This window comes from Thamnophis elegans, chromosome Z (assembly GCF_009769535.1).
Source record: "Thamnophis elegans isolate rThaEle1 chromosome Z, rThaEle1.pri, whole genome shotgun sequence".
NCBI lineage: Eukaryota > Metazoa > Chordata > Lepidosauria > Squamata > Colubridae > Thamnophis > Thamnophis elegans.
This window is the reverse complement of record NC_045558.1, coordinates 89,345,417-89,489,595: the sequence shown is the minus strand read 5'-3', so window position 1 is coordinate 89,489,595 and position 144,179 is coordinate 89,345,417. Positions and strand designations below refer to the sequence as shown.

The 144,179-nt window shown below is 38.6% G+C and overlaps 2 protein-coding genes across 2 annotated transcripts; both read left to right on the top strand.

Moving 5' to 3' along the window:
• The first annotated feature begins 4,118 nt into the window (after positions 1-4,118).
• Positions 4,119-6,758, top strand: LOC116522711 (interleukin-8-like). Its single transcript, XM_032237733.1, has 4 exons — positions 4,119-4,235; positions 4,952-5,087; positions 5,346-5,429; positions 5,916-6,758. The coding sequence occupies exons 1-4, from the start codon at positions 4,172-4,174 to the stop codon at positions 5,944-5,946; spliced, it is 315 nt and encodes a 104-aa protein (XP_032093624.1). The 5' UTR covers positions 4,119-4,171; the 3' UTR covers positions 5,947-6,758.
• A 41,938-nt stretch (positions 6,759-48,696) lies between these two features.
• On the top strand, positions 48,697-116,612 carry MTHFD2L (methylenetetrahydrofolate dehydrogenase (NADP+ dependent) 2 like). The gene is made up of 9 exons (XM_032235906.1): positions 48,697-49,013; positions 92,058-92,159; positions 94,965-95,149; positions 97,916-98,038; positions 107,125-107,277; positions 110,068-110,175; positions 110,669-110,761; positions 114,928-115,053; positions 116,458-116,612. Exons 1-9 carry the CDS (start codon positions 48,697-48,699, stop codon positions 116,568-116,570), a joined length of 1,320 nt encoding a protein of 439 aa, XP_032091797.1. The 3' UTR covers positions 116,571-116,612.
• Positions 116,613-144,179: the final 27,567 nt, after the last annotated feature.

Sequence of the window (144,179 nt, the reverse complement as noted above, 5' to 3'; positions counted from 1 at the left end):
ATCCATAGTTAGTTTAATTCTTATCAAGCTGTGGAGAGGAGATAAAAGTTCACAACTAAAAAGAGAGGAATAAGAAGAAATAAATCTAACTTAAACTTTTTTTTTCAATAAAAGATATTGGAACTAAGCTGATCCCTTAATCAAAGAGATCTTTTTAAATGTGACATTTTATGGACAATAAGATTAAATGGGGATTTTGTCTTCAGATGACATTTACATTCTCAATTATGAAACACGTTGTCTAAGCATGGAATTCAGTTTGCTATAGATTTCAGCCAGTTACTATTCTGGAATTTGAACTGGGACTTAAATGACCACACGGAGGAGAGCCTTTTCTGTTGCTGCCCCGACCCTGTGGAACGAGCTCCCCATGGAGATCCGTACCCTCACCACTATCCAGACCTTCCGCGCAGCCCTCAAGATCTGGCTCTCCCAGCAGGCCTGGGGATAGGTTCCAATTACCCGCCCGAGTGTTTGATTGCTGAATGAAAGTTGTGTTTTATTATTTTTTCTTTGTGCACATATTGTTTGTTTCTGACCTTGCACCCCCCTCCCCTGTGGTTGTAAGCCGCCCTGAGTCCCCTCAGGGAAAAGGGCGGCATATAAATCCCAATAAACCTTAAACCTTAAATGCAGTTCTTCCAAATCAAAAGTAATTAAAAAATAATAAGACAATAATTTTATTTATTTATCCCCCTCCTTTCAAGATGGCTGCTGCTTGGTAAGGTTTTCTTTTTTCTCTTACCAATGATCTGCTGATTTCGCTGCTATTGCTGGTTCTTTGACAGTGCTCCTTTCTAGTTTTGTATGGGAGCGCTTAGGAATGACCTAAGATGACTTTGGACAATCATGGATCCACTGGGGAAAGGGGACCTTGAAGATTTCAATTCCTTCTTGGAGTGATTGAAAAATCACTGGGTGTATCCATCTCCCTGTTAAGCATTTCATTTTCTAAGCATGCTGGAATTTTAACTTTCACTTTTTGACTTATTTCTTTTTTAAAAAGTTGATCAGTGGTTGAATGCTGGTTTATTTCAATCCTTGCTTTTTCTCTTTTTCCCTCCTTATATATGTTGTTCCGGACAACACCTGTCTCTTCTGTATGGAAAGCATGGCAATGTTTGGGGAGCTGGTGACGAGACATTAAACTTTCACCACAGGATTCCATATTTTTTGAATTTGCAAAATACCTGGAGTTTCAATTTCTATTTAATTTTTCTTATAATTTTAGATTGAAATTTAGAGAAAAAAAAGTTTGTTTGTTTTCCTTCTGATTAAATTCTATAGATTAAAATGACCAAACAGTGTATGAATATAAGAAAGAAGGGTGGGAAAATATGCAGCTTCTAGCTGGTTTTCACTTATGTAAATAATCAAACTTTAATGAATCTTCAAAAAATGTAACAACCTGAAGCTTTGTAACCTGAAGATACACAAAAGGACTTTGATCCACTTCTAGATCAAAGAGATAGTCTCATGGCTGAAGAACCAGTGAAGTGGATTCCATTTGTTGTTCAGAAGTTTATGTTTAAGTCTGTATACTTCTCCAATATTACAGCCTCAGCTGTAAGAGAGGGAGACAAATTCCTTTCCTGTATGAAGGAATCCCTTTCCTCTACGAATACAGTGGAAAGCTGGATGGCTTTATTATGGTTAACTGGTAACAATCTTTGCTTGAAGAAAGACATATTCTGGAAACTGAATGTATTACACTTAAATAACAATTGACAAGAGAGGCTATTAAGAAACAGATGTGGATTTTTGATTCAGGACAATTTATTTATAACTTTTGGGGTGATCAGGGATAGTTAAGATACCATGGTAATTTTCTATGAGTGGGTTACAATAACAGTTCATTAACAGAGTGATTTGAAATTTCAATTTGGTTCTGATTTAATATTAGTGTTTTTCCTGCTAACTACTTGGTTACCAATATAACATATAGAAGACAGTTCAATAGGTTGCTAATAGATTAGTAGTTTTAAATTGGGGGGGGGAGTTTCACAAGAGGTGGGAACTAATTAGTAATATATTAATCAGTATTCAATTAGAAGGCATAATATTCTGCATGTATAAGGTGTATTATATTGAAAGGAAAGACAAGCCATTTTGATGTCTTTCCCTTTCTTCAAAATTTCTACAAATCTCATCTCATCCCTGGTCTACATTCCCTTAGTCCTGAATATTTATCCTTTACTTCTTGTATTGTTAAGTCTACTTTCTTTTAGCATGAAGCACACATTAGGATAATATTGGTTAATGTCAGAAACATTCTTAATTTCAAGAAATAGGCATCAAAAAGATGCACCTGAGAATTTATGACAGGGACTCTCAAAAACCTTTTTATTCATCACAAGAACAACATTTCTAAAAAAGGAGGCACAAGCTTTTGGTCACAAAATTATGACCACCATCTTGTCTTTTTGACTGCCTGTTCATGACTCCCCAGTCCTAGCTAGTTATTGAAGTACTTAAGAAATGTTGTCGTCCTAACTAGTAGAGGTAATAATTACTCTTCTGAGAATGAACTTTAACTTTTAATAGATTTATATGCCGCCCAATCCCGTAGGACTCCGAAATGAAGAGATACTCCTCATCATCTTGAAGGAAGCAATTGTATTATTGAATAAGAAAAAAAAAGAAAACAGTTTAAAATAAAAAATAAATAAATTTTGTACTATCATAAAGTAAATCTCTACATATTTAATTATATTACTGTTATGTCACATTTTATACCTCCAGAGGCAAACTTTGGGAATCATAATTTGTGCATTCTTGGGTAAGAGGAGTCCAATTTTTTAATTATTGGCAATAGCTCAATGAAATCCACAGTTACTATGCTTTCATGCTTACACAGAATAAAGAATCACTATTTGATTAGTTATTCTTTAGCAAGATGTATGTAGATATATAAAATAGAAGCAGAATTTATGCAGTTTCACAAGAAAACATTGAATTTTGAGTTATGCTAATATCAACTTTTTCTTTGTTCATATTTTTATTTATTTTATTGCCCAATACAAAATAGTACATATTACCTCCTGAAATTTTGCCAGGTTTTGTGGGAGAACTGTATTTTCACATGAAAATGAATGAACTATCAGATGATCAATAGCCTAGGATCACTGGTTAGGAACCATTTGTGCCCCAAATTACTCACAATCTGATCCCTACTGTTATATCTTTTTTAAATTAGTAGAACTAGTTGTTCATTAAGTGCATAAAACAAAAATATGTTGAACTCTTCCAATCCATTCCTTAAGTATGTATTCTGTAACAGATTACATTTGTATTTGTGGTATGTTATTTTATAGGACTATGATACCTAAGCATATTAATAACTCATCGTAATTTTAATAGACATCTTGGATGTCTTTAACCCAGACTTTGTGTGCGTGTGTGTGTATGTATGTATATGTATAGAATATGGAAGTCTGGGTTAAAGGGATTGTTTTATATTTTGAAATAAAGTTTAAGAGATTAATGTCTCAATGACCTGCATTAAATGACATTATCTCATTTGATACTTAGAAAATGCAGTACTAAAAGAGTGTGTAGGTTAATAGTTTGTATGTGTAGTGGAGAAATATATTCTTCCATTCAGCAGTTTAAATTCTTATCATTTATTAAAGTAATATGCTCCCATCTCCCTGAAAAGGTGTCTCTGGGCTGCTTACAGATCATAAAAAGTTATATGAACAAGGAATTAAAATTTTTAAAACTATGCAAAAACCCAGAACCAAACAATTTATATTTCAAACATGGATACAGAAGTCTCAACTGATTCTTGTAGATAACAAACCTTGTGATACAGGCTTTCCATGTGGTCAGAAAGATGCATTATTCTTCAGGCAATGAACTTAGAAAATGAAAACATATTGATTTTGAAAAGCAAAAAAAAAATCAAAATTAAAAGTTGTGTCAATACACATCTGTAGAAGTAAATAAATCAGTATTGGCTGTCATCATTTAAGTCGGAAACTGTTGCTTCCAGATCTCCTAATGACTCATTTTAAGATAGTGCCTTACATGTCCTGGGAATTTCCTCTGACAAGGTCTGTTAGTATATAAGCCAGAGAAGTGGTGAAGCTCAGTCAAACACAGGCTTTCTTGAGCAAACAGTCTTCTGCTCTCCAGAATCGCAGCCAAGAAAACAATTCCCTCTCTTGTCATGGACTTCAAGGCTGCGACTGCATTTTTGGCTCTTCTCTTGGTCTCTGCAACACTGACAGAAGGTAGGCAGAGTTTGTATGATTTGTATGACAGGCTAAACTATTTTCTGGGGAAGGTAAGCTTACTGTTGTTAGGAGAAGAATAATTGCTTGTAAGGGAAAAATCATTTTCAGTAAGAAGTTGTTATTTCATAATTAAATGCTAAACAGACTTTCAGAAGTCTTTTGACTTCCAAAGGAAAATATACTTTTGTACTTTTTCTTCTCTTTTTAAGTAAAACATACTAAATGCAGTTTATGCATAAATTTATTTAAAAGGACAAATCTTTCAGAAGTTGTTATTAATAAATGACACGTCTAGATCCTAGAGTAACCTACATTTGAGCACTAGATCCTAGGAAATATTAATGGGGAATAGTTGCATTTACCACAACTTTTTAATGATCTGGATGGTTGTTACAAAGAAAGCAAAAGGTTTGATTAGAGATAGATCTATTGTCTCAACTAGCAATGCAATTGCAATGCAAATATTTTTTACTATAATCTGCAAGTCAAAATGTTATTACTTCCTTTTTTTTGCAGATAAGATTTGAGAGATAATAAATAAGAGAGCACTGATAGGAATAATTAACTTAATGAGTTTAGGGATAATTGAAATGATTTTCATAAATGGGACTGAATCAGGTTAAAGAAAAGCATATTACAACAAGCCTTTGGAAAAGAGGTTTAAAATATATGATCAAGTGAGCTTATTTTTTATACTTCTATTTTTTTTATAGGAGCTTCTTTGTCCCGGGTAGGTCTTGAACTTCGGTGTCAATGTATAGAAACCTATTCTAATCCCAGCCTCCGTGGACACATTGCAAGTGTCAACTTGATCAAAAGTGGGCCACATTGTAGTAGCATTCAGGTCATGTAAGTATACTTTTGCTACTTCATATTTGCCTTTGGTTTTAAGACACAATTTACCATGAAGCATTGCTGCTCAACTGCCCCATGAAAACCTTGTGCACAGATCTTCTGATTTTTTTATTAAAACCAAATGGTTGGTGTGATTTGTATGATTGGAAAATCATAGAAGTCTTGTAGATTAAACCAATAAACAGACAAATTGAAAGACAGTAACCTTCTGCAAACTCAGTGCTTGATTATCATGATTTTCATTTGTTGCAGTGCAACTCTTAAGGATGGCAGACAAGTGTGCTTGGACCCCACTGCACTCTGGGTGAAAAGAGTCATCACAAATCTTCTGGAAAAGTAAGCCCTTATTTTCTTCTAATTTTAAAAAAACTTACAGTACAATTTTTTCTGAATGTGTTTATTCAAAATAAGTCTTATCAAAGATAGTGTTTAGAACATAGAACATAGATCATAAGATTTGAATGACCTTAGAGGTCTTCTAATCCAATCTCCTCCTCAAGGCAGGAGAACCTATACCATTCTGGACAAATGGCTGTTCAATCTTTTCTTAAAACCCTCCAGTGATGGGGCACACACAATGCCTGGAGGCAAGTTGTTCCACTGATTGATCTCAAGTCAGGCAATTTCTCCTTAGTTCATTGGACTGGCCAGAAATGAGCTTCACTGTTAGACAAATAAAGGAAAGATTCTGGAACTGGACATACCCCAGCAGAGACTAGCATGACTGCATATCAGTATTTTCTTCTGGAAATTTGTTTTATAGGTGTACCTATATGTTGTAAACAACTCTTCATTTTCCCCCTTCTTTTTTCCTCACTCCAGGGCTAAGAATAATGCGGAGACACAATCATAAGAAAAGCTTCAAATTATCTCACTGTTGGCATCCTTAAAAGAAGCTGAGCCATTTCCAACAAACCTACATTTTAAGAAGAGTCTTTTATATTAACAACTTTGAAAAATTATTTATTGCATAAATTTATTGAGAGAAAATCATTAGAAATGCATCTATCACATGCATAAAGGAAATGTCCTAATGCAAAGATAAGATGGGGAATAAAGATTTGGAAAACAAAAGACATTACTAAATGCAGTTAAAATGGAAGTCTCATGGTGGTTGCATAAGATTGCCGTGAGAGTAAAACAAATTGGTAATAGTTTCTGTTACCCTTGGGCACAGAGCAACCTATAGATTTGCATAGGTATTTGATGAGAGTCAAAGCCAGCCTTGGGCTGTCTATTGTGAGAATCAGGTTAGAGTGCCAATCTAAAAAGGTCCAGGTTGAAAGCCCAGTTTGGCCATGAAACTCCTGAAATGCCTTCATCTAGTCACCTGACAGGATTGTTGGGAGGCCAAGGGGCAAGAATCATATATCTTGTGTTGAGCATTGAAACTTACTATATTCGCGAATGTGCATTATTCTCAGAGTGTTTCTACCTTATTGTTTATTAATATAAGCATATGTGAAGTATTATTTATTATTCTAGAAGATATTTATATCTGAGCATTTTAAAATTATAATGTTTATGTTGAGGGAACCAGATATTTCAAAGAGTGTTTATAGTGAATTTTTCTGTGAAAAGCTTTTTACCCAGAAGAGGTATCTGGAACTTTCACATCCATAAGATGATCATTTAAGACTTATTTATATATTTATTGAACAATTACTGAATACTGTTAAAATATTTTTGTACAACCAATGTGAAATTAATTAAATTATTTTAATGATGAAATATCATTTTAGTTTTGTCTTTTAAAAATGTAATACTTTAAACTGTTGATGACACCTCCCTTAGTTTCCTATCCTGTGCTCAAAGAATTCATTGATAAGCAGGATAGCAGTCCAATATCTTTTCTTTCTCTTTCCTCACAAATATTCACATGAATACATTTTATTGTATGGCTTTGGCATCTGTAGCAAGAGAAATACCTTGAACGTTGAGCCCATTTATAGTTGAAGGTGGGATTTCTCTTTTTCCCTCTATCCTTTCCATCTTCTTGCAAAGTTGGCTTACAGAAGTGTGATTCAACCTTCAGAAACAGATTTTTTTCACCCTCCTGCCCCCTTGGAATAGAAACGAAACTCACCAACCCCCCCAAAAAAACCTCATATATGTTATGAGCTTCTAAAAAAATAATAAAGAAAAAAACTTCAATTTATAGTGACATGATATATGTATATATTCTCTTACACAGAGAAATCAGAATAAGAAAGAATAAAACTTCTGAAACACATACAGCAAAATAATTAAAATGTCTGATTCCTGACTAAACACATTGACTATTTCTACAGAACAAAATCTCTTGAAACAGTTATTCTCCCTCCTTATTAAAATGAAACATTATTGTGATCATTCACCAGTACAAGGGGATTAGTATTGAAATATCAAAAATAAATTGACAATATCAGGTTAATTAGGAAAGGTAGAAACAAGCAAAGAATTTTGGCTAAAAGACAATCTTAATTTTAAAAAATGATAAGATGCTTGTTCAGACTACACATGTATGGCAAAAGAAAAAAAGGTTAAATTTAGCAATCTGGGTAGTATAAACATTGATATAGCAATACAAATCTAAAAATGAATATTGGTAGATTAAACAATAAGTTATCTAAAAGGCAACATTCTCTTTCAGACCCCTGCAAACCTGAAGGGAATACATAGTAGTACAATAGCTGACATAACATGTACTATTTTCACTAAAGCATAAAAGAATAAGTTAATATGTCCATGCTTAATGCTGAACCTGGGCCATTTATTTATATTTAGACAGGTTCAATAGTCTTAATTGCTTTCTGCCTAATTTTGCATCCCTACTTATCTACTCACAGTTGCATGCTTTCAAACTGCTTGGTTAGCAGGAGTTAGGGTGAGAATGTGAGCTTACCCCATTGTGGGACACTCAGGTCTTAAAGGACTTGAGCCATCACGCTACCCCAAATGAACTTCACTGGGATGGTAACAGGGCTTCATGATGTTATGCTGGTCACATGACTGCAGAAACTTCAGACAGCATAGGCTCAATGAATCTTGAAATGGAGATGAGCATTGTTCTCCATAGTTGGCAATAACTAGCAGAATAAAAACTTGTTTACTTTTGCATGCTGCCATACAAATCCTGACAACCTCATGTGTTTTAGGATTGATGTCAAAATGGAGAAATGGTTATACTGATGAATCCTGTTCTGCTGGTCAGGGATGGAGTAATTAGAGCATTTTGAGATTCTGTATAAAAGCTGACAATATAGGAGAATATAGTTTCAACCCGTCCTGGATCATAAGGACACACCTGTAATACATATAGTATCTTTTTAAATCTTCCAACCAAAAGTGCTTATATTGGGAAAGTGTTATATTAGGCTAAGGTGAAAGTCCTTCTCTGATTTAGGATATTAAGTTATATGATATACACAGCTACTCACAGACTGGATCTCAAACTATTTACCATGAGAAACTAAATGGTATTACTAGATCCATTTGAGGATGTTGTTGCTCAGAGCCAAGGTGGCGCAGTGGTTAAATGCAGCACTGCAGGCTACTGCTAGATCAGCAGTTCAGCGGTTCAAATCTCACCGGCTCAGGGTTGACTCAGCCTTCCATCCTTCCGAGGTGGGTAAAATGAGGACCCAGATTGTTGGGGGCAATATGCTGACTCTCTGTAAACCGCTTAGAGAGGCCTGAAAGGCCTATGAAGCGGTATATAAGTCTACTGCTATTGCTATTGCTATTGCTATTGCTCATAGTCCCAAATATAAGAAAATGGGAAAAAGCCTTATGAGAAAAGGCTTGCTGTAAACTACTGGTTTCTACCTGCTTTGAAATTGGTATTCTAATGTTAGTGGAACTAAAGATATAGGGGAAAGTGTCAGCTTCAGCCAGTAAATACAACTTGCTATATTCTAGTCTCTACTCTCAGCTTCCATGTCTAGTAGAGCACTGAGGACACAGCAAATAACTTGGGAGATTGCTGTTAAAACTGGAACTGAACAAGTTCCAGTGCTGCAAGACTGAAAGGGAATGGAGAGTGCAAGATGATAAGTCCTTTTTTATGCTCTCCACTGACCACAAGCCACTCCTTGGGCTTCTGGCCGGTGACTGTTCTAACCCTCCCATTCTCTCTCCTTGGATGAACTGTTGGATGGAGTACCTTGTAGCATATTCCTATATGCTGCTGTATTATCCAGGCAAGCAGCTAGGGCATGCCGATGCTCTCAGCTGCTGCCCTCTCCCTATGACTGACCCACAATCTGTACCCTCCTTATCTGTGCTGCCCATTGCCTCTCTTGACCTACCTCTAACTGCCTCGGACATGGTGCCCACTCTATGGCCAACCCTGTCCCTTTCCAGATCTTCTCGTGGGTCTTGAGAGTTGGCCTATGGGCAAGGTCTCCAAGGAATTCCGCCCCTTTAAAACCCACCAGTTGGAGCTGTCCATCCACAGCGGGTGTTTGCTTTGGGGGGATAGGGTCATCATCCCCCCTCCCTCTGCCGCCAGGTGCTTGACCGCCTCCATAGGGACCACCCAGTCATAGCTCGTATGAAGGCGTTAGCTCGCAGCTATGTCTGGTGGCCCTGCATGGATGAGGAGATAGCAGCCTGAGTGGGCCATTGCTCCCTGGGCCAGTTGTTCTGCCCCGTTCTGCCTGCGGCAGCTGCCCAATATTAGGAGGTTCCTAAGGGACCCTGGTCTAGACTCCACTTAGATGTCACGGGTCTGTTTCATGGGCAGATTTCCTGGTGGTTGTGGATGCCTATTCCCGGTGGGTGGAACTTATTCTAATGTCTTCTAATGTCACCACGGAAAGCACTTTGTGGGCCTTGGGGTACCTTTTCATGACCCACAGGTTGCCGGATGTTGTAGTGTCTGACAATGGGCCGCAATTTGCATCCACAGCCTTCCAGGAGTTCCTGGCCATGCAAGGGATCTGCCACGTGCCTACTGTCCCATACCATCCTGCTTACAATGGCCAGGCGGAACATGCCATCCTCTCGGCCAAAGAGGCACTGGGCAGGATGGATAGGGGCAACTGGCTGGCAAGGGTGGCCACTTACCTCTTGGGTCAGCACTCCACCCTTTGCCCTGTTTCCAACAAAATCCCTGCCGAACTGCTGATAGGCTGACACCTGCAAACCACCCTGGACAGACTGCACCCACTCTATACAGGGCAACAGCCTGGCAACCTGGGGGCCCCTCCCCGCACCTTCCGGGAAGGAGACCCTGTCTATGCTCGAAATTTTACTAGGGATCCGAAGTGTGTTCTTGCCACCATCACCAGTCCCTGCTCTTACAGGGTCGCCTTCCCAGATGGCAGCGAATGGCGGTGCCATGTGGATCAACTGAAGTGTCACCTTCCATCCGAGGCCTCCACTCAATCTGGCCCATCCGGTCCGGCTGCCATCGTCCAGCAGTGGATCCCAGTTCCATTGCAGGCCATGATTTCACCATTGAACGTGACTGCATTTGAGGCCTTCGCCCAGTCAGGCCTTCCCTACCCTGCTACCTCATTTTACCAACCTCGGAATGATGGAAGGCTCAGTCAATCTTGAGCCAGTGAGAATTGAACCTCTGGCAGTCAGTAGAATTAGCCTTCAATACTGCATTCTAATCATTGTGCTACCACTTTTGGACTCTTTGTGAATGCCATTATTTTAGTTTTTCAGCTGACTCTCTTTATAATGGAAGTTTTTCATTGGAGGTTTTCAAGAAAATGTTGTACAATTATTTCTCCAGGATGGTGTAAGGCCTACTGCTTTGAGCAGAGCACTGGACTTGAAGACTTCTAAGCTCCCTTCCAGCCCTATGATTCCATGATTCTACAATGATGTTCAAAACTCTATTGAGTCCAATGGTGTCTTGAGAGATTACTGCATCATCTGCATATAGCAGTATAGTAACATGCCTCTCTGCTATTTTGGAAGGTGGAGGTTTGGGTTCTTCAGACAATCTTGTACACCCTTTTTATAAAAATTAAATAAGAGAGGTGATATGAAACCATATTTTATACTCTAGGTAGTTAGAATGAATTCTTCCAAATATCCTTGAGAGGTACATCTTACTCTAATTGTTCTTTTATCACTTATGAATAAGGAACAATACTCAATGATTAATAATGATATTATACAACATGCTCCATATCTTAATCCAGGATACAGAAATGTCGATCAGTTAGTTAATGTTGAGGCTACCGAGTGCCGAAATGGGAGCGCCCATGGCAGCGCTGACTTTCCGGAAACCAGAAGAGCAGCCATGCAGTGCACACATCTTCCAGTTTCCAGCACACACATGCCTGCCAGCCACCTGATCACATGGGCCATAGATTCCCCATCATGGCTATAGAGAATATTAACCCCTCTTCTGTTCACTCTTCATCCAACAGCTTTCTCTTCTAGTAGTAAAAGATCATAGCTTTTACCTTTCCAAATGAGGGAAATCTTTCTATGTCTATGTGGCAAAACCTAGTCTTACCCATTGGAGGTCTGTATTCATACTCAGTCTCAGAATTAAAGATACTCATTTAGTAATGGGGTTGCTTATTTTATGCAGTGAATGATAACATTATTTTAAAACTTTCATTATTGCCAGATTAAAGATGAAACAAGAACAACAGCAACAGCTCCATGTCAATGCATGTTTGAGGATACCGTACAAAAGACCAAAAGTTCAACAGGGTTCAATAGATTTTTCCTGTAAAGAAATTTATCATCTATTCCTTGCTCTCCTGTTCATGTTTAAATGATAGGAAATAGGCACATAATTAGGGGGATATCAATCTTATTTTGCAGTGAATCTGTGACGCATCCTGGGTGATGGTTTAAACCAGTGTGGAAATGTGAGTGATACCTCAGGCAGAGGCATGTAGGTTTAAGCTATTTGGAAATTATGGTTTTCCAAGGATAAATTACTCAAGTGGACGTGAAAGAGACTGCAGAGTGAGACAAGTTTGTTTCAGTCTGTCTGTTCATATGTGATTGACCAAAAGACATATCAGATCTAAACTTGAACACTTCATTAATCTCTACCCACAGTTGCAACACCAGTTTTGAAAGACTCAAACCTGTCCACGAAATCTATTTGAAACAGAGTTGTTCCTTATTGAATGAGTAAAAGGCCCTTCGGATAGGCGCGGGGCAACGTCCTGATCAGATTTTATGGAGCGACTTTCAACTTGTCGCTCCTGAGGAAGTGGACAAGGCCATGGAAGCTGTGAGTGCCTCCACCTGTTTGCTGGACCCATGTCCCTCCTGGCTGGTCTCGACCAGGCAGAGAGGTGACACATGGCTGGCTCCAGAGGATTGTTAACACCTCTCTTCTGGAGGGATCCTTCCCGCATCTGTTAAAGGATGCGGTGGTGAGACCCCTCCTTAAGAAACCTTCCCTGGATCCAGCCATTCTGAACAACTATCGTCCAGTCTCCAACCTCCCCTTTGTGGGGAAGGTTGTTGAGAAGGTGGTGGCCTCTCAACTCCGACGGACCTTGGATGAAACAGATTATCTGGATCCCTTTCAGTCGGGTTTCAGGCCTGGTTATGGCACCGAAACTGCTTTGGTCGTGCTGATTGATGATCTCTGGCGGGCCAGGGATAGAGGACATTCCTCTATCCTAGTGCTTCTTGACCTCTCAGCGGCCTTCGATACCATCAGCCATGGTATCCTTCTGCTACGGTTACACAAGGTGGGAGTGGGAGGCACCATTCTAAAGTGGTTCACCACCTACCTCTCGGACAGGTCACAGTTGGTGTTGGTTGGGAGACAGAGATCGACCCCAAGGCCCCTCAAATATGGGGTGCCGCAGGGCTCGGTCCTGTCCCCCCTCCTATTTAACATCTACATGAAGCCGCTGGGTGAGATCATACGCCGGCACGGGATTAAATATCATCAATATGCGGACGATACACAATTGTATCTGTCCGCCCCGTGCCAACTCAGCGAAGCAGTTGAAGTGATGTGCCAGTGCCTGGGTCTGGATGGGAGTGAACAAGCTTGCACTCAACCCAGACAAGACCGAGTAGCTATTGATGTTGCCTCCCAAAGATGGTCCAAACATTCCACCTCTTAGCCTGGGGGGTGAAGTTATTCACCCCTTGGAGAGGGCCTGCAATTTGGGGGTCCTCCTGGATCCACAGCTGATGTTAGAACACCATTTGTCGGCTGTGACTAGGGGGGCCTTTGCCCAGGTTTGCCTGGTGCACCAGTTGCAGCCCTATCTGGACCGGGAGGCACTTTGAATAGTCACTCACACCCTCGTCACCTCAAGACTGGATTACTGTAACGCGCTCTACATGGGGCTGCCCCTGAAGAGTGTTCGAAGACTTCAGTTTGTCCAGAATGCAGCCGTGCGAGCGATAATGGGTGTACCCAGATACACCCATGTCACACCTATCCTCCGTGAGCTGCACTGGGCCTCCATTGGTCTCTGGACCCACTTCAAGGTGCTAGTCATTACTTTTAAAGCCCTACATGGTACTGGACCTGGCTACCTGAGAGATCACACAGGTTGGGCCTCCTCCAGGTGCCGTCAACCGGACAATGCCGGCTGGAGGCCCCCGAGGGAGGGCCTTCTCTGTAGCTGTGCCGGCCTTATGGAACGAGCTACCCACGGAGATCAGGACCCTTACCACTCTCCCAGCCTTCCGTAAAGCGACTAAGACCTGGCTGTTCCGGCAGGCCTGGGGCTGTTGAGTAATATTCCAGCCCCACGTGACTGAATGGTGATTTTGTTTTAAATAATTGTACTTTTAATATTTTATGTCTTTGCTTTGTTGTGAGCCGCCCAGAGTCTCTAGGGAGTGGGCGGCATACAAATTTTTATTAAAGTTACAAAGTTCTTTGGGGTCTCTATATTAAATTATTAAATATTATAAACTTGCTAATAGATTCCCCCTCCCCAGAATTTCCATATAGAAGAGGGACCTGAGAATAGCTGAAATCATATATGATTAATTTTATATGTTCCATCTGCTGTATATAGCTCTTGAAAAAAGTGGTTGATAAGCTGTTTTTTTAAAAAAAATTCATCGTTATTTTTGGAGGAAAATGGCTGCGATTTCTTTTTCTAAAACAAAATAGTCTCTCCATAAATTCAGGTAAATAAAAGAGAGGGCAATATTTTCTAGCAGGTTTTTATTACTTTCATTTTTCATAAAGAATAACATTTATTGCAGTTTCACTTCAGCATTAGTTATCAGCCTTCATCCCACATCACTCTAGTTTAGGTTTTAGTAATTCTGTATTTTTTTTTCCCTGTAAAGATTTAGAACTTCAGAATTAGAAAATTACTGAATTCTGATATCTTATACCTGTCACAGATTTCAACTTTAAACAATTTGAATTTATTGCACATTGTAATATGTTTTGGTAAAGTATATTAATTTTAATTTCTAATACCCAACAGACCAAAATGAAAGCTAAGTTTACACCAATACTTGGAGGAGTCCACCAAACATTTTCAAATTCTCTTCAGTCCCAGGAGCCAGTATGATCAATACTGAAGAATTATGGCATTGGCAATGCTGTAATGTATGTGAAGCTTTCATTTATCTATTCCTGTAGGATTTTTGAAATAAATCTGCTCCCTCCATCTCATTCATTTGTGTTCCCAAAATGCTTGCTTGTTGCAGTTTTCCTGAATCTGATGTCTTTTAAATGTGTTGGGAACAACTCTCAAATTCCAATACAATACAATACAATACAATACAATACAATACAATACAATACAATACAATACAATACAATACAATACAATACAATAGCAGAGTTGGAAGGGACCTTGGAGGTCTTCTAGTCCAATCCCCTGCCTAGGCAGGAAACCCTATACCGTTTCAGACAAATGGCTATCCAACATCTTCTTAAAGACTTCCAGTGTTGGGGCATTCACAACTTCTGGAGGCAAGCTGTTCCACTGATTAATTGTTCTAACTGTCAGGAAATTTATCCTCAGTTTTAAGTTGCTTCTCTCCTTGATTAGTTTCCACTCATTGCTTCTTGTTCTACACTCAGGTTCCTTGGAGAATAGTTTGAATCCCTCTTCTTTGTGGCAACCCCTGAGATATTAGAACACTGCTATCATGTCTCCCCTAGTCCTTCTTTTCATTAAACTAGACATACCCAGTTCCTGCAACCGTTCCTCATATTTTTAGTCTCCAGTCCCCTGATCATCTTTGTTGCTCTTCTCTGTACTCTTTCTAGAGATTGCATGGCCCTTGGTTATAAATTCTGGGAAGCATAATGGCATCTGGAAAGCAATGGGTTGCGTCAGGCTTGCTTATTCTACGAATACATAAAAGTAAATTGTAGATATGTAGGAAACATATCTAGAGAATGCATGACAATACATGGATAGATTGCTTTAACCTGCAATTAACTCATCTAGCTGTCACAGAGATGAGCATAAACTATTCAATTATCTGATTGTGATTGAGGTTATTCTCAAAAGAAATATTTGATCAATCACCTGGAGGCACTGAGTATAAATATTTCAACATTATGTACAATAAACTCATTGTGAACCTTTTTATGGAAGAAATTAAATTATATATTACACTTTTAATATTCATTTATTAATTTGTCCTTATACAATTTATAGGAGCCCAGAGTCCCAATGTAGTTTCAGAAATTGAATGGATTATCATCAACAAATTCATCCGACAGATAAAATCCTCTAAATATCTAGGTGAATATTTTCAACCATCTATTTGCCTGACAACCCAAATGAGAGCTTCTCATAAAAGCCCCCCAAATATCTCTTGTAATTGCTAAATTTACATGTCAATTTAGTAATAATTATGTCCCCACAACTATTAAAATATTTCAAGCCAAATATCCAGGTTTGGATACTGTATGGTGTTCAGTAAGATTATTTATAAGAAGTTTCGTAGTTTAGAATAATTCAATCAAAATTCTTGAAAATATTTGATATACTGCTTATTCAATTCCCAATGCTCTAATGTCATTGGAATTAGGCTAATGTGGGGGGGGGGGAAATGAAGTTTGTTTTAGATTCTGGTTAAAGCAAGTCTTTAGTGGATCTCATCTCGCTAGAAAGGTTCTATAAGAAGACAAATGATGATTTCACACATTCCGAACTCACTCTGCTAGCTCTTTCTATTCATAAAACCCTGGCTGAAGTAGAGTATTTGGGAATTTCTACTTTATCCAGAATGACAAAGCCAAAATTTCCTTTCCTCTTATAGCAAAATTGTTCTCTCTCCCTGAACTATCCCTAAGTATTTCTTTAACAACTTATATGTTCCATGTGGAAGACTATTTACTTTGGCCTGAGCTAGGGCACTATTAGGGCATCAATTGATAGATATATTGTATAAGTTTCCCATCCAAAAGCCAAACTTCTTCTGTTCAGACCTGGAGATAGAATCTGTCTCGTATGTGCTATTTAAATATCTGTTGTACACCTAAGAGCAATCCAATTGTTACTACTCTTGTGATCAGGAGGCCATTATGATCACCATTCAGAAATTTCTGAGATGGTTACAAAATTCTGTTCATTAGGTCTAGCTGCTAGAAGTCATCTGGTTTCTTCCTCAAGCTGTTAATTATTGTCTACTAAGGAGGATTTCCCAGGTTTTTACAATTTTGTTTTCTAATTATTGTTTTGTATTTTCCATTTTTTTTATTGTGCTATGTTTTGGAACATAAATATGTTTTTACTGGCTGGTAGCTCTGAGTATATCTTATACTCATTAACCAGCATCCACTAAGCAGAACCCAGCACCAGATAAGCAAAAAAAAAAAAAAATGATAGCAAGGAGTAAAATATTGATGCACCAACCAGTTGTGATTCTATTGTTATGTTTGCCAAATTCAATTAACCCAGACAAGTCACACAAGCTCTTAGGATCACCCTCTGGAAATACTTATCTCCTAGAGGGAGGGTAACAGTGCTAGAGGGATTGATTCCAGCAATGTTGAAGCCAATCATACCATGCTGACCAGAGGTGGGTTCCTACCAGTTTGGCCTTTTTGGCCAAGTAGGTAGTAACTCAGCTGGCCACGCCCCCAAACAGGTTCTATTGATGGCACCTACAGTGGCACCATCTTGCTTTCTGCACATGCACAGAAGTATTTTTATAGTATTGTGCATGCGTGTCGTGTTATGAAGGGTTAACGAAAACAGCCAAACACAAAAAAGGTTTGTAAATGCAGTTTGTATTCTTCCTCCGGCACGAACTGACCAACAAAGCACTAAGGCAATGAATAACTTGTCAGAGCTGCCACCCTGTGCTTCCCACCACTTTTTATAATTACATTGGTAATTAAGATAAACAGAACCCCATGTGTGCCCACACCCATCATCTTGTGACCACCTGGCAATTAATCATGGATTGTTAACAGGAGTTTTGTAGTTTCTTCAGCTAGCTAGACAGCTTGTGGAGGAGGGAAGGTGAGGCTTGGCAGCTGGCCCAGTCTTCTCCCCTGAATGGCAGCTCCAGGCCTCTGGGCTGGCTGGAACTGACACATAGTGTGCATAAAGTGCCCTGAGCGAACCAGCAGTAGCTGTAGCCAGAACCACCCCTGATGCTGACTAAGGAAAGCCCAGCAGTCCCTGGACAATCCAGACAATCTCTCCAACTCTGAGGTTCACCCACCCAAACCCAATCAGAAGGGGGTTTGAAAAATACAGAGGACTGAACTCTGCAGTTAGGTAGGCTGTCAAGATGCAGGCTGCCAAGAGAGTAGAATTTAAGCAGTAGTGTACCTCTGCTGTGCATCTGGGTGATGGCATATCAGGACTTGTTTATTGGCCTTTCTTACTGGGAACAACAACTTTTCAATCCTTAGTTCTGTTGTATCTTGAGTTCTGTTCTGTTTATCTTGAGTGGTGCTTTAAATTCTGGACTCAACTTTACTTGAATTTGTCGCTTCTTTATTGGATTTCTGGTCTTGATTTATGCCAAACCTTGATTACATCGGCCGCGCACGTGGCAAGAAAACCCCGCGCAGCAGTTTCTAACTGCCGCGCAATGATTTCTGCCAAAGCAAACGTGGGAAAGTCCTTTGCAGGCAGCTAGAACTGGCCGCCCGCAAAAGACCTCCCCAGACCTGTTTTGATGAGCACGGAGCGACTGATGGTAGTTTGTGCCGGCCGCGGCCTCTCAAACTAGCGTCAGTCGCCCCTGTGTTCAGCAAAGCAAGCCCAGGGAGGTCCTTTGTGGGCAGCCAATCCTAGCCACTTGCGCCCGGCGCTGCGGCTGAAGTAACCGCCCAAAGCCCCTGCCGCCACCAGAATATCTGCTGCCTCCTCCTCCTCCTCCTCTAACAGCACTGGATTTGCTGCCAGCGGCTGAGATGAAGCCGCCAAAGCTCTGGTCAGCAGCCCCGCCCGTGGCAGTGGTGCCTCCCCCTCCACACGGAGCACCTGAGCTGGCCCTCACATTATCCCTCTCCCTTCCTCCTCTGCTGTGCTTTTGAGGAGCCATGAGGCCGTGGGAGCCAGTAGAAAGGCGGCGGAGGGGGCGGGAGCAGGAAAAAAGGCCTCATGTCTTCTCAAAAGCATGGCAGAGGATGAGGCGGCGGCAGGGGTAAATGCGGTGCCCAGCTCAGGTGCTCCGAGCAGAGGTGGTGCCAGCAGGAGCTTTGGCGGCTTCACCTCAGCCGCAGCGCCGGGCAGCAAATGTGGTGCTCCTCTTGGAGGAGGAGGGGGAGGCAGCAACAGTTATTCTGGTGGTGGTGGGGGCTCGTCGGCATCTTCAGTGGCAGCCCTGCCCCCTGTGAAAAAAAACTGAAGATGGAGCAGATCCACGCAGATGATGTCGCCGCAACATGACTGGAGGAGGAATTCTGGGAGTTTAAGTCCACAAGTCTTAAGCTCTCAGGTTTGAAGACCCCTGGGGTTTTTTTCCCTAAAGGGTTAGGGGTGCAAGGGTCTTGTAACCTGACAGCATTAAGACTTGCATGCTTCAATGCCAGAGTTTCTGAGCTAACATGACTGGAGGAGGAATTCTGGGAGTTGAAGTCCACAAATCTTAAAGCTGTCAGGTTTGAAGACCCCTGGGATTTTTTTTTCTAAAGGGTTATGGGTGCAAGGATCTTGTAACAACAGCTTTAAGACTTGCATGCTTCAAATGCCAGACTTTCTGAGCCAACATTTTGGTTGCTAAACAGGACCGTTGTTAAGTGATACTGATATTATATAACACTTTTAATTAAGCGGGTACCTTGAATAAACATAACTTTGAGTTTCAAATAATACTGATTTTGTTGCTGTCTTAGGTGACATCTGTGAAAAAAATTCAGGTGCTCAGGCATGAAAATATGCCGCTCAAACACTATACTTTTCTGCTCACACTGAAAAAAGATTAGAGGGAACATTGCATATGATGTCTTTAGTAATAGGTGTCTAAGCCTTCTGCCTGAATGTAGCTGTCTCCAAACAATGGCAGGCATCCAGCTTGCTATTTTATTGCCTGGCACATAAATTAAACTTATTTGCTGACAACATGATTCCGTTCCCAGACACACTTCATATTGGAATGGAGTTGCAAAAATTGGTGAATATATTTGAATGTTCAGAACTGCTAATATTCTTTGACATACCTGTTAAAATGAAGAAAGAAATATGTTTCAAATGTTTATGAATTAATATTATTAAACATTAATCAATTGTTTAAAAGTTACTTTATTCCTCTTAGGAAGAAAGGAAAAGAAAAAGAGCAAAAGAAATACCAGTAGAATCTGCTGGTTCAATTGGCAGATGTTAAAATGAAGGGACTTTAAAAACTGAATTTTTATTTCAAGTCTTAGCAGTTGAAATTCCAGAAAAAGATGTAATGATCTGACTGAAAAAGAATGAAAATAATTGCTTTAATGTTAAACAGTTGAGGACTAAAAGGAAAATCCTTTAGAGTGTGCAAAAATATAAGGATGGAAGAGTTTGTTTTTAGAATTGCATTATTATTTAATTGAATTACAATTGCTTTAAAACACCAAAGCATGATTTTGTCAACTGGTTTGGGAGTATGAAGGAAGATCAAGTGGCTAATCTGATAGTGTTATCACTATTGGTGGATAGTGAATGAGCTTTTAATAGGCTTTTTATTATATAGTGGATTTTTAAAAATATTGTAAACTCCCCAGAGCCATATGAGTATAAATTGGACAACTATATAAATCTTGTTGCACACAGATGGACATTGTTAAATTTACATGTTTTCACATGCTCACCAGTGATTGGTTGCCCAAACCCCGGGAAGTTTAAACAACTGTCATTGGCTTGCTGGGCTGCCGGAGCTCCTTAATTTATATATTTTCACATGCTCACCAGGGATTGGTTGCCCAAACCCCAGGAGGTTTAATCTACTGTCATTGGTCGGCTGTTCTGCTGGAGCTCCATAAAAGGCGAGCTCCAGCAGCCCAGCCAGTAGAGCGCAGTCACTCTGGCAATAAAAAGTGCAGAAACTCACTCGCGCCTCTCGCCTGCTGCTTCTCACTGATCTAACACTGGCGACAAAGGGGACCAGAGAAATCTCATTGGACAAGCAGCCATTTCACACAAGGACCAAGACCCTGCACCACAGCACGAGATGGCCTCGCAAGCATCCCCTACACCAGTGATCTTTGACCCATAGACAGAGGACTGGCACACATACATGGGGTGATTCCAGATGTTCCTGGAAGCCAACAACTACCTGGATTGGCCGGACAATAGGAAGCGGGCATTATTCCTAACTTACTGCAGAATGAAAATCTATAAGATGGCACAGACATTGATTGTCCCAGCAGATGTAGAGACTGTTGCATGGACAACTCTACAACGCACCCTGGAAGACCACTACATGCCATCCGCCACCCCCATGGTGAGCCAGAACGAATTTTACCACTGGCGCCAATGGGAAGGAGAGATGGTGAATGATTTTGTGGCCAGCCTCTGAGAAATCGTGATCTGGTGCGAATTCATCAACCCAGAAGAAATGATGACGGACCGGATCATCCTAGGAATGAGAGACCTCTCCTTGAAAACGAAACTGCACATCATTTTTTATGATCATGTCCTGGCAGACCATTAAGAAATTGAACCTGACAGCCAGAAAGAAGCTCCTAAAACCACCAAACATCCGGCTCAACTACCAGGGAAACCAGATCCAAGTCCTAGGAAGAATGGAGGTCGGGGTGGTGTTCCATGAATTCCAGGGCCATCTACCCCTCACGGTCATCGCCAGCCACTGACTATCCCTACTGGAAGTGGAATGGTTCAAGCCCCTGGGGTTAGACATCACCAGCCTGCATCGAATCTCAACCCATGACCTGGATCAGCTACTGGCAGAGTTCACGGACGTTTTCAACGGGGTCCTAGGTAAGTATACGGGGAAACCCATTTCATTTATCCTAGATAAAACCCCCATCAGGCTGAAACCCTGAAGGGTCCCCTTTGCTCTAAGGCCCAAGGTGGATGAGCAATTGGACAAACTAATTGCCCAAGGAATCTTCATGCCAACCGACCGTGCGGTATGGGAAACCTCAATAGTCACCCCATGAAGCCAGATGGTTCTGTCTGCCTCTGCACAGATTACAAGTGTTCGCTGAATAAGGCTTTACAACAAAGCACTTATCCGGTGCCAGTTGTGCAACATCTGTTGCATTCCCTAGGAAGCGGGAAAATGTGGTCTAACCCCTTTTCTCCAAGTCCTATCACATCTCCCAAGGCTCAGAGGCATTCCCCTCCCACCATCTCTATCCTAATTCTTTTTTTCCAAAGAAAAATGTAGATCTCTGACTTATCTCTTTTCAGTCTGAGATCTATATTTTTCTCCAGAAAAAACTGTTAGGGTGGAAACTGTGGGGAAAGGTGGGGCATCTATGCCTTGGGAGCCTTACCTCAAGGTCAGAGTTGAAAACAGCTCCCAGGTTATTTCCAAGGGTGAGACACTGCTGTAGATAGAAGGGATAACATAATCCCACCATGTGATTGTTTTACTGTCTACTGTTTACTTTATAAATTGAAATGTGAATGTGCCACACATTTATTTCATCTTTGTTTTTAAAATCATGTAAAATATATAATTGTGGACCAGTAGGCAACCTGGTATGTAAAATCGCAGAAAAATAGAATCATAAATTATCTTTAGATTTGTTTGTAGAAGCAATTGCAAACAAAGAAAAGAGGAAGGGAAGATAAATATTAACTTTGCTTTTCATGACTCAAATTTTTTATTATGTTCTTAAATAATCTTAGGTAGCTGCAGCAATGCATTCCTTGTAACAGTTTTGATGGTGGTGGTGATGTGGGGTGTTTCCATCATTGAATCACTTCTAACCTTGGCCTGATCCACATCATTTCCCCTCAAAAGGCAGATCAACTGAAATCAATTGAAATATATGTTATATACTAAACAAGAGCTAAATTATTTGTGACTGATTCAATAATCGATTGTATTTGAAATACAAATAAGTCTGTATCCAACTTAATAAATATATATCCTCATACACGTTTTGAACTTATGTTCATAGTCCATTAACTGTGGCATTGTTTTGTAGTTCATGTCAAAGGTGAGTTGCCAATGTTTTTTGCTACCAGCGGGCGTGCTTCTGATTGTGGTTGTTAAATGATTAGGCAGATCATTAAGCAGAACAAAGGAATACCTCAGGGATGGGGAAGGCCCTGGGGGCCTCCACCTGTTCACCTGGCCACCAGGCCGTGGAGGCCTTGGTTGGCTACAGGGCCCAATGAAGTATGCAAAGCTGCCATGGGCCAGGAGGCCTCAACAAACTACAAGGTCCATCAACCCATCAATGCATATAAATTGTTCCACTTTCCTTCCACACCCATTCAATCAAGGTTGCTACAGGCAGGTGGTACCATTCTGCAGGAGAGCACCATTCTCCTGTCCCTTCTAGGCATAATGAGCAAGATAATAAGGTCCATTTCTGCATGGTAAGGAAAGAGGTTGGCTCTCCTTCATACATAGAAGGTATGGCACAGAACAAAAACTTAATTTATCAAAACCTAAGTTTTGTTTTTTCACCCGCTAGAAGAATGTCCTCTTTTCTTTATTCATGAAAGGGAACTCCTCCAGAGCAGGGGAGGAGGGTGCAGAAAAGTAGCTTTGTAGCCCTCTCCGTGCACAGAAGGAACTCTTCAATGTGGTGCAGAAAGGGCTGTTGGATCTTCATGGTTTAAGATTCATCTCTGCACTCTACCAGATGATTTTCCTTCTATGCAGGAAGGAGAGTGATACCTTACTGCGGGTGCAGAAGTGGAGCTTATATGGTGGATTATAAAGCTACCCACATGAGGCCATCATAACTAAAAATGGTCATTAAACGATTTAATGTTTAATGTTAGCAGTAGTCATACCTACCAGTATTTATCATTTCCAGACCACAGCACAAGCAACCTAAATTCATTCTCATCTGCCCTGGTTTTAAAATTGTATTATCCATTGTCTTTTAACAATTCTTTCTAAATGTAGTATTTATGATGCTGATACACAATCTGATGATCTGGGATTAGCATTTCCCAGACTCCTATTCAACAATGGACCTTCCCTCACTAGTTATCTTTTCTATGGCCATTTTGCCTCACCCTTGTTTTCTGCAAACGAATCAACCTATATAGTATCTGATCTGAATATTGAGAATATATTGTGAATACTATGGCCATTCTGCAGGTGCCTTACATACACTGGTATACCAGTACTTTGGAAGACTATTAGACCAAGGATTAAACATATATGAATTGTCTTTCAAAATAAGATTTGTAAAGTGGGAAGAATTGTTTTGCTATTTCTGTTCCAAGTAGATGCACCACCAGAATGCTACTGCTTCCGTTCAACAAAACAGAAGCCATGCTTTCTACTATTCTTATTTTGAAAGGAAATTATGAACATTTTGCTTATTCTAATACAGTGAGATGGATCTCCTGTACAGGTAGTTCTCAACTTATGACCCCAATTGACCCCCAAATTTTCATTGCTAAGTGAGACAGTTGTTACACCAGTTTTGCTGTGTTTTATTACTTTTCTTGCCAAAATTGTTAAATAAATCTATGCAGTTGTTAAGTTAGTAAAAAGGTTATTAAGTGAACCTGGCTTTCCCAATTACTTTGCTTGTCAGACAGTCACAAAAGTTGATCACATCACTCTGGGACACTGCAACCATTGTAATGCCAAGCATCCGAATTTTGATTATATGACCACAGGAATGCTGCAATGGTTTTAGATGTTAAAAAGTAACTTTTTCAGTGCAGTTACATCTTTGAACAGTCACTAAATGAATGACTTTAAGACAAAGTCTACCTGTACAGGTTCCCCCCTCCTCCTCCTTACATTCTTCCTCTTTTTATCAAGCTCTACCCTTTTAAATATACATTTACTGATCATTCAGCAATCTACCAATTGCTTCTCTTACAGATTGTTACAGTAAAGCTGTAAAAACAGGGCCATTCATGTGCCTCAATACTGAGTCAGATTAGGATAGGATAGAATAAGGTAATGTAGAGTACGGTAGGAGAGAATAGAATAGAATAGAATAGAATAGAATAGAATAACAGAGTGGGAAGGGACCTTGGAGGTATTCTAGTCCAACCCCCTGCTTAGGCAGAAAACCCTACACCACTTCAGACAAATGGTTACCCAACATCTTCTTAAAAACTTCCTGTGTTGGAACATTCACAACTTCTGGAGGCAAATTGTTCCACTGATTAATTGTTCTAACTGTCAGGAAAGTTCTTCTTAGTTCTAACTTGTTTCTCTCCTTAATTAGTTTCCACCCATTGCTTTTTGTCCTGCCCGCAGGTGCTTTGGAGAAGAGCTTGACTCTCTCTTCTTTGTGGCAGCTCCTGAGATATTGGAACACTGCTATCATGTCTCCCCTAATCCTTATTTTCATTAAACTAGACATATCCAATTCCTGCAACCATTCTTCATATGTTTTAGCCTCCAGTCCCCTAAGTCTCCACATCTTTTTTACATCATGATGATTAGTACTTGGCGATCAGCACAATGCAAATTATCCTGACATGTTTTTTATGTCATCTTAAGGATTATGAAATGCAATTTGACATGGCTATTAACAAGAGCTTTAAGGAAGATTGCACAATATCCCTGAAATTCTTTTCCTAAAAATTCTTTATTGGATGACTTGAGCTGTTGGAGGGAATGCTTAAATGTATTTTTAATGATATACTCTAAAACTCCTCACTATAGTATTCAATGTTCTTAAGATACTTCAGGCAAAACATATAGAATATCCTTGTGTGGAACTAAGCATTCAGACCTTCAGTGTCATTCGTCTTTGGGGGGAAATATAATTCAGATAAATTATATATATATAATAGACCGTCTCTGATTTCAGTCTGACTTCAGTTTGACCCTACTTGGAACAGTACTCACAAATAGCTTTTTTGAGGGGGTTTTTTTTGGTGGGGGGACAGCAGAGCTCTCTGGTTGTATTCCAAGTACAACAGATTGTCTTCTGAGGAATATTTCCATAAATACTAAATACATAAATGGAAAAATAAAGGATAACTGATACTACACACACCTATTGGTACTTAACAACAGTATCATGTTGCTGGTTCAGAACCTCGGTCATATCAGCATTACTTTTGCTTTTATCTGATCACCTTCTTCCCCAAAATGTCTTCTCAACAAACAACGGGCAATTCCATATTTTATCTTCTGGGCAAGTGGGAAAACTTCAAAGAAAGTATTGGGATGCCTGCATCAACTATTTTTACTTTCTAAGGATACCAACTGGGAATATAAGGGCCAAAAGGTATTTTGAGCAAAAAAAAAAAAAGATGATATGAAGCTGGTGCTTTACTTTTCAGCATACCAATTTCTCATTCCATTTTGATTGAACCAAAACAATCTTCAAAAAATTAAGCCCTGAAGTACAATTTGTAAAATTTCAAGAAAGATGTCTGTGGACTTCTATGGTCCATGAGTACACTTTGTTTATCTATGATTTATGCTAACATGTGAACATTGCAGGTGGCTCCTATCCCTGGTAGGATATAAATGATAATATTTCTATATCAAGTAAAGATTTTGAAAACTGTTTTTAAGTCTTGTGGGTTTTCTGAACCTCATAATTATATATACTAACATTTTTTATTTATTTAGTGTATGGCAGGGAAATCTACACATGCTACCTACCCAACGCAGTCCTAACAGAAATAACAGAAATAATAGAATAACAGAATTGGAAAGAATTTTTGAGATCTTCTAGTCCAACTCCCTGCACAAACAGGAGTCCCTATACCATTTCAGACAAATGCCTGTCCAATAGCTTCTTAAAAGCCTCCAATGGTGGAGTAACCACAACCTCTGAAGGCGAGTGGTTCCACTGGTTGGTTGTTCTCACTGTCAGGAAATTTCTCCTTACTTCTAGGTTGCTTCCTTCTTTGGTTAGTTTTCAACCATTACTTTTTGTCTTGCTTCCTGGCGCTTTGGAAAATAGGTTGAATCCTTCTAGACATCCTAGAACGTTAGTTCATTCTGTTCAACATTTATCCCATGCACTGCAAGGGATGATCTAGTTTTATACCAGCTAATTAGTGGCGCTCAGGTTGCTGGCGCTTTCGGGCTCCTCTGCTGCCCTCGTTTCATTTGCCTCGTATCATGATGCCTCACATCTGGCAAGTTTCAATGCTGACTTCCACTCTCCACACACATAAATGCAGCTAGATTTTCCCCCACTGAAGTGGTACCCATTTATCTACTCTCAATATTGCATGCTCTTGAACTTGTGTAGGCAGCAGCTAAGGATCCAGTGATTGGCATTTATTCCGTCTCACAGAGCTGGATTCAAACTGGCCAGCAGTTCCAGCATCATTAAGCCTCTGGATCACTGTTCCCCTTATACTAAGAGTAATAATTTTGTTTGGGGATGGGTCTAAACTATATGGTTTCCCTAGAAATAAAAAGTAAGCAATCAAGCAATCAATGCACAGAAATGACATCATTACATAAAGGATTCGTCCTGTTAAAAGTCATTGTATCTTGGATATATGAATATCTTACTTCCCCTCACGTTTTAATACTGACCTCTAATTGTCTTCAGGGTTAGTTCTTTGAAAAAAAAAGATTAATTAAAATGCACATACAGAAATTAAATAAACTTTATTTATGTAATTAGTACAAACCATTAAACAGAAACTTAATTGCATCTGTAAACATTCCAGTGCAACAGAAAACATTTTGAAAATATGATGGCCTTTTCCCACCAATGTTCTCTCTTCCATGCCAATATATATAAAATCAAAGATGAAGCATGCAAAAAAAATGATATTGTCACAATATTTAAATACTGACATTGATATTGACTCTTTATTGATTAGCCCTTGGACCATATCAAAGTGCAAAGTTCCAGAAACAAATTAGTAAAATTTGATAAAAGCAATATAAAATGGAATTTGATAAAATACAATATAAAATGGAATTGGAATAAAATACGATTTTAAATGGAATTGGAATAAAATACAATTTTAAATGGAATTGGAATAAAATACAATTTTAAATGGAATTGGAATAGAATACAATAATTTAAGATATATATATAAAATATGATAAAATTATATTTCTCTGTCATCCCTGCAATCTACCCCAATCAGTCCCACGTTTAGATATTTATAAGAACATTTTCAACTAAATGGTGAAATTATTTTCTACTATACTGATGAAAATTGAACAGTCTTGCAAATGGAAAGATATGCTTACACCTTTTCATGCTGATGGAATTTACAAACACAACTCCTGCCAGAACAGTTTCCTTCTCCCTGGAGCTCTAGATATGGGTTTACATTTATAAATGCCTGGAACTTTTATGACTCAAAGGCCAGAGGTAAAAGGAAACCAGGTTGCCAAAAACACTGGCTAGATACTATCATAGCTAACACTAGCCAGAACATAAAACAACTGAAAAAAGCCAGACAAAATGAGAAAACATGGACATCATCATCATCATCACATTGCACCCCCTATCTCAATTTTTTTTTACTCCTCTGCAGATACCCCTGCTTTAGTAAAGTACTTCCTAACCAGTCTTTTATTACTAGACTAGGTTCATAATAGAAGTTTCTTGCTTCATTCTTCTATGCTACATATTGAATCTATTTTAATATTTTGTTGCTCTTAATGTTGTAACTATTTTTGCAGTCCATCCAAACAATTTAGATTATTGAGTGCACTAATAATCTAACTCCTAAATCCTGCAAAATCCTTGGAACCCTGCCTGAGGCTCCGATAAAAAAGGAACTGTCTCTCTCTTATGTAAAAGGTTTTGGGTTGTTTGTATCCCAAGGTTTTCTGATCATTGAATATAATCACCTAATGAAACCTAATAAAAACCAAATGAATAGCACGTGGCTTAGTTCACTTGTATAACATGGTTATTTCTAAGGGTTTTACTTTACTTACTTTACTTACTTTTGCTGTTTTTGATAGGTTGGATTGTTTTTTCCCTTTGTGTAAAGACAGATGCAAAAAACGAATTAAGTAGTTCTGCTTTCTCCCTGTTGCTTGTCACCTTCTTGCCACTTTCTCCCAGCAATGGACCAATTGTTTCCTTGACTTTTTTCTTGTTTTTAACATGTTGGGAAAAGCTTTTTTTTTTTTTTTTTTACTTTTGTCGCAAGCATTTATTAATTGTGAACCACAGCTTTTCTCACTTCAACTTTACGGGCTCTGGCTATTTACTGATATTCTGCCTTATTTATTTGCCCCTCTTTCCACTTTTTATACTTGTCCTTATTAGAGCAATTTAGGATTTATCAAATTAGAGCAATTTAGCAAATTAGAGCAATTTAGGATTGATCAAAGGTGCATGAATATGAATAAATTTATTAAATGAAGAAAAGTGTCTCCTTCCTCAAAAGAGTATTATTTGTGTTTTGACAAACTGAAGTCAGTTTTAAATAATTTCCTTTGTTATGTTTTTATTTAAAAAAAGGGATTGTGAGATAGTTTAAAAAGCATGTACTGTCAAAAGGGAAATGCATGGAGATTAACGATCGTGAGATATTATCTGGAGTCACTATGTTTGATATTTATTACCTGTTTCTCCCCTTCCCCTGCTTTGCATAAAATAGGAGTTGCTGGAAATTAAATTCATGAATCAACTACACTTCCCTATTAACTATATTTACCAGGAAGTAAATTTGCAGACATAAACTTGTTTGGTTTTTAATGAGATATAAGAGATATTACACTTTTCCAAAGAATAGTATTTCAAAATAGTTAGGAGTATTAGATGGCCCTTTGGGTCATACATGAAGCAGGTGTCCCAGATTAAGTTAGTCATCTATAATGGTATGCAAAAATGACCTTGGGAGACAAAGCCAAGAGATGCTGCTACAGAACTGTTAGATAAGAATCTGCATTGTCCACAACTTCATAGTTGGCAGGACAAGAGGCTCATAAGAAACCCACTCTAGTTTCTTGAGCTGTAAAGGAGATAGTGGGAGAATTGTATTTTCAGACTTGCAAAATTCTGTTAATGCAGCTTTAAAATAAAGCAGAATTGCTTATCTGATCCTGTTTCCTATTTGGTCTACCTAGAATGGCTAACACAAATTTACAAACAATATATTGTGTGCAGCAACTACTGGACCGGAGAAAAATGAAACCTAACGTGCAATAAATAGTATCTAAATAATATTCTTTGGATAGGAGATTCCTAACATGCACTGTATAACTTGCATGAGTCTGCATTTAAGTCTATCCTTTCAATTCATTTTTAGAGCAGGCAATGCAGCCAGCAGTGACACTTCTAAGTTTTTATTATTTATTATTTTATTATTATTGGAAAAGCAATGACTGAATTAAAGCGCGGTCCATCATATTGTCCATCCTTAAGTTGGTGTTCCTTTCCTACTTTCTGCTCTGTTTAATGATGTTGTCCTAATCTTTGAATGTGCAGGTCATTATAGGTCAGGTGACTGTGTTTCCCTCCTGGCTTTGTTGCTGCTCTCCCTCCATACATCATCATCATACATTCACCAGTGGAGAAGAAGGCATTCTGAACTCAGGAGTCTTCTCAAAGCTGCCCCCCCCCCCTTCTCTATTTCTTTTAAGCAACTCTTGAGCTAAAATAGAATGAACTAAAAACAAAAACACAGGGAAACACTAAGGTTGTTATGATTCCATAAAAGGGACAAGAAGATCTGTGTCCGGATTGGGCAATTAGCTTGGCAATATAGAATGGGATAGAGAGAACTAGATTTCCAAAATAGGAACTGATGAGGTGAGATATGAAATGAAGAAGAGTCTGATCAATTCAGCTTATTTTGAGACTAGAAAGGAAAATTACTAAAACTATTGCCAGTTTCACCCTCATTCCCAATTACATCAAATCAAACCAGACCCAAAAGGTTTCTTGATCTGACCCTTAATTTGTTAACTTGAGAATGAAAATAAAATGCATTGATTTAAAAATAACACAAGTTGAAGATTACACAGTATCTACATTTCCAGATGTAAAGTATTTTGTACTTTATTTATGTATTATTAATGCAATATACACACAGAGTATCTCTGGGTATCTTACAATATAATAAAAATTAAAAGGTGCTAAAACAATTAAAATTAGAATAAAAAGATTGAAACTTAAGAACCAAAATGATAGGCAACCTGAGGGTAAGAATCTTCTCTAACATTTCAGCCACCCCCAATATAACAGACCCCTGTCGAGATCCCAAGCCATGAAGCAGAGCAAGTTTTTAGGCTCTGGAATGTAGAGATGATCCTCAATATAGGGGAATATATTCCAGAGGAAGGGGGCCACAGCAGAAAGCACTCTTCTCCTGGACTCTGCCAGCTGAAATTCTTTGGCCAATGGATCTGAAGTGGGCCCTTTCCATTGGAATGAGTGGGAAAGATTAGTCACATCAGGGTAAGGCGATTCCTCAGATACCCTGTACCTCTAGCATAAAGGCCTTTAAAGGCAATAACTCATACCTTGAATTGTATCTGGAAGAAACTGGAGATCAGTGAAGCTGATGTAACAGCAGACTTACATATGGCACCTAAGGGGCCTGCAGAACTGTCAGTGCTTCTGCAATCTGTATTAGTTGTAGCTTCTGAATACTCTATAAGGGCAGCCCCATGTAGAACACATTGAAGTAATCCAATGGGACATGACAAGGGCATGAATAACTATGCACATGGTATGTGTGTGTGTGTATTAACTCTTGCCAAAATCTTTAAAATGTTTAATAAAAAAAGTCAAGATCTGTTTTAACTCCAGAGCACAAGTCAAAAAATTATTCAAAAGCTGATGGAGTTGGATAAGTTCAAGTGGAGAAGACTATAGATACCCTTCTGCTTAAAATGGATAGATGTACCAAGCAGGCACTGAAATCAATTTTATGAATGGCCCATTCCAATTCCATTATTTTATCTTGCCCTATCAGGCCTGGGAAAACAACCTGGCCCATCCAGATTCTGAATTGCAACTCAAAGCTAAGACAAAGAAGGGCCTGAAATCCAATAGCTTTGGGAAAGGATTGCATCCCAGTCATTTCAGCTGATAGACTGGAGTAAAATATAGTTTTTGTAGTGTACAATATAGTTTCTTCAGAGCCAGCTCAACTACAAGGTCAACACCATATAGAACAGTGAATCAGAATACAGAATGACAATTGAAAGGGACCTTGGAGGGCTTCTATCCCAGCCATCTGCCCAAGCAGGAGAACATATACCATTTGGGCAAACGGTTGTCCAATCTCTTCAGAAAAATCTCCAGTAATGGGGCAACCACAATTTCTGGAGGTAGGGCATTCTAATAATCAGTTGTTGTCACTGTTAGGAAATTTCTCCTTATTTTTAGGCTGAATCACTCCTTAATAAATTTCTATCCATTACTTTTTGCCCTGCCCAGAGGTGCTTTGGAAAGTAGGTTGACATTTTTTCTGTGACAGCTCCTCAAATATTTGAAGATTGCTATCATGTTACCCCAGTCCTTTGTTAGATTAAATATACCCAATTCCTGCAACTGTTCACCATATGTTTTAGCCTCTGGCCACCTAAACATCTTTGTTGTTATTCTCTGCACTCTTCCTGTAGCCTCAACATCTTTTTTATATCATGGTGACCAAAACTAGACATAGTATTCCAAGTGTGGTCTTACTAAAGTAGCATAAAGTCTACCTATGACTTTGGTACTATTCCTCTGTTGATGCAGCGTAGAACTACATTGGCTTTTTTGGCAGCTACGGCACACAGTGGTTTCCATTAGACTTCTAGATACCTGTTACAATTACAACTGTTGAGCCACCAACCACCTATTATATACCTGTAAATTTGGTTTTTCTTGTCTAAGTGTAGAACTTCACTTTTCTCATCACTGAATTGTTGGATAGGGGCCAGTCTTTGAGTCCATCAAGATCCATTCCTCCCAGCTTGGTGTCCTTTACATATTTGATGGGTTCACCTTCCATTCCCTCACCTAAATTGTTTATGGGGATTTTGAAGAGTATCTCACTGCATGCTTCTCTCCCTGTAGGAATAGGATAACTAGTCAGTTCATAACTGGTCTGTCATTTATGAATCCATCTGGCGCTGGTGCTTTCTACACCACAAGTTTCTATTTTACCAAGAAGTAGGTTGTGGTTGTTGTCTAATGTCTTACTGAAGTCCACATATACTAAGTTGGCAGAATTTCACAGGTCCACTAATTTAGTTACTTTGTCAAAAAAAATTGTCTTGTTTTGACAAACCCACACTGACCTCTGGTAATAGCTTTGCTTGCTTGAGCACTTGCCTATAAAGTTGCCAAGAGTTGAGCAAAACTTAATGGTTAAAACAAACAAAAAAAGACTTGATACTTATCTTTTCCAGGGTCTTTCCAGATATTGATATTCAGGAAAATTGGGCTGCATTTTCCTGGATCCATTTTTCCCTTTTTTGAAGATATGAACCACACCAGCAATTTATATATATAGTTTGTTTGCTTGTGATCAATAGGGAAATGTTTGCCAGTGTCTTCTTCTGGGGTTTCCCCCCCTCTTTCCAGTCTAAGCTTTCATCTTAGGAATGCCTGCTGATCTTTCAAAAACTAACCTCTGGGTCCCTGATGAGTGTTTTGAAATCACCTAAGGCCGATTAGATGCTAGCCCAGCTATATGTTTGGTACCTTTTTCCAAACAGGAGCCCTTTCCTGAATTCTCTTAATAGTTGCAGATTAAGGTGGAGACACTTTTCCCCGATGTCCAGACAATGTAACTTCCTGTTCGTGATCCCCCTCCCTCCCTTTCCTTTTCTTCCTTCCTTCCCTTCCTCTCCCTCCCTTTCCCACTCTTCAGCTCGTAACTCGGAGTTCGAGGAATTGGCTCAGAGATCGTTCTACGCCCTTTTTGCCCTTGCTATCGCAAGGGGTGGGTCTTGACAGCGCCGACGTTGACAGCTTCTGAAGAACCGCTGCCTCTCCTAGGTCGTTATCCCTTTGGGTCAGCCCAAGAAGGATAAAAGCCCGGCGGATGGATGGAGCTGCTCAGAGTGCGCTATAGCCCGTTGTGCCAACATGAGCTGCCTAGCCTCCCGCACGACCCTACTTGTCCTCTTCTTACTGCTCTCCCGGAGCGCCTTGCAGAACCAGGGTAAGCTGATTTCTAACCCCAGGCAGGAAGCTGCAGGTAAGAAGGCGAACGGACGGCCGTCTTCCATCCTGGGCTGCCTGACAGCTATGCGCTGGTAGCAGTCGCTGCCCTTGGGCCAAGCGGAGTTTCTGAGGGATAAGAAGTCATACAACTGTGGTTATGGAATCCTTCCCCACCGTCGCGGGAGGTTGCTAGAGAGCGCGGGGGTCGGCCACTGGTTCGCCAGGCTCCGTGCCGATTTCTCTGCAATTCTACTTCAGAAGTCGTGGTCGCTGGAGGCTTTTAAGAAGAGGCTGGACAGCCACTTGTCTGAAATGGTATAGGGTTTCCTGCTCGAGCAGGGGGTTGGACTAGAAGACCTTTAAGGTCCCTTCCAACTCTTTTATTCTATGTTTTTACTCACTTGCTTAGAAGTATGTCGATTCGTAGTCTTATCGCAGATAACTTTGAAGAAGGAGAATCCAGCTTCCCAGGCTCACACGCGCAAAAACAAACTCTTGTAGGGGCACCCTATCTCTAGGGAATGTTTTGTGCTTCGAAGGTGGTTGTGCACTGGAGCCGCCAGACTTGGAGTGTTTTCTGTTTTCATTTAGCGCAGATGGGAAGAGAAAGCGGTGGTACCTGGGTAGTGCAATTCGAATATGAGAATGTAGAAAACTTAGCACTAGGCGTCTGAAGGATCTCAATGCGGGAGAGAGAAGGGGGACCGAAAGAGAGAGGGAGAGCGCAAAAGTTCTGTGAACAGAAGGTGCTTCTGAGGCAGAACGGTCATCCCTCTCGGTTTAAACAACGATGACACCAAAAAACAAAATGTCTTGTGCTTGATGAATCTCTTCTTGAAAACTCGTCATTCCTGTGAAATCTATATGCTTTCTTGTGGTGCTTTTGCAGAACCAGGAATATTATTGACATTCACATACATAATTTAGGACTCGAATGTTTGAGCACATTCCCAGTCCTATTTACACATTCAGGTGGTTTCAAACTAAAGGTGCAAAATATAACCTTGAATGAAGATAGCAAATATATTTATCAACCAGAAATTGATATAAGATTTTTCCACTGTAAAAATCCCAAGCAATGCCACATATTACAATTATAAAAAGTACTACTAAGGAAAAAAAATATAGTTCATTATTTGTGTGTCAATTGACTAAGATTATCCAATAGTGAAATAAGGTAAATTCTAATTTCTATCCTGGCAAAAGAACTTGCCCAAAAAATTGACAACTCTTTTACTTGTAAAAAACTATCACATTATAATAATTTGAAGGTCGAGTTATATACCATCAGTATGAAAAGAGTTTATAATTTAACTCATTAATAAATAGATCATCTTCAAATAATTCCATAATTATTTTTAGATTAGAATTTAAAACTATCTATTTCTCTTTCTACAAAATAATTTAAAGAACATAAAACATTTTAGCATTTTTTCCAAATATTTTGCTTCCATGAATATTTTTAATTATTTTGTTAAGCAAATTAAAATAATCTATATTCATATTTCTATCATTTGACAACTATTGTTCAACTTTTCATGCCTATGGCAAATGACTCTCACTGCTCCTTTTATTACTTGTTTTCATATTTAACTTTTGTATACTGTATTTTTTAATTTTTTGCAAGTTAGAACTTTACCTTCACAAAGTAGCTGTGATTTTGTGTGTTTGTGGCAGTTACAAAAATGTCCATGCTATACTAGCTATGTTAAGACAGTCTGTAGTATAACCTACAGTAGCCTGGGTTATATTCAAAAGCATTATGTAGCCCAAACCTCATGAAAATCGTTAATTCTTCATATCCAAATATTACTACTTTGAGAAAAAGTGGAGCCTCTCAGGTATGATTTTAAGAAACTGCTCTGGTTCTTACTTATAAAACCAATACAGCACTATTATACCTCCTGTTAAGGTAGCCAGGTTAGCTGGAAAAACTGGAATAGAAAAGGTGCAGAAGATGAGAAAAATGGAGAAACAATTCCCGACGTTTTCTTATCAGTTCAGGTATGGTAGTTAGGTTATGCTTAGGTTATTCTCAGGTATATGTAAGGGTGCTTATCAAAGGAAAAACATAACAATGCAGGTAGTAACTGCATAAGCCAGCATTTTAATAGTCTGATTTTTTTTTATTTATAAAATGTGAAATAAAGAAGATAGAGTGAATTACATGATAAATGAATATGATAGTTGGAGTTTGGATGCTAGCAAATTGTGTTAACATTGAAAATAACCACACAAACCCTTCAGAATAAAGTAATATTGTAAAAAAAAAGTTCTTATTTTGTTTTTATCAGTTTATTTATCAAGACCAGGTTTCTATAGTGATAATGCAAAAATTAAGAGGAATGGGGAAAACTAAAAAAATGGGATTATATAATAAAGGTATAAATACAAGATGTTAAGATTATATTGATTCAATTAAAAAATGAAATATCTCTCAATAAACTTCCAAAAAGAAATACAGGTAGTCCTTGACTTGTAACAGTTCATTTAGTGAATGATAAGAGCCAAGGTGGCGCAGTGGTTAAATGCAGCACTGCAGGCTACTGCTAGATCAGCAGTTCAGCGGTTCAAATCTCACCGGCTCAGGGTTGACTCAGCCTTCCATCCTTCTGAGGTGGGTAAAATGAGGACCCAGATTGTTGGGGGCAATATGCTGACTCTCTGTAAACCGCTTAGAGAGGGCTGAAAGGCCTATGAAGCGGTATATAAGTCTACTGCTATTGCTATTGCTCAAAGTCACAACAGCACTGAAAAAGTAACATGACCATTTTTCACACTTACGACCATTGCAGCATGCCCATGGTCATGTGATTCAAATTTGGATGCTCGGCAAGTGATTCATATTTATGATGGTTGCAATGTTCTAGGGTCATCATTCTGACAAGCAAGGTCAATAGGGAAGTCAGATTTACAACCAGGTTACTAATTTAACAACTGCAGTGATTCACTTAACAATCCTGGCATGGAAAGTCAGAAAATGCAAAATTCACTTAACAAATCTTTCACTTAGCAACAAAAATTTGGGCCTCAATTGTAGTCATAAGTCGAGGACTACCTATATATGGTTGAAAAGCTTGAGGTTGTTGCAGTTCTAATATATGAACAAATGCTTACAATCATATAAAATACTTTGCTTGCTTGTGTGGGATTTATTAATGAGACTACCAGTAGATTTGGAGTTGTTTATTTTTCAGTCAAAGCCTTTATCCTTGGGAGAATATTTGGAGTTAAATATTCAGTATGGATCTCCTTATTATACTTGTTGGAAAGTATAGCCAGGGGACAGATTTTGTAATATCTGCATATATATCAGTAGGATTGCATTGTGAGTCTCTGGTTGTTTTTCCTCCACAGCAAGAGAATTGCGCTGCCAGTGTGTGAAGGTCATTTCCCATGGAATTTCAACTGCGTTAATTGCTTCTGTGGATTTCATACCTGAGGGACCACACTGCATTAGGCCTGAAGTCATGTAAGTGCCCAGGGCTAGTCTGCTGCATTTTAGTTACTCTAGGCCAGTTAAGAGCTGTTTGAACTCACTCAGAAACTAATGTTATTCTTTCCACTGTCGCAGACTCACCAGGAAAGATGGGAAACAATTCTGCCTGAATACGACAATGCCATGGGTTCAGAGGGTTATCCAAAGATTTTCAAAGGTATTTATAAAGATCATTTCTACATTCTAGTACAGCTAGAATCCAGCAACAGTAATTGTTTACTAAAGGTAATGAGATTTTAAAGCAACCTGAATAAAGGATTGCTTTTTTTTTTTGTTAGAAATCTGAATTCTTATTTTGTTCAAATTCTATTGCAATATGTTTCATATATATATGAAAGGCAATAGTAAAAATATTGGGTTTCTGTCGTGATGGACTCTTGTGACGAGCCGATTGACAGATAATGGAAGCAATTGGCTTCCTCCCATAATTGGGGCTTACTAGGGGTTGTGACACTAAATATATATATGTTGGCAGCATTATTAAAATTGTTTGTGTGTGTGTGTGCTTGTGTGTACTCATATATATATATATATATATATATATATATATATATATATATAGATAGATAGATAGATAGATAGATAGATATATGATAGATAGATAGATAGATAGATAGATAGATAGATAGAGAGTAAGTACATACAAGCACACACACACACACACATTTTAATAATGCTGCCAACAATTGTAATATAAATGCAGTGTAATCAGCAAGAAAATGTATTTTATACCTAGCAAAAGAGATCCTATAAACACAAGATGTGTTGGTGCTCCTAAAGTCTGCATTAACAAAACATAATTAGGGTAAGATGGTCTGTTGCAGACAGAAATAGTAAATCTATCGCTGAAACTACAAGGTAGATGGACAAGAAAGAAAAAGTTGTATGTGGCTGAGACAGCTTTGCCTTTTTCTGCTTCTCATGTTTTCAATGATTTCTGGTCTCTTGCAGCGTAGTAACCTGTGACACAAACACTATTGTTTGGGTAGCTGCAAGAATAAACACTGCAACTGTGAAGAAAGAGAGAGAGAGAGAAGGAAGAAAGGAAAAAAATGGCAGAAGACGACAATCCAAAGACTTAATTGTTCCTTTGGCAGTTCCCCCTTTTTGTATTTATTATTCAAACATACTTTAATGTATTTATTGCTACCTCTCTATATCAGCATTCACCACCATGGCCATGTTAAGATGTGTGGACTTCAACTTCCAGAGTTTCTATACACTTAAAATTCCGGTGCCATGCTCTTGTGACCATCTCAATTTCTTCATATCAGATATATATTCAATGCAATCTACATGGTATACTGGTAATCCTCGATTTATAGTCATTTGTTTACTGATTGTTCAAAATTATAACCCTGAAAAAAGTTACTTACAACTGATCCTAACACTTATGACCATTGCACCATCCCCGTGGTCATGTGATCTGAATGAAGGCACTTGGAAAGTGGCATTTATTTATGACAGCTGCAATATCCTGGCATCATATGGTCACCATTTGTAATCTTTCCAGCTAATTTCTAACAAGCTGGATTCACTTAACGACCACATTATTCACTAAACAACTATAATAATTTGTTCAATCGTGGCATTATAATTTTGGGCCCTTACTCACTTAACAATTGCCTTGCTTAGCAACAGAAATTCTGGTCCCAATTATGGTCTTAAGTCACAGACACCTCTATATTATACATTGAAACTAATGGACATTGATTGCCTTCTTGAATGTAATAATAGGTTGTGAGCCATAGTGGAATTTGTTTTTAAAAGTGGGATATAAAACTATTAATAAACACACACCAAAAAGCATAAGCAGAAAGTTATCTGTACCCATGCTTTCTCTGCCAGCCTTTTGGGGCCCTGTTCATTTCAATGGAGCTTACTAAAGACTAAATGCAACAGCCATGTAAATGCATCACTACATTTTAACTAATACTTATTTCTATCATAAGTGGGTTTTTTTTTTTGAAAATTTGATGACTTTGTATTTTCAATGAAAGTGTTTCAATATGACAATATATGTGGAAATGTTAAGCAACATTTTAAAACCACTTAATATTTTTTTAGGTCTTTACTGTGCATCTTGTATTGCCAAATTACTTTGAGGCTTGGTGGATTTGTTGTTTCTGGAATACAAAAAAATATAACCACAATGAAGCCATATAGCACAAATTAAACATTTAAAAGTATGCAACTTGAGGCTGATTTATAATTATCACTTTGGTGCATGACATTTTTTTTTATCAATGCTCAACAGTCCAATTTAGAAATATTAATCAATTATCTACATGATATTCTTTTTTATGTTCTCTCTTGGACAAAGTGAATCATCGATAATATGTGACACATTATTATTTTATATATTATAAATTTAATGAAATTGTTAACAAGCTGCAGTTAATGTAAAATAATTGAATATCATAGTAAAATGTCTTTAACAAAAAAAAAAACCCGTCAACTTCTCATTTATACCAGGCAAGTAGTGTATCAAACAATATGTTTATGAGCACTTATGCAAGCATGCTTTAATTAACAAGAGTCAGCTTGAGTCTTCATGAAGAAATCATGCCAATCTGATTAGCTTAGCCTTTGAAATAATGTGTCATGATGTTCTCTTTCATAAAATAGTAAAATATTGGCCAGAAATTACTCCTATTAGATTCAGTTGGCTGAATGACTGCATCCAAAGAGTCCTCATGAATCACTCCAGTTGTTTGTTTGCAGATAACACCGAATTAATTAATTAATTAATTATCTCAAACATGTACAAGTATAAACATGGATATGAACAAAAGAAATAAATATATGAATGCCCCCTTTTTGGACCTCTTAGGAATGGGGTGAGGTCCATAGTAGACAGTTTAAGGTTGAAGCTGCGGGAATTTGAGGATGTAACAATGGAATCAGGTAGAGCATTCCAGGTGTTGACCACTCTATTGCTGAAGTTGTATTTTCTGCAACTGAGTTTACCTTGAGTTTGTATCTATTGTTTGCCCGGATATTATTGAAGTTAAAGCTGAAGTAGTCATTGACAGGTAGGATGTTACAGCAGACAACTTTGTGTACTATGCTTATGTCAGGCTGGTTCAAATCTGGAGAAGTTCAAAAACATTTAAGCAGTCTTAAACACTAAATTAGACTGAAAAGAAGGATATCATTTAATAGATTGTTAGAAGAAATGTCCTTCTGGGCTCAGCTCCAAGTGGGGAAAAAGAGACTCGAAATATGGAGGCTGCTTGGAAGGATGGTTTAATGGTGGATAGAATCACATGGCTTGAGTTCTGAACAGAAAAAGTGATCACATGCTTCAATGTTGGGTGAAGAAGAAGAGAAGAGGAGTGGGCCGAAAGTTCCTGGCTTTATACTCTCTGTTCAGCCCCATCTCTCTGTTTCCTGTTCCTGTGTTCCTCATGTTTCTCCATTTCAGATCCAGGGAAATATAATATTCTGCTTTTTCAATATTTCCTAGGATATTTCATTTTTCTAGCAGAGGGGTGGGTGCTAAATTCCTACAATCTCTCTTTTTTTTATAAAACATGTGAATGGGACACACATGTTCTTGACAAAATATTAAAATTGGTCAAATCAAGGAGACTTAATTTTTTCCTTATGCAAAGACATTGAGAGAGACAGCAGAAGGATTCCTTCAATGGCTCCCAGAGAGCTTTCAACCATGAAGGTCTAACAGCCAGGGCAAAAGTTTTGGAAAGAAATTTACAGTATCCAATTTTCCATGCCAATTAATTTCAGATGTCAGATATCACTTTCTGTGAGTTTCCAAACAGGTTTTAAGCAAGCAGAAATCCCAAAATTCTTCACAGCCATAGTTTTGCCTTTTAAATAACCACAGGCTGCCCATTTCCAAGGGATGGTTCCTGAACCTGCCCTAGCTCTTAATTTGTGAGGCCAAATTGAGGTTAGCCAATATGCAGTGTGGCTATTTAGTATTTTCTAAAATTATACACAATGAGCCCTGGGACTCCTATTCATTAGACCACCAGTGCAACATATCCTGCTTTACTGGGCAACTGGACAGCATCATTTGTGAGCCAGTGAGGGCTTGGGTTTTGAAGATCCTTTTCTGCTAGCTCTGCAAGTGGGAGAATTGATTGAGGGGAATTGCCCCTCCCGCATGGGATTAAAAGGGAGATATGATTGCTTGGGCTTTAGTGTCAGAACAAAAATCAACCTAGGAGAAGCTTTGTAGGGAATTAGGTGAAGGAGATACTTTCAATCTAATTCTGAATGGGGTTTCTCTCTCTCTCTCTCTCTCTCTCTCTCTCTCTGTGTGTGTGTGTGTGTAAGTACGCATGCAGCTTCTTCTACAATACAGAAAATACAGACATTTTGGACAAATTTCCCTCCAACAGACAGAAATCTAAGGTATTCAGAATTTGCTGTGCTAGGCATTCTCAAGTACAATTCTTACATGAGTACATTAAATTGATTACAATATAAACGAGACAAGAAAGAAAACCTTACAATGAATTTCTATGAATGAAGCAAAGAAAGAAAACCTTACAATCAATTTCCACTCTCCCCCATAATCTTTACAGCTGTCTTCTGGGGATTGAAAAGAGTCTTTTAGTCTGTACTTCTTTATCTCAGGGTTCTTTCTTTCATGTCTGCCAGGGTGGCATGCTTTGTGGTAAAACTAGTAAGTCAGTCTGCTCCACTCTGATTGCTGTGATGGCTTTCTAGTGGAGGGCTGGATTCAAACCCAATTCCTGGCTCAGTGAATGGAAGGTCTCCTCTGGAGGCATCTGGATCCATGTGCTCTGCTCATCTGTGCAGGGCTGAAAGACATGAGAACAAGGTCCCCTTCCCCCCTTTGCTGGTAATTTTACCAGGAAAGCCGCTGTTGGAGGATTAGAGGTAAGGGAGGGTGAGGGGGGGATAGACAGCTTGCAGTCAAGAGTTTGGAAAAAACACACATCAGTATTGCAGTTGCTAAACAGATAAACTGTTAACAATCTGGGGATATCACATATGAGAAAAAGTTAGCTGGATTCACATGCTTCAGGAAAGACCTGAACAGATGAAATCATTTAAACGCGTACAGTAAATGCAAGGGTAAAACGTTTCTTGTAAATGAGCTTAAAAACATTTCTTCATAACCCTTGGTTGTTCTTTTTTAAAGTACAAGGAGAGAAGGAAGGAAAAATAGTTCTCTTTACTCTGTTTTTGTTGGCCAAGCAACACAAAGTAAAGGCTCCTCCCCACCCCCCCTTCACTCAGTTTTCTGGGCCCAACAAACGGACCAAAGGCAATTTCTGCCAATTTATTCTTTTATTTCTTTGGAAAATTTAAAATTCTTGTCCATTGGAGACATTTTATAGTTACAATTACCTCAAGGGTGTACAAGACACATATACACAAGGAGGATGTAAAAAGTGCAAGTACCATCTTATAGTGCATTAGCAGAAACTTTGAATCAATGGCAAATAATTGTTTCATTCTCATTGCTTTACTATAGAGTGTTGTGCCCTGGTCAAGTCTCATCTGTCACTTTGTGACAGTAACAAACTGGAGGAAATTCAAAGAAGGACTCCCAGGCTCTTCATGATAGTGAAGAGTGTGCAGGTCACATCTCATGAGGACCTTATGGGCATCTTTTGCAAGCAGACCGATCAGTTAATAAAAGATATAATAGCAATCTTCATATATCTGAAGGGTTCTCATAAAGAAGAGAGATAGGGATTTGTTCTCTATTGTCCTAGAAGACATGACCAAAATCAATGAGTTAACATTATTCATGAGAGAAGAGTCAGGCTAAATAACCAGAATAGCTTTCTGACTATTGGAGGTACCAACCAGCAAAATAGGCTGCTGCATGAACTTGTGAGTTGTGACCTTCCTGAGAGGTCTTCGGAAGAGAAACTCTGTGATTATCTGCAGGAAATGCTCTAGTACAAGGGTGTCAAACTCACGGCCCAGGGACCAGATGCAATATGCAGTGGCCACACCCATTACTGGTTTACCAATGGGGGGGAGTCACAATATGTCACATGACAACAATGTGATGATGCAAGTTTGACACCCCTGCTCTAATGGATTCTACTAGAGATTGCACCAGATGAGATCTAATATCAGATTCTATGATTCAAAATGAGACTTGGATCATTCTACCATTAGATAAATAAATAAAAATTTCAATAATCATATCAGTGATTCTGATCAGTGAATCAAGCTGGAAGGAAATACAGCATCAAGGTTACATTTAGAATATTGCATGTGGGTCTGGGCACCACATTTTACCCTTATGGGTCTCAAAATAAGACCTCCCTGGATAATAACCCCCATTGGGCTTTTGAGCGCCTGCATTAAAATAAGCCCTAAAATAAGACCTCCCCAAAAATGTTGCAACACAGTAGTAGTCATGAGGTGATCACGCTCCCTGCTTCTTGCACCTCAAAAATAATAAGACCTTCCTGAAAATAAGGCCAAGTGCTTATTTCGGGGGTCGTATTTTCAGGGAAATAAGGTAGAAAGGACTTCTTTGAATTGGAATGTGTCCAAAGAAGATTAATCAAGATAAGGAACTGGGAAGAAAAAATGAATGAAGAACAACTGGAGTCACTGGATGTATTTACTCTGATAAGAAGAGACATCCAGGAGACATAATAAATGTCTCCAGACATCTCAAAGACTAACATGAGGAAGGTGGGGCAGAATTTTCAGAGTTGTTACAAAAGATAGGCATTTCTTAATAGTAAGAGCTGTTCAACAATAAAATAGACTGCTTTGAGAGTTGGTGAACTATCCTTCATTAGACATGTTTGAGCAGATTGAGATGCTAGATGGCATCTGTTAGGGATGCTATAGCATTGGATTTCTGTGCTGGGCAGGAGGTTGGACCTGATGATCTCCAGTATCCATTCCAATTTTAAATTATGTTTCTAGTATTCCTTTACTCCTAGCATCTCATAGCACACACTTCCCTACCTTTGCAGAAGGAACATTCAACCGTGGAAGCAAAAATGTCACCCACAATTGTAAGTGGTTAATTTGCAGATAAGTTTATTGTTTCAAATGAGAATACAGAGTAACAGAGTTGGAAGGAACCTTGGAGGTCTTCCAGTCCAACCTTCTGCTCAAGCAGGAGACCTATACCATTTCCAACAAATAGCTGTCCAATCTCTTCTTTAAAAACCTCCAGTGATAGATTACACACAAATTCTGAAGGCAAGACATTCCACTGATTGATTGTTCTAACTATCAGGACATTTCTAGGTTGTGAGTTGTGACCAGTTCAGCCTTATTTCTAGGCTGTATCTCTGATTCGTTTCCATCCATTGTTTCTTATCCTGGCTTCAGGTGCTTTGGAGAATAGTTTGACACTCTCTTCTTTGGGGTACCCCTTAGATATTAGAAGATTGCTATCATGCCACCCCCAGTCCTTCTTTTCATTAGACAAGACATACCCAATTTCTGTGGTTGTTCTTCGTATGTTTTAGCTTTCAGTCCCCTAATCATATTTGTTGCTCTTCTCTGCATTTTTTTATAGTCTCAATGTCTTTTTTTTTTAACATTTCGTGGTGACCAAAACTGCATGCAATATTCCAAGTGAGGTCTTACTAAAGCATTATAAAACAGCACTAACACTTTACTTGATCTTGATTCTATCCCTCTGTTAATAGACTGCATTGAGTTTTTTGGAGGCGGCAACACACTACTGGCTCATATTTAAGTGGCTGTCCTCTAGGATTCCTAGATCCTTCTCACAATTATGCTGTTGAGCCAAATGCCACATAAACTATACCTGTGCATTTGGTTTTTCTTTCCTAAGTGTAAAATCTGATTTTTCTCACCATTGAATTTCATTTTGTTGGATAGAGCCCAAAGTTCTATCAGGATCCTTCTGGATCTTGAATCCAACTTCTGGAATATTGGTTATTCCTTTCAGTTTGGTGTAGTCTTCATATTTGATCAGTTCCTCTTCTATCCACTCATCTAAATCATTTATGAAGATGTTGAAGATTACCGAACCTAAGACAGTACCTTGAGGTGCTTCACTGTGTAGTTCCCTCCATATAGATGTTGTTCTATTAGGGACTACATGCTGAGTCCAGGGTCAGTAAGTTATGAATCCATCTAGTGATGATGCTATCTATCCCACATTTTTCTATCTTACAAGAAGTAGACTGAAGTTTACTTTGTCAAAGATCTTACTGAAGTCCAAGTAAATAATGTCCACAATATTTTTCTGGTCCACTAATTTAATCATGTTGCCAAAAATACAATAAGATTTGATTGGATTTATCTATTTTTGACAAACCCATATTGGCTTGCCTGTAGGTATTCGCAGATTTGTTACTTGATTATACTTCCTACCATTGTCAAGCTGATTGGTCTGTAGTTTTCTGCATCCATTTTTCCTTTTTATTGAAGATGGGAAGCACATCAGCTCTTTTATTAGATTTTTTTATAGAGAACTAGGTTTCAGACAGCATAATGCAGGAAGAAGAGAAGAAAATAGAGTAGGTTACGTACTAGGATATAGGAAGAAAAAGAAGGATTAGAGAGTGTGAAGTTCAGAAAGATCAGTGATGGTGCAAAACAAGGAAAGTAGGGAGGGAGGGAGGAAAGAATGAGATAACCATGGGATTAAAAGCTTAAAAAAAAGACATCTGAATTAGTAAATCATAAAAATGAATATCTGAGTATTAGTTATACACACCTTTTTCATTGCCCTGGAACAATCAGGAGAATTTTCCCCATTCCTGTAGTTATACAGATAACAGGAAAAAATTATGAATTGCTTGATATAGATATTTGATAATTTCTGCTACATCCACATTATTTCTAAACCCTTGTTAATTTTTAAAAGCTCAACGTCAAGCTCAACAATCATGAGGCATGATTACTTTTTAGAATTCCTGAACCATGCTACTATATCCATAGCCACATACTGTAATTCCTAGAAATATCAGAAAAAAATGTTCCTAAAACTAAATATCCTAATGTTGTATGCTCCTTTTCCCGTCTCTGCTAACCGCATTGTCCTCCATTGCATTCCAATGTGGGAACTTCCCACAGTGCCACTGTTTATGAAAGCAATGTAACCACATCTTAAATATCCAAACTAAGGAAAGAAAACAAGGCATTTCACTAAATTTTGTTTTCACTCCACATAAAAAAGAAGAGAGGATAGACTTATTGGCCTTTGTAGCATCCTAAGATTGTGAGACTTTTGATAATGAATTACAATTATTTCCATGTTTATGTTTGGCTTGCAGTGTTACTACTATAATATACTGTAAAATATTTTGGCTATTTTCTCTCAGAGTATCCTCAAACCCTCAGTAAACAAACAATACAGCTGAATTACTTGACTGGCATGTTGAATCACAAATCAATATTGAATCACAAATCCCCTTCAAGTCTATTTGGCCAGACTACTAATTCACATATACAGATATTTTGAGACCAATCTCTTGGAACCAATTTGATTACTTTTATAATTATATCTGTAATTATTTTCTATATTGCTCTGTTTTCTCCAATTTGAAATGTTGAATAAATTAACATTCCTTTACCCTTAGAAAAATAATAGCCCTTCATATTTAGATTATTGAGGTTTCCACATTATTGTTTGAGCAATAGCACAAAAGACAGTGTAGCATAGTTGTTGTTTACCATTGAGGTTGGTGGTTTGGTGGCTGTACCCTTATTTCCAAGTACACAATCACAAAAGTTATGCAGAAACTCTCTCTCTTTGCAAAGTGTCCTTGGACTAAAGGACAGAGATGAATCTCTGTCAATAGCTATTAAAACTGGTTCTAGGATTAAAGGTATCAGTAGAAGCTGCTGTGACATAAAAACTGTCATTATATACATCACAATCCTATACTTCTGACATGACTCAAGTACATAATTCATAATGATTTTCATTATGTCTCACCACATAACTGCATAACTGGAATGCTTGACTGAATGCTTGATTTTCAGTGGGGAAAAAAACCAAGGTGCCTAGGACCAAAAAAATAAATAAATCTAGCAGACAATGATAGGTGATATTTGGGGTCATTTTGGAAACAGAGAATCTAGCCTATGAAATAGAACAGAGAAGACCAACAAAGATGATTAGCGGCTGAGGGCTAAAATATATGAAGAATGGTTGCAGCCACTGGGCATGGCTAGTCTAGTGGAGAAAAGAGCCAGGGGTGACATGATATCGGTATTCCAATATTTGAAGAGCTGTCACAGAGAGGAAAGGGACAACCTATTTTCCAAAATACCAGAAGACAAAACAAGAAACTATGGATGGAAACTGATTAAGGAGAGCTCTGCACAATTGTGATGGCAGAGATTGTGCAGATATAAGATGCAGCATTGCAATCACCCCTGGCTGTTTGACCTTATAGCTGTTTTGCAATCTGGGGAAATCCATATTCTTTACAGAAGGCTATGAATATTCTCTATCAGCATTCCAACCTAAGTAAAAAAATTGCTACAGCATAGGATGTGACTTGGAACTAAACTCACTAACCTAGAATACCTTTCAGATATACCAGAAATGAAAGAATTATGCAAATATGAACTTCACTAATAGTTCATTTTTACAGCTTTTTTCCTTTAGATTTCAGAACTAAAGTTAATTTTTGAATAACTGGGTAATTTTTCGATCTTGGCATAAGAATTTGGTCTTAAATTAAAAATTAAACGACGTTAGTGTGATTATTATGCTGGACCATTATAACCAAAACACTGAGTTGTGAAGCTCAGGACATATAACTACCATTGAGAGGACTGTGGAAATCTTAAGGTGAATCTATCACTGTGGTTAATAGTCACTCTCTGTTGTGCTTTATATATTTTATATTTTAATAATGACTGTTTTGATATATTTATCATTTTAATTAATTGTTGTACACTACCCAGAACTGCTTTTTGAAAGAAGTGGAATGCCACACTGTGTAAATTTGATAGCTATGTGAAGGTGGTGTGGTGTATACAAGAGAGGGGGAGGGGGAGAGAGGGAGGGAGGGGGGAGAGGGAGAATTATAGTTAGGATAAAATAGTATAGTGAAAATATTAGCTAGCATAAGGTAAATTTCTATCTCTAGAAGCAGGGGAGGCTGAAAAAGTATGTCCCCAACCCTACATTTCCGGCAGTCTTGCATAAAAGGAAACTATTATGAAAGCTCCTCTTGGCAAAAGGCCTGCTTGCTATAAATTACTTGCTATGAAACTTGTTAGATACTAGCTTCAGTTATAGTGGTTTCCACCAATGTCCTCTGTTCCTGCCGGAATAGAAGATCTCATTGGTCGAAAAGTCTGACAGCTCCCTATAAAAGGGCTGCTGTCAGACTCAACCTTCGCTGGATTGTACATACTTGTTCTGATACAATAAAGAGCTGTTGTGGCCTTTAGCCTGAGTGTGCCTTTCCATTACCAGATCTAACACTGGCGATGAGGGTGGGATTGGAAGGCAACTAGGTGAGCCCAAAAGAGCGTAGCAATCCAGCAAGTAAATCCAGCCCGGAGCTCAGGACGGCTTTAAGCAGCCATTTTGAGCAAACTCAAAACGCCCTCAGAACACAAAATAACCCATGCACGCCCCACTGACTCCATATGACCCAGTCACTGAGCACTGGGACTCGTATATGCTGAGGTTCAACTGGTTCCTCAAAGTCAACAACCTCATAGGCCTTTCTGAAGGCTGCAAGAAGAACATGTTCCTTGGTTACTGTGGACAGGAAGTGTTCGAAACTGCCAAAGACCTGTCAGAGCCGACGCTGCTACAATTGGTCGCTTGGTCCATGCTCCAGCAGACGCTGAGGACTCTCTATACGCCCAAGCCATCTAGGCACATCCACCGGCACGAGTTTAATATTCGCAACCAGAAGGAAGGCAAATCAATCAACGAGTATGTTCCAGCGCTACAAAAGGCTGCAGCATACTGCGAGTTCTGAGACCTTGACGAGTTTATTCTTGACCGCATCATATACGGTGTGCAGGACATTAATTTACAGAGGAGGTTACTTGCCAAATCTAACCTCACTCTACAAATTGCCTTTGCTTGTTATATGAAACAGTCACTAAATATACTGTGACTATCCTTATAATCTTTCTTTGTTTTACAACCTCTTTACAACCTTAAAAAGAATGGGTCGCAAAGTTATATTTTTCATCACAATCATAACAGAGGTCTACTGTATATCTAAATCTAAATTAGTCCCAGCCAAGACAATGGCTTGGCTGGCACTAATAGTGATCAACCAGATTCCTTTCCTTAGAGCAGTGGTTCTCAACCTTCCCAATGCTGCGACCCTTTAATACAGTTCCTCATGTTGTGGTGACCCCCAACCATAAAATTATTTTCATTGCTACTTCATAAATGTAATTTTGCTACTGTTATGAATTCTAATGTAAAAATCTGATCTGCAGGATATATTTTCATTATTACAAATTGAACATAATTAAAGCATAGTGATTAATCTGCCAATCTTGGTTTGGGAGAAGATCAGCCAGGCTGGGATTTTCCAGGATAAAACAACCTCCCTGCCTGCCTCCAACAGCAGTTTGTGGTTTCACTTTATTAAGTTTACTTTTTTTACATTCCGTTCCACCCACCCACCCACCCACCCAGTTTCTTCTTTCCTTCTTTCTTTCTTTCTTTCTTTCTTTCTTTCTTTCTTTCTTTCTTTCTTTCTTTCTTTCTTTCTTTCTTTCTTTCTTTCTTTCTTTCTTAAACACAGATTAAGAAGTTTCCCTTTAAATGGGATTTTAAATGGAGGCTTAAACTACATTGAACTGTGCTTCCATCCCAAGTGGCATTCCTTGGGACAGAGGAATGGTAGGCGGGGCCTGTCCTCCCCTCCGGCCTCTCCTGCCAGCCCTTCTCGGGGGGGGGGGGGCAAAAAGCCTCTGAGCTCAGTTCAGGACAGGACAGGACTGGCAGCAGGGGCAGCAAAGGCAGCATCCAGAATCCCCGCATATGCCTGCCTGGGCGAGAGCCCATCCCGCCAGCTGAAGCAGGTGGCCCGACTGCCCCACCAGTCTCCTGCTCTCCAGGTACTTTCGAGCCCCTGTGCAGGTGACTGAGCTGAAGCAGCACTACCGACCACGCTCGCTTTGGACATCCGTCGGAGCCGAGGCTGATCCGTCACCCAGAAGAACCCATCTCTCTCCCCTTCAGCGCCTCGGCCTTTCCCTGGCATGGAGACCGGGTGGGGTGGTTATCTAGGTTGCGCCCAGAGCTAGGAGGAGGCTGCTTCACCACCTGGTGCTCTTCATGCACCTGCCGCTTCAGGACGCGCTCCTGAGCATGGGTGATGCCGGTGGAGGTGGATGGTCTTAGGCGACCCCTGTGAAAGGGTCATTCGATCCCCAAGGGGGTCGCGACCCACAGGTTGAGAACCACTGCCTTAGAGAATTGTAAAAAAAGCATCTTAATGCAACTCTTCGATTGAGTTTTCTGAACAGCTGAAGAACTTTTATTTATTTAAATATTTAAAATGTATAAAATTTCCTGAAGGTAACATTCTTGATGTATGCAAGATGTTGAGAATCAGGGTTTCAAAACAAACCTGGACTCTGATTTTACCTTGACAAGGATAGTGAGTCACTGAAGACAGATGGGAAAACTTCTACTTCTTACACAATAATAGTGATTAACTCTGGTCTTCCCCAGTAGAGTGGACTCTTTTCTCTATAATGGGTTTTAGACTGTTAAATTGCAAATAGACTTTGGGTTATTCCTGCAAAACCTAGAAACTCTGACATAAAAACAGAGGATCTTTAGAGCTGGAATGGAAAAGTGCAGGGTAGAGCCCTCCTGCTTAGGATCCAATCAGTTAACCATGTCTTCTTAAGACCCAAACACCATTACGCCCAGTATAATTTTGCAAGAAGGAACAAATGCACTTACTGTATATTGCCACCCCGTCTCATAGCCAAGAAGGAAGACATTATGGATATGTGTCTTAGGCATCCATATTTCTTACAAGGGACTTTCCCAGCCATCATGCTACAACCTTATTTACCCTCTCTACAGTTCGGAGGAAAACAGACCAATTATGTTGTTTACTAATCACTCTAACCCAGAAAATTACTAACTGATTTTTCTTGGAAGAGGTAAATAAACTTCTTTCTCCAGTCTGACCTAAAGTGTAAACTAAGGACTAAATTTCTTTCCAAATATTTTGACTCATTACGTATCTTAATATTTATATTATACAGAAGTCTAGAAGAAAAATGAGAAGAAAAGGGAGAAGGAATCAATAATTCCTTTCTGAAGGGGTTAATCTTGGTCTGCTGCTTCTGGGATCTTACATAGACAAACACATCAGAACCTCAGCTAAGATCTCAATCCATAATGCTACAATTAACTTCACAGTCATAGCTCAAGATTTGTTGCCATTGGTTGAGGCTCTTACTTGGCTTCCAGCCAGACTTGGAGGAGCAAAACAAAAAAAACATATGCTCCAGACAAAAGCAAAATGGAGATTGTCTGCCACCTTGAAAAAGATAAACAACAAATATCTGAGAGGAGAACATCTAATAGGTTGATTGGCTGCACAAAATTTGTTTTTCTGGAGGTTTGCTTTTCTCCATCCATTAGCATTTCATTTAACCCTCTCTCTGAACAAATTTCCTGAAATGGAAATTATCAATTTTACTTCTGCCAGCAAAGTAGACTGGAACTAATTAATACGCACATAAGAATTTAAGAATTTTTGCGAAGTAATTTTATTATGGAAAAGCTAAGGAACCATTAAGAAAGAATTCCAAAATTTCTAAATATCAAATGTGGTCTGCTTTCTAGTGAAACTAAAGTTGAAATTCTTGTGCCTCTTTCTCTCTCTATGTAATTGAGGCAGAGGAATAATTCTCTCTCTTGGGATGCAAGGTACATTTTCCATCTGTCTTTTTTTCTGGTGACAAATTGTTTTCCTCCCACAATGTGGGTCCTAATTCTCACAATTTTCTCACAAAAAAAATCTGGCTAAAGTTACATAGTATCCCACATTATGGCTTCTCTACCTCATCCTTAAAATATTTCATTTATTTTTACTTTTCAACATAACATCCATCCTGAGGGAGAGTTGTATGAAGCCTATAGATCCGAGGTGGGAACTATAGCCCCTTTATGGCTTGTGAACTTCAACTCCTAAAATTACTGAGAAAGCTATGCTGGTTGAAGTTGAAGTCCAGAATTCATAAAGAGGCTGTAGTTCCCACCCCTGCTATGAATGGTGGAGATTATCTTGAGGATTATCTTGAGGATGTTTTGTTTTATATTATTTATATTATTGATAGTAATATTATATACATTGTATAAATAAATCCATAATGGAATTGTTTATTATAAACATTTCATAAAGAAGTTAATTTATTTAAAATTTTGCTTTTTGGCTTCTTCTTCTTCTTCTTCTTCTTTTTTTGCAGCCATGAATTATCTCCTCAAAATCCATTTCTACTGCCAATTCTCATGGATAGGAGAAAATATAATCAGTCTTGTTTCATTAGAAAAAGCTTTCAACTTCTATGTATACTTAAAAAGTAATTTTTATATCATTTCATCCTTCTGAGTAACATTTCCTACCATTTTCCAAAATGCTTACATCGAAGATGTCACAAGGAAGATGATCAGAAACACTGCATTTCTTTATGAAATTTAGTAGCTTCTTCAAAATCCATCATACTTTCTGAGATTAGTATAAAATTAATAATATTAAATGACTTTTGTACTATTTAGGCTGGTAGCTTTTCTTCACCATCAACTGTCACATATATGCTAGATTTACATATTGTACTATGGTACTATTTTTAATAAACACCGCTAACAAATATCAAATTTAGTTTATTTGCTAAATAAGCTATGATTGTCTGATTTAATTATTCCTTGGTTCTCCATGCATTATGTTTTGGAAAACCTGCTTCTCAGGTTTGTTGATTGTTTTGTTTTTCTTAAGTGATTTTGGATAAATATGGGGATTACTTCTGAAAATCATTTTCCCTAACCCTGTGGATGCATACATATGGATACTACATCAGCTACAGAATGAGTGGGTGAGAAGAATGATTAACTATTAAAATATAGAAGTGCCCAATCACAACCAATTCCCAGCTAACATGATTATTGTAAAGAATTCTGGGAGAAGCCACCTAGAATTCCCAAGTAGGGAAAGTCTGAAGTTGGGGGGAGAGGTGTAAAATACAATGGTCTCTTCATTCCACTTCATCAGTAGTCTAGAAGGCAAAGTGAAAGATTTAGCTGACAATCTGGGGTCTGTTTTAGTTCAAATCAAAGCCCTGCATTCTGAATAATATCACCACACACAGTAAAGGTTTAATGCAATTTGATTTATGATACTCTTGATTACTTCACTGGGGAATTTCCACAAATAAAAATACAATACAATACAATACAATACAATACAATACAATACAATACAATACAATACAATAGCAGAGTTGGAAGGGACCTTGGAGATCCTCTAGTCCAACCACCTGCCTAGGCAGGAAACCCTATACCGTTTCAGACAAATGGCTATCCAACATCTTCTTAAAGACTTCCAGTGTTGGGGCATTCACAACTTCTGGAGGCAAGCTGTTCCACTGATTAATTGCTCTAACTGTCAGGAAATTTCTCCTCAGTTCTAAGTTGCTTCTCTCCTTGATTAGGTTCCACCCATTGCTTCTTGTTCTACACTCAGGTGCCTTGGAGAATAGCTCAACTCCCTCTTCTTTGTGGCAACCCCTGAGATATTGGAACACTGCTATCATGTCTCCCCTAGTCCTTCTTTTCATTAAACTAGACATACCCAGTTCCTGCAACTGTTCTTCATATTTTTAGTCTCCAGTCCCCTAATCATCTTCTTTGTTGCTCTTCTCTGCACTCTTTTCTAAAGTCTCCATATCTTTTCTGCATCATGGCGATCAAAACTGAATGCAGCATTCCAAGTGTGGCCTTACCAAGGCATTATAAAGTGGTATTAACACTTCACGTGATCTTGATTCTATCTCTCTGTTTATGTAGCCTAGAACTGTGTTGGTTTTTTTGGCAGGCAGATGCTGCACACTGCTGGCTCATATTTAAATGGTTGTCCACTAGGACTCCAAGATCCCTCTCACAGTTACTACTATTGAGCAAGGTACCACCTATACTGTACCTGTGCATTTTGTTTTCCTTGTCTAAATGAAGAACCTTACTCTTTTCACCATTGAATTTCATTTTATTAAATAGTGCCCAATGTTCAGGTTTGTCAAGATCCCTCTGTATCTTAAGCCTGTCTTATGGAGTGTTGGCTATTTCTGCCAGTTTGTGTCATCTGCAAATTTGATGAGTTCCCCATTTATTCCCTCATCCAAATCATTGATGAAAATATTGAAGAGTATGGGCCTAAAACAGAGCCTTGGGGTACTCCACTGCATACTTCCCTCCATGTAGATACAGTTCCATTGAGGACTACACGTTGAGTGAGGCTGGTCAGCCAGTTACGAATCCATCTGGTGGTGATGCTGTCCAACCCACATTCTTCTACTTTATCTAGTAATAGGTTATGGTCTATCTTATCAGATGCCGTACTGAAGTCCAAGTAAACTATATCGACGGCATTCTGCTGATGTACTAATTTTGTCACTTTGTCAAATAATGCAATAAGATTAGTCTAGCATGATCTGTTTTTGACAAACCTATGTTGGTTTAGGCTATTACTTTATTTACTTCTAGGTGTTCACTAATTCGTTGCTTGATTATCCTTTCCAGAATCTTTCCTCGTATTGAGGTCAGGCTGATAGGTCTAAAGTTTCCTGGATCTATTTATTTCCCCTTTTTGAAGATCGGAACCACATCAGCTCTTTTCCAGTTCTCTCGCAATTCCCCGGTGCTCCAGGATCTCTGAAAGATATAGTTCAGTGGTTCTGAGATCTCATCTTCCAGTTCCTTCAGAACCCTGGGGTGTAATCCGTCTGGTCCTGTAGTTTGAGCTCGTTTAGGGTAAACAGGTGCTCACTTACCATTTTCTTCCCTATTTCACTTTGTGTTCCTAATCTGATTTTTGTGGTGCTGTGGTGCTGTTTTTGATAGATTTTATCCCTTTGGGTAAAGACAGATGCAAAAAAAAAATGAGTTAAATAGTTCTGCTTTCTCCCTGTTGCTTGTCACCTTCTTGTCACTTTCTCCCAGCAATGGACCAATTGTTTCCTTAACCTTTTTCTTGTTTTTAACACATTGGAAGAAACTTTTTTTTATTTTTTACCTTAGTGGCAAGCCTTTCTTCATTGTGAGCCTTAGCTTTCCTTACTTCATTTTTACCGGCTCGGGCTATTTGCTGATATTCTGCCTTACTTATGTCCCCCCTTTCCACTTTTTATACTTAATTTTTTTTTTGTCTTTCAATTTGTCAGAGAGTTGTTTATGCAGCCATGTTGATTTCTTTTGGGAGCTGTTATTTGTCTTCTTCATTGGTATTGTGCTAGACTGAGCTTTTGTAATCTAATTTTTCAAAATTTCCCAAGCTTCTTGAGTTGTTTTCCCCTTGAGGATTCTCATCCATGGAATTCTTCCCAAGCTCTCTCTAAGTTTATTGAAATTAGCTCTCTTAAAATCCAACACTCTAGTTTGACTTTGTTCTACTACTTGTGTTTGCATAATGTTGAATTCCAATATTGCATGATCACTTAGCCCCAGGGTTCCTGTGGCTTCCACACCTTCTATCATTTCCTCTGTGTTAGTGAGAATTAAGTCTAATATGGCAGATCCCCTTGTTCCCTTTTCTACTTTTTGGGAAACAAAGTTGTCTGCTAGGATCTTCCACTTGGTGCAGAGTTTGTTTCCCAGTTGATGTCAGGGTAGTTAAAATCCCCCATTACTATTGTGATATGCTTCCTACATTTCTTAGTTAGCTGACTAGCAAAAATTTCATCTACTTCCTCTGCTTGGTTGGGTGGCCTGTAGTATAGACCTATAGCAATGTCATCCCCACCACACTTTTAATATTGACTCAAATGCGTTCAAGATAGTTCTCATCATTGTTGTGCTCTATTTCTGTAGAGATGTAGCTATTTCTTATATATAGCGCAACTCCACCTCCTCTTTTATTTGGTCTATTTCTTTTAAATAATTTAAATCCTTCTAGCTGTATGTTCCATTTGTGGGTTTCATCCCACCAAGTTTCTGTAATGGCAACAATATCCTTTCTGCCCTCATGTACTTGAATTTCTAATTCACCCTGTTTATTCCTCATACTCTGTACATTGGTGTATAGACATTTGAGTCCATTTTGATTGACCCTGTGTTTACTGTCTACATAATCTATGTTATGCCTGATTGCCCTATTTTCTTGCCATTTGTATGATTCATGCACATGGTATGGCACTCACTATTAAATGCTTGGTTTTGCTTGACAGCAGGAGTGATAATCTTATCCACACAAACATCTATGTTACATGCACTGATAACCCTATGAGTTTTATATTGCTGGGGGCAGAAATGTTCTGTATCTATTAATTCTCTGTCCCCACTGTTCAGTTTAAATATTTATCCAGAAAATCTGCGAATTTAATGCCAAATAACTCAATCCCTTTCTTGGATGGGTGCAAACCGTCTCTTTTGTACAGGTTTTCATTGGACCAGCTGCAGGCATCATGACTAATAAATCCAAGCCTTCCCTTTTACACCATTCTTTTAGCCACACATTAAACTCTGCTATATGCTGGTCTTTCTCTTTTTGTTCCTTATATACTGGTAAAACCTTTGAAAAGCTTGGGGTTCATACCCCAAGTTCTGGAAATCATTCTGCACAGAAAGTACATTTTTTGGGACAGATCATTTTTGCTAAGATGTATAATAGCATCAACATTACAGTCCTTACTTGCATTCTTGACTATCTTAAGAATACGACTCTTGTCTCTGCTGGCAGTAGCACCTGGCAGACACCTGACCTCTTTTAAAACCTCCATATCCTTTCCTAAATTTACATCCCTTATGATTGACAATTCACCAACCAGAAGGTGACTTCTCATTTTACATACCTTGATCTTCTTGTGCTACTGATGTGTGATACCTGAGTCCCCATTTTGCCTTTCCAAAAAAAGGTCTGCATTTTGGATCACGATCCTCTGCTTATTTGAGTCATCATTATTACAATTACCTTGACCTGTCTCTTTAGTGCCCCCATTAAGGTCAGCAAGTGCACTATACCTGTCATGCTGGGTCACAGCAAAAGCTTTGTGTTTATGGTTCACAGCTCTCACCCTGCCAGATCCCACAGTTGTCCAGACTGCTCTTCTCCTGCTGGATCTTTGTAGTAGAGGGGGCAGATAGCGTGGCATCTCTATTGTGTGGAATGGCCGAATTGGGCACCTAATTTCTGCTTGGAGAGCACAGATTGAAGATTCTAGATAGGTAATCTGTCTATGTAGACTAGTAATTTGTTTACAAAAGGGACAGTATCCAAATTTGAAAAGAGTACTGCGAAAGACAGGTGCAAAACAGCTATCACATTGAACTAAGTTGGTCAAAAATGAAAATGACTTATTGATTCCAATCTGCAGTGACACAATTGAGTATTTTAACCTCCCACCATCCCATCTTCTGTTTAATGCTGAAAAAATGCCATAAAAACAATATATAAAATGGCATTATTTTATTAGCAGAATCAAGCTACTGTAGAAAGTTAGCACCCATCCCTCTCCTAGAAGAATGAAATATTTTGAGAAATATTTAAAAGGCAGAATATTATATTTCCCTGGATGAGAAACATGTTTTAGAGGGAGGAAGCATCCCCCACCTTTATTAATAGCACTCAGTAGATATCTACAAAACAAAAGACCTTCATCTCCAGGGTGATGGGATTAAGAATGACCCTTCAGAATAGAATAAAATTAAGCCACAACAATCTGCCACTACATTGCACAATCTCCTAAGGAGATTACATCACCCAGAAAACTTCAACCACATCCTATGAAAATTGCTCAGACAACTTATAGAGCTAGCTATGACCCTTACACAACCCCTACAACAGTCAATAGAATATGTTCTTGCACAGGAACATATATTCAAGTGCAAAGCCCAAGAGAAGGTAAAAAAAGCCACCCACTCTCAATGATATGTGGTCAGTTGTCCAGAACCACCCATGTGCTTCTGCTTCATCAAGGAATGGACGCTCTTTTCAATCAATAAAGCCATTAAATCTAAACTTATGTAATCAACTTAGAGCCGAGGTGGCGCAGTGGTTAGAGTGCAGCACTGCAGGCTACTTCAGCTGACTGCAGTTCCGCAGTTCGGCTGTTCAAATCTCACCGGCTCAAGGTTGACTCAGGCTTCCATCCTTTCGAGGTGGGTAAAATGAGGACCCGGATTGTTGTTGGGGGCAATATGCTGACTCGGTAAACCGCTTAGAGAGGGTTGAAAGCCCTATGAAGCGGTATATAAGTCTAACTGCTATTGCTATTGCTATTGCCGAGGTGCCAATAAACCGAGATGGCGCAGTGGTTAGGGTGCAGTACTGCAGGCCACTTCAGCTGACTGTTATCTGCAGTTCAGCGGTTCTAATCTCACTGGCTCAAGGTTGACTCAGCCTTCCATCCTTCCGAGGTGGGTGAAATGAGGACCCAGACTGTGGGGGCGATATGCTGACTCTGTAAACCGCTTAGAGAGGGCTGAAAGCCCTATGAAGCGGTATATAAGTCTAACTGCTATTGCTATTGCTAATTTCCAGCCTCCATTTTGTCTCCAGTGCCTTTCTCTCGGCTTGGAACTGAACCAGATGGATATTTCTTCCAACACTACTTAGATTTTTTTTTTTTACATATGAGGGCTTCAGGGTGCAATGATGGACCCTGAAAACTCATCTTTTTTGGGGGAAAAAACTTCACTGTAAGCGTAGTCTTGGTATACACCTCAACTTTTAATCTTTGGGTTTTGCTGGCTTTGCAAACACAAAAATATATGCATTGGTGAGATGAAACAAAGATGCAGCAATACAGAATCTATCACAATTCCAAACCATTTTTGTATTTTAAAAAACCCAGGAAAATGAAAATGTAATTGGAAATAACAACAATCAGCAAATACTGAACAATCATAATCAATTTTTATTTCAGCTTGATTTCAGTTTCATTTAAAAGGCTACTTATGTGGAAATTGCAAAACAGAAGAATATCACAGAGAAAGGAACGAGAGTTCCAGGTTTCTGGCTGGGGACAGTCTCACGCACGGATGCATAATTTCCATGCATATGCATTCCTTGTATCTGAAAACTAAAATGTATTCAGATTTTACCTTCCCTCTTGATAATGATGAACATTTAGTCTCTTAAAACCCAGTGCAATAGTATGCTGAGGTCTGAACCCAATCCAATGAAAATTGATGAAAGAATATTGCTTTCATGCCAATAGTTTAGTGAGTCGGGACAAATACAAATACTGGCAGTGCTCTGAAGTCACAGTGAGTTCTCCTTGTATAGAAGCATATGTTTCTCCCCTTTATTAGACAATATACTCATTATTTCAACATAATTTCCTGTGAGTTGCAGCACGTGTGCAGTAAAAATTCTATGGTGCAACCATGGGATTTTACCTTCTAGTCAGATGTTAAGCTCATTTACTGGAAAGGGACAATGGGCAAATAACAATAAGAAGTGTTGAAACCAGAGAAGTCAACAAAACATTTTATCTGGTAGCTTCCTGTGTTGAATCACTCCTGAAAGGTAATATAGGATTTGGTGCCACAATGAATAGTTAAATGAAGGATTTTATTTTTTTTCTGGAAACAGCATGTCATATAAGTTCTGGATAGATAGATAGATAGATAGATAGATAGATAGATAGATAGATAGATAGATAGATAGATAGATAGATAGATAGATATTTTATTTGTATGCCGCCCTTTTCCCTGGGGGGACTCAGGGCGGCTCACAGTTCAGGGGGAGGGAGGACAAACCATGTTAAACACATAAAACAATACATCGTTAAAAGCACAACATTCATACAATTCGGGTGGGGTCAATATCTTTAACCCCAGGCCTGTCGGGACAGCCAGGTTTTAAGGGCTGTGCGGAAGGTCTGGAGGGTGGTGAGGGTACGAATCTCCACGGGGAATTCGTTCCAAAGGGTCGGAGCTGCCACCGAGAAGGCTCTCCTCCGCGTGGTTGCCAGTCGACATCGACCGGCTGATGGAAGTCGGAGGAGGCCTAATCTATGTGATCTAATTGGTCGAGTGGAGGTAATTGGCAGTAGGCGGTCTCTCAAGTACCCAGATCCAATACCATGCAGGGCTTTGTAGGTGATAAGTAGCACCTTGAAGCGTACCTTAATGGTATTTGAGATACCACTCAAATTAAGTTTACTTGCTACAGTCAGCAAGTTATATACATTGACAGGAGGTATACGTAGGAAGCACATCTTATGACACTCATATAAGGTAACATTCCACAAATTCATTCAAAATTATGAGCTATTAAACATTTTTTTAAAAAAATGTATATTAATAAGATCTAAAGACAAGAAGGTATGATCCCATCCCTTTCTATGAGATGTGCAGAATAAAACTGCCTTCAATTTTCAGAGTACTTTACGAACATGAGATGATGACATATGGAATAAAGCGAATGTTACCTTAAGATGAATTTTTAAATTCCCTTTCTTTTGCCTCAAGATTCCTGAAATGTACACGGAGATACAATAGTTACAATTCCCACTACTGTCAATTTACCAAGTTGGCAACTCTTAGCAGATTCCCCACTTTCCATTGTTGCATTATTACCTTAGAAGATAATAGATAGATAGAAGGATAGATTCTGGATGAATATGACAGCAATTATCACAAAATAAAATTGCCTGTCAATCTTTGACCTATTCTGCATTCAAAATAATTATTTCTTTAGCAAACAACTGAAGAAACAAAGAAGCATGCAATATTATTTAATAATATATTTGTTACTAAATCTTTTTTTGTCATCTCCAGAAAAAATGATCACAGTAGCTGAAAATTTATTTATTTTTAATCCAAAATAAAAATGTTTATTGGGAAATGTATCCTTGTTTATCCTTATTCATTCCTTTCCATGTTGTAAGCCTTTTATAACTTATATAACACTTCTTAACTTATTTTTCAAAACAGTTTATATTTCATTGCTGCATATACATTTTTATGAAGAAAATAATAGTTTAGAGCCATAACCCCTTTGACATCTCTTGGATTAATCTATAAAAATACAAGTTTGGGTTGAACAAAGAAATAATATTTGTCTCAAAAGCAGCAGCACTGTTTTTTTAAAAGGGTAGATTCCAACAATATTTAAGCTTGGAACCAAAGCAGTATTGACTTCATTTTTTGCATTCACATCAGAGGTGGGTTTCAGCCAGTCTGATCCAGTACACGTGTACCGGTTGAAAGAATTTTGCATTCGTTCCTGTACCAGGGCTTCTGGTGGCCCCATACTGGAACAGTCCCTCCCCTGACCTGCCCCCTCGCTCGCTCCTCCTGCCCGTTCAGTCGCCGCTCTCTCTCTCTTTCTCACCCCACCTGTCGGCACCATGCTTGACCCACCCACCCACTTCCTTTACCAGAGCAGAGGACTCAGCAGTTGGAAGTGGGTGGGTGGGGCAAGCTATTGCTAGGGATTGCCTTTCCTCTGTCTCTAATGCATGGATTTCTCCGCATCCTATTAGAAACCATGTGGCTGTCAAAGAGAAAGAAGCACGTGCGGGCTTCTTCCAACAGCTGTGGAAGGACAGAAGCAGAGGATTCGGCTATTGGAAGAAGCACGCGTGCCATACATTCCTTCTCTTTGACAACTGCATGGTTTCCAATGGAATGCGGAGAAATCCATGTGTTAGAGAGGGAAGAAAGGCTGAGCTTCTGCTAGGGACAGCAAAGAGAAGGAAGCAAGGCAGCCGCATGTGAATGGAGGAAAGCATTTTCAGGCCAAGAAGCAGCAGCAGAGAGTGCACACACAGACCTCCTGAGATGTGGGAAGCAGCTGCCAGCTCTCAGGGTGAAGACATTGTGAGCGGAGACGCCTTGGCCTCATCAGGAGCAAATGCTCACTGCCCCGCCTAGCCTCCTCTCACTGCAGATACAAGGATTGTGAAGGAAAGAGCTTTTAGGTGGCAGTGCCTTCCGCATGCACTGTTTTTGGAATTGGGAAAGGGATCCTCCATCTGAAAATGCTTTCCTCCACGATTGTGACCTTTCAGGTGGCAGATCTCACCAGAAGAAAAGAAAATACTATCTATGGTCAGAGGAGGCTCGGCAGGTGTCAGAGGGGTGGCGAGCGCATGGTGGCCCCTTTGGGGGCCAAGGCTTCTACGATGCACTGAGAGCATCGCTGGCAGCTGCTTCCCACAGCTCAGGAGGTCTGCATGTGCACTCTCTCCACTGCTGCTTCTGGGCCTGAAAATGCTTTTCTCCATGCAAGCAGACCTCCCGGGGCGGCTGCACATGCGGCTGCCCTGCTTCTGCAAAGGCAGAGCCCCCCTGCAGGGCAATCCAAAGAATGGACTTGGATGTTGCAGTAAGGTCTGCTTTCCACTCAGGCCCGCATGCCTCCTGTGCCAGCTCTGTGGGGATTCGGGGAAAGGAAACTGGGCCATGGTGCTGCTTCCTGCCACCAAAGAAGTGAGAAGTGTGGAAGCTGCCGCTGGGTGGGTGGCAGTCCCTCATGCAGGGAGCAGGCCAGCCACTGCTTTACCTTCGGCCTGGGTCAAACCCAGCCACACCACCGCAGAGCCTGTGGCTCTTTCCCTTCAGTTTGGGTGGTGGCACTTCATCTTGGCACTGCATTTGTATTCACATGGCCAGCCGGAGCAGGACATGGTGCAGGTAGAGAAGCAACAGGCACGCTGGGGCCACCTTGCCCACCTTGCCTGTGGCCTCTGTGCACTGCGCTTGGAAGGAGCCGCCACCACTGCTCTCAACACCCTCCCTCCCTGGCTGGCTGCAGAGATCCGCCTGCCCTCCCAGAGCACTGTCGCGGAACCGCCGTTCACTTTCTTTCTTCTTCCACTGAGAAACAAAAATGACCAGCGCTGCACTAGCATTGTGGCGAACTGATCTTCCCCAAGATGAAGCAGCGGTGCCCAAGCTCTGCAGTGGCGTGGCGAGCTTGGCCATGGCCCACTCCCCGTGTGAGGGGCTGCCGCCCATCCACCCATTGGCAGCATCCCTGCACTTTTCGCCAGCGAGAAGCAACGCTGCGGCCTTTCCTCCTAAGACCCCACTTAATCTTGCACGGTAAAGATTGCTAATTGCTTGCATTTGTGAAGTTTTTTTTCACTGTGCAAAATGTTTCTATGCATAGAGCAGCCAAGAGAGAGAAGTGGTGGAGCTACCAGACTCGAGTAAGATGCTTGGGCAAATTTGAGGGTGGTTGGGGGGCAGGTGGGATCCTTTTTTCCTCACATCACCACCCAGATTCTTGAGAGCACCCGTGGCTGGGAGAGGCATCTGCCCTCAGGCTGCAGCTTGGCTGTGAGCAATTAACAATCTTTATTGTTCAAGGTTTTCCCTGCGCTTGGCAGGATGGGGTGGGGTGGGGTGAGGCTTCCGGCCGGAGCAGGTGAGCACAGCTGCTGCACCAAGAGCACTTGTCTCCGTTGAGTCCATCTCGCACCCGCAGCACCAGCAACACCCGCTGTTCCCTGCCGCCATGCACCTACCCTCCGCTTTCAGAGGTAATGGAAGCAAGCGCTCCTCTTGGTGCACTATGCTTGGCTGGGTGGGGGTGGGGAAGGCCAGGAGCAACAGGTCCTCCTCCAGGTTCTCTTGGTTTCTTTGTCTTATTCTTTGAAATTCTGACCAATTTAGAGGTGTTTTCCCAATTTCTTCTAGAGCTTCCATTAGGTTTTCCTTAGCTCTGGTATACGTGGTCCAGTGATTATTATCATTACAGTCCCAGTCAGCGCAGTGCAGCGGCCAGGCGACCCGTGCCGGGGCAACTTGACCTGGGGCAACTATAACCGGTCTCTTGGCAATTTGTTCAGTTTGCTCAAACAATTTTAGCTGTTCATCTTTAGTCAAGAAGACATGCAGTAATTGAATCATGTCTTCCCATGAAGGGTTATGACTCTTCATCAGTGGTGGGATTCAGCCAGTTCACACCACTTCAGGAGAACCGGTTGTAAACTTTCTGAGCAGTTTGGTGAACTGGTTGTTGGAAGAATTCATTAGGGCAGAGAACCGGTTGTTAAATTATTTGAATCCCACCACTGCTCTCCACTATTGCTTTCAGGGTTTGAATCACCGTTTGGGGATCTACCCTGAAGGTTGGTGCATCTCTTTTCCAAATTACCAGGTTTGAGGCAGAAAAAGGGGCGTGCATTAACACGTATTCAAATTGGCCTCTCTGTCTTCCTGGTACAGGTTAGCTTATCAGAGGGGCCATAATCCTAGCCTCATTTTTATCCCTGGTATTGGTGTTTTCTCAGTTATTGAATCTTTTGTTCTAGCTAATTCAGCACAGCAGTACCAATAGGGTAAATGGCTGGGTTTGAAAATCAAAAGTACCGCTGTCAGGCCAAATTTGTCTCCCGGCGTCATCTCTTAGCAAAGCCCATTTGCCACACAATTTCCTTGCTTTCTTTTTGCTCATGCCAGCTAAGATAGGCATGCACCTGGCATCTCAGGCTTCTAGGAAATCTCCAAGGAAAGTTCATGTCACCCTCGAGCTAACGCTTCCCATGACCCTTTAAGATGTAGGGCTCACTTTGGCTTAGCCAGGTGACCCACCGCAAATTTTCGGGGGGGGGGGAATTCCGTGAAGGACTTTGATTCCCTCAACGAAGTATTCAATCCCTTTCCTCATAGGGAATTCTGCTAGGGTTTTCTGGTGACCTCTGCCCCTCTGCAGTGAGTACTCGCACCTCCTTCTCTCTATTCTGCACAATGAGCCTTTGATGCTTCTGCCACACCAGGATTCCCTTATTTCAGTGTTTTTCAACCTTTTTTGTGCAAAGGCACACTTTTTTCATGAAAAAAATCACGAGGCACACCACCATTAGAAAATGTTAAAAAAAATTAACTCTGTGCCTATATTGACTATATATAAAGTAATTTTCCCACGGCACACCTTACACTATGTCACGGCACACTAGTGTGCCGCGGCACAGTGGTTGAAAAACACTGCCTTATTTCTTTTTATTACCCCCCACTCTTTCACTTGGTTCTCTCAGCTTCTGTTCTTTTAAACAGAAAGTTTCACATTCGGCAACCCCCCTTGCTTTCCCAATCCTGATGGTCACAGCTCATTAGAGCTAGCAACAAGTGGGGGCGGCTAGAGGTCATTCGAAGAGGTGAGATCAGGCTGTTGTTCAGGTGGAATCCCACACACACATGTACACATACACACACTTCTGTTCTCCTTAATTCTAGGGATTTTGGTTAAATTTAAAGCGGTACTTACCTGCTTTCAAGCAGCTGTTGAGTTCAAGGCTCAAAAACTCTCTTTACTACCCAATGCCTCCCGGGCAGGGTCTGTGGATTGTCCCTGGACAAAGATGGTCCATGCCAACCGGGTTGAATGTCCGGGCCGCGTCCGGTGGCTGGGTTGGCTGGGAATCCCTTCATGATGTTGTCAATTATTAAATGAAAAAAAGGTTTCCTCTGCAGGTTCAGATTCGTCACTGGCTGAGTAAATGAATTTAGAGAGCGTCACTGGCTGAATAAATGAATTTACGATCGAAGCAAGCTGCGTTTGAAAGCAAGTTGTCTTTATTATTTCAGGAAAGCAAGATTGACAGTAATGTAGATCAGCGTTCTTGGGTGAGCTGACCCCGAAATACAGTAAGTGTACATTTTTATACCATTTTCCTCTTTGAAGTCCTTTTGTTTTCTTTGTACTATTGTTTTATCACTTTTTGTGTGTACCTTTGCTAATGGTTCTAATCCTGTCTTGCATTTTGTTATTCCTCTGCCCTAAATTCCTATGGGGCAGGGATGAACTCTAGTGTCTTCTACTGTATTTTCTATTTTTACATCTTCGCCTGAGCTAATCCGTCTTTGTTGTCACTCTGACCTTTTCCTCTCTTAAAGGTAACTTCTTCCTGTACTTCCTAGGTCTTTTGTATTATTTTGTACTCTGCAGCTATTTCTAATTGTCCTGATATCCTGGTAATTATTCTCAGGAGGTTTCTTTTAGAATGTATGCAGCTTTGTTATTCTAGTGACTTTCAGTTTGGTTATGGGCTGTACTGGCCTTGCTAATACAACACTGTCTTGGTGAAGTTCCCTTCCCACATTACGATGAGGCAAAGCAATACAATTTAGATGCAGATTTATTAAACTGGATTAAGCAAAATTGATGCTTGCTACAGATATTATAAGTTAATTAGGTATAACCACAGACATATAGTACTGTAACAAAGAGCAGAATTCTGTATCAATAGAGGGCAAAGATAAAAAGCTGAATATTAAACATAAAACACCTGATACTGTAATGAGAATTATTTTTAAAGTTTTAGAATCTGATGTTTTGAAACAGTCTATCATTATTCCATTTGAAAATTATTTTGTCATTATCACCCTTTCTAGAGAGGAGAGTTAGATAATAATCTAAAATTAGTCAAATTCTCCATGAACAATTAATTAAAAACTCAGTATGCAAATAATTATCTCTTTAGAATTATATTTGCAAGTTGACATTCATTTGACGATTATCCTAAGCAGCTTCACTTATGGACAAAGATAAAACTTCCTGAAATAAACTTCAGAATTCCAGATAACCTTCCTTAAAACAGCTGTGTCAAAGTGACATAAATAAGTAAAACCACTGACAAGTGAAATGATCTGACATTTTGTGATTAAACTCTGCACAATGGCATTAATCAGAACAAAGCTGTTTGATGTTATGTTACAACAAAAATGTATGTGAAAGTGTCTCTGTGGGATTTGATCTTTGATCTTTCGGTGAATCATATTTAGAAGCCAAAGGCATTTTACTAATGAGAAAAGTCTGCACGATAGAACCTTCCTGAAATAAAAACAGTAGGAAGACTGTCTTCTTCCTTGCACTGCTGTCACCTCAGAAGCTGGTAAGTTGGCTTTCTGACATGTCCGGGCAGGTTGTTTTCCGCCTCTGACACTTGAGTTATCTCCATCTCTTTTATCACACCCAGGTCCTTGGTAAACTATGGAGCCAACTGGGTTCTAACTAAACAAGTTGAGCTGTGAATTATCAATGTTATCTGGCTCATTTTTTTATATATTACAGCAGAGTACAGATAGAATAACATTATCAGAACTTTTGGAACATTCTGGAATCAAAAGCTTTTTATTAAGATAGCACATACTTTAAAAATGATTCAAAAGTGATTTTACAAAAAAAAAATTCAAATTCATACTTTGAATTCAGAAGCCTGAAAAAGTCAAGCAGTATTAATTATTGCAGAGAGGTGCTATATTCTCAATCATATAAAAACTGTGAACTTCACTGAAATATATCCCTCTGATGAAAACATTTCACATTATTATTTCTGAACATGTTTGCTCTTAAAATATCCAAAGGAGAACTCTATTTTGTAATTCCCACATTATTTAATCACCTGTTGACATCTAGTGGCTAAAAAAAAAAGAGAAATTAAGTTGATTTTGCCAGTTTTTGCTTGGCACATTTGCAAAATCTCTGACTTGTTTACCATAATTTGCTGAATAAGCCAAAGATTTAACATTGCCCTAAGCTATTGTTTCCCCAAGAATGGGTCACAATTCAAGGGAGTTTGTGAGATACAGGATGAAAGTCACCACCTTAGAGAAACTTTAGGAGCAGAAATTATGATGGACGAAGAAAAGAAAAGAAAAAGAAAAGAAAAGAAAAGAAAAGAAGGTAGGAGAGACAACAGTAACAGTAACTACAATCTGGGATTGCAATTTTCAAGCTCCATTATTTTAAGACAGAAAAAAAAAACTGATTTAAAACAGAATCTAGCTGTCTTCAAAATAAATGCACATCTCAGGAATGAAGCAAAAGTTAAGCAATTTCCATTAAAGTACAGTTTTGGGATTTTTTTCTAATGAAAATGTTTTATTTCATTTATCCAATTCTGTTACTATTGAGTATACAGATAACTATTTAAAAATGAGAAATGGCACATTTCTTGCCCAATTTCAATTTAAATAAAACAATTATTTTAGTCATATTGGAAAGGTGTACACAAATCCATGTTATTATTTTAGAGAGTATTGTTAAGCTGACCAGATTTTCAGATTGGTAAAGAGGGACACCTTTGACGGGGGGGGAGGGGGGCTTGATTAAAAATTTTATATGGAGCAACAAAAATTTTCATACAACGCAAAAATAGTATTGTAATGTTTTTTTTATTTCAACATAACTACAATTTACAAATATAAATTGTAACTGTTGCCAAACATCCAAATTTTGATCACGTGACCATGAGGATGCTGCAATGGTCGCTAAGTGTGAAAATGGTCGCTAAGTGTGAAAAATGGTCCAGTCACTTTTTTCAATGCCATTGTAACTTTGGTCACTAAGCCCATTATACCACCTTTCTTGCCACAGTTCTTAAGTGAATAAATGGAGCTGATAAGTTAGTAACATAAGTGAATCTGGTTTCCCCATTTAACTTTGTGAAAAGGTGATTCCCCAGGACACTGAAACCATCATAAATACGAATCTGTTGCCAAACATCAAAATTTTGATCGTGTGACCATGAGGATGCTGCAACGGTCGCTAAGTGTGAAAATGGTCGCTAAGTGTGAAAAATGGTCATCAGACACTTTTTTCAATGCCATAGTAACTTTGGTCACTATACCACCTTTCTTGCCACAGTTCTTAAGTGAATCTTAAGTGAAGATGTTATATCTTAAGTGAATCTTAAGTCTTAAGTGAAGATGTTATACAGTAGAACCTTTGGTCACGAACGCTTCTGACCAAAATATTCACATTCTCCCCGCTGCTGATTTCCCCTTCTCCACCATTTTTTTTGTAAGCGCAAAATTTCCAAAATTAGATTTGATTCATGACCAAATCAGTTTGCGACCAAAGTTATGGAACGAATTATGGTTGTGACCAGAGGTTCTACTGTATTCATGCCTTTACATACTCTATATCACCTCAAAATGTTGCACAGCCTTCATAAGTTTCTAATACAGATAAAATTAAATACAACATCAAAACCATAAAAAAGTAAAATTAACCTGGCTGGAAAATCCTATGCCTGTCTTGCTATTATTACTGACACACTTGCTGCAGTATTTGATGGCTAAAAGAAAAAAAAATTGTTAAAGTGTGTATTATGTTCACTCCCATCTCTTGTCTGCTGCGTTGATTTTGAATTTATTAAAAGAGCTTATTTTACATCAAATCCCTCTCATATTATTCTACTATGTTCAATAAACCCTAAGAGACAGTATACTATACATGAAATTCCTGTAACTGTATATTTAGTAAATTGTGGAGCTGAGTTTATCCAATTAACTCAGTTTTTGGACTTAAGTAATCACATACAATAAAGGAAATAAAACTATTTAGAATGAAGTGTAGTTGGCTATTTGTGATTAAGGGTACAGAAACAATTATAGTTTTGATCAGGAAAATACCCTAAAAAAAACCCTTTTGTTCTTTCAGGATTTTTTTTAATGATTTTTCCATGGCACATCATAGTGTTACACATATTGTTTTGAATAAAAAAACAACAGCTGCACATTTTTAAAAACCTACATTATTTTAAAATGCATTAAAAAATAAAAGAAAAAAACCCAGCACACTTACCAGCAGGCAGAAACTCCAAGTCAATCCAAAATGATATAGATGTTAATACAAAGAACTGAGCAAATTGAAACTTTCCCACCATTTTGGAGCAGTCCTCCAACCTCCGTGTCTCCCCTCCGGAAAATCCAGGAAGTAACACTGGCAACCTCTCTAGCCATTTCCTGCAGCTCTATGGTACTAGATCATTTTTTTCTTATAAAATGAGGTAAACGCAACGTGGCACGGGGGGGATCCGTTTTGTTGCTTTAACGTTTTAATATCTTCAATGAAAGTACTGAGACAGAGAGAGAGAGGGATTAGACAGGGTGTCTTTTGTCTTGCCCCGGTTAGGATTTCTTAAGCAAATCCACTGGGCTTTCAACATGAAGCCAGAAAATCGGGACTTTTTCAAAAACGCGGAGGGACATGGGAAAAATTGTTATAAAGCGTGCTTGTCACGCTGAAATCGGTACGTCTGGTCACCTTAAATTGAAAACCATTGTATTAAGCCATTAACCAAACTATTTTGGCTTAGTGCATAATGTATACATTCAGTCTATGGATTAAACTATACATTAAGAAGAAATTAATTAATTTCTTTTTATACATTTATTATTTTAGTCTGTGTTATTTTTAACTGTAACTTTTAATAAATTACCATTTAAAAATTAGCTGCTCAAAGTAATAAAAACAGTAGACACAAATCCTTTGCAGCAAAAACCCCCACAATGTTTTCTTGGTTTATGTTTCCTGACAGTTCACGTTGTAGCCTTGTATATATTCATTAAAACAAAGAACTCTTCTTTCAGTGTCTCCTGATTTCCTTAGGCTTTTGGTTTGGCTATGTAATCACCTCCCAGTGAAGCTGCTTCCACAAACCCCAGTCCTCTGGATAGTCTGACTGGGAGATCAGTGAGTTATCAGAAGAAAATGATGACAAAACATTTCTATATTGGGACTTCCTGGGAGGAGCTTGCTGATGGTGGCAGCTTAAAATTAGCTGCCCCCGAATTCCTGGTCACGTATCTGTTTAGATGATGGTTTACGTTTTAATATCTTCAATGAAAGTAATGAAGCCAGAAAATCGGGACTTTTTCAAAAACGCGGAGGGACATGGGAAAAATTGTTATAAAGCGTGCTTGTCACGCTGAAATCGGTACGTCTGGTCACCTTAAATTGAAAACCATTGTATTAAGCCATTAACCAAACTATTTTGGCTTAGTGCATAATGTATACATTATGTGTATACATTACTTACTTACTTACTTTTGGACTTACTTAAGTCCAAAAACTGAGTTAATTGTATACATAATGTATCTGACGTCTTAACAGGTTTCTTATCCTTCAGGCAAGAAGGGAAGAAGATATAGTTTTGCTGGCAAATGCCCTTCGATTTTTGCAGCTTCTGTGCCTGCAGAGAGGGGGGCCAGCCCAAAGCAGAACAGCACCCGTGCTGGGAACTTCAAACTGCATTGTGCAGTACAAAGTAAGATCTCTCCCACTCTGTTCATAGCTTTGATTTATTTGATTTTAATATGAGTGAATCAGTTTACGTGGACATTAATTGTTTACCAAGATCCTAGCTTCTTTTTTTTATAAGATCTTCCTCTGAAATATTTACTTAGAGGCTTTTAAAATGGCGCTGAGCCAGCTGGATTCTCCGGTACAATGATTATCTTCTTAATTTCCTTGTTAAATGCTACAGAACTCTAAAACTTCAAAGGAGGTCTTATCACCTGTTTCACAATCGGCCAGCAGAAACTTTTTAATTAATTTCATTTTTACGAGACTTCCTTTCTCTCATTAATCTTGCTTATCTGGAATTTAAATGGTGATGAATCTGCTGAACTGTCTTGTTACAATGCTTATTTTCTGAAAGTTTTGCCAAGCCTCAAATTTCAAAGTAAAGGGAGAAATTCAGCATCCTTACTTATAGCTGCACAGTCAGGCAGCAGAGTTTTATTAATTGCTGGAAGATAAAATTTGGAATGGCCTCAAAACCAAATTTTAATCTGAAACCGTCGCCCTCTATTCCCAGGGGCACATCCCCAGTGCCTGGCACAAGGTTGCAGCCTCCGCTCCCTACGCCCCCTGCTGGAGATTTGTTAACAAAAGAATTCTTCTTGAGTGAATTAAATGCGGCTCTTAACGCACAGACAATTAAAATGGAAGATAAACTTAGAGATCTTAAAGAGGAGATAAAACAGGAGATAAAACAGGAGGGAAAAGAGGAAATAAAAGAAATAAAAGGGGAAATAAAAGGGGAAATAAAAGGACTTAAACAGGAGTTGTATGAGAAAATTGATGCCAGGGTTGTTAAAATTAAAGATGAAATGCTGGGACTTGTAACTGTATTGACAGAACACGTTTCCAGAATTGAAGATAGTCTAGAGGATCTTAATGAGGCTAATACCAACTTGACATTGAAAACAGAGGTGGTGGAACAAAAAGTGGAAAATGCTGAAAAAGAAATTATTATGATACAGTACAGACAAATGGAGCTGGCATTAAGAGTAAGGGGACAGCGTGAGGAGAAACAGGAGAACCTGAAACAGATCCTATCAGAAGCCTTTGACCGCCTGGTGGGAAGACCAGGGACTAACCTCGACTGGCAGATCGACAAAGTTTATCGCATTAACTCCTGGGTGGCAAAGCAGAAACAGCTTCCTCGAGACATCGTTATATACTTCACTACAAGAGAGCTTAGAAATATGGTACTACAAGAGTCTTATAACACTAAGCTCCAAATTGGCGGCCAAGACCTGATTGTTTTGAAAGAGATACCACCTCAAATGTTAAGAGCCAGGAGAGACTACGCTTTTTTAGTTGAAGAACTCAGAAACCGTCAGATACAGTATAGATCGGACGCACCATTCGGTATTATATTTACATTTGATAGGGAAAGATATTGCCTCAACTCTGTATGGAAAGCCCGAGATTTTTATCATAATATTTTGAAGGCTGGATATCCTGCATCATCTGGACCTGGAGAAAGACCACAAGAAGGACAGGACAGACAGCAAGCTACACAACTATCAGATAAGATGGAGCATCTCTCTCTTCTAGAAGCGCAAGGTGTTATGGAACAAAGACCTAGCCGTATGATTACTAGACGAATGGAGAAACAAGCTAAAAAGCAACAACATCAACAATCACCGGCCATCGATCAAGGAGCTACAATAACAAGTCTGGAAGCAGTGGGAGGAGCTAGGCCTAAGATTAAACAGGCCATGCAGGAAGCTCTAAAAATGCTTCAGCCAACCAAAGATGACAACTAAGATCTTAATATGGAATGTCAATGGATTGAATTCCCCACAGAAGAGAAAGAAAATACTTCACTATCTCAAACAGTTTTAAAATGACATACCGTATTTATCGGCGTATAACACGCAGTTTTAAAACTAAAATTGCAAGCTTAAACCCTGCCTGCGTGTTATACGCCGATACTCCGGGTGGCAGAAGCCCGGGACACAGTCAAATTCGCTGCGCAAGGTGAAACGGCCAGCAGCAGCCCTGCTCTCCTGCTGCGGCTTCTGTTTCAATAGGGAAGAAAACTTCCTTTCGCTTCCCGGGCTTCTGCCGCCCGGCAGAAGCCCCGGGACCCAGTCAAATTCGGGAAGCGAAAGGAAGTTTTCTTCCCTACTGAAACAGAAGCCGCAGCAGGAGAGCGAGGCTGCTGCCGGCCGTTTCACTTTGCGCAGCGAATTTGACTGGGTCCCGGGCTTCTGCCACAAGGCAGAAGCCCCGGGACCCAGTCAAATTCGCTGCGCAAGGTGAAACGGCTGGCAGCAGCCTCGCTCTCCTGCGGCCAGCGTCCGTTTCAGTCGCTTCCCTTGTCCGTCTTGATTGCTGGAAGCAGTAACAAACGGCGCGTCCGCTCCGCATCGCCCTGACAACCACCCCAGCCTCCGGCTACCGGGCCTCGCTGGAGTCAATTGCAAAGCTGCGTTCAGCGCTTTGAGGACCTGAGGCATCTTGGGAAATGTAGTTCCCTATCAGAAAGAATGGAGTAGCTGCGAATTTGTAACAACATAATATAACTTGGTGCTTCGCAGGTTACGAAAATCTCGTTTGATTTGCACACTGTTTTTTAAAAGTTAGATAAAGAAATTATGCTGTGAAAGCGACTAGATAGCCCCCCTCCCCTTCCTGTGTGTGAGAAAGGGAAGGAGAGGAAGGAAGGAGGGAGGGGGGAGGAAAAGAAGAAGGGAGGGGGGGAGAAGATGGAAGGAGAAAAGATGGATGGAAGGAGAAAGAATGGAAGGAGAAGGAGGAAGATGGAAGAAGAAAGGAAGAAAAAGAAGAAGGGAGGGAGAAGGAAGGAGGTAGGAAGAAAAGGGGAAGAGAGGGAAAGAGCAGAAAGACAAAGAGGATGAAGTTGATAGGCAAGAGGAAGGGGGAAGGAAGGGAAAAAAGAGGGAGAGAGTGAAGATGAGGAAGAGGTTTTTGGTTTTCCAAAAAGCAGTGATTCTGATTAAGTTTTTTTGCTCAAAGAGGTGTTTTTTCATTTCATATTTGCCTTTTAAGAGGAGTTAATGTTATAATTCATGTTCTAATGTTATAAATTTTAATCCAACATTAAGTTCCGAGCTTCCAAGTCATTTATTTTTAATGAAAAAAATTTTTACTCAAATTTTTGTGTTAAAATGGGGGGTGCGTGTTATACGCCGGTGCGTGTTATACGCCGATAAATACGGTAATTTGTTTGCAAGAAACTCATATCAAATCAACTGATCAAAAATATCTGATTAGCTCAAAACTTGGTCAACATTTTGTAGCTTCTGCTATGGAAAAGTAGAATGGTATAGTTGTATACTTAAGAAAAGACATGAAAGCAGAATTAATTGAAGCAGATCCCTTCGGAAGATATATCGCTCTAGACCTAATCCTAGAAGGGAAAAAGACATTACTTTTGGGAATTTATGCTCCTAATCAACAGCAAGATGGATTCTATAGAAATCTTCATGTCAAATTAGTACAGTGGGACTATAGGTCCTGTATACTATTGGGTGATTGGAATGGTGTGATAGACACTAAGAGAGATAAGAAGACTTCTCGCCCAAATACTAAGATCCGAGCAAAGCTACCCAAACCTTTTTTTGACATGATGGATGACTTTGAATTGAGAGATATTTGGCGAGAAAGAAATGCAGAGGAATATGATTTCACTTTCTTCTCTGATAGACATCAATCCCTTTCAAGGATTGATTTTATACTAATCACTAATGATTTGCTTTCTAGGGTCAAGAAGACAAAGATTGCGGCTAGGGTCCTTTCGGAACATAACCCAGTTTGGATGGAGTTGGGAAGGGTAGTGCAGGCAAGAAGGTCTTGGAGATTGAATGAAAACTTATTTAGATATGAAAAGTATATTAATGATTGTAAAAAACTGTTATCTGAATATTTCGTTTTGAATATGAATAAGGGTACATCTATGGAATTCGTATGGGATGCAAGCAAAGTGTATATGAGAGGAGTGCTGATGAATATAAATAAAACACATAGATATAAACAAGGGTTAAAACGAACAGAATTGGAAGAGGAAATTAAGAGAAAAGAGTTGGAGTTAACAATGAATCCAGGTGATACAAAGGTTAAGGAAGCTATCACCATATTAAAATCTCAATTTGACATGTTGATCTCTGACCAGGTAGCCACTAATTTATTATATGCAAAACATAATACCTTTTGTAACGCAAACAAACCTGGCAGATGGTTAGCTTATCAGATTAGGAAAAAAAGGAAAACTCGAAATATATCTAAACTGATTTACAGAGGGAAGGAGATGTTTCAACAGGAAGAGATTCAAAAGGTATTTCGGGAATTTTTTACAGAATTGTATAAAGGGGATAAAATTAATTGTCTAGATATAGACAAATATTTAGATAAAGAGAAAATACCTTCAGTTAGAGAAGAGCACAGGCAAAAATTGAATCAACCAATAACCTCGGGGGAAATTTTGCAGGTAATTAAGCAATTAAAGTTAGGGAAAGCACCAGGTACAGACGGTTTGACAGTGGTTTACTATAAAAATTTACAGTTAGAAATGGTAGAACCTCTTACAAAATTATTTAATAAGATTCAAATGGAAGGTAAAGTGCCTCCATCTTGGAAGACAGCGTTTATATCTTTGATACCCAAAGAAGATCAAGATACTACCCAACCAAAAAATTATAGACCTATCTCATTACTTAATGTAGATTATAAAATCCTTACTAAAATATTAGCAAATAGGTTAATGCTGGTTATTCAACAATTGATACACACTGACCAAACAGGTTTTATACAGGGAAGACAGATGAAAAGTAATGTCAGATTAATTATTAATGCATTAGAATATTTGGGAAAGAACAACCAGATCCCTGCTGCGTTTATATTCTTGGATGCTGAGAAGGCCTTTGATCGAGTTAATTGGCAATTTCTGTTGAAGATATTGCAAAAAATGCAGATAGGAGATAATTTTTTACAGTCAATTAAAGCAATATACCTACAGCAAACAGCACAAATTATAGTCAATGGAAGTTTAACAGACTTTTTTCAAATTGGAAAAGGTACAAGACAGGGCTGTCCTTTGTCTCCGCTATTGTTTATTATAACTTTGGAAGTATTGTTGAATAAAATATGGGGCTTGGATGGTTTAAAAGGGAGCAAGATTAGGCAGCAAGAATACAGAGTGTGCGCTTTTGCGGATGAATTGGTCATAATATTGGAAGAACCACAAAAATCCAGTAGGGTTTTAATGAATACGATTAATCAATATGGTCAAGTATCTGGTTTTAAAATAAATTTAGGAAAAACCAAAATATTAGCTATAAATATGAATACTAAACAAAAGGAAGAACTAGGAGGGACGCTAGGATGTGAGGTGGTCAAAAAAGTCAAATATCTTGGAGTCAATATTTTAACCTCAAACGGGAAATTATATAAGCATAATTATGAACCGCTTTGGCATAGCATACAGACAGAGATGAAAAAATGGGAGAAATTGCACTTATCTTTGCTGGGTAGGATAGAGGCAGTGAAAATGAATATTTTACCAAAATTTTTATTTCTCTTCCAAATGTTACCTATACTTAAAAAAGATGTGAATCTTTTAGAATGGCAGAAGGGTATCAACAAATTTGTATGGGCAGGAAAGAAACCGAGGGTAAAGATGAAAATAATGCAAGATGTACGGGAGAGAGGAGGCTTGAAATTACCTAACCTAAAATTATATTACGATGCAGTGGCGCTATCTGTAATTAGTGATTGGACTCATTTAACTAATGATAGAATACTGAATATCGAGGGACACGATCTGGTATATGGTTGGCATGCTTACCTGTTATTCAACAAAAAACTGGATAAGAAGTTTAAAAGTCATATTTTAAGAAATGCTTTACTACGGGTCTGGAAAAAATACCAATATAAATTAAATGACAAAATACCCATGTGGGCAATTCCTAGACATGCAATTGAAAATATAACATAGCACAAAAACAGGATAGAACTACCTATAGACAGCTTCTTATTTTGGAAAGGGGGGTACTACAACTAAAATCTTTAGAGGTATTAAAAGAGGAGAAGGTAGTTCAAAATGGTTCCAGTATGGGCAATTACAGGCCAGGTGGAAAATAGATCAAAAAATTGGTTTTATCCAAGCTGAAGATAATTTGTTTAAACAAATAAGAGATCAAAGCTTAATGCATATAAAGAGGATATATAATGTATTAATACAGATGGATTCGGAAACAGATTTAGTTAAAGATTGTATAATAAAGTGGGCTCAAAATATTGAAGAACCAATAATGTTGGATACATGGGAAAGAATATGGGTAACAAATGTGAAATTTACACAAGCTCAAAATCTGAGAGAAAATTTTTATAAGATGTTCTATAGATGGCATTTAGATCCTAAAAAGTTGGCTTCTATGTATCCAAATGTACAGCCTAAATGTTGGAGGTATGGTTCTCTCGATGCTACATATTTTCATATATGGTGAACCTGTCAAAAGGTTAAGGCATTCTGGATAAAAATATGGTGGATTATGCAAAATATCTTTAAAAGAAGGATAAAGTTTACTCCTCAGTTATTCTTACTAGGTATATGTACTGACTTTACAGTGGTAGAGACTAACTTAATTCTGCACCTAATAACGGCAGCAAGACTGTTGGTGGCGCAATACTGGAAGAAGGAAGACTTGCCTACAACTCAAGAATGGACATTGAAAGTTACAAACCTAGCCGAGATGGCTAAAATATCAGCATATCTTAAAGATCACTCAAATGAGAGATATAAACGAGACTGGAAAAAATGGATTGACTATATACAAAATAAATACGGGACCATGAAATTCCAGTTAGCCTATGCTTAAGATCAGAAATGATTTAAATTGTTTAAAGTTAGCTCAGCAAGAAGAAGCTAAGGTCAATGTAGAATGTCATTAATTTCTTTATTTCTTTTTTCTCAATAGATTTTAGACTGTGTTTGTTAAAAATTCATACCGTGTACGGGTTCTGGGAAGTCGTGGGGGGGAGGAGGGGGGAGGGGGGAGGGAGGGAGGGGTACACATCAGGCTAGACAAGAATTTGGTGGTAAACTAGAACTATTTTGACACACAAAAAATTGTACTTCAATGTCTTACTGATTGAGGAATGATGAAATGTTTGTTTTAAAAGAAATAAAATACGGGTTCTGTATTATTGCCAATTAAACTTCCTGGGAAAGACCATAAAATTACAAGGAATTGAGCTCAACTTGGGGAATTTTAGTTTTTCTCCCATGAACTTTTCATAATCATCCCACCCCCACACCTATTCTATAAATATATTTCCCTCTCCATGATTCCAACCATATACGGGAAAGGAGAGCAAAACTCTATTCTTTTATTGAATGCAATAGAGGAAGCATATTTGAGCAATTCCAATTTTCTACAAAATAGCACCAAGTCAGATGTACAAAGCTGTTGAAAATAATTATTTCTTGATAATTGATCAGTTCCAGTGTACTGGAGATTGATCAAATCTGGACAATATACTTTGCCAGAGCATTATAGAGCCATGATGGTACAGTGGTTAGAATCCAATACTTCAGGCTACTTCTGCTGACTGACTGCAATTTGGCAGTTTGAATCTCATCAGGCTCGAGGTTGATTCAGACTTCCATCCTTCTGAGGTGGGTAAAATGAGGACCCAAATTGTTAGGAGCAATATGCTGATTCTATAAACCGCTTAGAGAGGTCTGTAAAGCCCTGTGAAGTGGTATATAAGTCTAAGTGCTAGTGGTATTACAACAAATGTCAGAAATGCAAGAGAAGGTCAGTAATATGGAAAACCTTTTTATCAATCAATCAGTTTATTACAGTTTTAGACAGAGACCAGAACAAATAAAAATAGTAAATATACAATTAAAAATTCTAGTATAAAAATAATAAATAACAACTAAAATCTATAATAAAACCCAGTCCGTCATACATGGTCTGACTATACTAAAACTGCAACCCATAAAATGGGTGGCCTGTTGTAGGTTCAATGCTAAAAGGTAAAAGATTAAGGCGGTTTAGCCTGGCATGGGTTTATGGTGGACTTTTTATGATAATATTGTTTATGATAAGTGATTCCTTTTTAATACTATTAATATTTTCATGTAATAGCATCATGCCAAACTGAAAAGTGGCTTCTGACCCAAGATATGATCTGGTGCAAAATCTAGACCATCTTAGATACAAGATACAAGGTCTTCCATGTTTTGCACTTGGTCATGCTCAAAGATTATAAAGCGCCCTACCAGATATACCATATTTTTCGGAGTATAAGATGCACTGGAGTATAAGACGCACCAAGATTTTGAAGAGGCAACTAAAAAAAAAAAAGTTTTTGCACTCTGCAGACCTCCCAAAAACAGCCTGTTTTTCACAAAAAAATGGGCCCTTTCTGTCAAAAAGGGGCATGCATAGCTTTTAGGCTTATAGAGTGCTCCTGGGGGCTGGAGGGGCAAAAATGGCTGTTTTTTTGCTCATATTTGCCCTCCCCAGTCCCCAGGAGCACTCTGGAAGTGTCCTAAAGGCTATTCATGGCCATTTTTGCAAAGGGGACAGGATTTCAAGAGGCCAAAAATGCTGTATTCAGTGTATAAATGCAGCCAGATTTTCAGCCTCTTTTTTGAGGGGGGAAAAATGTTAGCCAGTTGGCTATCTTCCTAATGCAGAAGTAGAGCTCATATCTCCAGATTTTTAGCCCAGAGCCCTAACCACTAGACCAGTGGTTCTCACCACTGAGACCTTCTCCAGACCTTCCGCACAGCCCTCAGAATCTGGCTATTCCGTCAGGCCTGGGGTTAAGACTGTAACCCGCCTGAATGGTATGAATGTTGTGTTTTTAATTATGTATTGTCTTATATGTAAAAGTTTGTCTTCCTCCCCCCCCCCCCTTTTAAGTTGTGAGCCGCCGTGAGTCCCCCCAGGGAAAAGGGCGGCATATAAATAAACTTATCTAAATCTCAACCTTCCCAATGCTGCGACCCTTTAATACAGTTCCTCATGTTGTGGTGACCCCCAACCATAAAATTATTTTCATTGCTATTTCATAACTGTAATTTTGCTACGGTTATGAATTGTAATGTAAATACGTGATATGCAGGATATATTTTCATTATTACAAATTGAACATAATTAAAGCATAGTGATTAATCTGCCAATCTTGGTTTGGGAGAAGATCAGCCAGGCTGGGATTTTCCAGGATAAAACAACCTCCCTGCCTGCCTCCAACAGCAATTTGTGGTTTACATGAGTTTCACTTTATTAAGTTTACTTTTTTTACATTCCGTTCCACCCACCCACCCACCCAGATTTTTCTTTCTCTTTCTTTCTTTCTTTCTTTTTTCTTTCTTTCTTTCTTTTCTTTCTTTTTCTCTTTCTTTCCATTCCTCACTCCCTTTTCTTCTTTCTTTCCATCCCCCCTCCTTTTCTTCTTTCTTTCCATTCCTCCCTCCCTTCTCTTCTTTCTTTCCTTCCATTCCCTCTCCCTTTTCTTCTTTCTTTCTTTCCATTCCTCCCTCCCTTTTCTTTTCTTTTTTCTTTCTTTCCATCCCCTCCCTTTTCTTCTTTCTTTCCACTCCTCCCTCCCTTCTCTTCTTTCTTTCTTTCCATTCCTCCCTCCTTCCCTTTTCTTTCTTTCCTTCCATTCCTCCCTCTCTCCCTTTTCTTTCTTTCTTTCTTTCTTTCTTTCTTTCTTTCTTTCTTTCTTTCTTTCTTTCTTAAGCACAGATTAAGAAGTTGCCCTTTAAATGGGATTTTAAATGGAAGCTTAAACTACATCGAACTGTGCTTCCATCCCAAGTGGCATTCCTCGGGATGGAAGGAATGGGTGGGCGGGACCTGTCCTCCCCTCCGACCTCTCCTACCAGCCCTTCTCAGGGGCCAAAAAGCCTCTGAGTTCAGTTTAGCCCGCAGGCAGGACCGGCAGCAGGGGCGGCAAAGGTAACGTCCAGGCCCAAAGGGGCTTGAATCCCGGCATGTGCCTGCCTGGGAAAGCTCGTCCCGCCAGCTGAAGTGGGTAGCTCGACTGCCCCACCGGTTTCCTGCTCTCCGGGCACCTTCAAGCCCCTGTGCAGGCGGCTAGGCTGAAACAGCACCGCTGACCACGCTCGCTTTGGACATCCGTCGGAGCTGAGGCTGATCCGTTACCCAGAAGAACCCATCTCTCTCCCCTTCAGCACCTCGGCCTTTCCCTGGCGTGGAGACCGGGTGGGGTGGCGTCTAGGTTGCGCCCAGACCTGGGAGGAGCCTGCTTCGCCACCTGGTGCTCTTCATACACCTGCCACTTCAGGCGATGCCGGTGGAGGTGGATGGTCTTAGGCGACCCCTGTGAAATGGTCGTTCGTCCCCTAAGGGGGTCGTGACCCACAGATTGAGAACCACTGCACTAGACCAAACTTGTTCTCATTTGCTATAAACATGAATTTGTCTTCATTCTATTTTTCTTCCTTTGATGTTTTAAGTCAGGTAATTGATTGATGTTCCTAATGCTAACTGGTTCTTCCATGATCATAATTTAAACTATCTTTCCCTAGAACATTGCTGCCAAGAAAGCCAAAAACCTGGATGCCTTCTTTCTGGATTATATAACTATTTTGATACTCTTTTTCTCCCAAGAAATCTGGATGATAGCTAATTTATTTATCTATATTTTTTGGAATATAAGACGCACCTTTCTCAGCCAGTCATTTTTTTCTCAGCCCAGCAAACTTCACAAGGTTGTTATTGAGATGGCAAACCATAACTACCTTACCTTTACAGTACTTGCTTCCCTCTGCTGGCCATAATAAATATTTGATTTGATTTAAGGTCAGAAGGGAGAAAATGTTCTTTGAATCCATATACTGCACCATTTTTATCCATTAGAATACTCAGCCGAGTAAACAGAAGTCCATGTACGAGGTTACCATGTTTGAGTGGCAAGGTCACAATGTACACTAGGAAAGTAATAAGAGTTTTCAGTATGTCTTTGCTGCCATGAAGCAGTCACTGGGGTGGAGGTGAAAGATTGCAAGCCAAACATGGTAGGTTTAATCTGCCACAAAATCAATGTATCCGGGGTGGGTGAGAGGCAGCCTTTCTTGATATGCTATAATGTGTGATGTGCCTGCCTTGAAGGACAATCCTCTTATCAATTAATAATTTGTACTAGTTAAACTATATTTTGGAGACAGGGGCCTTCGTGATTGGTCCACATTGCTCCTCCTAAAAAAGCTCTTTGCTCATGGGCTGCAGAGTTGCATCTGTTCAGCCTTCCATTCTCTGGGGAAAAGATTCTCTTTCCTACCCCAAAGGATATCGCAGGTCAGTTCTCAAAAATAATTGCCTCTGGCGGCGCAGGCAAAGCATCTCCGCAGCCATCTCGGAGAGGCGCAGGAAGAAGGCGGGGCCGATTGAAAGGCAGCCGGGTGGTTGAGCACCCAGGACCTTGCTATGGCGGCGACAAGCGTCCCCAGCCGTCTCCTGCTGCTACGAGGGAGACGGCGGGGAGGCTTCTTCCTCTTGCCAGGCGTAAGAAACACCTCTAAGAATTGCAGCCGGGGCAATTGCCCCAGCAACGGCAGCAGGTAAGAAATGCGAAGGGTCGGGTGGTTTTCAGGGAGCGTTAAGCCTTCCCCGGCTCTAGGCTGCAAACGAGCAATGCCTGGAGGCTGTGTCTTTGCGCTTGTCGAGCGGGAGAGAAAGCAGAAAGGAGTAAAGGAACCGAAGGAGGGACTGCCGAGGTAACTCAGTTGCCGGCTTTTCTCCAGCCAAGAAGGTGTGACTGGAGGTTCAATCCGGGAGGGAACCGCGCGTCTGAGCGCCTCCGGAACGGAAACGGTGGGGAATCAGCGTGGGTCCGCGCTCCGCTCCAAAAGGCCCGAGAGAGAGAGAGAGAGAGAGACCTCTTGCACCCTCTTCGAGGAGAGTGGAGCTCATGAGTGGAGAGGACATTTCCGCCACAAGTTCAGTTTTGTATTTTTAGGACTGTTTATTTACTCGCTATGCAGCTCATTAAGCCACCTGAATCCCTATTCTCTAGGTTTTGAAACTAAAGTGGAGCAGAAGAGATGAAGAAACGTGACAGCGGGGACTTGTTAGTGACGACTATTTGTCATTGCATCTTCCTTCTTATGTCAGGTGTATAGGTACCTCAACTTCTCATGAGAAAGATATTTCAGTGATGGATAGTTAGAGGTCCAGTTTCTTGTATGCCCCTGATTTTGTAACAACACTCCTTCATTTATATGTTATGTCTAACTGTGGGTTTTATTATTTGAAACTCATCATGGTGATATTGCTATTAGTTAGGGAATTTTCCTTTCTTTTTGGAGGAAGGGTGGATTATACATTATCTAAAGGAAAATGCATTCAAAATATTTGATTTGTCCATGACTGCATTTTTCTAAATGAGCATCCCCAATAGATAGCACTCCCTTGTGGTGCCACATAATGATCTGTTAGTTTGTTTTTTAAAAGTTCTACATTCTTCACTTGTGCTGTTCTGTGCTTAATGTTGCAGCTTTCTGTCTGAATTCATAATTTTTCATTAATCAGATATTGTGAGAACACATATCATAAATGTTTCTAAGGACACCAAAAGTAGAACAGAGCAAAGTTATAGGGTTGATCCTTTCTTTACTCTCCTGTATTAGTAGGCAGGTAGAACAACCCATAGTTTATTTATTTGTATCCTGTTTCATTGTTTTTAAAAACAAGATGGTGAACATAATACTCTTCAGCCAATCAGGGCGCCGCCTGGCTTGTTGCTGGCCTCCAGGTCGTAAGTCAAGGACTTTCCGAGTGCTCAACATACTCCTTCCTCCTATTTTTGTCAGACACAATAAATCAGGAAGCAAGATGGTTCAAATGCAAACAGGTTTAATGCATGCTAGCACTCTCTACAATAATCTGAACTACTAATGGTCAAAGCAAATTGCCGGCAGAGAAGAGTCAACTGATTTCAAGATAGGCTGGACTTAGATCTCTTCTGGGTGCACAGGGAGTCAAGACTGATGACACGCTTGACCCCTACCTTGGGCTAAGCCTGGTCATCTATAGTTTTCACCACAAGAATTCTGTGAGGTAAATTGGGCTGAGAGAGAGACTGGCCCAAGGTCACTAAACTGACTTTCATGGCTAAGATGAGTGGTCATTTACTTTCTAGCTTGGTGCCTTAATCTCTTGCTGTTTGGAGTGTGTGAGAGTGCTTAGTGTCAGAAATGTGAACTTTAAAAAATTGAGGTAGATGGCCAGATATTATTTTCTTTCAGGACTGGAATACAAGATAGTCCTCGACTTTTGATCACAATTTAGCCCAAATTTTCATGCCAAAACAAGACAATTAAGAAAAAATTGCCCCATTTTATGACCTTTCTTACCATGGTTGTTAAGTAAATTACTACAATTGTTAAGTTAGTAACACATTTTTAAGTGACCCCAGCTTCCCTTTTGCCTTTGCTTGTCAAAAGGTGATCACATAACTCAAGGACATTGCAGCTATCATAAATATATGCCAGTTGCCAAGCTTCTGAATTTTGGTCATGTGACCATGGGGATGCTGAAATGGTCATAAGTGTGAAAAACATTCACTTTTTTTCAGTGCTATGATAACTTCAATCACTAAATGGTTATAAGTCAACACTACCTGTAATCATAAGCATTGTCATTAACAGTTTACTATTATTCTTCTATTATAAGAGGAATGAAGATTTTCAAAGCCACTCTATGATTTATTTTTCTTTTTAAAGACACCTCATTTTAAAAGTTTTTGGACAGTCTTAACATTCCTGCTTCATTGCTCAAATCAGATGGCAAAGCATAAATGGATATGGATAATGTGGACTGTGCTGCATTGCATTTTAAGGAACTATTTGTAACCTATCCTCAAATGGATTTGTGATCTTGGCTTTTCTTGGCACAATGTGCAAGTCCAGGTTCAGATGTGACACCAGAGATATCCCTGTATAATAGATAATTGACTAATTGGGAAGAACAAAGACTGCATAGATCTTAACTGCATGAGTTTAGCTTCTTGATTTGTCATTGCAAAGATTGATTTATCTATCAAGGCCATTCAGAAATTTGGCACCATCAATAAGCAGTTTGCTGAAACCTTCTGTATAAGTATTTCTGCTTTGTTCCTCATTCACTTTCTTATAAGACAATATCTGAAACTGTTTGCCCCCACAACCCATTTTACTTCCATTTGTAAACTATTTGGAAAAAACAAGCCAGGGTTGTATAGTTTGTCCAGCTTTTGCAGGGAGTAGAATCCAAATAGAAAAGAGAGTGAGAGAGACAGACAGAGAGAGAGATGGAGAGGGAGAGATGTATATTGTTCCCAAGAAAAATTCTTTCCTTGTGATATCTAAAAAAGGCCATTATGAATAAATTCAATTATTATTTTTCAGATATTCAGCAGAATAAAATTGTGGTATTTAGGTTTGAATAGGTTTGGGACAGCTTTTTAATGAAATGGAGACGTCTAGAATGCTGCATTTATTTGGCTTGTAATAATTTTACTAGGGAGTCATTTGAGATAATTCTACATGTCTTTGAGTGTTTGTGCTTTTTACATGTAGTGTATTTTAGTCATGTTTATATTACAGTGTTAAAATTATTTTGGAAGGATGATACGCCATAAAACAAAGAAGGAATGTGGCTGGAAAAATATTGTACATTCAGATATATTAAAATCCTGACTGGCCTTTCACCTAGACTAGACCAATGTTTATGCTAAAATATAAATTTATACTTTAAAGCAGCAGAAGTGATATAGGAACAATTTAACTTTTCATATTCCCTCTCTAATACATACAAAGTACATCTTTTGTGAGGGGAAGGGGGTATGGGAACTGATGATGGGCTCTAGCACAAGCCCGAAACCTTGGAAGAATAAACCTTTGGGCTTGATGACCAACTCAGATTGGATCCTTCAACATGTATCCAGGGACAATCTGGATAATTTCTATAAAAACTATGAATTTTATAGGCAATAATTTTCCAGAAATCAATGTCATAGAAATGTGTTTTATTTTCGTCCTATATTGTCTGTAATCAGTTGAGTCCTGTGGAATGAGAAAAATATTAGACTTTGGGATGTAACAGGGCTTAGAGCTAGAAATCTGTGGCTTATCCATCACATATTCTTTTTGTATACATTTAAGCTTAGAATTTATGTAGTGATTTAACTAAGTGAAGAATAGAAAAGATGCCATTTCAATTTTCTAAAAATATTTCAGTAGAAATAAAAGAAGAGGTAGATAGTTTTACATCTATACATAGTTTGTTTGTTTGTGAATTATATTTTTAAATTCTTCTGCATTTTTATATTTTTAAAATGGTGGCTTGCAAAAAAAGTGTTGAACAATATGCTAACTTAACAATTTATGATATTATTAATAATTTGTTATTGTTATCAATTATCAATAATTGAATACAAGCAGAATCTGCATTGGAGCTTCTTATTGTTTGTGAGAATTATAGTGATGATAGAATAAAAAGAATATGTTCAATTGATATATAACAGCAGTACCAAAATCCCCATGATGATTGCAGAGGTCAGTGTGCCCAGCAGGATGTCAGGGTTCCAAATAGCATCCAAAAACAAATGATGATATAGATGTCCAAGCAATGTATTGCTCGAAGTTCCAATTTATTAAGAGAGCCATTTAGCACATCAGGGAAAACCCAAATCTGAAAGCTTCCAGGTTTTCCCCACCTAGTTGAAATTTCAAGGTCTTGCCTCACACCCACAATTCTGGCAGTTCCACCCATCCAGTTCCTGTCAGGTGCTGAGGTGCAGAGACATGACCTTGGCTTTCTAGAAATAATTTGTTTTGGCTACACGGTAAGTAACTCCGTACAATCCCCCCTCCCATTTTCCCAAAATAGAAAAAGGCATAGTAGAATAATAGAAAGTGTGGCAGCCAAAGCTCCAAAAGAAAACTGCAGCCTGACACAGGATTCCCTTAGCTTCTTCCAGGTTTCCTAAGTTCTGAAAACAAAATGAAAAAAATGAAAAACTAGTACTATATGGAAACCAGTAGTTTCAAGCATACTCACAGGTAGTTCTTGAGATATGATGATAAAGGTGCCTGCCCATTATGGTCTCATGTCATAACTGTCATTAGGTGAAGTGTCTCACTTTATGACCTCCCCCAATTCCTGCTCTGCCCAATGAATTGTTAAACAAATGGGCAGGTTTTTAAACAGTATGGGATGCTGATTCCCATCTCATCAGGCTAAACACCCTCCTCATTACCTTTTGAAGAACTCCAAGGCCTTCTAGAGTGCTTGAGTGGTTTGCTTCTTTGCACAGCCACATGGTGCAATTCTAGAAGTGACCACCATTTTGTCCCACTCACAAAATGGTGGTCACATTTCTTTCACCACTATACCACAATTTGGCTCAGGGATACACTGATTTCTTCTGCTGCTTTAATAAGGCACTAGAAGCTTTTTTGCAGCATTCAGAAGTTTTTGCAACCCTATGCAGAACTTGTTAAGGCAGAAAAATGAAGCAGTTTGTCTGGCCACTACCATTTTGTCCCAACCCACAAGTAGGCAGGGATAAAATGGTGGTTGTGTTGTCACCATACGGCCTGGGGACAAACTGCTTTAGTTTTACCGTCTTAACAAGGTATGCAGAATGCTGCAGAAGCTTCCTGCAGTATTCAGAAGCTTCCCTAATGGCTATGAAGACCTTGTTAAAGCAGAAAAACAAAACACTTTATATGGCAGCCGCCATTTTCTCCTTGTCCACCAGCAGGTGGGCAAAAGAGGGCAGCTATCTTCAAGTCTCTGCCTAGTGGTCCAGGGACACATGATTTGCATTACTTCCCAAACATGAGGTTTGAATAGCTTTAAAAGATAAGTGAGATTGGGGCAGGCCAAAGCGCTACAGTGTCCCAGCAAAGTAGGATGAGGGAAGAGAGTGGTGGGAGACCAGTGTCCTGCAGGGTCCCTGTGATCAGTCACTCGTAAGGCTGTATAGGAAGGCCCCTGCCCAGATTAATATTAAAAAAAGGCAATACACAATATTTCCCCTAAAGGAGAAGAGGAGAAAAAATCTTAACAAAAAACAGAAAACAGCCCCAGTGTTCCTGCCATAGGAAAACAACCTCAAGCAGAAGCTTGAAGAGGCTGGTCTTTAAAATTTTGTATCCATGCAGAAATACTGGACCAATCTATTCATAACAAGGAGAGTCCAAATAAGCAACACAGTTAGGCAAGCCAAAGCTAACAAGGTTAGCTCAGACAAATAGCTAGTATTTGCATTTTCCCTTTTGCCTGTAGAGCCAGCCATGACCTCTACATGACCCCATAGGAATCTGGCAACAGCCATTAAAATATTAAAGGACACATTCTTACACATCTCAATCACAAAGCCCCAAAGAATATATAAAACTCCACGTATAATTTTGTGGCATCTGTTATCACCTGCCGTATCTCAAGGACTACCTGTATATATTGTACAGCGTCACTTGGGCCCATGTGAATCTATTTTTAGAAGATAAAAAAAATAGTGAATTAGCTGGATGGTGACTAAATTTTTTTTCAGTGGTATATTCAGTTGGGACAGAAAAAGACAAAAATGAGTGGAATTGGTTTAGAGAACAAAATGTTATCTTAGAATACTGCACTTATCACAGATGGCCTAATGCAACTTCTAGGTTCATGCCTTGGTGTGCTGGACCCCAATTAAGCAACCGTGACAAGGAAAATAATTTAATTCACTATTTTATTTCAAAACTTTCCATTAAAAAGGATTCCCTAAGAGAAAGGAACCTGGGACAAAAACTTAACATTTACTTTTTATGCTATGCACAACAAAGAAACTTTAAAGTAAAAGTTGATTGGATTAGGAAAATTCATCTGTCCAGTTACCTCATGAAACATTAGACCAGTGTTTTTCAACCTTTTTTGTGCAAAGGCACACTTTTTTCATGAAAAAAATCACGAGGCACACCACCATTAGAAAATGTTTAAAAAAATTAACTCTGTGCCTATATTGACTATATATAAAGTAATTCTAGGCCCTAGAAGACAGAAAGGAGGACCCAAGCAGTGGGGGGGGAGGGGAGGGTCCCCTGCCCGGTCAGCTTGAAGGGGCTGCAGGAAGGTTGAAGGGGCTGCAGGAAGGGCCAAAGTGACATCCACGAAGCTGATCACTCCAATCAGGGAAGGGGAGCGGCACCTTTGTCCCATCCTGAGAAAGCCCCTGGCAGCCCGGGCTGCCTCTGGGTTCCCCTCCTCCAGGGAAGGGAGCATTGGTGATGGGCAGGCGGCTGCCCGGGGCAGTCTTGGAGAGCGAAGGTGAGGACCTCCTTTGTCCAAACGGGGATCTCTCTTCCGCTGCCCACACCGCCAGTGGTCAGCCTCTACCCCCCCCAGCCCGCTTCCCTCCCTTTCTTTGGGTCGGTAGTTGGCCGGCGTGGAGGAGAGAGCCAGCGGGGCGAGGAGACAGGAATCGCCTCCCCCGATGCGCCACGGAGTCCTGCCGACGAAAAGGTCGGCTGGCACGGGTCATCCTGCCGCTCATCCAGCCGAGAGCTGCCGGCGTCTGCTCCCTCTACCCGCCGAAGCCTAGTTGCTCGCCCTGCCCGATAGGTGCCCGGCGCCTCCCGCTTGGCTTCGGAGCGGAGTCCTGGCGGGAAAAAGGGACTGGAGGGCGGGGGCAGGAACCGCTGCTTTCTGCGGGAGACGGCGCCAACGACCGAACTCGCCGAGCACTGTAACTGGCCGGAGATGGGCGAGCAGGCGGGCGGCGGCAGCTTCGTTTGTCCGCCGCCGGCCCGCAGCAAGCTTGTCTCCTGCCGCTTGTCTCCTGCGGGGGTGGCGCGACGCGGGGGCGTTTCTGCTCGGCCTCCTCCTGCGACTCCGCGGGCGAGGAAGAGGTCGGTGGCTGCTCCCTGGGGAGGCGCTTTCGGGGCCAGCCAGTCAGACCCACCGCTATGGGCGCACGCATGCGCTACCTCCCGGCAGTCCCCGCGTTTTTAAAGTAAACGCGGGGCCGCAGGGACTTAATAGAGGCATCCCTGTGTCCCGAAAGCAACTTTCGGGATACAGAGATGTCCCGAGGCAAAAACACCCGGCGGGTGTTTTTCCCACGGCACACCTTACACTATGTCACGGCACACTAGTGTGCCGCGGCACAGTGGTTGAAAAACACTGCATTAGACATCCAATAATATGTAAGAGTAAGGAATGAAAGGAGCTTTGCATTCTGAATAAAAATAAAAGAAACATTTACGCGGGAAAAATGTAAAGATACATTCATTGTGCTTTCCCAGCGCTGGGCTCAAATGTTTCAAACTATATCTGACTTCTTAAAAAAAAATCCATGGACAATGTCCCTAATACTGGACTTACTCAGGAACTGAGTGATAGAACCTTATTTTCATACAGACAACCACCCAATTTGAAGTAGATTCTCACAACATGACAGTGATGTTTATATGAAAAGTAGATGTCTATAATTGTAGAAGTTTACTTTCCCTGCAACATATTCAGATGTCTATTTTGCCAACAGTATCATCACAGGCCCAACAAATACAAACATAAGATTAGAGGTACCTTTACATACTCTTCCTCCAATGTGATACAGATAGTCCTTACGTATGACATGCAAATTCTGGTGGTAGTTAAGGAAAGTGTCCACACGATCATTTCACTTAACAATTCCAACCCCCACTTCATGACCCCACATTGTGATTTGCACAAGGAGATTTGTGATTTTCCACAAGGAGATTTGGTGCTATACTTGTACAATATGGAGGTGGGACTCATGAATCCCTTTGTTTAGCGCTGTCATAATTTTGAACAGTTGTAAACTGTTCAAACTATCTACATGCAATAATATGCCAGGGATGCACCTCTGGATTCTATCTAGAATAAATAGAAAGCTTTGCATAAAAGAATTAATATATACAAGTTTAAAATGAGGAGTCAAAATAGGAACAAAATGATATCAAAGTATTTCAAAATCAAAGAATTGCAAAACTTTGCAATTCTCAAAGTTACTATTTTGGGGCAGAGAGAGAAACAGTCTTTCACAGCAAGATATTTCTGAACTCATAAACAGCAAAAGATTTCAAATTGTTTCAAAAGATTTCAACAAACGTAATTAACACACCACAAAAGTTAATTGATAAAATATGCAATCTATTTAACTATAGCATTGCTAATCTGTCTCTTGCTCCATTACCTAACTACCCCTGTTGATTTTAGTTTAAATCGTATCTCAGATTAGCTACTGATGAACTGACATGCATCTCAGTCTGTGCATCTGTTGAAGTGAGCTGCATTTCATAAAACCTTATGTCTTTCAATAAAATATATTAGTCAGAAAAGATGCTACCAAACTTCTACTGATTTTTGGTACTAAAATACAGCTAATTAATATTGCCTGTTTTGCCTCAGGCAGGCCTGTTTTGAAATTCCTATAAGATTTTTTCATTCTGGTTTAAAAAGCCCATACAATTTACCCATGTACCACAATTTGATAGCTTGTTCTTGAATCTTTTTGTCAGTTGGAGCAGCTAAATGAATATGAAAACTCCTCCTGTTTTGTTATGATAGCTTAGTTTTGATGTATTCAGTAGATTCAGAGCTTCTGCAGCTTTCCAAGGCAGAATTTCTATCAACCAGTTATGAAGATGAGTTATGGGACTGTCACCACCAAGCTTTCAGTTAAAATTGCTGGGGAAAACCAAAGGCAGTGTGCCTATGCTTATTGGTTTCTCTTTTCTCTTCTAGGAGCATCAGAGAGAAGAGATTCCATCTTCGGAATTCAGGCTTCTCTGCTTCCCCCATGCCCCTTAAACTCATTTACTTTATGAATCAAAGGGATGCCGTTAAGTAATAAATTTAGATAATAAAAGGTATTTTTCCATAGATGTTTACTCATGAATTTTTAGTTTCAATAAACATGGTACCACAGCTTCTTAAATTCTTAAGATTTTAATTTGTTTAGATAAAAATATCTCCCTTGAAATAATTATCAATAGCATTTGCATTTCACATTTTAAAAGTTGTATTATAGAAATAGCCAGAAACTCTTGATATGTTAATTGATTTTGATTACAGTATTACTTATTAATAAATATAAGCATGTCAACATTCATATTGTGATTTTCATAGAAGTGTTTTTTCTATATTGCTTGATTGCTTCTTTCATATATGTAGAGGATTACATCCAGAAATATTCTTCCATCTCTATGTAAGAAGGAATTCAAAATGTTCTTCGATATATAAAAAATTAATGAAACTAAAACTAATAATGTTTGCAAAACTGAAAGATATTGTGTTTTCATACAAGTAAATTAGCTGAATGTATAACCTCAATAGCAATCTTATTCAGAGTGCTGCCACAATGCACATATTATACGTTTTATATGTGCATTCTGGCAGCATTCTGAATAAGATTGCTATTCATCACCCTTTACACAAAATCATTTAAAAGAATTGGCTCTTGGCAAGCAGTTATATTGTTTTCCATATGGTGATATAGATCCTAGCTGCTGGTCATTGCATTCACAGCTGCTAATGTAAAGAGTTACTTCTTGCAGATATCTAGTAAATTATATTCTGAGGATAAAATTGAGGGTGAAGAATCTCTCAGTCTTTTTTAAAATAAATGCTGTAAAATAAAAGCAATTAATTATATTAATTAATAATAGCTAAAATAACTTACATCAGGGATGTCAAACACAAGTCCTGTAGGGTGGATGTGCATCCTGGAAATTATAAGGGCCCCACGTTGCTTCAGCCTGGTCTACCCAATGCGAAGAGGAAACATCAGGCCCGTGTGGCTTCGACCGGTCTAACCAATGCGAAGAGGAAACATCGGGCCAGCATGGCTTTGAACCTGTCTAACCAATGCGAAGAGGAAACATGACAGCAGTTTGGGGAGTGGTGTTAAGCTGGCCATGCCCACCTAGTTGGCCATACCCAGTGACTGGCATCCAGCTGGCCATGCCCACCCAGTCAGCCACACACACACCCCCGAGGTCAGCCACAGCCCTGATGCGGCCCTTAATGAAATTGAGTTTGTCACCCCTGACCTACATCAACAGAAAGATGTTTAAAATCATAACAGTAGCAAGATTAAAATAAAAAGAACTAGGAAACAACAGAATATTATGAAACAGAATCTGTACCCGTAGGATATTTAAGTTTCAATGATAACTGTAAATGATTAGGACTGGCATGTGTGGCAGATTTAAGTAACATTCTCATATATGGTTGGCAGTAAATATTATATAAATTGGAATTTTGATCTAAATCCTGATTAGGCTTTTTTAATATTATGAAAATTTTAAATTAATTCATCAATAAGAGGATCCAATGGAACAGGATATTCATAACTTGGGGTTGAATTGTGGAGTTCTTGGTGCTCTCTGAACTTGGTTGTTGTTTGCAGATGTTTCACTATCTAACTATGTAGCAGCATCAGTGCTAATGAATGTAGAGTTTGCTCACTATTTGTATAAGATGCTTGTCCTGCTAATGTTGGTGGTTCTTGGTTCTTTCTTGATTAGGGTATTATTTTCTGCTTGTTAGCTGGATTGATGTCCTGTCCAGAGTGGAGGGCACTATATATAAAAGAAAGCAAACCATACATTGACTAGCACTGATTATGTTATCTAAGGTAATAAAACGTCTGCAAGCTCAAAGAGTACCAAGAACTTCCAGTCAGAGAGATGTACTCCTTGCTTCCAAAGCCCGTAATAAAATAAGTCTCTGCCTGTAGGGCTAGTTTTGATAGCATTCTCAATCCTCTGACATCCTCAAAATTTGATGGATCCTTTTCCCTAGGCTTCTGGACTCTTCTTTGAAATCTAGATTTTAGCCAGAGGTTTGTCTCTTAATCTTTTGCTCCTTTTGCAGAATGTTTCAATGGCGCCCAGCCTCTTAGTCTTAGAACGCATTCTTCAGCCTTCTTCCTGTTGTTGTTTTTAAATGCATCACAGGTTTAATCAGCAAGTGAGGTTCGAACCAATGCTCTACCCTCTTCTTTAAGCACAAATACATTCTCTGCTTCACTTTTCCGCCTTTAACACTTTACTAAATTGACTAACTTTATTAATACCACATTCTGCTGAATATTATCCCTCAATATACCAACTCTGCTGCAATGGTAACAGACTGTTTTTCCAACCCCCGCATCCCATTTCCTTTCCCTCCTACTTTTATTTTTGTGGATATTATTATAATGCAATTATTGCAAGAAATGTGGGTTATCAAAATATTTATGAAAATTATTTTCAAAGCATTTTATTGCTATGCTAATAATTTTATCTATGAAAATGACTCATTTCACTCGGGGATGTTGCATTACTCTGTAGTTTGCTAGGCACTTCTGAAATAGGCCAGAATGAAGCTCTAGTTGAATCTGAAAACTTAAGGGGAAATCTTCAGAAGATGTAGGATCAGGCTAGATGAATTTGCCATTCCAAAATCTTGTTCCTATGTATATTTTAATATTAAATCAGTTTCCCCTCAAATATTATATGTTCACATGAATTGTCCAGCAACTAAATGTGCTGCAATAAAACATGCTTTATATGTTTCAAAGTATGACTAGTAGTACTATATTGAAATTTCCTTGGCTGTAAAAGTTATGACGGATTCTCTTTAAAGTTTTCATTTCATCTCTTATAGGAATGAAGCAACTATTATCTCAGGGAGAAGGCTGGCTGCACAAGTCTTTGAGGAAATACAAAGAGATATCGAATCATGGCTTACCCTGGGCCACAAGAGACCTCATCTCACTGTTGTTTTAGTAGGAGAAAACCCAGCTAGTCATACTTATGTAAGAAATAAAGTAAAAGCAGCAGCAGCTGTAGGTATGACTTTTTTCGAGTTTGTGCATTGCCAACCCAGATTGTTTATAAATATATATATATATATATATATATATATATATATATATATATATATATATATATATATATATATATATATATATATATATACTTAAAGTCACAACCCCTGGTATGCCCAAGTATGGGAGGAAGGTCACACTTCCACTCTCTGTCATTAGGCTCGTCACAAGAGTCCATCCAGACAGAAACCCAATATTTTTTACTGTTGCCTTTTTTGTTACATTTGTTATATGTTATATTTATGCTGATAAATAAATAAAGGGAGACTAGTATAGATCTATTTCAAGCTATTTAGCTCTCATCAGCTAGCCATACCCAAGTTTTTGGGAATCGAACCTGTGCTCCATTGCCTCCCAGGCAGAGAGTTAACCTTTTGAGCTACAGAGAACGACTCCTTTATCAGCCAGCCAGGGTGGGAGGTATATACTTAAAGTCACAACCCCTGGTATGCCCAAGTATGGGAGGAAGGTCACACTTCCACTCTCTGTCATTAGGCTCGTCACAAGAGACCATCCAGACAGAAACCCAATATTTTTTACTGTTGCCTTTTTTGTTACATTTGTTATATTTATGCTGATAAATAAATAAAGGGAGACTAGTATAGATCTATTTCAAGCTATTTAGCTCTCATCAGCTAGCCATACCCAAGTTTTTGGGAATCGAACCTGTGCTTCATTGCCTCCCAGGCAGGGAGTTAACCTTTTGAGCTACAGAGAACGACTCCTTTATCAGCCAGCCAGGGTGGGAGGTATATACTTAAAGTTACAACCCCTGGTATGCCCAAGTATGGGAGGAAGGTCACACTTCCACTCTCTGTCATTAGGCTCGTCACAAGAGACCATCCAGACAGAAACCCAATATTTTTTACTGTTGCCTTTTTTGTTACATTTGTTATATTTATGCTGATAAATAAATAAAGGGAGACTAGTATAGATCTATTTCAAGCTATTTAGCTCTCATCAGCTAGCAATACCCAAGTTTTTGGGAATCGAACCTGTGCTCCATTGCCTCCCAGGCAGGGAGTTAACCAGGGGTTGTGACTTTAAGTATATACCTCCCACCCTGGCTGGCTGATAAAGGAGTCGTTCTCTGTAGCTCAAAAGGTTAACTCCCTGCCTGGGAGGCAATGGAGCACAGGTTCGATTCCCAAAAACTTGGGTATGGCTAGCTGATGAGAGCTAAATAGCTTGAAATAGATCTATACTAGTCTCCCTTTATTTATTTATCAGCATAAATATAACAAATGTAACAAAAAAGGCAACAGTAAAAAATATTGGGTTTCTGTCTGGATGGTCTCTTGTGACGAGCCTAATGACAGAGAGTGGAAGTGTGACCTTCCTCCCATACTTGGGCATACCAGGGGTTGTGACTTTAAGTATATATATATACATACACATATATACATATATACACATACATACATACATACATACATACATACATACATATATATATATATATATAATATTTTACTTGCGTACAGTTTTATTTTTTTGAATAGTGAGGCTTCAGCAGATGTGGCAGTGATGCAAAGCAGGAGATCTATTCAGGGACAATATTTTCATAAGATTTTGGTGAGGTGGGGCAAGATTAATATCAGCCTTACCAGGAACAACTGACAGTAAATGTGGCCCTTATTCTACTTTATTGTAAGGCTACATTAATATAATCTTGCAAGTCTAAAACTTGTGCCATCTCCTTTGCAAGCTGAGAATGAGGTGGGGGGTCCTTTCTGAGTCTCTTTTTCTGTCCATTATCTGTTTCCTAGACAACATCTCTTTGCATTCTCCCAAAGTCATTCCTATGTACCATTTCAGTATGATACCTATTTTATTATTAATTAATTAATTTATAAAATGTATAGGCTGCCCATCTTATCTCAAGGTAATTCTGGGCTGTTTACAATAATAAAAAATAGAAACTATATAAACTAAAAGCATAAGTAAGTTAATACAAAAGCCAAGCACTATGGCCCAATTAAAAAATGAGGAGGACAGGAGCAGGATATGGGGAAGGTGGGATCTGTTTTTAAATGATCAACCACATTCACTGTGATGCTCCCACATTAGAGTCCCAAGCTAACAATCAGAGCCAGGTTTTTAGAACTTCTGAAAGGTCACACCGGGGGGGGGGGGGGGGGGGGGAGAGACGACAAGATGTTCCACAGGTCAGGCGCAATGGCAGAGAAACCCCTTCTCCTGGATCCATCCAAAATAATCAGACTGACCAAATCTGCAGCATGCTTCCTCTGCCAGCATGGGTGGGATAGGCCAATCCCAGTGGGATGAGACTGTCTCTCAAGTAGCCTGACCCATTCACTGATCTCTAAATTCATTTCTCAAAAAGGCACCCAATCAGGATCACAGTGATGCCAACATCTTAAACATGTCATGACATCACAGTTCAACTTGTTTCAATGTCACAGGCAAGTTTGTAAGTTGTACATTTTGTTGCTTGCCCCCCTCACCCGCGTTCTCTTCCTTCAGGCTCCTAGGAAAACCATTTCTTTAATTTTCAGTAAATTGGGTTTCAGAAAAGAGATTCAACAGTTCCAATTTGTCCACATATGTCCTAGATAGTTAAGCATGTGTGCATTTGTTTTACATGTTTTAGAAGCTTGAGCAAAGATAATAGTGCCATTAAATGTGGAAGTACATAATTTGATTTGTGTAGCAAATTTTGCAAGAGACAAAATGCTAAGGATATTTCTTTTGTGAATTGTTTTAGGCATTTGTAGTGAAATAATACTGAGGCCCAAGGAAATTTCTCAAGAAGAACTTTTAGATCTCACTGGCAAATTAAACAAGAATTCAAGAGTCAGTGGCATATTAGTCCAGTTACCTTTGCCAGGTAATGAATTCTGTTTCATATGGAGTCAGAAAATAAAATGACTGAGAATATATGAGAAAAATGCTGTTAAACTAGTACCTCTGTTCTTGTACAAGGGAAGAGATTTATGAATAATCAATTTCCTTAGGTCATTGTTGTCTTTACTAGCATTTATTTATCTAATGATTTTTTTCTAAATATTTGTTATTTGTATTACAATGCTTAGTCCTTTACAAGTGAAGCTAAAATCTGATTGCCATATATTTTACCAGTAGGACATCACTGCAGGTGGCAAGAGATCAGTTCTGTCCTTTCCAAAAATGTCCCCCAAATTAATAGTAGCTCCGGAGAAAGTTCAGCTTTAAATTGCCATAAATGAAGCTGAGAGAAACATAAAGAAGAAAGTCTTCCCAAATAACTTTTATTTAAGGCCACATAGGGCTTTCCTGGCAATAACCAGCACTTTTTGAAAGAAACTGGCAGCCAATGTATGGTAGTATTCTTAATACAGAAATATTCTGAACTCTTCTCAAGTCCAGACTTTCTGAGATAGATCCAAAAATTGAACCACACAGAGTACATGCAAGAGTTAAGCCTAGAGATTATCAGTGCTGGTAGCTCTCTTCTAAGATCATCTTCCAGGAAAGGATGCTATTGAAACATTCACTGAACCATCCACTAAACGGCTGCCCTGGCCTTTGCTGCAGCGTGGAAAAAGAATGTATCTCTACTTGCTGCCTTGGGTCTCTACAACCACATTCGCAATGGGTAGATCGACTCGCTCCTGAAATTATGAAATCTCACAAAAAGCACTTTCATTTTGCCTTGATTCTGTTTCAGCATATTGAATCCTTTATTCATTTCTTAAAATATGATTTTATTAAATTTCAGAAGAATGAATAAAAACTAAACAAGCAAGAAAAATAGAAAAGAAAGAACCAGACAGGAATCAAGAAAAAAGCGTGAAGAAAAGAAGAAAGGAAAAAGTAAAGACAAAAAGAATGGCTTCCAACTCTCTTTGGTACAAATATACATAAAAATCCAACACAATCTAAAATTAACAATTGTCTATATTACTTCTCTAATCCCTTATGATTCTAATCATTGAATCCCAAAATCAAAATTTCATTTTTCTCATTTTTTTTCAAAAAGTCCAAAATTGGCTTCTAAGTATGTTTGAAATAAAACTGCTTTTCTTTTCTTTAATCAAAGCTGTCAATTTTGCCATTCTGCCAGTTTTGCCATCAGTCTAATCATCCATTCTAGATACTGCAAATATTTCTACCTTCTTGCATATAGTATAGCTGTGGTTATAGTACATAAAATAATTTTTCATCCCCAATTAAACATTAGCACTTGGAGAGCCACTCCATTATCAATCATTATCTGGTAGGGATATAGAAAATAATTTGAGTATCATCAGTATATTGGTAGCACTCAGCTTAAAATTGCTAATATTTAGCAGTATCATGTAGATATTGAAATGCATAGAAGTGGAGAACTGATTTATGTCATACAATTGTCCATTTCATAGAATCAGGGCTGGAAGGGACTTGAGAAGTAGGGGATTGTATCCTGGACAGATGGCTGGCCAATCTTTTCTTGAGGACCTCCAGTGATGGAGCACTCAAATTGTAAAAGGCAAGCTGCACCATTGATTAATTGTTGTCAGGAATTTTCTTTTTACTTCCGGGTTGGAGGAGTCTTTAACAAGCTTATACCATTTTAATTCTTGCCCTCAGGTGCTTTGGAGAATACATTGACCCCTTCTTCTCTGTGATAGCCTCTCAAATACTGGTAAATAGCTTCTGTCATGTCACCTCTAATCCTTCTTTTAGACTAGACATACTTAGTTCCCGTAACTATTCATCATAGGGTTTAGTCTCTAGACTCCTGATCATCTTTATTGCTCTTCTTTGGAGACTTTCTAGGACTCAGCATCTGTTTTATATCATAGTGATCAGAACCACATACAGTGTTCCAAGTGTGATCTTACCAGTGCAATATAAACTCATACTATAACTTCATGTCGTTTTGATACTATCCCTCTGTTGATGCAGTCAAGGACTGCATTAGCTTTTTTGGCTGCTGTAGCACACTGCTGGCTCAAACTTAAGTGATGATCCCCTAGGGTATCAAATCCCTCTCCCAGTTACAATCGTTGATCCAGGTACCGGCTGTTCTGTATTTGCCTAAGGACAGGACCTTGAGGAACTCGTCAAATTTGCAGCCAATACCAAGCTTTGGGGTGGGGTGGGGGATTGCCAATGCTTTGGAAGATAAAGGTTCAGAATGATCTTGACAGACTTGAGCATTGATACAAGTAAGATCCTGAATTTTTATGTTCCAAAGTATTGGCAATCCCCCCCTCACCAAGCTTGATATTGGCTGCAAATTTGATGAGTTCCCCTTCTATTTTCTCATCTAGATCATTTATGAAGATGTTGAAGATCATTGGCTCCAAGAGAGAACTTTGACGTGCTCCACTGCATAATTCTCACCATGTAGATTAATTTTATTGAGGATTACATGCTGGGTGCAGTTGGTCAGCCAACTGCAAATCCATCTGGTGGTGGTACTCTATCCCACATTATTCTATCCCACTAAGAAGTAGGATAGAGTCTTTTTTTATCATGTCTCATTGAAATCCAAGTAAACTATATCAGCACTTCCCTTACTCCTTTAACAAAGGAGTTTGTTAACAAGGAAAGCAATGAGGTTTGTTTAGTATGATCTGTTTTTAACAAACATATATTGGTTTCTAGTGGTCACTTTGTTCATTTTTAGATGCTCACAAATCTGCTGCTTGATTTTCTTTTCACATTTATTGATATCAAAATGATTGTCTGTAGTTTCCTGAATCCACTTTTTTTCCATCTTGGAGACTGAAACCGTATTGGCTCTTTTCCAATCCTCTGGTAATTTCCCTGCACGCCATAGTTCTGAAAGATTTTGTTCAGTGGTTCCATCTGCCAGCTTCTTCTGGTCCTGGTTATTAGAACTCTTCTAAAGTGGATAGGTATTCTTCTACCAATTTCTTATCCATTTTCACCAGCATTGCTGTTCTGTTTTCTCTCTATGCTGTTTTTGATAGGTTGAGCTGTTTTTTTTTCTCTTTTGCATAAAGATAGATACAAACAAGGAATTAAGCAGTTGTGCTTTCTATTTGCTCCCTATTACTTTTTGGAAGTTTCTCCCACTAGTGGACCTATCATTTCCTTGACTTTTTTTATTTTTCCCTTTCCTTTTGAAATAAACTTTTTTTTCTTATTTTTGACATTTGTTGCAAATCTTCATTCTGAACATTAACCTTTATGACTCCATTCCTGCAGATTCAGGCTATTTGCTGGTGTTCTGTTCTAGTTATATGTCCCTCTTTCCATTTTTTAATACTTCCCCCCCTCCCTCAGCTTGTTGGAGACCTCTTGTGCAACCATGTTGATCTCATCTGAGGTGTTTTGTTTTTCTTCCTCTGATATTGTTTTTTCCCGACCTTTAGTAGCTCAATTTTTAGAGTTTCTCATGAATCTTGAACTGTTTTTCCTTCTAGAATTGCCTTCCTAATTTCTCTCTTATTTTATTAAAGCCAGAACTCTTAACATCTAAAACACGGATCTGATTCTGTCCTTATTGTGGTGAATTCTAGTATGACATGGTCACTCTGCCCTAACATCCCTCAAATTTCTACTCCCATGATCATTTCATTACAATTAGTTAGGATTAAGTCCAGAGAAGCTGATTGTTTGGTTCCTGTCTCCCCTTTTTGAGTGACAAAGTTGTCAGCCAGGCACATTAGAAACTAATTCAATCTCCCACTACTTGCAGCATTTGTTTCCCAGTTGATGTTGGATAGTTAAAGTCCCCCATTGCTACAATGGACTGTTTCCTGCACGCTTCAGCTAACTGATTAGCAAAAGATTGTTTTATTTTCTCCACCTGGGTACATGCCTGTAGTATGTGCCTATGGCAATATCATTTCTTTTACCTCTAATATTTACCCAAATACTTTCAAGAAGGTTTTCATCTCTAGTATTCCATATTTCTGTAGAGGTCTAGTAATTGTTTACATACAAAGGTACTCTTCCTTATCTGTTTAGTTGGCTCTCCTTCTTTTGAACAATTTATATCTTTCTAGCAGTATGTTCCAATCATGGATTCCCTCCTATTAAGTTTCAGTAATAGCAATAACATCATAAAGGTAAAAGTAAAGGTTCCACTCGCACAGATGTGCTAGTTGTTCCTGACTCTGGGGTGGTGCTCATCTCAAAACCCATTTCAAAGCTGAAGAGCCAGCGCTGTCTGAAGATGTCTCCATGGTCATGTTGCTGGCATGAGTAAACACCGAAGGCACAAGAAATGCTGTTACCTTCCCACCAAAGGCAGTTCCTATTTTTCTACTTGCATTTTTTCATGCTTTTGAACTGCTAGGTTGGAAGAAGCTGGGACAAGTAACAGGAGCTCACTCTGTTATGCGGTGCTAGGGATTCGAACCACCGAACTGACGACCTTTCTGATTGACAGGCTCAGCATCTTAGCCACTGAGCCACCGCATCCCTACAATAACATCATACCTACCCTCATATATTCAAACTTCAAGTTCCCCCTATTTCTTAACCAAACTCTGAGCATTAGTGTACAAGCATCTGAGCCTTTTATGGCTGATCTTCTGTTCGTTTTCTACTGTCCTATTTTATACCTAAATTCACAGTCCTTTTCACCACTCCCTTTCTCACTGCTTGGTTGGTTGTCTTGGGGATTATGCTTAAAGATTGGTCTTCCTCCCCTTCCAGTTTTCTTTAAAACCCTTTGGATGATCCAAGCCAATTATTTGCCATACACATTTTTCCTGGTTCTTATGAGATGCAGCCCATCTTTTGCCAGAAGTCCTTCCTATAGGCTATTCAAATTATGGTCCAAAAATCCAAAGTTCTTTCATTGGCACCATCCCTTGAGCCAGTGGTTTATTTCTAGAATCCTCCATTCCCTTGTTGGGTGTTGACCTTCCATTGGAGATGAAAACATCACATGTGCTTCCAAATGCCTTGCTTTTCTACCCATAGTTCCTTGAAATTGTTCTCAGACTCTTAATTGCATAATTTGTCCCAGAAGAAAAGGGTAATAATTGGTGGGCTTGATTATTTTAGTAAGCCGAGAGGTTTACAGATGGTTCTGTTCCTTTGAGTAGTGAATCATAGATCATTAATCCATCCATGCCTTTATTTTTTTGGGTAGGGGCGAGTCTAAGCTCTTTTATTTCCTGTCACTGGAGCACTTGACAAACACACTTCTCCATGTGTCTGCATGTTTTCTTCCAGACAAAGGATATGAAATGGCAGGAACAGCCTTTTCAGATTGTTTACCTTTGAGTGGCATTTCCTTTCCTGTTTCTTCATAGTTATTTCTTCTTTGCTGTGTTTGGTTTGGATACAGACATCTGCCTTTACTAAGAGTTCATTATGTTCACCAATGAGTCTCAGAATATCTGGTTTCAGAGTAGCTATAGATTCTTCAGTTTTTCTTCAAGTAATTCAATTAATTTACATTTGATACGGATGGGCAAGAATACAAACATATTGCATGTAGCTACAATGCTAGCCTCTTTTTCCATGGCTTTGTTATTATCCATCCAAATGCACCCAATAATACTATGTTTTTTCTTTTGTGGCATTGTTTATAACTCCACAAGAAGCAGGCAAATTGAATCTATAAAACAAGCTTATCTGTGTCAAAGAGTTAATTCCCCAACATTGTTTCTAATTTTTTTTAAAGCTTTCTGATCAAAATTAACCTTTTGCTCCCTCTTGTGATTAATGTTGAAATAACACTTCAATATAACGAAGCAAAACAGCCTTCTGATAAAAAAAAATAGATTTTTTTGCTCTAAATCACATAGCCTTCTGTTAAAAATTGATCTTTCTCTCAGATTAGCCTTTTGCTCCCTCTTGTGGTTAATGTTGAAATAATACTTATATACAATGGAGAAGACCAAATTAGATTTCTTCTCTGTCTCCTCAGTTCACAGTTTACAATCCTCAAAAAAGTTGCAGCTTTGCTTTGTAATTAATGTGAACAAAGCCTTGCTTTGTTAATGTAAGCACAGTTTACATTTCTCAAAAATTTGAAGTCTTACTTTACAGTTAATGTCTAAAAAATAAAAATAAATAAAACATAGTCAAAATCGGAGAACCATTCAGTTCGTAAGAAGAGAAAAGTTATAGGCACACATTTGCAGTTGGTATAAAATAAGAGGTTGGAAGATAAATCCAACTGCTGTGGTGTTGTAATGCTTGTCTCTTCAGCATAACAAATGGAAGGCTAGATTATAAGTGGAAAAAAGTCTCATTTTAAATTGCAAAAACCAACAAAAGCAACTCAAGGTCATTTCAATTTAGCATTTGTCTGCTTTTACTGAGGAATTTTTGGTGGATGGAGAAGAGGAAAGCAAAAAGAGAACAAAGAGAGCTCTGATAGCTACATGTCTTAGCTGAACTCACCCAAGTAAAACTTTCATTTTCCATAATGTCTTCTCTTCTTTCCCTGTGGATCTTCTGAGCTTGTTTGAGACTTTTAATCCATTCATGCTGCAGAGGTGGCCTTGCATTCCTGGTACAATTCCCTCTACAACATCTGAATTGCAACTGTTTCCAAATAACATCTGAACATCTTTCTAAGGAATAGAAATGGAATTACTATAAAGCAGGAGCATAGATTACCAGACTTCCCAGATGATCCAGAAGGAAGATATGATTGTCAGTGATATCGAAGCTTGCTGAAGAACTACTACCAGTTCCCTATGCTAATCCTCAGCCATCATCCAGCAGGCCAACCAAGAAGGTCTTAGCTGCATTGCCCTCAATAAATCCAATTTGAAATGTTTCAAGATACAGTAATCTGTCTAGAAATATCTGTAGGAAAACTTATATTCATCTCTTCAGAAGATCAAAGCCTGATTTGTAGCCATCTCCAAGGGATTTAAAGCAGGCTTTTAAAGAAGAGATCTTATGATTATATCTTTTAAACATTATTTTAAGCATTATACTCACTTAAAAATTAAATTCATTTTGTCCCTCTTTCCTTCCCCAAAATAACAGCTGGTATGTATGCTACTTTCAAATATTGATTATTGCCGAACTTATATTGATGGAGTATACACAATTTTTAGAACAAGCTGTTCCACCAATTATAAGAACGAATCCTGCTCTTTGTGCATGGTCTCATAACACAGATGGGAAATTGGTCTGAAATCAGATTTGCGATGATTTAACACATTTCTAAAAATGATTTTTTTTTAGATCACCTTTATTGACCCTAAAAGCACAGAATCTCTTACTATGAACTGACTTATTAGACATGAATAATTTGAGTTGTGTGTTGTGTTTTTAAGCTAATGCATCCTAAAAATAGGATTCAAAGCACATGATACATGTCAAAAGAAATATCAAATCATGATAATACCAGTAAGTATGAGAAGGATCTTGATGTGATCAATACCAGTAACTGTAACAGGGATCTTGGAATCCTAGTGGACAATCATTTAAATATGAGTCAATGATGTGCGGCAGTAGCCAAAACACCAATGCAACCCTAGGCGGCATTAACAGAGGGATAGAATCAGGAACACGTGAAAGCACTACCGCTTTACAAAGCATTAGTAAGACCACACTTGGAATACTGCATCCAATTTTAGTCATCACAATATTAAAAAAAAATTGAGACATTGGAAAAGTGCAGAGAAGAGCAACAAGGATGATTAGGGGGCTGGAGGCTAAAATTTTTGAAGAACCATTGCAAGAATTGGGTATGGCTCTAGTCTAAAGAAAAAAAGAACCAGGAAAGATATGATAGCACTGTTCCAATATTTGAAGGGCTACCATAAAGATGAAGTATTTTCCAAAGTATCAGAAGGCAAGGAAAGAAACAATGGATGGAAACTAATCAAGGAGAGAACCAACCAAGAGCTAAGGAGAAATTTCCTAATGGTGAGAACAATCAACCAGTGGAATGGCTTGCCTTTAGAAATTGTGCTCCATTGTTGAAGGCTTTTAAGAAGACATTGGACAGCCGCTTGTCTGAAATGGAATAGGGTCTCCTGCTCGAGCAGGGTTTTGGACTAGAACAGAGGTGGGTTATTCCCAGTTCGGCTTGGTTCGGCTGAACCGGTAGTGGTAATCTGGCCTGGGTTCCAAACCAGCAGTGACCCAGGCTGGCCATGCCACCGACCAGTTCCCCCGTTTCCGTTGCCATTGCTGGCATCTTTTTTATTAGCTTTTAATGGTCTTCATTCATGCACAAAACTATTTACAGCCAACTGCGCATGTGCGAGCAAATGCAAAGCGAACCTACCCCTGGACTAGAAGACCTCCAAGGTCCCTTCCAACTCTTTTATTCTATATTTTAAGATCCCATTTGACTAGGATGAAGAAGGATTTGTTTCAATAGTCAGCATAGTTATATCACTATAGATATATTGCACCCCTCTTTAGTCCCCTTTCCTGGAGAGATGGGCAAAAAACAACCAGAACAGCACTTTTCCTAGCCCAGAATCCCCAATAGAAAGATGACAACTTAAGGACTTTTAGTTAACAGTGCCACGCAAATCCTATGTATTTTTTTTAATTACATGTTTCAAAGAATAACACTAGATTGCTTACGCTTTATCAAAGCAGTTTAAAATTGTTTCTTGAGAGAAGAAACAGAACATTTGCCATATCTTTTGATTCATAAATTCTTGTGAACAGAAGTACTTTTTCCTTACATATCACAAAATCAAAGACGTCCTCTTTCTAATGGAGAAAGGAATAATTTCTAACATGTCCTGTGGAAAAGTTTGACCATTACAAGGGAAATGGTTCCTCGTGGGTGGTATTTTTTAATTGAGTGAAATTAAATGCATATTTTCCACCAATCCTGACTGGATTAAATTAAGATGTGACCAGTCACTGGAATTAAAATCAGGAATCCCATTATAGACGTTTAACACTTCATATAAAATTACCTCCTTATATATTTACATTTACCCTTAAAAACTGGCACAATACATTAAACAAGATAAATAACAACTATTAGGCTAACTGTATTTTAAAGTAAGAAAAATTCTTTTTTTCCAGATCACATTGATGAAAGGACTGTGTGCAATAGTGTTGCTCCTGAAAAGGATGTGGATGGATTCCATATTTTCAATATTGGGCGATTGTGCCTCGACCAGCCTTCCATTATACCTGCCACTGCTGCTGCAGTTTGGGAAATAATAAAGAGAACTGGTAACTGAATCAAGTGTTTTAAGGAAATGGGGGTTAAATGCATTCTGGAAATTTAACTGAGAAAAAGAAGTATAAGCTTAAACTATAAACTACCAGACCTCCATTCTTTAAATAGTTTCAGTACTAAAATAGGTTTCTTTTAAAATTCGATCAGCACTGCTATCAGGATTCCAACCAATACCCTAATAAAAGCAGGAGTGTTAAGCCATCTCTCAGGAAAAATCCAGTTGTTTATTAGGAATGCCATGTCAGCACGAACCAAGTGAAGCCAGCTCTGACTTCACCCAATTCGCGCCTTGCCTCTAATCCTGTTTCCCCCTCCCTCCAATGTGTGTCACCAGTCACATTCCCCAACGAAAGCAATTTCACGGGTCGTAGAAGTCACTCCCTCTGGCTGTTATGGATCTCCGTGGAGATGACCTTGACTTCGGCTGGCAGGAAGCATTTTGTTTTGACTGAAGTGCGAATTCCTCGGTGCAGCTGTGAGGCGTCATTTCTCATCCCCCTGCCTATGGCAACTCGGGAGTGGGTCAGGAAAGCTTCACGGGTTGACATTAATAGTATTAGTGACTCCAGTTTTGCAAATTTACACTCATTCAGAATTGTTAGATATTCCCTTATCATGTTTCTATCAATCTAAAATTTTATTCTTGTCCTTTTATTCTCCTCTTTTAATTACCTGATGGAACTCTCTTGTTAGAAAAGTCAATATAAGTTGAATAGCTCTTCCTGTTCTTTCTTTCTTGTTGCTGTTTCATTGGACAGCCCATATATTGGGTCTGCTTTGTTCCTTTTATTTTTAATTGATCTAAAGAAGTCTTGCTCTTCTTAGTTTGCAAACTCATTCAGATTTCTGAGACTATTATTCCTTAACTGAGTACTTATTTGTACTTAGGTGATATGACTTCTTTCTAACTTGTATACTGTAGTGCTTTTTTCTTTAAGTTGTCATGAAACTTTTTGTATCATCACACTGTCTTCTGTTCTTCGTTATTTTTTTCTTATTCTATGCTGAATAGTACTAGCAAACCACTATTCATTCTCCCCATTCAAATGCTCAGTGAATTTGGTCATTGGAACTAATTATTTATTCAATTTATATAGCCACCCATTTCACCTAAGTAACATTACACAGTTTACATAATTAAGAACAACAATTAAAAGTAAAATAAAACCATTAAAGCCCCATTAAACAGTTTATTAAAACAAAACTACTTTGCAGAAGAATACAATTAATTATTAACAATGCAATTAACGAACAGGTTTGATACTGCTTGATGATGTTAAGAGCCTGCCAGAAAGCCAGCAGGGTGATTGTTCATCTAACCTGAGAAGGACAGGAATTGTCCCAAAGAGCAGGAGCCACAGCAAACCAGGCTCAATTCTTGGATCCTATGAGATGATGTTCCTTAATGGCAGGACTCTTAACATGACTTTTCTGGCAAACTAATAGAATGGGTAGATTTACCTGGGGAGACACAGTCTCTCAATAACTTGGACCCATTAGTTGCTTTATATGTTCCCAACAATCTGCTTGTTCAGAAGGGAATTGTTTTCATGTCTAAAATATTGTTCACATTTCATCTGGGCTCCCTTATAAAGCAGGAGTGTCAAAGGCCCGGAAGCCAGATCCGGCAGGTGCTTAGATCTGGCCCGTGGGACTACCCTGGAAACAGCAAAGGACTGGATGCAGCCCTCCTGAGCCCTGTTTTCATTGGCAGAGGGTTGTAGGAAGCCGTCACAGCCAAAAACAGAGGTGCCCCTGGTACGAGTGACATTGAGCTGTCCATGTCTACCCTGGGCCCCCAAGGTACCCTGTTATAAAGTAAGCTTGAGAGCGCTGCACTTAAAAAAGAGAAGAAATAAGTAATGTGAAAAGTACTACTACATATACTCAAGTCTGTCCACGATTAGATAAACCCAATTTTGGGAATGGCACCTAAAATTCTCAGCTTATCTGTGAGTATGTTTGGTAGTTATACTTCTAATACTCTTTAACATTTTGAAGTATAAGCAGAGTGTTGATTATTTACATACACAAGTGATAAAATATGACTTGTGTTTCCTGCATGAAACAAAGAATAGGGTTAGATATCGTTATGGAACACTTACAGTCTTTCTACTAACTTTTAGAAGAAACCATTACAGAAAACAATAGAGCGAGCACGCATGCACAAGTGGTGGGATTATAGCTCATCAAGAAGAAGGGTAGCAAGGGAAGATGCTGTTGTATTTATGGGTAGAGAATTTGCAACAGGTAGAAATTTATGGCAGTGAAGTGTTTCTTCTAAATTCTTCTAGTGAAGTGTTCAGTTTTCTCGTGCACACATGCTTTCTATCTTTGTGATTTTAAATTCCAGAAATAATAATGTAATGGCAGTTTAGTTATATAGATGCTCTTTTGAAAATGAAAACTGAGCAGCAAGTACAGAATTATTTCTTGAATTATCCTAGGCATAGTAACAGAGCTTATTCTTCTTAGTCCTTTGTTATGGTGTCCATCTTCTCTTTAGTGATCATATTTTGTTTATTATATAAAGTAAATTTAAAATACTAATTTAACAATGAACAAAATAAAATTGCAGTTGACTATTGTGGTTATTATTTGTAAATTATTGCCTTCAAAAAGTCATATTAAGCCTTTTGTAATAATAAAAACTGTAAAAACCTAAATTTATTACTCTTATCGTAATTCTATGGTAAAAATTAAATTAATGTGTAGTCAGGAAAATGATAGATTTAATTTCACAAGCTTCCATATGTTTTTAGTTATTACTATTATTTTTTAAGGAATACAGACATTTGGAAGAAATGTTGTTGTAGTTGGAAGATCAAAAAACGTTGGAATGCCAATTTCAATGCTTTTACATTCTGATGGGGAACATGAAAGGCCTGGCGGTAAGTTGAAGAACATTTTACATTATTCTATTGGAAACTTTAACAGGGCGAGAAGGAAAAGAGCTAGAAAAAGAAAAAAAAAGACCTCATTTCTTATTGTGCAAGCAGTAAAATCAGTTTTACTTAATCGAAAATAAGATTTCCTTTGGGGATAAATTTATTTTGTAGATAAATAAATATCCTATTGCCACTGCTGATAAATGATAAGCTTGTAGTGATAGTCTTTTTCTTTTTATATCTTTTCCAGAATTATTAAGATTGGAGGGGTGAGATTATATTCTGTTTTGCACTTATTTAAAAGACCAAAAACATTTTTATCAATAATAATGCATTAAAAATAACATGGGAAAACTAATGTTTCTGTTTAGAAATACAAAACTCCATCTTTATGCACTGAAGGATAATTCACTTTTTCACAGAGACCACCAAAGTGTGCCTTTTCTTTTCTCTGTCTTTTCTCTATACTGCCCTTTTTTGCTTATATATGTGACAGGTGATGCTACTGTTACAATAACTCATAGATATACACCAAAAGATCAGCTGATGATTCATACACAGCTTGCGGACATTGTGATAGTTGCTGCAGGTGAGGAGCATTATCAGTTTTTAAAAGTTATTCAATGTAATTAAGCATCAGTATTGGGCTGTTTCTGTAATTCAAAATTTAATGTGTTTTGCTAAAACAAAGTTTGCTAAGATAATATGAAAATCAATGTAGATTTTAAAGATGTAGTAGTATGCAAATTATTTGTGTATTTATTTATTGAATTTATATTGCCGCCTATTTACCCATGGCAATTCAAGGTAGCTTACAGAATATAAAACTACATTTAAAACAATAAAAACTAACAAACAAAATAAAAATATATAGTCCAATATAACAAAATCACCTCCATTTTATGGGCTCCATCCTGCTTTGGGTTCCCTAGGCCCCCTGCCAGAACTAGGTCTTCAGTGCATTGGGGGAAACTAATCAAGGAGAGAAATAACTTAGAATTAAGGAGAAATTTCCTGACAGCTAGAACAATTAATCAGTGAAACAACTTGCCTCCAGAAGTTATGAATGCTCCAATATTATAAGAAGATGTTGGATATCCATTTGTCTGAAGTGGTGTAGGGTTTCCTGACTAAGGAGGGGGTTGAACTAGAAGATCTTCAAGGTCCCTTCCAACTCTGTTATTCTATATTCTGTAAGGTTCCTGTCCTGTCCTGTCCTGTCCTGTCTTCTGGAAGAGTATTAGAGTGGGGGCCATTCTAATCTCTGGGGAATGATGTTCCTGACAGAGGGAGCTACCACGCAGAAGGGCCTTCTTCTGAGTCCCACCAGGTATATCTCCCTCAGGATGGGGATCGCAACATTCCCTGCCTTCCTGCTCTGATGGGTCGGGTAGATATGACCAGCAAAAGACTGTCCCTCAGATAACCTGGTCCCAAACTATTATATTATATTATCTAAAATGGCTGTGGAGCATTCACAGCCAAACTTCAACCTCAATTTACTATTCTTCTTTAGTTTATATTGGTTTGCTTTTATTTTGCTTTTTTTAAAAATTGGAATTTGACAAAACTCTTGGAAAAAAACACCTTATAAACTACATCATAGATAGGCATGGTTTTGTCCCTCCAAAAATTGTGTGTGGGTGTGTGTGTTTATTCTCTCTCTCTCTCTCTCTCACACACACACACACAAACATAAACTCACACACAAACATAAACTCACACACATGGATATTTCATTCACCTTTCCTCATCCCAAAGACAAATCCTTGCACACAATCATGCAACATACCCATGCACTCCATTATATTACTTGATGAACTGATGTTGGTTGCATGAGAATTAATATTGCCCCCCCCCCCTAAATTTCCAGCTTGATTTGTTGACATTCATATAAAGTACTGTAATAGTCTTGTGTGGACTAGATAATAAAAACAAGTTATAGTTGTGTGACTGAGTGGAATTTTTCTTTGTTTTTCTAAATCACTAAGTTTTATTTCGATTAAGATACTGTGTTTTATTACCTATAAGGAAAAAGAAACATACTTCAAAATTAGTACGTTTGTAATAGGTTAAATACACTAATATCTGTATAGAAAAAGTTGTCTTCAGACTTGCATTTCATTTTGAAATTTGAGATTTTTTTTTGGCATGCAAATATAATGCAAATGGCAAAATCTACAATTATTCCCCCTCCTTCCTTTCTCCCTGTTCCTGATTTCTCCTTCATAGACCTCTGATTCTCCTGCTTAAAATGCCATTGAAGTAGGGATCAAACAAGGGGAGCTGTTTTCAGTTCTGCCAGTCTCAACTTTTGGCATTTGTCTGATGAGAACCATTTGCCTTTTTTAATCTCCATGGCACTCTTTTATAACTGCTGTTGCTTTCTTCTTTTCAGTTCAAGAATGAAAGTTAGGTTTGCTTCCTTCTTGCCTGAAAACACTCTCATTCAGCATTTCTGTTATTATCCCTCTCTTTTCCCACTTATGGTACCTGTCATTCAGTCTTCATCTTTGGAAGGCTCCTTCATGCATTCTTAACCAAGAACTGTATTGTATCGGTCTCTTCTGTATTTGCCTTTTTTTTTCTTTTTACCAGGATGGATATGAGTCCTTCCCAGCCTATGGTTCTCCAGTAATGTTAGATCAGAACTTCCACAGTTCTCTCCCACATTATTATTTTATTTATGTGTTTATTTGTAGAATTCAGGTCTCATTTTCCTTTCTGGAGCTCCAGATAACTTACAGAGTTTATCTCTCACCACTCAAGTTTATCTTAAGAAAGATCCTGTGAAGAAAATTTAAATGAGAACTCGTCATCCTCAGTGGGGAGCTTCATTGCTGATTGGGGGATTTTAATTTCAGGGCAAATCTATACCTTGTCCTTGCTCCAGTCACTGGTATGGATCATCCTCCAGTTCTTGAGTACAGAAACTGATACAGTCATCCTCCACCCACTCTTAGCCCCATCACAACTAGCCCTCCTTCCGTCTGCTGTTTCCAAGCAGCCCAATAACAGCTGCTCTGTACTGAACTGCCAGACTTCTGTATGCTCTGGTGGTTGACAGCATTTAAAACAAAGTTGTAGTCCATTAAGCCAATGAACTTTCCTCAATTTTGTGTTTTTCTATCTCTTATGGAAGCTCATAACTTCATTTAGCAGTAATGTCACTCTGTGGTTTTTTGTTTGTATCCAGGTTTGGTGAAGCATGTTCCTCTTGTTTTCTCATCACTTTCTCACAGTACTGCAAAACTTTCCTTTCTTTTGGATTTTTTTCTAAAAAAAATATTTCAATTAGGCACATTGACATGAAATATCAATACATGCCATTTCGATTATATGATGCACGACCATAAGTTTCCCTTGCTGCAAACTTTCCTTGGATCCATGGTAGAACATAAAAATGAAGGAACAATCTGTTCCCTCTTGCTTTCATTTTTGCAGAATTACAGTGACAAAGGAATAGTGGAAGAAGAGAAAGAACCAAAAAATAAAAATAAAAAAAAATTGAGGGGTCATTATTTTTGACATTAATGAAATATAGAAAAGAGTAGTGAAGGCATGCATGTATGAAAACATCTGGAAAGCAAATTAAAAGAATTATGACTAGCGAGGAAGGACTAGTGAGGACTAGTGCATCTGGGAAAGCAAAGTAAAATGAGGACTAGTGTGGAAATCCCTTAATCAGGCACCAGGCTATCCACCCACTCGGAGGCCAGCCATAGATATTTGCCTTTCCTACATAGATGAAAGTGCTCAAAGAAGGGGAACAACCAATCAGAAATTGGAGACCAAATCTGACCTTGTGGTCAAACCATTGCAGTCCCGACTGGATTATTTAAAGTTGCCTTCAGGAATAATCAGGTGCTACAAAGGAGACATGATATGTGGAATTGTCTTAATCTAATCAATCCTAGGGGACCCTTGTTTATTTCAAATGTTTGTAATTACAAATGTGCATATCAAATTGTACAAATTGTAAATTGATTAATATGCTCTTTATGGTTCTTTATATTCCATATAAATAGTATACAATATATGTCCATATATACCATCTCCCAATCATCTGTGTCTTTCTAACTAGATGCAATATTTTCTAAATGTATCTCCGTAAAACTTTTGAACAATATTTTTAATTTGTGATAAATGGACAGGATAAATGTAGGATACAAGAGATATAGTGTAGTTAGGGTCATGGAAGATGTGCAAGTATTAGATAAGTAAACACAGTAGCTCTGAAACAAAGATCCAACAAGTGATATATTGGTGAAAAATAATTGTTTCATATGGTTTCTGAAATTTGTCTTGCTTTATTTGCGCACACTACAATACAAAGTATTGTCATAAATATATTGTCTCATGTGTGTGTATGTTATATATATTGTATGTATGTATGTATACATATATGTATGTGTACACGCACAAACACACACACAAACACACTGTTTTCCCAAAAATTAGGGTCTTATTTTCTTTTGACCCCCCCCCCCAAATAAGCACTTGGCCTTATTTTTTGGGCGGTCTTATTATTGTTGAGGTGTAGGAGGCAGCGAGCGTGATCATCTCATGGCTGCTGCTGTATTGCAATCTTTTCAGGGAGGACTTATTTTCAGGGGATGGCTTATTTTAGTACATGCACTCAAAAGGCCGACTGGGCTTATTATCCGGGGAAGTCTTATTTTCAGGGAAACGGTAGTATTTCCATAAAAACACTTTTCTCTGGTTCTGTAAACTTAATTGCATTGATGGTTTCAGGTATTCCAAAGTTAATTACTTCTGATATGATTAAAAGAGGAGCCGCAGTGATTGATGTTGGTATCAACCATATTCATGATCCTGTCACTGGAAAGACAAAATTAGTAGGAGATGTAGACTTTGAAGGTAAGCCAAATTCCTATGTTCTCAGACAGTGGTGGGATTCGATTTTTTTTTACAACCAGTTCTGTGGGTGTGGCTTGGTGGGCGTGGCAGGGGAAGGATACTGTAAAATCTCCATTCCCTCCCCACTCCAGGAGAAAGTTACTGCAAAATCCCAATTTCCTCCCAATCAGCTGGGACTTGGGAGGCAGAGAATAGATGGGGGTGGGGCTACTCAGAGGGGGTATATACCGGTTCTCCAAACTATTTATTATTTACTTATTATTTATTAAATGTATTTATATGCCGCCCAATCCCGAAGGACTCCGGGCGGCTTACAAAAAATATAAGAAAAAAACACATAACGATAAAAGAAAACAATTTAAAAACAACAAACACCCTCATACATTCATTCTAGCTGGGGCTGGACCTCAACAGTGAGGTCAACAGCCCCAGGCCTGCCGGAACAGCCAAGTTTTTACAGAAGAATAACTCAAGTGATAGAAACTATATCTTAAAAAATTGTGTCATTCCATCAATTATGTTGGTGCCTAATGAAAATGGAAATGGCTGTATTTTTATCCTATATTTCATTAACCCTACTGCATTGTTGATTTGATTTTTTTTCCATTTGGATTGAAGCAATGTTTTTGAAATTTAATGAAAATTCCTCATTTTCTGCAAATTTTGTAATAAGTAATTATAGCTTTGGTTTCAGGAAACTCAGCAAATAATATACTGTTTCCAGTGTTGATGAAGAAACAGGACCTGTAATTTATTTCAGATATTATACATCTGTAGTTAAAAAAAGAATTGAACCAATTCCTGGGCATATGAATAACAAACGAATAAAATAGAAAGAGGCAATGGCATCCATAGGGGATGTTAAAGTAGGCAAGATGGTGACTGTGATGTTATACCTGAGCCTTGGCCCCTTTTTTTAAATACAAAAGCAGAAGGACTTATGATGCTACTTATGAATCATCAAGTTGCTTGTTTGACGCCTCTTGTGGATGCTGCTGAAAACAGATTATACGTAGTGACATAAATGTAAACCTGTGTTCATTAACCCTGGGATTATTAAACAACTATTCAGCTAGTGGGAGAAACCCTTGCATACTGATAAAGGAACCCTAATGTGTCTGAATCAAGCTTGACTTGACTTACAGTTTAATATAATTTCAACTGGTTTCTATTAATTCCTATTTTATTTGAGACTCTTTGTAACAAGAACCATGCTGGAACTGGAAAACCAGTGTTTTTATGTGTCTTTTTAAAGAAATCCTGCTATTCAGCTACCTCTAGATGCTCCCAAAAAACAACCTATGAAAATATTATTGTCCATTGTTTGGGGGGGATTACATTTGAATATATACATATATTAATACATGTTTTACACAGTTTTTTTTTCTTTTTTTTATATATCAGAAGTAAAGAAGAAAGCTAGTTTTATCACCCCTGTCCCAGGAGGGGTAGGACCAATGACAGTTGCCATGCTCTTGAAGAATACCTTAATTGCTGCAAAGAAATTTATTTATTAAAATGTATAAATTGAAGTAATTCTATAGGTATATAAACATTTATTTTTGTTACAAATTTATTTATTAAATGTGTTTAATTATGTTAGATTATTAAGAAAAGATTTATTTCCAAATCTGTTACAAAAATGTATACTTGCAATGAACTGATTTGATTGATTTGAGGTTTGAATTGATGTAACTTCTATGCATAATCCCTGTCTAAATGTTTGGTTCCTGTTGGAGTTGTGCTGTTTTTCAAAGGCATGTTATCAACTGGATTTGAAGTGAAACCAAAACCTGGGTCTGAGTTTCAGATATACAGTATAATGCAACTCCAGCAGACAATAATAAAGGGCTCATATTCCATTATGCACATGGGTGTGGGGGCACTCAAATGAATGCTAAGAACTGTGATAGATGCTTAACAGGCATTAATCGGGAGTTTATCTCTGGAAACATGGGCTTTGTTGATAAACACAATATGTTCACAATTGCAAAAAAAAAATGTGTACAAATTTTAAGATGCTTTTGATCTAATTCTCAGATGTATATTTATATAAAAAAAGGAAAATATTATCCAAAGCAAATGTTTGTGTTTCCAAGCAGTTTTCATCTACCTCGAGTTGATTTTTTACAGCTGAGAACTAGACAGTGACCAAGCAAGTTAACTCTACTTAACTCACTTGAAGCATAATTTCCTTAGCAGAGCAAATGAGATTCTACCTAGGAGGCGCAACAAGGCTTGATTAGTGTTACAGTGTGAATGAATATTTAGATAACCTGTGATTTTTGTAAATAAAGCATGTTGTAAAATGTTTGATCATATGTTATTAGGAACCCAACTAGCCACTTAGCTACACTTTTTTATTTGGTTGCCAGAATAGAGCTAAATTGGTTTTCTGCATATGAAAAATATAAATAAATATGTTTAAAATCCTCTCCCTTTTCTTAGTTATTACATTGATGTGTTTATTCTCATTGTATTTCTTTGTCATTGTTTACTTTATTGTTCAATTATTTTACTGCTGTTTACATGCTTTTCATTTTTCTTTCTTTTTATTGTAAGCTGCCTAGAGTAGCCCCACAGCAAGGTAATGGCAGATAAATTTAATAAATAAATTAATAAATAGAATATGAGTCATTAAAATTTTTAAGAATTGAGATGGTAAAGCTTATTTATCATTTTTGTGCACTTAGACAGGCTTGGAACATTTAAAGAAAATCTGTAAATAATGATAGACAATATGCCAGATTATAAATTCTGAGTTTGGGATATGATAATTTCATGCAGTAATATTGTAGTCCTGAAATATTGCAGTCTTAAACTTGTTTTAAAATAAGAATGAAGTTATTTTTTTAGATATAAAGTATTTGGACTTCGAAGCATATTTCCACAGTTTAATTAACATTGTTCCTTAGAGGAGGGAAACCTTCTTATATGGAGGAAATGAATAATGTTATTTCAGCTATCATGGATGAAGCTGTCTCACTACAACAGGCTAAAATCAGGAGGCATGTAAAAGGGAAAGGCACACTCTGATTGAACACAACTTCTTCTGGTTGCCTGCTATAATTTTCTTGACATTGTTATGGAAATGTTTTTTTTTTCATTTATTTTTTTGTAAGCTGTCTTTTGAATTCCCAAAAAGTGCACACCCAACTCCTCTATACTAACCCTGCTTAGCTTCCCGGAAGTTTAAATATGTAATAGCAATACAAATTACAAACATGACTCTAATACATGATATGACTAATTTATATAAATTGATCTCCTGCTGAGTTTTTTGCCATAATCCATAGCTAGAGAGACTTTATTAACATGGTACTTTTATAATAATTATCTCATTGTATTTTCTCTTTAACTTCATATTTCCATGAGATCCTTAAACACAGACTTCTCATTCTTCATGTATTTCTAACTAAACCATTCACGTTTGGTTTGCAATGCCACTGTTTTCATAGATCAACTTTCATTCTTAGAACTGTGTCCTTAGAGGTACAACTATAGTTAAGAAGAAATTTTTTAAATAAGCGACCATATTCCAAGATAATAGATTTCTTTTTTAAAAATTGGTATAGTTATGCTAAAATATCAAGACTAGTGTAAAATGAGCAGTTCTTTCTCATTGGTAAATATTGACATCTTAGTGATACAAATGGCCAAAGAAAAAGTTGGAAAAGAGGATGGTATGGTATGGCTCTGGAAATTTGAATACATGTTTTACTAGAAGATAGTTTTGCCTTCCTTTTATTTAAAAAAATGATTAAGGATTCAAATATTTGTGGCTTAACTTAAAGATTAATTTAGGTTTTAGGTAACTAACATTTTGAAAATTAATAAATTGGAATAATTATTCTCAATTATTTGATGTGTTACTATAATACAAAGAAATTATGTCAATACTTATTTTTCTATGTGTCAATATTGGTAATTCAAATCAAATCTTTTAAGTGATAGAAGAGCTTAATATAATTGATTAAATTCATTAAATTTCAAAATCCCTTTGATTCACTTTCATAAAATAGCATGTAGGTTCTTACAATAGTAACATCTATAAACCTGTATTTACAATACAATCGTATATCCACTTACCTTTGGTAAGTAATATCATTTAATTTAAAAAAAATCAGGGTTGAGGGGGAACGGATTGATTCCAGAAGTGAAAGAAGATCCAATTAAAAAGTCACACTTGACCTAATGGTTATCAATTAATCCTGATTTTAAGTGTTATTAGATATGCACTGTAGGTGTCTGAGAATTGTTGACAAAAGAAAATGGAATACACAAAAACACACACACAAATTTGATAAGCAATTGTCCTGTTAAATGTCTTATGCAGAATCTATATATGGAAAGCTGTGGAGAGATGTAATTAAATAGCGATATCAGATCTGGGCTGAAAAGATCCAGAAAATGAGTAAATAGCAGCAAAGAGGTACATAAAACCTTATCTAATGTTTATTCTTATTTTAGCAGCACAGATATGGTGTCTCTAATGTTGGTAGATTTGCGGAGCAAGGTTTCCGAGGATTCTCTATGCGATATAGAAAAATGAGATCATTCAGAGATACCAAATGTATTGATGATGCGGAGACACACCCTCCCAATTCTCCACTAATGCACCAGCATAATAAAATAAGAGTGTGGCAGGCCAAAGATCCAGAAAGGAATATGACTGCAGGCCTGACTTATGCAATTTTAAAGCTGGCTTTGCTGGGGAGAAATGACACATCATCCTACTTGATTGGGCGGAGGGGGGGAGTCAGTTGCCTTTTGAAAAAGCATCTTTGGGACATCCTACTTGATGGACACTAGAGGGAAGCAAATAACTGTTATTCTCTTTTGGTTTCTTCAAGTCAGGTTTTATTTGCACTCCTGATGACAAAGTCTTGCATTTTTCTTGGCAAGATTTTGGATGCGGTTTGCACTTGCCTCTTTCCTAGGGCTGAAAGAGAATGAAGAATACTAGATCAAAGCCACCCAGCTGACTTTGTGGCTAGTGGCACTAGAGTCCATGATCTCATAGTTTCTGGCGTGGCACCTTAACCTTAAGACAATGCAGTCTTAGTGCCGTGATGCTGAGCCTATGGCTCAAGTCCCCAAAATGGCATGCGGAGCCATGTTGTATGGCACATGCAGCATCGCCCGTTTCTCTTCAAGGTTTCTGGCAAACACATGTGACAACCAGCTGGTCTTTGCGTGCAGCAGTGCCAGAAACCAGAAGAGCGGGTCTTCTGTTTTCCAGTGTGAGCATGCACGTCAGCCAGCTGTTTGTCATGTGCTCATGTGTGGCAATAACTGGAAGACTTGCTGGTCAATGTGCATATGCACGCCGGAAACCAGAAGTACATTTTCCAGCGCGCTTATGTCCCATGGGCAACCCTCTATGGTTGTGGCGCATACGCGCGAAGTGCTTCCTTTCTGGCACTTGGTGCCAAAAAGGTTCGCCATTACTGTCTTAGTACATCCTTTTTTTGCCCTCTAGCAGTCATACATATTTTAGCAATCCAAATGTGCAATACCCAATAATGGATTAAACAATCTTTAGGTTTATGGGCAGGTGATACATAACACCATTAAAAGGATACCCACCTGGTTTTAAACAGTGGCTGATATCTGATCCAGATTTGTGCAACTGATAACTGTAATTATCACCTATTTGTATATTTCCTCAGCCCTAACTAAATCATTCATTATTACAATTTTATCAGCAAATAGTGCTAAATACTTATTGCTATACTGGGCTTTTCCTGGCTAAGTCAGAACTTTAAATAAAAATCTGGGCTATAATGAACAGAATGTAACACTAGAGGTGACTGTTTAGCCAGAATCAACATCAGCAGTACTAGGAATGATGATATCTAGTAGCCTCATTCTTATAGTATATGCTTAACTAATATGATTTAAGATCTGTTTAGCTTAAGTAAGCATGTTATGTGAAAATGGTGTCTTAGATAAGGGTAATTTTAACACAATCATTTCTCCAAATGCCACAACTCTCAATCTTGGCAACTTTAAATTTTATGGACTTTAACTCGCAGAACTCCCCGGGCAATAGGATTTGATTCCCATGTTTGCCCAACTTGAAGTCTGTACATCTTAAGTTGATCAAGATTGAGAAAACTTACTGGAGCATTAACCCTTCCTGGTGGTAGCCAATGAAAAAAAATCCTAGAAAGACCATACTTATCTAGGAATGCCATATATATCTCCTCTTTGCCTCTGTCCTGCAGCCGCATTGGGAGTGTGCAAAAAGGAAATAAAGCATTTGAATTTTGATCACCTGACTTTCCCTGCCTCCCTCTTTGTCTCTCTCTTTTTCTCATTAGGTTGTACTATATGTCATTTCATATTTTCATCGCTGTTAATTTGGTACAACAATATTTTCAGTATTTCAGTATTTTATTGTCACTTATAGGCCGCCCTTTTCCCTGAGGGGACTCAGGGCGGCTTACAACTCATGGGAAGGGGGTGCAAGACAAAACGTAAAATAATATGTGAGTACAAATAAAAATAGCAATAAAACACAACATTCATTCAACATTCGGGTGGGGTGTATGAAGATCTTATCCCCAGGCCTGGCGGGATAGCCAGATCTTAAGGGCTGTGCGGAAGCTCTGGACTGTGGTGAGGGTGCGAATCTCTACGGGGAGATCGTTCCAAAGGGTCGGAGCTGCTACTGAGAAGGCTCTCCGCGTAATCGCCAGTCGGCACTGACTGGCGGATGGAACTCGGAGGAGGCCCACTCTGTGCGATCTGATGGGACGAAGGGAGGTAATCGGCAGAAGGCGGTCTCTCAAGTACTCAGATCCACTACCATGAAGGGCTTTATGGGTGGTAAGTAGCACCTTGAAGCGCACCCGGAGATCAACAGGTAGCCAGCGCAGCTCGCGGAGGATGGGTGTTATGTGGGCGTACCGAGGTGCGCCCACTATCACTCGCGCGGCCGCATTCTGGACTAGCTGAAGTCGCCGGATGCTCTTCAAGGGTAGCCCCATGTAGAGCACACAATAGTTGTGTGATTCTAGAAAGCTCAATGTAGGCAAGTTGGCAAATCACCTAGGTTCAAAATGACATTTCTTCCAATGCAGTTTTCTTCGTTTTCAGAAAATGTTTTTTTCATTTTCTTGTGATTACAGAAATCAATGTGATATGCTTGCCAGTGCCTTATATATGTAGATGTCTATGGAGATTCTCAGTCATCCGGGTCATGTTTGTCCCAAAGGTGCTTTTTCCAATGGCAATTGGACTTTCTGGTTTTTCTTTGAAGATGTCTTACTTCTTGGATGAGTCCAGATGCCTTTTAAAAAAGCACCTTTGGAACTTATATGTGCAGAATAATTTTTGTTGGCTAGAATGCCATTTCATTCATACTGTATCAACTTGTGCAGGTGCCGAAAGACCACATCTTCCCACATAGTTTATTATGAAGATACACCACCATGAAGCTCTTGTGTTTAATTAGTTAATGGATATAGAATGACTAATTAACAAAGAAACATGAATATTTGTTGACTTCAGTGTTTACAGATGAGTGGCTCATTGAATTCCTCTCATCCACCTTAAATTATTTTTGCAGAGTATGCTGTTGAAAGATCTTACAGCTTATGAGGTTTTGATCTTGTAGTAGAGTATTTTCTACTCTGATTGGAAGAGGCTGCAATAGAGTTAAGCTAGTAACAACTGCAATTGTTAAGTTAATAACATGGTTGTTAAGTGAATTTGGTTTTTCCATTCTCTTTGCTTGTCAGAAGGTCTCCTGGGACATAAGGGTTCATAAAATAAAATAAAATGAATCAGTTGCCAAGCGTCTGAATTTTGATCATGGGACCATCAGGATGCTGCTACAGCTGTAAGTGTGATAAATAGTCATAAATCATTTTTTTCTATACCATTGTATCTTTGATCAATCACAAAATTAACTGTTGTAAATTGAGGACTACCTGTACAGCATGCAGAATACTCAGCTTTCATGTGTGCATGCTAAGTAAGTTTTCCAACTCAAGAATGCAGAATCATTGAAACTTTTAAGATTAGATTAACAGAGTTAGAAGAGATCTAGTCCAACCTGCTGCCCAAGCAGGAGACCCTACACTATTTCTGACAAATGACAGTCCAATCTCTTCCTGAAAGCCTCCAGTGATGAAGCTCCCACAACTTCTGAAGGCAAGCTGTTCTATTGGTTGATTGTTCTCACTGTCAGAAAATTTCTCCTTATTTCTAGGTTGAAGCTCTCCTTAGTCAGTTTCCATCCATTATTCCTTTCTAGCCTTCAGGTGCTTTGGAAAATAGCTTGACTCCCTCCTCTCTGTGACAGCCCCTCAAATATTGGAACACTGCTATCATGTCTCTCCTGGTCCTTCTCTTCACTGGACTAGCCATGCCCAGTTCCTGTAACCATTCTTCATATGTTTTAGTCTCCAGTACCCAAATAATCTTGGTTGCTCTTCTCTGCACTTTTTCTAGAGTCTCAACATCTTTTTAATGGTGTGGCCAAAACTGGATGCAGTAGTCTAGGTGTGGCATAACAAAGACTTTATAGTATTGCTACTTCACTTGATCTTGATTGTATCCCTCTGTTAATGCATCTTAGGATTACATTGGCTTTTTTGGCTGCCACTGCACACAGCTGGCTCATATTTAGCTGGTTGTCCACTAGGACTCCAAGATCCTTCTCCAAGTTACTGCTATTAAGCCTGGTTTCACCCAATCTAGATCCATACTCTTTGTTTTTTGTATAAATGATTGCAGAGAAGAAACAAATGGATCAAACAGTCCACAACTCATTTATAGTGAGGAGGCATGCATTCATTATATGTAAGTTCCTCAAAGCAAAGCTCTGGCAGAAATCAAGACATTTCAGAGTAACCTTTTGCCTGGTAAAAGAGAGGAGGACTAAAACAAGCAATAAGGTAAAGTTATAATTTTGCCCTAGGGGGGAAATGTTGAATTGTTAAGAAAAGCAATTGAGTGGATTTTTCTCTCATAGTAAAAATGCATGGTCACTCATCAGCATTCTCTAAGGTAAAGGAACCTTGCTCAGTTGAAAGGAGTAGCAATGGTTACAATGCCTTATATGGGTACATTACATCCTGCCCCCCTCCTCCCCAACAGACTTGGAGCTCTTCTTGCATCATTGAAATCTCCTATCACTCTGGCTGGGCCTACCTAGGAGCAACAGGAACTGAGGGCCAAACTAGACATGATACAACGTGCCTGACATATAGTACTCAGGTTTGAGGAGTTTAATCTTTTCATTAAAAGGCCCATCCTGGAGGACTGAGGACCCTCTTCCCATTCAGAAGAGTTGACTGCATGCACATTGTTGGGTAGAAAGTTTGGTAATTGAAGTAGCACAACATTAAAATATATTCTCTGGTAAACTTCATCATTATAAAAATAAGTTACTGGCATCAACATCTCACAATATCCCAAGATTAGTCAGCAAATCTAATCCCTACAGTAAGATGAAAAGATAGGTATTTGGGACTTCATCCTTGCCCTACTCCTGCTTTACCTTTTCATTTTGAGACAACACTCCTTTTAACTCTTCTTTATGCCTTCTTTGGCTCAAGCTGTCCTTTGTGAGCCTCTGATGGTTTGCATCAGAATGTTCCTATGTATAATTTACTAAGAGCCTTTGAAAATCTATGGAAGTCTTGCTTTTTAGAGCTAGATGACTAATAGGAGAGACTGAACAAGTTGGGAAGAGGATGTATTAAAACCAAAAGATAAGAAACAGAGAGCACTAAAATTATAACCGGGTTCATAAGATTAGTCATAAATTTCAGCTTATTACATTCTAAACTAACAGACTAGGCCAACTACTTGAACAGTAATTAGTGCAGTTCTGAAAACTCTATTAAAGCATGTGAACTGTTGCTTCAGTTGGCTAGGCAAGCAAAGTATATTAAGCTGACAGCACATAGGAAATCAAAACTCGGTTCCTCATTGTATAGATTTATTAGGCATGTCATATTGGCACAGCTGGTGAAAACCCGAATCTGATGTCCCCCGGGTTTTCCCCACCCAGTTCAAATCCAGAGTTCTTCCTCACATTACACACAACCACCACATGCCCCAATCAGGTTTCTCTCCCCATCCTGGATGCCTTCCATCCACACCCCTCCAGGGTGTGCTGGTAAGAGTGTCCTTGGTTCACAGAAGAAAGTATGTTATTTTGCCTACATATTCCCCTCAGCTATCTCTATTTCCTCTTCCCTTTCCCACATCTCCATCCACCCCCACTGTGGCAACCTGAAGACGCTCAAAGATGACTCCAGGGTTGACACTAGCAATGACAACTGGGTTGGATTTAAACTTCAAGACACAAACAGACATGTAAAATATAAGATTTCTAAATTATGTGAACTCTAGCTGGCAATAAAAATATCTCTATGTGAATTCAAATAACTTTACTTATTTATTTATTTTACTTATATCCCACCTATATTATTTTTTACAAATAACTCAAGGTGGTGAACATATTCCCTGACCTTCCTCCTCCTATTTTCCCCACAACAACAAACTTGTGAGATGGATTGGGTGTGATTGGCCCAAGTCACCCAATTGAATAATATAACAAACTTTCAGTTCGGAAAACAGTATTTCACTCATCGGTTTCAAGCAATTTCCAGCAACAGATAATTAGTCAAAACTAGTTAATCATACCACCATTCTGCTCATTCTTTTAAAGAATAAATTAAACATATAGCCAATGCATCTAGCCAATTCCCAATTGGTTTTCAATTTGGTATTGATTTGATTTCATACAAAGGTGGTTGGATGATCAGTGAACTTTTGATAGATTGGTATTATTTCTTTTCCATAAACACAGCATTACCTGATCTTGTAGAGGAATGAACTAACTGTGACTTAATTTAACTTCAACTTTAAAAAAAAATCGTAACTACTTTCCTCTAAACTGTGAAGTGGTTCAGTTACTTTTCAAGCCAAAACCAAATAGTTCTTATTTCCTGAAAAGCCCCAAATTTCTTCTCTCCCACTGATTAAGCCATCTCATCCTTCAGCTTATAACTACCTCTTTAAATAGTTCATCATTGGCCAGGCTAGTTGGTGTTCAATGATAGTTCAAATCTCACCGGCTCAGGGTTGACTCAGCCTTCCACCCTTCCGAGGTGGGTAAAATGAGGACCCAGATTGTTGGGGGCAATATGCTGACTCTCTGTAAACCGCTTAGAGAGGGCTGAAAGCCCTATGAAGCGGTATATAAGTCTACTGCTATTGCTATTGCTATAGTCAATGAGGGAAGGGAACTTACAAGTTCAATTTACCTAACTAACTGTAGTTTGGATTTGGAGCCGCTAGATTAAACTATCAGAGAAACATAAATATTTCTTTATTTCATTTAACATTTGAGAGTTAGTTTATCCCAGTGGTTACTAGGCTAGAAAGCAGGAGTATGTGGGTTTTGAGTTCTAATCCCACTTTAGCATGAAAGCCGGTTTAGTGACCTTGGGCAGTCACCCAATCAATCTCACAGAACTCCTGCTGCCGGGAAAATAGAATGAAGGAATATTAGGTATTTTCACAACCTTGAGTTCTTTATAAAAATAATAAAGGTGGGATAAAAATAAATACTCAGTTTAGAAAAACATATTTTTCCTAAAGTCAATTACAATCCTGTGAATGAGGTATAATTTAAACAAAAATAGTTCTAAAATGGAGCAAGCAATTTTGTTATTAAAATGAAGAATATCTATCTCAGATTAGAAAAATTCAGAAATAATTTATTTGCTAAACTTTTGTAAAGTTTAGCAAATAAATTATTTCTGAATTTTCAGCAATTGACTTTATGTTGATCTTGACCTCACTCATGCCAATAATTCTCAAAGTCTATTTGGAAATATTTTTTCCACTCTCCCATTATGTAGCAAATGTGTGTATGTGTGTGTGTGTGTGTGTGTGTGTTTGTTTGTGTGTGTGTGTGTGTGTGTGTGTGAGAGAGAGAGAGAGAGAGAGAGAGAGAGAGAGAGAGAGAATAAATAAGAGGCTGTAACTTTCATGGGTTTATCAGAATGGGATGAAATTTGGAAAAAAAAAAAGAACATTAGAAGCATGCCAAACTCATCCCCCATAAAGTTTACTTATAAACTTAATCCCATTCTGGGATTAAAACATCCAGCTACGTGGCTTTCCTATCTCCAATTAGTTTATTAAAATTATATTAACTCATACATATGAGCTACCTTATTTATTCAGTGGCCATATCTTATTAGTCTATGCTGCTGTATATTAGGCCAAAACAACATTGATGGATTGAGTTGCTTGAGCCATGATAATCTGCATTACAACTGTTGAATTTTCTTCAAAGTCAAAAACTACAGCACAAAATTAAGAATGTTTGGTTGCAAAGCTTTTAAGCTGATTCAGTTAGCACCAACAAAGTACTTCCACATCTTTATGCCCAATAATAAACTTGTGGGTTTAATTCTAAAAGTTGCTCAGATGTAAAAATACAATTATCTATGCTTTATATGCTACTTTTCAATGTGCATAATTTAAAATTTTGAAATAATATTAAACTACTAGCTAATGAGAGCCTGTGGCAGATTACGGCTCATTAGTGCCCTAAGCACTGACAAATCTTAGTGCCTCTCTACTTTATACATACTGTACAAATTTTCATGGTTTTTTTTTCTTTCTCAACTTTGTGGTGCCCCCTTTGGGCACATGCTTAATCTGCTTAATGGTTAATATACCACTGCATGTGATTATTTAAAACATCTTCTCCTTTATAACCAGTCTGGGGTTTAGGATCTATTCTAGAGACCCTTTTCTTCTTTACTGAATCATGTTCAGTGCCACTGCAAAAGGATATTTTGTTGGTGGCTGATTTCTAGATTCCAGGTAAACTCTTATCTTCTGCCAAGAGGAGTAATATTTTATTAAGATAGGCTTTTGGCAAGCATGTTGAGTTTGCTGACGAATTTGAGTGGGTGGGTGCTTCTTTAGTCATTGGTTTTTAATGATGCTTTAAAACTATTTTTAGTTATTTATTTTCCACTTCGTTTATTCATTGTTAGCAAGTTCATTTCTTTGGCAGAGAAGTAGAAATACGACTTTTATCTTCAGTTGAACTTTGTCACTCAATGTGGCTGTTAAGATTGTGCTCTTTCTTGTTTCATGCTTTCCAGGCACTATTTAAACAGAAAAGTCTATGTTTGCCTTCATTTGTGAGAAAAGTTTTGTTTGTATCTTTCTTTGATTTCTGACAGAAAGGTAGGCAACCTTTGTACCCTCAATACTTTACATTCCTTCCTAAGGGCATTTAAGTTTCTCATTCCTTTACAGTTGACATACTGTATAAAGATCATAGTTTCCTCTTTATAATTGCCCATGAGACTCATAAAATTATGTTAAGATTATCTTGCACACTGCAGGAGAGATTTAAGAAACAACTTGCTAGTGGTTTTTTTAAAAAAAATGCAATCATATGTTGCCGTCTTTGTAAATATAATTGCAAGTAGTACAGTTATACTATTATTAATTTAATAACCCAGTGCATTCTATTTAAATGACATTGATTAATTCATAGGTTAATCTGCTTTACTTGTTTTTTTGAGCCAAGGCTTGAGCAAAATTCGCCCAGCAACATTCCAACAATATTTTAGTATATCTAGAAACCATATCCTGTCCTGACTGGAATGTGAAAGTGCTGATCTTCTATATTTAGACAACTCAATACATAAAGGAAGGTACACTTCTCCTTGCCTCTTTTCACACAAATATATAGAATCCTGTTTCTGTGTCCATTGTATCAAATCCATAGAAACAAAACAAACAAAACCTAGGCAAATACCCAAATAGTACTAACATCAAATTCAGGTAATAATTCTCGACTTACAAGCACAAGATTTGAGCCCAATATTTCCTTTGCTAAACAAGACATTTGTGAGTTTGGCCTCATTTTACAATCTGTCATGGTTGAATAACTGCTGTCGTTAATTTCTAGATGTGGTCTAGGCTTTGTAAAGCAGTACTAGAACTTTGTGTGATCTTGATTCTATCCCTCTATTAATGCAGTCTAGAATTGCATTAGCTTTTTTTGGCTGCTGTTGCATAATGTTGGCTCATATATAAATGATTGTCCATTAGGACTCCAAGATCCCTCTTGCAGGGACTGGTATTAAGCAAAGTCTCACTTAGGCTGTACCTATGCAGTTTTTCAACCCTCCCACAGCATTAAACAGGAAAAAAAACTCCTGGGACATTTTTTTCTTCAAGAATATAACTTTACTGAGAAGCCATATGGGTACAGAAGTAGAAAAGCCAATTCTGACATTTTCATGCTCAAATAGCATAGGAAAACTCCCCTCACCCCCGGGACCTTCCATTGTCCACCAATCAGTTGCACTTGCTTTATTTTGGAAATGTCTGCCTTGGACGTTCCCAAGGATGACTTTAGGGTTTGGGTCTTTCTCATGCTTCCAGGCTGCACACATGCATTCCAGAGTTCCCTCTCAAACCTCCCTTACATTCCAATGCCTTCCCTTTCTCCTTCCATTACTGTTGTCTGGTTGCAAGCAAGGATACATAGCAAGTCAACCATGAAAGAAGATTAATCCTACAAAGAAACACACACATTATTTCTATACTATGTTCTTTTCACACTAACATTCTATCAGGTTCAGTCTGGGTACCTGGAGTGAAACCTCTGAATAAGCCTAGGGGCATGGACCTTCCTCCCTGCCACCCACTCTGCTTCTGCCAAGGGAAACCCTTTTCATAATGCCAACTTCCCCTTGTGGTATCAAGAGTCAGGGATCTCTGACCTGAAAGTGCTTCTCTCTGCCTACCCATGTTTAGGGAGGGAGGCAGCTTAATGGCTGGCCTTAGCAGTGAGCTAAGGAAAGGCTTTAACAAACTACAGTGAAATACTGGGTGAAAGCACCTAAGGGGTTTTTTTTGTAACTTTAATTCCACTGTCACCAGATATACAATCCAGATGATAGGGAAAGGACCTATGTACTGGGGTCCCAACTTCTTGCAGAGTTGGTCCAACTGCAGGAACTTCATGGACATGAAATCACACTTGGACAACTCTGCAGTTTCATGAGCAATGCTCTAATCAATTTTACATCCTCTTCTTTGGTTTTCATATAGATCAGTATATTGCCCAGATACACAAGTATCTGGACAGGTGCTCATGCAGGACTTCATTTATTAGCTGAATGAACACTGCTGGGGAGCCCTGTAACTCAAGCAGCATCACTTGGAACTGGTAGCAACCCAGAGGGCAGTTGAACACCGTCTTCCATTTATCCGCCTTAATTTTCACTTGGTAATATGCCTCCCTCAAGTCCAACTTCCTAAAAATCTTCCCCTTTTCAAGATGGCCCAACCTGTCCTTCGTTAGAGGCAGTAGGCAAATATTCACCAAGCATATACTGTACAACATATATAATTGACACACAGCCTAAGGGACCCATCTTTCTTTCCTTTGAAAAGCACAGCGGCTGCCATCCTCGACTTAGTCCGGATGAATGAAGCCCCTGGTTAAAAGTTTTTCTATGAGTGTGCAAAACTTCTCCATCTCCCTAGGTGTCATCGAGTATAGTTTTGGCTTTGGCAACTTAGCCCCAGGCACAATCTCAATTGCACAGTCTGTGGGGCAGTGGGGTAGAAGTGTGTCAGATTCCTTCTTGCCAAAGATCTTGGCTTCAGTTCTTCAGATTTTCTGCCTAAAATATCAATTCAGGCCATCTCTATGTGCTCTACAACTGCAGCAGGCAAATATTACATTTTTCTTGTTACTTTGGCTAGGTTTATTTTTTTTTTTTAGGTTTTATTGGGATTTATATGCCGCCCTTTTCCCTGAGGGGACTCAGGGCGGCTTACAACCACAGGGGAGGGGAAGTGCAAGGTCACTTTGTGAACAAAAGAAAAATAATAAAACACAACTTTCATTCAGCAATCAAACACTCGGGCGGGTAATTGGAAGCCTATCCCCAGGCCTGCTGGGAGAGCCAGATCTTGAGGGCTGCGCGGAAGGTCTGGATCGTGGTGAGGGTGCGGATCTCCATGGGGAGCTCGTTCCATAGGGTCGGGGCAGCAACAGAAAAGGCTCTCCTCCGTGTGGTCGCCAGTCGACATTGACTGGCAGATGGAATTCGGAGGAGGCCCAGTCTGTGCGATCTGATTGGTCGATTTAGGGAGGTAATCGGCAGAAGGCGGTCTCTCAAGTACCCAGATCCACTACCTAGAAGGGGAAACTGGCAGAAGTCTTGTTGAATTCTCATAGTTAATAAACAAAATACAAAGACGGGCGCATTGTTATAATGACCATAACTGAATTTGTAAGAAAACACAAGAAGTTTCATGCAGTGGAGGTCAGTAAGCTTCCCATTATAGGGTACAATAACCAACATTTATTTACAGGGTACTAAAGCACAGAGTACAATGTAAAAACCCTGGCTTGAGTCAACAGATAATACATTTTAAAAAACGATATTTTTTTGACTGAAAGAGAGCTGACATCATGACGACATGAGATTGCAGTCGGCACTTTTGCTGCTGGATGGTCCATCTGGACCTAAACCATCCCAAAGAGATGGGGACAGGGAAGAGTATGTCTTGCTGATCTCAGGGACACTGCAAAGTCCCTTATTGATCCAAGAGAATCTCTTCTTGCCAGCGACATAAGCACAGCCCAAAGCTGCTGAAGTTGGGGTTGCTCCGCAACAGGAGGAAAGCAGAAAGAGAAAGTGTGTTCATCTGGTGAGGAAATCTTATTTTTATAAAAGACTGCCCCAAAAAGATAGAAGCTAAACTAAATTGGTAAAGAAAAGAAAATAAGTGGCGAAATTAAGCATTATTGGAGAGTGTGTTATCCTTTTTTTTTAATATGAATGGAAGTTCTGTAAACATTTTCAACTTTTTAAAGTGAAAGTATTGGTTTTTCTCCTTCTATTTCTTTTTTTACCTACGGATTAAATCTTTTCCTTTATTTTTACAATACTGGTGGGGATGGATTTTTTCTTTTTATTTTGCTTCATTTAAGAATTTTGTTTCTTCTAAGCCTGAAGCATAAAGAAGATGTAAAAGGAATATAAAGAGGGTAGCAACCTCAGAGGGAAAAGAAGTTACATTGCCACTTGGAGGTTGAGTCCTGGAAACGTTGCTTTTTCTTTTTTCTCTTTGATCATTTTGACCTGGCACTTCAAAGGCTTCCGCTTGTTTATAGAAGAGATAAGGAGAAGAGCATGGGTTGTTTATACAGGTGCTCTTTGGGTGCTCTTTGGTAGTTGGAAAGAAGTGAAAACAAAACCTTGCTTTAAAACTAGAGTGGCACTGTTTACTAACTGGAAGGATGGCACAACACCAAAAAGAAACCATAACATTACAACAGATTATGTTTGAAATTCAAAAATTATTAGAAACAACAGAGAGAGTTGAGAAGAGATTGGAAAATATTGAAAATATAAATTGTAATGTAGTAAAACCTGATGGAAAAATGGAAGATTCCAGCAATTGGAAAAAGTGGAGGTTAGAGTTCTAAAAACCCAAGGGAAAAATGAACAAAGAGGCAATATAATTGTGGATATTGACAATGAACTGGGTGTGGTTGGAGATGGAAAGAGTGGAACATTGAAAGGGAAGATAGATGAAAAGGCACTCTACTCCAGATTTCAAGGTGTAGAAGAAGAAAAAAGAGAAGAATTGATGGACTTAAGGAGAAAAACCTTGACAAAAGCAGTACTGATAACTAAAGATAAACTGATTAAAGAAGCTGATGAAGGGTCTCGAGATTTTACAAGATATGTAACAAGCAACAAGTTGCGAAGAGAAGTCCACACAAATTTGATTAAGGAAATTACCAGAAGACTAATTCCACAAATGGCAAAAGAAATAGGACTACACTATTACTGGAAAGACACTGGATGAGATATGAAAACTAATAACAAAACACTAGTTAAAGTTAGTTAAAATTAGAGCATTATGTTAAGAATGAAGTGATAATGGATAAAGTTAGATAAATAATTGATAATGATAACAATGTATACATATGTATTGGTTTGATAAGAGGAAATTTGGTATAAATTTAAATGGTGAAAAAAGAGGAAAAATAAGATAAACTTAGTCAAACTATTGTTAAATAAATGACTGATAATGATAATAATGTAATATTTGTATCAACATGATAAAATGGAAATTGGATATAAATTGTAAACAGTGATTAAGAAAAGAGTTAAGAAAATTTTGTTATCAAACATAATTAATTTTTATTTTGAATGTGTTATAAAGATATAATGTTGTTGGATGATATTTAAAATAGATAATGGAATGCCATTATGTGGTTTTGTTTTAAACTTTTGAATATTTGTTATAAAGGGACGTTAAAACAATATAGTCATATGAAGGATGAGGTATGATGAGGTATCTGATGTAAAATATATAACTTAATATGAATCATAGGTGATGATGGTGGAAGAGTGCACGAAAGTTCTTTATAACCAATTGAAACATTTTTTTACAATTTGTAATGGAAGATGTTTTTATGGTGTTTGTTGTGTCTTGTTTGTGTTTATTCAAAAAAAAAACATTATTTAAAAATGATTTTTTTGACTTGGATGAAAAATAGATCTGCCCAAAAACAAAGACTTCACCAATTTTCTCTGCTGGTGAGATCATCCTCAATGACTCTGTTGCCCAACATATCAACTGTCTTCCTGGATGATTTTTCATTCTAATTATATTTAAAAGTGTTTTGATTGGTCACAAAAATTCTGAGATACTTTAGCTCCAAATAAACCTTTCTTTGCATTTTTTTATTTAATAAAACATAACTCTGTTTCCATTATCTTTTGCCAGTTTGTGTTCCTTGATTTGGCAAGAATTCTATTTCTGTCAAAGATCATATTCATTTTTATTTGATTCTGTTGATTTACTTCTTGGATTAAGTGGCACCTTTTCTGTAATTTTAACTTAATTTCTGTTATCTTTGTTTTAAATAATCTTCAAGATTAAATAATATATTTTCAAGATATACACTTTAAAACTTCGCACGGTTCTATGAATCTTTATACACTATATGGAAACTTTATTTAAAGTTACCAAATCATTCCTGAATAAAGCTATTGCTTTAGAGAGGATTTTTATTTTGCCTTTTTGAATGACTGTTCTCCTCTCCCTTTAGTTCTCTTCTTGTTTCTACAGAAGAATTGTTTATTAAAAAGCCACAGATGCTTTCTCTACATTTGTAGGAGAAAACCAAATTCGCCCAAGTAGCAAACAAGCATCTATTTTAAAGGATCCAGAATATTGTGGCCATTAAACTCCAATGATGTTATTCACATCCTTACTGGTAACCACATAATAACTGGAAACTAACAATTAATGAAATAAGAAACATTGACATCAAAAGTTAATAAACATGAGACAGTAAACTATAAATACGATGCAATATAAAACCTTAGTAGGGCCTCACATGGAATACTGCATCCAGTTTTGGTTACCACATTACAAAATGAGTCATTGGAAAAAGTGCAGAGAAGAGCAACTAAAACGATTAAAGGCCCTGGAGACAAAAACATCTGAAGAATGGTTGCAAGAATTGGATATGGATAGTCTAGAGAAAAGAAGGACCAGGGGTGACATGATAGCAGTACTCCAGTATTTGAGAGGCTGTCATAAAGAAGAAGTGGGGAGGGGGGGGCAGCTTATTTTCCAAAGCACCAGAGGGCAGGGCAAGAAACAATGGATGGAAACTAATCAAGGAGAGAAGCAGCCTGGAATTAAGGGGGAAAAAACTTCCTTACAGTGAGAACAATTAACCAGTGGAACAGGTTGCCTTTAGAAGTTGTGGGTGTGTCATCACTGGAGGTTTTTAAGAAGAGACTGGTAGACAACCACTTGTGTGAAATGATATACAGTCTCCTGCTTGAGCAGGGGGTTAGACTAGCAGATCTCCTAGGTTCCTGCCAGTTACATTCTGAATTGAAATTATTTGCTGTGCATTCAGAATAACAACAAGAGTGTTGTCCTTTCCCCCCTAAAGCCCCCAAGGCCATTAAGAGAGTATAAAGCAAATTCATCATCACACTGATCATTGGTGACTCACACGGAAACAGGCCTGTCAACTGCCAACTTCTTGGCAACTGTATGGGAGCTATTTGACTGTGGGTTTTGGGGGATGGGGAGCATTCGATTTCCTAGCCTAGTCTGCTACCCTTTGTTTCTAAGGTGCTCTTATCTGAATACTCTCCAGACCAACCCTGCCTTGGGTCAGCCTAAACAAAGAACATATTTTACTATCACAAACGGCAGGACCAATCCCATATATTTTGTTTCCTGCAGCAGGATAGCAAATGGCATTTTCAAAGCCAAGCTTTTTTCCCTGTGAGACTAAAAAATAAAAAAATAAAAACTACAGGTCCCTATCCCTGGTAGCAACATTACAGTAAAAACATTGAAAATACCATGTCCCAAACAAGAACCATTCTACCTAAGGATGACCTGTATAAATAAAAGTGTTACAAACTACAATAATTAAGTTGGTTCTTTAAAAAGATCATCTGTACCTGATATGATGCCAATGATGTATAAGTGGAATGCAAAAAAAGAAGAAGAGGTGAGTGAGGAATAAGCATAAAGTGGGGTTTTGTTAAATAAAAAGTTTTGCTTCTTCACAATAATAGCAATCTAGTTTGTTTAACCAAAGCTGCTGTTAAAGAACTATTATTATTATTTTATTTATGTGATTGATATTTTAACTGCTGGTTTATTTGTGGTTTATTTGGTTTATATTTTCCCAAGATAATTTATGTGTTAAAGAAATTAAATTATTCCATTTGTACAAATAAAAGCTGGGATATAAACATATACATTTGATTCAGTGGCTAAGGAACAGGCTAGAAAGTAGAAAAGCCCTGCCTTAACCATGAAAGCCAGCTGGATGACTTTGGGTCAGTCACTCTCTATAAGCTCAACCCAACTCACAGGGTTGTTGTTGTGGGGACAATTAGAGGAGGAAGGTGTATTGGATATATTCGCTGTTTTGAGGTATTTGTAAAAATAATAGAAGTGACATATAAATACCTGCATACATACAGGGGCAAAGTTCTACAATCATTAAAGAAAATAATGGTTAGTTCAAGATGAATTTATAGCCAGACTTTGTACTTGAATGGACGATGCTTATATTTGAATTATAATTAGAGGTGGTCCCATAATGGGACTGTTTCCTGGCCAGGTGCTAACACTCCCCAGTTCTAAATTAGACTCCACACCTATCATCAAACTGGCAGAACATACGCAAACATGATCATGGACAATCCCTTTTGTACCTCCAATTGCCTCTGTCACCTGACTTCTCTGCAGGGAAATGTGTGACAAAGGCTAACAGATTTCACACTCCTTGAGCTGTCCTCAGACGGTGTCAGAATAAGAGAAAAAACATTCTTGTAACACTTGTGCAGCTAAGGAGGGATAGCAATAGGAATAGCACTTAGACTTATATACTACTTCACAGTGCTTTACAGCCCTCTCTAAACGGTTTACCAAGTCAACATATTGCCCCAAACAATCGGGTCCTCATTTTATCCACCTCGGAAGGATGGGTAAGGGCTGAGTCAACCTTGAGGCTGGTGAGATTTGAACTGCCAAATTGCAGGCGGTCTGCAGTCAGCAGAAGTAGCTTGAAGTACAGCACTCTAACCACTGTGCCACCATGGCTCAAGCGGTTCCCAACTTCTATTAGGTAAATATAAAACTACCAAGTTCTAATGTATTGTGACATATTGCCCCCAACAATATGAATCCTCATTTTACTGACCTCAGAAGGGTGGAAGGCTGAGTCAACCTTAAGCCGGTGAGAATCAAACTCAGCAGAATTAGCTTGCAATGCTGCATTCTAGATACTGTGCCACCACGGAATTGTGCCTCTCTGATTGGAACTGATAGGGAGATGAAGACAAAGTCACAAACTGTGGCAAAGACATGGCTGAGCTGTGGTTAAATGTTAGTGGGGACATGACTGAGAAGCACCAGTGAGTCTGATACTAATCCAGCCATAAGTTTTGCCTCTCCCCTCACCCCTTCACAGGCCATCCACCTTTATTTGTGTTATTGTTATTGTGGTAGCATGAAGGATGAGTCTAAAAATACATCTGTTTGGTCTTTTCAAAGCAGGGACGTGCAGTCAGGGGAGGCAGGGGAGGCAGATCCTCACCACTGTCATCATGAAAAGAAAAAAATGTAAAAGGAAAAAGGCAAGAGCTGAGGTCAGGCTGAGCTAGTTGCTGCCAGAGTCACCATAGATGACTCTGCTTAACTGTTTAAAAAAGCCTCTTAAAAAGCGCCCTCTACAGGAGGCGGCAGGAGAACGACATGCCTCATCTAGTCTGACTTTTTATGATCACTCGACCAGAGTTAAGCAAGGGTTAAAAGCCGAAAAATTCCTGATGGAGATGAGGCACGTCGTTCTCCTGCCTCCTCCTGTAGAGGGTGCTTTTTTAGAGGTTTTTTTAAACAGTTAAGCAGAGTCATCCACGGTGACTTTGGCAGCAACTAGCCCAGCCTGATCTCAGCTCTTGCCTTTTTCCTTTTACATTTTTTTTTTTCATGATGGCAGGAAGAGCAGAGTTGAAATCCTCTCTGAAACAGCTGGAAAAGGTACATGTGGGTTGGAGGGAGGGGGAGGAATTCAAACTTCATCCTACTGGTTCAACTTTGTGTGTGTGTGTGTGTGTTTGATAGAGGGGGGAGGGAGGGAGAGAGGGAGGAAGGAGGGGAAAGGAGAAGAAAAAGAAAGAAGGAAACATTTAGCAAAGGAGAAAAACAAATTCTGTCGCTTTAAATCAGAACTGAGCATGCCTGGCTGTGGAATTCTGGGAGTTGAAGTTCACAAGTCTAAAAAAATTGCTGCCTCACCAGCCATAAATCTCACCACACGTCACTGTATCAAAGCACAAGCATACTTGAATAATAGAAAATACATTTAATTCCAATTTATAATTCAACACCCATTTTCTAAATTTTCCTCTGCAAGTCTGATATACTGATGTATGCCATTGGACTAGGGCAAATGTTAGCCATGGAAATTCTCTGGATGCCTTGGGCTAGTCATTCCGTCTCAGCTTAACCAACTTCACAAAACTGCTGTTTGGAGAATAAAATGAAGCCATCTTAAGCTCTTGGAGAAAAGGTGGAATATAGACATAAACAACAGCAATCAAAGACAACAATTATGTTACTGATTTATAGTACTGATCCTGGCCAATAGATACGTTTCACAGCTGCCTTCCTCCTAGTTCCAACATAGTTGTATTGAAAATTTGCCAAACTTGTTTTTCAGGTCTTATGTTTGGATAGGAAAATAGCATTTTTTGCACTAAGTAAAGGTAAAGGTTCCCCTCGCACATATGTGTTAGTTGTTCCCGACTCTAGGAGGCGGTGCTCATCTCTGTTTCAAAGCCAAAGAGCCAGTGCTGTCTGAAGACGTCTCTTTGGTCATGTGGCCAGAATGACTAAATGCCGAAGGCTCATGGAACACTGTTACCTTCCTACCAAATGTGGTCCCTATTTTTCTACTTGCATTTTTACATGCTTTTGAACTGCTAGGTTGGCAGAAGCTGGGACAAGTAGAGAGAGTTCACTCTCTTCTGCGCCACTAGGGATTCAAACCACTGAACTGCCAACCTTTCTGATTGACAACCTCAGCATCTTAGCCACTGTGCCATCACGTCTCTCCTTTTTTTTGCACTACACATTATTAATTCACTTTTGAACAACCCTCTTTGCTTCTAAATAGCAGTTTAATACCTAACACTCTGTAAGGAGACTCCCTCCTATAATGGCACCTACAACCATGTAAGTGGCTAGGGAATTGCTTCCAGCCTTATAATACAATACAATAGCAGAGTCAGAAGGTAACTTGGAGATCTTCTAGTCCAACCCCCTGCCTAGGCAGGAAACCTTATACCATTTCAGAGAAATGGCTATCCAACATCTTCTTAAAGACTTCTCCAGTCCCCTAATCATCTTTGTTGCTCTTCTCTGCACTCTTTCTAGTCTCCACATCTTTTCTACATCATGGCAACCAAAACTGAATGCACTATTGCAACTGTGGCCTTACCAAGGCATTATAAAATGGTATTAACACTTCACGTGATCTTTCTATCCCTCTGTTTAATAATCCAAAGCTTCTTACTGTAGAATGCTAGAGATGATAGGGTTCTGTCTGAAAAGATTTCCTTATTTCCTGTCCATTCGTAAACCTATCCTAGTCCTCTAGGTGCAAATGCTGGGTGGGTGTTGTTCTCCTTTTCAAAGTTTTCCTTACTGTAGGAAACAGAAAGGTGAAACAGAGCTACTCTTGGGTAGATGGGCATGTTACAAGGAATACCAGTCAAGAAATCAATTTTGCGGTCCATGAGATGAGAAGTAGCCTTGATCTTTATCATGGGAGAAGGGGGAGGGAAATCTGACCTATTATACATACTTAAGCAACAATGAAATACATTATTAAGAGAGAAAGAGGGAGATTTAATATTCTAGTTTATTGCTAACATGAAAGTTAACCTTTGAAATGTAGGAGATGATTTAAAAATGGACTTTCTTTCTGGTTGATTTTAACCTAGTTCACAAAAACATTTACAAAAAGCTTGTTTTGATTCTGCAAATTCTTTCGGAAAAAGTTCTAACAGGATATTTATATTTTCCTAACATCCTGTTTATACGTTATTTCCAACTCACACATGTTCGTTTTATTTAGGATCTTGTGGACTGCATATAAATTTCCAATATTAGTAATAGTGTTGTAGGTAGTAGTAAAGGTGGGGGGGAATGTACTCAATTGCCTAATAATAGTGCTTAAGACAAATGTAACCCAATTTCCTAAATGGTTCCCTTTGAGGCAAACAATATGTCTATGATAGAGTTCAATGGCCCAACAGTCTCCTTGCTAGCAAAATATATTAAAAGTTTATCTGACTGCTTTTTGCCATGTGCATATAAATCTTTTGCCAGCATTTGTTACTTTCTGTTCTCTGGTTTGGGGAAAACCTTTCATTTTTTTAAAGAAATTTTTTTCTTGCCTGATCTGCTCCCTTCTATATCTGAAGAACTAAACTGACCCAAACTGATGATTTCTTTCTTCACCTGAAATCTACAATCTACTAAGATTTCATTAAGTAATGTTGCCTTATTAGTTGCATGACTTGCTCTAGGTTCATTTAAGGTACCTAGAAATTTGGTCCCTTTCTCATTCCAAAAACTGCATTTTGCCCCTCTATAAGTATGATTTAATTCACTCATTTCTATTGCTGCATTTTATCATGTATCTCTCTAATCTCATTTTGAATTTGCACATAACTTTAGCTATTTGGGCAAGACAGCAATGACCAATCTTAATACTAATTTGCTGTTATCAATTGAAATGGACATTCCCATAATGAGTTAATGGAAGTGCTTCTCCATGCAAAGCCAGTTTATCTACTGCATACTTTGATAGTGCTGCCTACGTATGCTTGAGAATTTCAAAGTAGCTGGAAAACTCTCCAGTGGGAAATGAATTCCCGTATCTGCAGGCTTGTCTCAACTTGAGCATTTAGGCAAGAAAGCTTCAACATCATGGTTGAGATGAAAGGTTTACTTTTACTAAAGTCAAGCAGTTATAGAATAAGCAAAGGTGGATTGGAATATTCCTAAGTAAAGCCTGCAGTTTTCCTGCTTTTCCTGCCTCCCCCTTGACCAATGATCAGTGTCAGTGTGCAATGATATTTGAATTAGAAGTTTTGGGAATGGCTTTGAGATTTGGCACCTCTCTGGTGGCCTCTCACAGCTCCATCCTTGATCCATCAATCTGTTCCAGATTGGCACCTCTAGTTATGGCTAGGTTGGCAGAAGCTGGAACAAGTAATGGGAGCTCACTCCATTATGTGGCACTAGGGATTCGAACTGCCAAACTTCCGAACTTTCTGATCAACAAGCTCAGTGTCTTAGCCACTGAGCCACCACACCCCTAATAAAACTGAAGCTGAAGATGGCAGACCTAATAATATCCATGACTCACATAATCCAAACTGCAATCATACTGGGTTGCATGGCCTAGACGAGAATAAAGGCCAAACCCACACTTCCTCTCTTTGTGGATATGGTCCAGTGGTAGGTTTCAAAAAAATTTGGAACCTCTTCTATAGGTGTGGCCTGCTTTCCGGGTCCACTGATGGAACCTCTTCTAACCGGTTTGGTAGATTTGACGAAGTGGTTCTACCGAATAGGTGCGAACTGGTAGGAACCCACCTCTGATATGGTCCACTTTGAACACCAACGTCAAAAAAATGTAGTTCCCAGCTGGAGCTTGCTTTGGGGGGGGGATTTTCAGTGGAGTTTACACTTGTCAAACAAAATTTGAATCAAAGTTTTTTTGGGTTGTATCACCTTGCTACTTAAATTATATTCTCACATCAAAATAGCTTTTCCATAAATCATGGGGAAACAATGAAGTCAGTACCTCAGATTAATGGATATTTGTCCTTCCTTAAAAAGCATAACCTTTTCCTTACTTGGAGAGTCTGCCCAATAAAACAGAAGAAATGCAGTGGGTGTAATTATGTGATGAAGAAGGAGTTGAGTTAATTCAGGAGTAACCCCAAATAACACAAGGGAACTTTGGCTCCATTAGATATAAAAACTACTGATTACATTGGATCAATTACTGATGATTATAATGAGTTTTTATTATGTTTGATGTTAAAAGATAAATGGCATTTATCAGTTGTCCCCCATTGGCATTATTTAAAATTACAGCATGCATTTGGATCAAAGGTATTTCCTGCCTCAGAGATCTCTAAATTATAAGTTAGTGTTATTCCATCCTATGAGATCAAAAAAATCCAGTCAGCTTTTATAAACATCAATAAACTGATATGCAAATTTTAGAGCTTGAACATAATACGACACTGAAGTTCCCAATTTTTCCTAAACAATAGGGAAATGTTTAAATCCCAAACAATAGGAAAATGTTTTAAATTATAAAAACTTCATAGATTCTTAGATTTATACAACAAAAATATTTTAGACTTACTGGATTTCATTACATTTGCATAAAAAGTATAAATAAACCACTGGTTTTTTTTAATATTCAATGAGAAGAACATTTCATTAAAATATTTGTGCAATGTTCTAAAATAACTATACTCTAGAAACATGAAATTACATAGATTAATTTTATTTTGAAACAATTTTTAATATTTAAATAATTTTAATTAATTAATTTTAATTTTATAATGTACTCATTCTTTTGAACTATATATCTATTGCATGGAAACTGACAGATGGACAAAAGATACCGCTTCTCTACGTCCTTATTAGTGCAAGAGATTAGTTCTTCAGCATTGGAAAAACGACTATGGACACAATAATTAGTGTCTTGAAAACCTAATGTTACTTGCACCCTATAGTTGCCTATGGATTTAGACAAGGACAAGGGTAATAAGGTATGCTTATCTTTTATTGAAATGTACAGTATGTTAAAAAAGAGTGTACCAAAGTCAGAGATCATAGAGGGCTTATTGTACAGATTGCATTAAATGTTCAGATTGAATACCATTTTCTTCTAAATACTTTTGAATTCATATAATACATGACTTTTAAACCTTTCTAAGTATAGTAACATTTTCTCTGGAAAAAAAATAGTGATTAGCATATGGAGATTGACATTCGATATACCACGTATGTGGGGTAGTGGTGCATGTGTTTGTGTGTGAGTGTGTGTGTAGTTAGTTCTCGAGTTATGAGGGTAATTGGAATTGGCTTTTCTGTCGCTAAGGATATAATTGTAAAAAGTACAACATTATGCAATTGCATTGCTTAGCTGCAGAAATCCCAGCACTATTGTTAACCAGCTGTTAACCAAGGAATGCCAATCCAAGCCATTCAAACATGGTTCCTCTCACCATGAACCTCAGTCTTCCCAAGATAAAGGAATGCCCCACCCCTTCAATTCCATCTAATTTCTGCCTTTTTGGCTGTTCTGTACACTGCCTTGTTGAATGGCAAACGGCCCTTAACTGTGAGGCTCTGGTGCTGCTTACCGTAATGCATCTCAGGCATGCCATGACTTGGGAGCTGGAAGAAGCCTATTAGCCACAGCAAGCATGGAAGCCTCAGCTGCCCAGCCTAACAACATATTATGCAGTGACCCAGTCTCAGTCATAGTTGCCCTCGCCACCCTGTGCTCTTAAGGCTCTTGCCACTCTGCACTTCCAGCTGACCTTTCCATCTTCCCCAACTGTCAAGGCATGCCCACCCCGATTCTTCATGAGGCGACTGCTAACCACATAAGGGAATGTCCCTCAGGTCTCATCAGGAAACCCCCATGCGTGACCTGAGGAAGAAACTCTTGTGTGGCAGAGTGTAAAGAGTTAGGCTAAGCACGCTTTGTGAATAGCAGAAGCAAGAATGCAATGAAAGTGTGTTGGGGCAGTAGAGGGTAGGGTGGCAAGACCCAAAAGAGCTTAGATAGGGGAAAATAAGCTGGCGGAGGAAGTAGAAATGCCCCTGGAGTCATAAGGGAAGGCAGGATGCCAAGAGCCAGAATTTGGACCATGTCACTGCAACGGTTATATCTTGGGGGACTGATTTGTAAATCCCTTTGTTCAGCACTGCCTTAACTTCAAACAGTTACTGAAAAAAATAGTCATTAAGCAAGAATTACCTGCTTGCATATATTATATTTATATATGCATGTGAAGTCTACCTCCTCCCTCCCTTTCTGGTTTCATGATAATATCTTGATCATATAATCATCGTTATCAAGGATAACCTTAGGAGCCAATTATAGAATTAAATTTTAAAAATTGAGGACAAATATGAACAGAAACTATCAAAGAATTAAAAATGGGGAGGGGAATCAAATTGGATATCAGAACAAATAATGAAAATTGTCAAGAAAGAAACCAGTCAAAAAACACAAAATTCCAGGAAGGAAGCAAACAGTGAGCTTTAAAGAGCTATTACACAAGGAACAAGAAGCAATATTACAACATCTGTAAAGACAACGAAGGTGAAAACAAAAAAAAACAAGGACAATCCTTCAAAAGATCTCCCAAGTCAAAGGGAGGTCCCCTTTAATAGGTACACTAAAGTATGCCAATGGAAATATA

Excerpts from the sequence above, each read along its gene's own strand:
- MTHFD2L (XM_032235906.1), top strand. The coding sequence starts at position 48,697 with ATGCACGCCCCACTGACTCCATATGACCCAGTCACTGAGCACTGGGAC. Across the intron at positions 92,160-94,964 it reads AATCAAAGGGATGCCGTTAA|GAATGAAGCAACTATTATCT; the intron begins GTAATAAATTTA and ends CATCTCTTATAG. Across the intron at positions 98,039-107,124 it reads AGTCCAGTTACCTTTGCCAG|ATCACATTGATGAAAGGACT; the intron begins GTAATGAATTCT and ends CTTTTTTTCCAG.
- LOC116522711 (XM_032237733.1), top strand. The coding sequence starts at position 4,172 with ATGGACTTCAAGGCTGCGACTGCATTTTTGGCTCTTCTCTTGGTCTCT. Across the intron at positions 5,088-5,345 it reads TGTAGTAGCATTCAGGTCAT|TGCAACTCTTAAGGATGGCA; the intron begins GTAAGTATACTT and ends CATTTGTTGCAG. Across the intron at positions 5,430-5,915 it reads ATCACAAATCTTCTGGAAAA|GGCTAAGAATAATGCGGAGA; the intron begins GTAAGCCCTTAT and ends TCCTCACTCCAG.